The sequence below is a fragment of the Taudactylus pleione genome, unplaced genomic scaffold (genome assembly GCF_031769625.1).
Source record: "Taudactylus pleione unplaced genomic scaffold, aTauple2 ptg000486l, whole genome shotgun sequence".
In the NCBI taxonomy this organism is placed as follows: Eukaryota; Metazoa; Chordata; class Amphibia; order Anura; family Myobatrachidae; genus Taudactylus; species Taudactylus pleione.
In genome coordinates this window covers 1,380,298-1,515,703 of record NW_028284888.1, presented here as the reverse complement: position 1 = coordinate 1,515,703, position 135,406 = coordinate 1,380,298, and the positions used below count along the sequence as shown (strand labels likewise).

Sequence of the window (135,406 nt, the reverse complement as noted above, 5' to 3'; positions counted from 1 at the left end):
CCCGACAGCAGCTCCCTGCAGCCCTGACAGCAGCCCCATGTGCCCCGACAGCATCTCCCTGCAGCCCCGACAGCAGCTCCATGTGCCCCTACAGCAGCTCCATGTGCCCCTACAGCAGCTCCATGTGCCCCTACAGCAGCTCCATGCAGCCCCGACAGCATCTCCCTGCAGCCCCGACAGCAGCTCCCTGCAGCCCCTACAGCAGCTCCCTGCAGCCCTGACAGCAGCACCATGTGCCCCGACAGCAGCTCCCTGCAGCCCCGACAGCAGCTCCCTGCAGCCCCGACAGCAGCTCCCTGCAGCCCCGACAGCAGCTCCATGTGCCCCGACAGCAGCTCCCTGCAGCCCCGACAGCAGCTCCCTGCAGCCCCGACAGCAGCTCCCTGCAGCCCCGACAGCAGCTCCATGTGCCCCTACAGCAGCTCCCGGCAGCGCCATGTGCCCGACAGCAGCTCCATGTACCCCAACAGCAGCTCCCTGTGCTCCAACAGCAGCTTCATGTGCCCCGACAGCAGCTTCATGTGCCCCGACAGCAGCTTCATGTGCCCCGACAGCAGCTTCATGTGCCCCGACAGCAGCTCCATGTGCCCCGACAGCAGCCCCATGTGCCCCGACAGCAGCCCCATGTGCCCCGACAGCAGCTCCCTGCAGCCCCGACAGCAGCTCCCTGCAGCCCCGACAGCAGCTCCCTGCAGCCCCGACAGCAGCTCCCTGCAGCCCCGACAGCAGCTCCCTGCAGCCCCGACAGCAGCTCCCTGCAGCCCCGACAGCAGCTCCATGTGCCCCTACAGCAGCTCCATGCAGCCCCGACAGCATCTCCCTACAGCCCCGACAGCAGCTCCCTGCAGCCCCTACAGCAGCTCCCTGCAGCCCTGACAGCAGCTCCCTGCAGCCCTGACAGCAGCTCCCTGCAGCCCTGACAGCAGCCCCATGCGCCCCGACAGCAGCTCCCTGCAGCCCCGACAGCAGCCCCATGTGCCCCAACAGCAGCTCCCTGTGCTCCAACAGCAGCTCCCTGTGCTCCAACAGCAGCTCCCTGTGCTCCAACAGCAGCTTCATGTGCCCCAACAGCAGCTTCATGTGCCCCGACAGCAGCTCCCTGCAGCCCTGACAGCAGCTCCCTGTGCCCCAACAGCAGCTCCCTGTGCTCCAACAGCAGCTCCCTGTGCCCCAACAGCAGCTCCCTGTGCTCCAACAGCAGCTCCCTGTGCCCCAACAGCAGCTCCCTGTGCTCCAACAGCAGCTCCCTGTGCTCCAACAGCAGCTCCCTGTGCCCCAACAGCAGCTCCATGTGCCCCAACAGCAGCTTCATGTGCCCCGACAGCAGCTCCATGTGCCCCGACAGCAGCCCCATGTGCCCCGACAGCAGCTCCCTGCAGCCCCGACAGCAGCTCCCTGCAGCCCCGACAGCAGCTCCCTGCAGCCCCGACAGCAGCTCCATGTGCCCCGACAGCAGCTCCCTGCAGCCCCGACAGCAGCTCCCTGCAGCCCTGACAGCAGCCCCATGTGCCCCGACAGCATCTCCCTGCAGCCCCGACAGCAGCTCCATGTGCCCCTACAGCAGCTCCATGCAGCCCCGACAGCATCTCCCTACAGCCCCGACAGCAGCTCCCTGCAGCCCCTACAGCAGCTCCCTGCAGCCCTGACAGCAGCACCATGTGCCCCGACAGCAGCTCCCTGCAGCCCCGACAGCAGCTCCATGTGCCCCGACAGCAGCTCCATGCAGCCCCGACAGCAGCTCCCTGCAGCCCCGACAGCAGCTCCCTGCAGCCCCGACAGCAGCTCCCTGCAGCCCCGACAGCAGCTCCCTGCAGCCCCGACAGCAGCTCCCTGCAGCCCCTACAGCAGCTCCCTGCAGCCCCTACAGCAGCTCCCTGCAGCCCCTATAGCAGCTCCCTGCAGCCCCTACAGCAGCTCCCTGCAGCCCTGACAGCAGCCCCATGTGCCCCGACAGCAGCTCCCTGCAGCCCTGACAGCAGCCCCATGTGCCCCAACAGCAGCTCCCTGTGCTCCAACAGCAGCTCCCTGTGCTCCAACAGCAGCTTCATGTGCCCCAACAGCAGCTTCATGTGCCCCGACAGCAGCTCCATGTGCCCCGACAGCAGCCCCATGTGCCCCGACAGCAGCCCCATGTGCCCCGACAGCAGCTCCCTGCAGCCCCGACAGCAGCTCCCTGCAGCCCCGACAGCAGCTCCATGTGCCCCGACAGCAGCTCCCTGCAGCCCCGACAGCAGCTCCCTGCAGCCCTGACAGCAGCCCCAAGTGCCCCGACAGCATCTCCCTGCAGCCCCGACAGCAGCTCCATGTGCCCCTACAGCAGCTCCATGTGCCCCTACAGCAGCTCCATGCAGCCCCGACAGCATCTCCCTACAGCCCCGACAGCAGCTCCCTGCAGCCCCTACAGCAGCTCCCTGCAGCCCTGACAGCAGCACCATGTGCCCCGACAGCAGCTCCCTGCAGCCCCGACAGCAGCTCCCTGCAGCCCCGACAGCAGCTCCATGTGCCCCGACAGCAGCTCCCTGCAGCCCCGACAGCAGCTCCCTGCAGCCCCGACAGCAGCTCCCTGCAGCCCCGACAGCAGCTCCCTGCAGCCCCCGACAGCAGCTCCCTGCAGCCCCGACAGCAGCTCCCTGCAGCCCCGACAGCAGCTCCCTGCAGCCCCGACAGCAGCTCCATGTGCCCCAACAGCAGCTCCCTGCAGCGCCATGTGCCCGACAGCAGCTCCATGTACCCCAACAGCAGCTCCCTGTGCTCCAACAGCAGCTTCATGTGCCCCGACAGCAGCTTCATGTGCCCCGACAGCAGCTCCATGTGCCCCGACAGCAGCCCCATGTGCCCCGACAGCAGCCCCATGTGCCCCGACAGCAGCCCCATGTGCCCCGACAGCAGCTCCATGTGCCCCGACAGCAGCTCCCTGCAGCCCCGACAGCAGCTCCCTGCAGCCCCGACAGCAGCTCCCTGCAGCCCCGACAGCAGCTCCCTGCAGCCCCGACAGCAGCTCCCTGTGCCCCTACAGCAGCTCCATGCAGCCCCAACAGCATCTCCCTACAGCCCCGACAGCAGCTCCCTGCAGCCCCGACAGCAGCTCCCTGCAGCCCCGACAGCAGCTCCCTGCAGCCCTGACAGCAGCTCCCTGCAGCCCTGACAGCAGCCCCATGCGCCCCGACAGCAGCTCCCTGCAGCCCCGACAGCAGCTCCCTGCAGCCCCGACAGCAGCTCCCTGCAGCCCCGACAGCAGCTCCCTGCAGCCCCGACAGCAGCTCCCTGCAGCCCCGACAGCAGCTCCCTGCAGCCCCGACAGCAGCTCCCTGCAGCCCCGACAGCAGCTCCCTGCAGCCCCGACAGCAGCTCCCTGCAGCCCCGACAGCAGCTCCCTGCAGCCCCGACAGCAGCTCCCTGCAGCCCCGACAGCAGCTCCCTGCAGCCCCGACAGCAGCTCCATGTGCCCCTACAGCAGCTCCCTGCAGCCCCGACAGCAGCTCCCGACAGCAGCTCCCTGCAGCCCCGACAGCAGCTCCCTGCAGCCCCGACAGCAGCTCCCTGCAGCCCCGACAGCAGCCCCATGTGCCCCGACAGCAGCCCCATGTGCCCCGACAGCAGCCCCATGTGCCCTGACAGCAGCTCCCTGTGCCCCGACAGCAGCTCCCTGCAGCCCTGAGAGCAGCTCCATGTGCCCCAACAGCAGCTCCCTGCAGCGCCATGTACCCCAACAGCAGCTCCATGTACCCCAACAGCAGCTTCCTGCAGCCCCGACAGCAGCTCCCTGTGCCCCGACAGCAGCCCCATGTGCCCCGACAGCAGCCCCATGTGCCCCGACAGCAGCTCCCTGCAGCCCTGACAGCAGCCCCATGTGCCCCGACAGCAGCTCCCTGCAGCCCCGACAGCAGCTCCATGTCCCCCTACAGCAGCTCCTTGCAGCCCCGACAGCAGCTCCCAGCAGCCCCGACAGCAACCCCATGTGCCCCGACAGCAGCTCCATGTGCCCCAACAGCAGCTCCCTGCAGCCCCGACAGCAGCCCCATGTGCCCCGACAGCAGCTCCCTGCAGCCCCGACTGCAGCTCCCTGCAGCCCCGACTGCAGCTCCCTGCAGCCCCATGTGCCCCGACTGCAGCCCCATGTGCCCCGACAGCAGCTCCCTGCAGCCCCATGTGCCCTGACAGCAGCTCCTTGCAGCCCTGACAGCAGCCCCATGTGTCCCGACAGCAGCTCCCTGCACCCCCGACAGCAGCCCCATGTGCCCCGACAGCAGCTCCCTGCAGCCCCATGTGCCCCGACAGCAGCCCCATGTGCCCCAACAGCAGCTCCATGTGCCCCGACAGCAGCTCCCTGCAGCCCCATGTGCCCCGACAGCAGCCCCATGTGCCCTGACAGCAGCTCCCTGCAGCCCTGACAGCAGCTCCATGTGCCCCGACTGCAGCCCCATGTGCCCCAACAGCAGCTCCATGTGCCCCAACAGCAGCTCCCTGCAGCCCCATGTGCCCCAACAGCAGCTTCAGATAAATGTTGTAAATAAAAATGGAATAAACTAAACTGCAGCAGTCATTATTAGTGGGGTATATTAGGTGCTGTACAAGTCTCTGTTCTCAATAAATGTCTTCCCCAAAACCGTGGAATGTAAATACGATAATAAAAAATTATGGGAAAACAGCTCAAACTGTGTCAGAACATATGTCAGAGTCCTGTGTTCATATAAGATAATGCTTCTGTAATGGTTTCCTGATATAATGATGCATACACACGGTCAGATGAACGATTTGAACTATGAACGATTTTTGACTGCATTAATATGACTGAAATCAGATATCGTTATCTGACCATCGGGAAAGCGCATCGTCCATCATTCAGATATGTCAGATTTTCCATCAGATATGAACGGTTGAACGATTTTTTAAATCGTTATCGTTCAGATCTGAAGAAAAATCTGTGTGTATGCACCAATACTTTTCCATCCAAATAACTCAATATACAGAGGGTAATAACATACCTGCCTACTTTCCCGGGACTGCTGGGAGCCTCCCGAAAATCGGGTGGCGCTCTCACCCCCCTGCAGGAGTAGGCAAGTCTCCTGGAATGGCCGCCGCCCCCCCCCTGTGCCCGCACGCGAAAGTGGGCGGTCCGGGTGTGCGATTACTTGAGTCACGCCGAATTGTGTCATCGTGGCCCTGTCCCTTGCTTTATAATGCCGGTAATATCAGCATTATAAAGCAGGGGGCAGAGCAACAATGACGCGATCGCCCCGACACACCCCCTGCACCACCCACTTCAGCTGTCCCCACACCCCCTCCTCATACTTGCCGACATTTCAGCAGGGGAATCCAGGAGGGGGCTGGCAGGTCAGTCCAGCAAGGAGGATGGGGGCGGGTCATATAGGCGGAGCGGGGGCGTGCCGACGCGATCGCGTAAGTGGCCCCGTCACCCGCTTTATAATGCCAATATTACTGGCATTATAAGCGAATCGCGTCATCACACCCCCGCACCGCCCACTTTTGCGACTGGCGCGGGGGTTAGCGGGGTGCCGGCATCCATTCTGGGGGACTTGCCTAGTCTTGCATGGTTTCGGGAGCGGCACCCGATTTTCGGAAGGCTCCTAACAGTCCCGGGAGAGTAGGCAAGTATGCCCCTCCTGCACTGACCTGGCAGACCCCTCCCGGAAGGGGCCGCCAGGATGTCGGTAAATATGTGTAACAACGTCAATACGTAAGTAAATACACCCAAGGCAAAATGTGATAGGGTGCGAGTCTTTAAAAGGTGAGATTTTACCGCTAAAAACGTGCAAGTTACAAACTCGCACATGTAAGGCTGCGAGAACATGCAAACTCGCATTATATTCACATTTCCACTTCTTGCATGGCCCAAACTCGCATCCAGATGTTTTTGCATTAAAACATACAACTCGCCGGGTGTAACAGGCTACGAGTTTGAAACTTGCACAAAATTAGAAAAAAACTAATTTGCTACATAATAGACCTGCTCCAGATTGGCACGTTCAATGATAACCATCATCGGAGGCATATTAACACTGAAGAAGACTATTGACACTAATTTAGCCCCTATATATACCACACCTATATCAATGTCACGTGTGTGGGTGTAGTAATGACATTTATGCTGAGTTCCTTGAGCTGTATTTGTGTGGGATCAATACTATGGAAGAGCTGCACAGGAGGAGGGCGCAGGAGCATGACCAGATCCAGGTCCCCATTAGGTGATGTGCCAGACGAACCTATAGAGTGAGGATGAACCTGGACTCCCTCTCAGATCATAAGGAGGGTCAGATGTTTAGGCTTAATTGCACAAACTAGGGATAGCCATCGGAAGGATGTCCATTGATGGGTCCATCAGTGATTACCATCGATGGCACAAAAAAACATCTATGGTGAACCTTTGATGGTTGCCACCGCTGCAGTGGGGAACGGCGGGCCGCGGGCCAATCAAAAACGGGTGGGGCGTAGCAGGCACCAGTGGCGGGACTAGCTCCGTCCCGTCCAGGAAAAAAAAAATGTCTCCTACTCATCCATTGATGGCAAAGAACCATTGGCTCTCTCATCGAAGGTAAAAGTATTTGACATTGGCCATAAATCATCGATGATTTTGAATTGTCGATGGCCGTCCCTAGTACAAACCTCATGAACTTATATGAGCAGGTAAGAGATGATTTTGAACCTTTGTCTAAAAGTAACTATGCAGTGGCTGGGCTCCTTTCAGTCTGTGAGTTCTAGGGTGTTGGGGATTACACAGGCCACTTTCTCAAGGCATTTAACTCATGTGCCTTCAAGAAAATGGCGTACATATATCTCATTCACCAGTTGTGACTCAGAGTGACAGGAACTGAAGCGAGGCTTGTATAGTCTCTCAGCATTCTCTAATGGGATTGTACCCACATTGGTATCGGAGTACCGCACTTGAGGGCTTATGTGTGTATGTTAATAGATAACAATATCACTCCCTCAATGTGCATCGGGTCTGTGATGGGCACCTCCATATTCTCAGTGTGGTCGCAGGTTGTCCAGGATTTTGCCATGATGCCTATATCATGCGCCAGTCTGCCTTAAGGGAGATGTTTGAAGGTGGAAATATGCCGGAGGGCTGGTTATTAGGTATGTAGTACTTGCTGTATTCAATAACAATTACTTGTGCTGTACCAGGTGTGGCCCCAAACAAGCAATTGCTTAGATTTAACCACACAGTATGTTGCACAAAAATTTTATACAAATATTTAGTGTTTTTGGAACCGTATTTAACCACTAAAAAAACCTTCCTGTACTGCACCTTTAAATTGCTTCCCAGTGTACATACTACTGTTTTTTCAAATTCAGGGCCGTATTCAATTAGAAGTGAAAAGACGTTTTCCGCGGAAAAGTATCGCGGATCGGGGCTTTATCTCCGTATTCAATTCCAGCAGGATTTCTCCTACGCGGAGAGTGAATGCAATGTAATAGGCGAAAGAAGTGCTAAATTTTTATTTTGGGGTGCAAAGTTGGGGAAACCACTCAGAATCCTTGGGGCAGCCCCCCAAAGGACAACTGTGTCAAAAAATCCCTGGGAAATACTTAACACCCCAAAAAAGTACTTTCATTTTGGGGGCGAAAATGTAAAAAGTGGGGGGACAAGCATAAAAACTAGTGAAATAGACTTCTTGGGGTGCTGTAAGGAGGGGCCAGGTATTTTTGGGATTGCAGGTGCATGTATGAGGTTGGTTTTTTAAAAGTTCACTTTAGAGACATAAAAATATGCTAGCACCCATTTTCAAATACCCCAACTTTGACAGTACTACTTATTTTCACCTAAAAATCCTGCTTAATGCCATTCTTCACCACTTGTGCAAAGACGCTAATAAGAAGCTATTGAAACAACTTAAGTACCCCAAAAAGTTTTATTAGGGCTATTCAGACACATCTACATTGATCCCCAATGTCAGTGCATCTGGTTCAGGCTGATTTTCCCTATTCTGACAGCACTTTCCGCCTGTTCTGACTTCACGGTTTGCCATTTTCGCGTGGTTTGGAATTGCATACGGCGAATAGCGGGGACGCGCACGATAAGTTTCCGCCTCCAAAACACGCAATGTCGGTCGGAAAGTTGGGCATAATCTTAAGCATGACTGCTGTAATAGGTATTATATGTAAAATGTTTTCTGGCATGTTTGTTTTATTTTTCTCCTCTGGAAACCCTCAGGTGATTCAGGATATGGGTGTCAAATCTGGCTCATGACACCTCTGTCCAGACCACAAGGCATTCGCAGCATAGGTATAATAATGCTCACATCGTCACCTGCAGTGTGATAGAGCGGACCTTCTGAATATTGAAGAGCAGGTTACACTGTTTGTATTGGGTGGGATCCTGTTTTATGATGCCAGGAAAGTAGGTGACATTGTGAATGCCTTCTGTATGCTCCACAACACCACCCTGGGACAAAGCCACTCTGATCTTGGGAACATTGGGGCATACAGTGAGGATCCTGAGCCTGCACCATCTGAGGACGTGGTCAACACTAATGGGGGAATCAGGTGCGACAGAGGATTATATGGCAGTACTTCACATGTAAGTTTGCAGTAAGGTAAATGGGGATATGTAACACATTCACTTTTTAAATAATATATTTATGAAGTCTTTACATTATAGGGGGAAATTACATCTACCCATGTGAGGTGCCGGCATACAGATTTCGGTCACTGCATATGGTAAGTGTATTTAAATAGTTGATTTACCAAACAACCTCTTTGTCTTGTATTTAGATTCACAAAAACATCCTGTACATTTTTTTGATTCTCCCTTGTGACAATTTCTAACAATATTACCATGTGTATCTTTGCTAACAAAAAGTTAGTGATTGCTATATACACACATGTGACTTGTCTTAGTTTAGAAAAAATGACAGACAAAATTCAATATACAATTACATTTTAATCAACTAAGAAAAGTGAGCAAATTTTTTATTTTAACATGATCAAAAACACTTCCGCTGCGGTCATTTTCCAGGTGTTTTGTGCAGCGCTACAGCTGACGCGAGACATCGGAGGGGTAAGTATTCAAAATATGGGTGCAGGACCCAGGGGCCCATGGGCCCTGCACACCCTGTACCAATTATAACTACTGCCCTGACTAGAAGTGGATATACCTCACCGATTTATTTGGGAACGAAGGGGCTGATTCTGTGCCGGGCATTAGTGGAAATGCGGATGGTTCTTACAGATTTCTGCTTAGTCTTAGTGGGAAATGACAAGTGGATGAATAATAGTTTTGATAACCCATTTAAACTATCATTCATCCACTTGTCATTTCCCACCCAAACTATTGCAACCTCTTCCTCTATAGCCCTTCCTCTCACTCATCTCTCCCCACTGCAATCTATCAAAAGGATGCTGCCGCCCATCTTGTTTACCATGCTCCTCGCAGTTACGGTGCCCATAAAATATCTGCTATGGGGAAAGACGCATGACGCAAGCCAGGATATTTTTCTCTGTTTTTTTTTTTATAATTTCCAATTTTTTTATTTTTTATTGACAAAACATTTTTGACATTTAACATTAAATGTGAAATTTTTTTGTTTATTGTCTTAACATACATTTTTTTTTTCCCCCTAGTCGCATGTAGCATATAAATAGCACGCATACTTTAGCTATGTGGGCTGGCGAGACAGTGAGAGACTATTCCGTGAATCTTACCATCTCGTAGTAAGTTGAGTAAGATTCCTTTCCTATGCTTCCCAGTATGGGCGTCTCCCCACCATTACACAGGGTTTATATTTACACAGACTTAGTCATGCAAACGTCTATTTTCATAGAAAACATTCCAATTTCATTTCTTCCAGGAATCAAGCGGTAAAGCTTTCCACAGACACGAGGGGGTATATTTACTAACACTTTAAAAATCAAACCAAGTATTGTCTAATAAGTAAATGTCTGATTTAGTCCCAGAAACACTACATCAATGTTGATCGATTTGAAATCAATTAAAATCGATCTTTAGTAAATATACCCCTAGGTGTTATAATTATCAGAGCCAAAATCACTCCCACTGACATCACTAGTGATGTCAGTGGGGCCGGACCCAGACAACGTCTGGCAACCACGCCCCCGGCACGCCCACTAAAGGGGGCGTGCTGTCAGTCACCATCGACAGCACGCCCCCTTTAGTGCGAGACCCATAACGACGGCTTGGCCGTCGTTATTCGGGTCTCGCGCATGCGCATGACGGAGCTCTCTCCGTGGTGCGCATGCACATTTGGGTACTATCGACCCGCTTGTGAGCATCCTGCACTCGCGAGTGGGTCTGAATGAGACCCAAAGTCCCTAGTTTAGAGGGTCTGCCTGTTCGTTCGGGCTAATCTCTAGAACCACTGGATGGATTTTGACGGGGGTTTTCACTATTCTATGCAGAATTGGTCAAGGAAGTATTAGGTGTATGCACCATTCATCTGTGACAAAAGGGAACGAGCAGTCAGAATTTTAGTGAAGCAAGTCACATAAAAAATCTGGCACCAAGCTGCGGCCTGTATAGGAGCTGGCCATTGTGCTGAAAAATCAAGAGAGTTGAAACTGAGCCAATCAGAGCTAGCAATATGCCCTGTTGTGTAGCAGCAGCCTAGAGAGGGGAGGGAGTCGGAGTGAGCAGGGTCACGTCTCAGGCAGACAGAGAGTGAGAAACAGCCTCCAACAAACCCATGCATATGTCCTGATGCAGACACAGTAGCCAGGAAAGAGTTAGCTATCACAAATTTAATCAAATCAAACAACCATCAGAACACCATCAAAGGATTTTACCATTTGATGGTGGCAAACATTGGACCTCAACCATCAAATGTTAAAATACTACCAATGGAACAAAAACATTGATGGATAGTAACCATCGGATTCCGATGTATATCTATATGCTGAACCTGCAGATTGACTCCGGCCACCACTCCTCCACCGTGAAGTGTTACCTCTTCAGCGTGACATTCCCACTCAGCTACATGCCCTCTGTGAACAGGAGGCACCTTACATGGAAGTCAGCGCTGTTCTCGGACAGGGGGGAAGCTCAACAGGAAGCCCAGGAAATACACGGTGCAAAGTGGACATTGCTCATTGCCATGTTAGGCAGCTGGGGAGGGGTTCGTTTGGAGGCTGCGGAAATATGCACAGGTGCCCCAGCCCCAGGGATATGCTGCTGATAATGTGTACGGTAGCTGCAATACAAATCGCTCATCCATGATCCTTCTGTGGTGCTATGCAGGGAGCTGTGGTGACACTGGTGATATGTAGGGGGCAGGGGTAAGAAGCAGGGGGTTGTGGTGAGATGCAGGGGTCTGTGGTGACACTGGTGAGATGCAGGGGGCAGGAGTGAGAAGCAGGGGGTTGTGGTGAGATGCAGGGGGCTGTGGTGACACTGGTGAGATGCAGGGGGCAGGAGTGAGAAGCAGGGGGTTCTGGTGAGATGCAGGTTGCTGTGGTGACATGGATGAGATGCAGGGGGCTGTGGTGACACTGGTGATATGTAGGGGGCAGGAGTGAGAAGCAGGGGGTTGTGGTGAGATGCAGGGGGCAGGAGTAAGAAGCAGGGGGTTGTGGTGAGATGCAGGGGGCTGTGGTGACACTGGTGAGATGCAGGGGGCAGGAGTGAGAAGCAGGGGGTTGTGGTGAGATGCAGGTTGCTGTGATGACACGGATGAGATGCAGGGGGCTGTGGTGACACTGGTGATATGTAGGGGGCAGGAGTAAGAAGCAGGGGGTTGTGGTGAGATGCAGGGGGCAGGAGTAAGAAGCAGGGGGTTGTGGTGATATGTAGGGGGCAGGAGTGAGAAGCAGGGGGTTGTGGTGAGATGCAGGGGGCAGGAGTAAGAAGCAGGGGGTTGTGGTGAGATGCAGGGGGCTGTGGTGACACTGGTGATATGTAGGGGGCAGGAGTAAGAAGCAGGGAGTTGTGGTGAGATGCAGGGGGCAGGAGTGAGAAGCGGAGGGTTGTGGTGAGATGCAAGGGGCTGTGGTGACACTGGTGAGATGCAGGGGGCAGGAGTGAGAATCAGGGGGTTGTGGTGACACTGGTGAGATGCAGGGGGTAGGAGTGAGAAGCGGGGTGTTGTGGTGTGACGCAGGGGGCTGTGGTGACACTGGTGAGATGCAGGGGGTAGGAGTGAGAAGCAGGGGGTTGTGGTGAGATGCAGGGGGCTGTGGTGACACTGGTGAGATGCAGGGGGCAGGAGTGAGAAGCAGGGGGTTCTGGTGAGATGCAGGTTGCTGTGGTGACATGGATGAGATGCAGGGGGCTGTGGTGACACTGGTGATATGTAGGGGGCAGGAGTGAGAAGCAGGGGGTTGTGGTGAGATGCAGGGGGCAGGAGTAAGAAGCAGGGGGTTGTGGTGAGATGCAGGGGGCTGTGGTGACACTGGTGAGATGCAGGGGGCAGGAGTGAGAAGCAGGGGGTTGTGGTGAGATGCAGGTTGCTGTGATGACACGGATGAGATGCAGGGGGCTGTGGTGACACTGGTGATATGTAGGGGGCAGGAGTAAGAAGCAGGGGGTTGTGGTGAGATGCAGGGGGCAGGAGTGAGAAGCGGAGGGTTGTGATGAGATGCAGGGGGCTGTGGTGACACTGGTGAGATGCAGCGGGTAGGAGTGAGAAGCGGGGGGTTGTGGTGAGATGCAGGGGGCTGTGGTGACACTGGTGAGATGCAGGGGGTAGGAGTGAGAAGCAGGGGGTTGTGGTGACACTGGTGAGATGCAGGGGGCTGTGGTGACACTGGTGAGATGCAGGGGGTAGGAGTGAGAACCGGGGGGTTGTGGTGAGATGCAGGGGGCTGTGGTGACACTGGTGAGATGCAGGGGGTAAGAGTGAGAAGCAGGGGGTTGTGGTCAGATGCAGGGGGCAGGAGTGAGAAGCAGGGGCTTGTGGTGACACTGGTGAGATGCAGGGGGCTGTGGTGACACTGGTGAGATGCAGGGGGCAGGAGTGAGAAGCGGGGGGTTGTGGTGAGATGCAGGGGGCTGTGGTGACACTGGTGAGATGCAGGGGGCAGGAGTGAGAAGCAGGGGGTTGTGGTGACACTGGTGAGATGCAGGAGGCAGGAGTAAGAAGCAGGAGGTTGTGGTGAGATGCAGGGAGCTGTGGTGACACTGGTGAGATGCAGGGGACAGGAGTAAGAAGCAGGGAGTTGTGGTGAGATGCAGGGGGCAGGAGTGAGAAGCGGAGGGTTGTGGTGAGATGCAAGGGGCTGTGGTGACACTGGTGAGATGCAGGGGGCAGGAGTGAGAATCAGGGGGTTGTGGTGACACTGGTGAGATGCAGGGGGTAGGAGTGAGAAGCGGGGTATTGTGGTGTGACGCAGGGGGCTGTGGTGACACTGGTGAGATGCAGGGGGTAGGAGTGAGAAGCGGGGTGTTGTGGTGTGACGCAGGGGGCTGTGGTGACAGTGGTGAGATGCAGGGGGCAGGAGTGAGAAGCAGGGGGTTGTGGTGACACTGGTGAGATGCAGGGGGCTGTGGTGACACTGGTGAGATGCAGGGGGCAGGAGTAAGAAGCGGGGGGTTGTGGTGAGATGCAGGGAGCTGTGGTGACACTGGTGAGATGCAGGGGGCAGGAGTAAGAAGCAGGGGGTTGTGGTGAGATGCAGGGAGCTGTGGTGACACTGGTGAGATGCAGGGGGCAGGAGTAAGAAGCAGGGGGTTGTGGTGAGATGCAGGGGGCAGGAGTGAGAAGCGGAGGGTTCTGGTGAGATGCAAGGGGCTGTGGTGACACTGGTGAGATGCAGGGGGCAGGAGTGAGAAGCGGGGGGTTGTGGTGTGATGCAGGGGGCTGTGGTGACACTGGTGAGATGCAGGGGGTAGGAGTGAGAAGCGGGGTGTTGTGGTGTGACGCAGGGGGCTGTGGTGACACTGGTGAGATGCAGGGGGTAGGAGTGAGAAGCGGGGTGTTGTGGTGTGACGCAGGGGGCTGTGGTGACACTGGTGAGATGCAGGGGGTAGGAGTGAGAAGCGGGGTGTTGTGGTGTGACGCAGGAGGCTGTGGTGACACTGGTGAGATGCAGGGGGCTGTGGTGACACTGGTGAGATGCAGGGGGCAGGAGTAAGAAGCAGGGTGTTGTGGTGAGATGCAGGGGGCAGGAGTAAGAAGCAGGAGGTTGTGGTGAGATGCAGGGAGCTGTGGTGACACTGGTGAGATGCAGGGGGCAGGAGTAAGAAGCAGGGGGTTGTGGTGAGATGCAGGGGGCAGGAGTGAGAAGCGGGGTGTTGTGGTGTGACGCAGGGGGCTGTGGTGACACTGGAGAGATGCAGGGGGTAGGAGTGAGAAGCGGGGTGTTGTGGTGTGACGTAGAGGGCTGTGGTGACACTGGTGAGATGCAGGGGGCAGGAATGAGATGCAGGGGGCTGTGGTAAGAAGCAGGGGCCTCTGGTGAGATGCAAGGGGCTATGGTGAAAAGTAGGGGGCAGGAGTAAGAAGCAGGAAGATGTATATAAATATACTACATACTGTATATATATATATATATATATATATATATATATATATATATATAGTTGCCAAATACAATAATGGTCAATACTGGTCTTCTCTTTCTATCAAAGATTAGTTGTATTCCTATAGTGATAGTCAGTAGAGAGACCTCTGAACGGCTTCAAAACATATTTGAAATTTTTTTAATTTTAGTAAAATATTTCCAGTGCGGCGTTGCCTGGAGTAACTGGGAGTAACTGGGAGTAAGCAGCTTTTCTTCAGCTCTAACGCACAAGTCCTGAAAAAAATCCTGTTTTCCTGGATACATTTGCTTCACATTCGGGGATTTGTTGGTCTATTCATTCCTGTATGTACTGAAAGGTTGCCGCTGGCTCCTGCTGTGTACATTAGGGCAATATACCTCGGCGTATTGAGGTGGCTCTCTCCTTCCCCTGCTGGCCCGGAGTTTCCATCCCTACTCCTAACTGCTGCTTCTCCAAATAATACTTACCTGTTGGTTTGCTTCTGTTACCTGGCTGCCACTCCTGGTGCTCCGGTCCCTCTGCCGCCGGCTGCTTGCCCGGTCTCCACACCCCGCTGCCTTACTCCGGCGTGCTGAAAACAGCCGCTGTCATTTTGGGACCGCTCCTTACTTGAAGCAGCGACGCTGATGGTCTTGCTGACACGTTGATCCTGCCGCTGCTGATCATTACTCTGCGGGTCTCTCCCTGTTATCGGTGCCTATGATCTTCTGCTGCTCCCTGAGGGATCCTGTCCCTGGTTCCTGTCTCCGGTAAACAGATTGGAGAGTTGGCGGCCATTTTATGCATATGGTGATGGGATTCAGCACCTCATAACAACAGGTCCTGACAGTGGCTGCAGTATACAGCTGTTGCTGGTGAACAAAGGTGGTGTGCTAGCCACCATTATTTTGTCTGTACCTGCTTACAGTAACTGCGGATACTCGTGACTGATTGCCTTGATGGCCAGTTCCCTGCAGCTGATCCTTCAAGCTATTGCTGCCTCCACACAGAGGCTTCTCATTAAACTTGGGGAAGTGATGGCTGTGTCCCCAAGTGAGGAGGATACCTTCTGCATGTCTTATAAGAAAGAACAATTTTTGGGGCTTATCCTCACCTCACCCCAGGCGTTCGTAGTTCACTGTGTATTTTCCAAAGAGTTGTCCTACATTTCTAGTGGAGGGATTGAGGCTCCAGGCTTTGCCATTCAAGTTTTTCATATTTTTCTCTGCGTGCCCTTGGGAGGATGGATGTCTACAGGATACATAATTAAAGCAAACAAACAAAAATGTCAGCTGCTCAATCAATCTAGCAGTACTAATCAGGTGCATGAAAGGGAGGGGTCAGACTAAGTAGAAAAAGGAGGGGGATTTAACCCCCTATTGTACCTCAGCACACTGAATAATACCTGCAACAATATATGAAGACTATATGGTCATAGAAATTCAGAGATATTAGTTGCATGCATTTGCAACTACATGGGAGGCTGCTGGGCCACGTCACGGCTTCTCTGAGAGATGCCCTGGGGGGGTCCTGGGCTGGACGTTTTTTGGGGTGCACTGCGCCCCGGACGTGAACCCCTTAGTGTTAGGGACTGCTGGTAACAGAGAAGCCGTGACGTGGCCCAGCAGCCTCCCATGTATTTGCAAATGCATGCAACTAATATCTCTGAATTTCTATGACCATATAGTCTTCATATATTGTTGCAGGTATTATTCAGTGTGCTGAGGTACACTAGGGGGTTAAATCCCCTCCTTTTTCTACTTAGTCTGACCCCTCCCTTTCATGCACCTGATTAGTACTGCTTGATTGATTGAGCAGCTGCCATTTTTGTTTGTTTGTTATGAGTTGCATGAAGGAGCCAGCATTAGTAGGGCATGCTGGTTCTAGTAGTGCTAGTTGGAGTTCCCAGGGGTGACTCCCAGGTAAGCTGGCTCTCAATTTGGATGCATTTATGTATGTGCCTTTATCATGAGGCCTTACATTTGACAAAATTATATATGTGCCTTTATCATGAGGCCTTATAATTGGTATATTTTACATTTGGGGTGAGCGTTTGGGCGTAGGGCCCCCGGGACTGGTCTGGCTGGGCCTCCTCAGGGCATCACCACTTAATACACATAGTTGCTTTTCACATCACCTTTTATGTTTGTTTATTATTCATGTATTTTTTCACATATATTTTAACCTCTCATTCCACACTTAATGATTACTCACACACAGCTATACTTTACACTGCACTGTCACTCTTTTTCCATTTTCGTGTGATGCCCTGGGGGGGTCCTGGGCTGGACGTTTTTTGGGGTGCACTGCGCCCCGGACGTGAACCCTTTAGTGTTAGGGACTGCTGGTAACAGAGAAGCCGTGACGTGGCCCAGCAGCCTCCCATGTATTTGCAAATGCATGCAACTAATATCTCTGAATTTCTATGACCATATAGTCTTCATATATTGTTGCAGGTATTATTCAGTGTGCTGAGGTACAATAGGGGGTTAAATCCCCCTCCTTTTTCAACATAATTAAAGCATTCCAAGTATTTTCTATATGTCTTTGGGCGAATGGGTATGGAACTATGGGCTCGATTCAGACCTGCTCGCTAGATGCGTTCGCATGCACCCAGCGTATGCAAATCCGGCACACACCCAGCAAGGCAGGCGATCGCATGGCAAGGCATAAGCACGCCCACTATGCCCTGGCGTGCGATCGCCTTGCGTATGCAGATGCCCACCAGCCTGTCTTAAGACGCCCACTTGCGCACGTCATCTCCAGGATGTGTATGCAACCATCGGTACATCGAGCACCATCAGAAGCGAACGCAGCACTTGTGGTTGACTATACCCTACCGCAAGCACTGCGAGCACTTCAGTGTGAAATTCAACCAAGTGTCGCGTACTATGATGCTGCCTATTAATTATGCACGCCTCTGAAACAGCGTTAAGACGCTCAGGCACGCCTGCGTTCGCACCTCCACTCCCCCGTTTCTAGTGGCCTGTCCCTGTCACTACCCACAAGCGGCTTCTCCTGTCACTCATTGTACTGGGCAGTCTATGCTTGGCGAACGTACACTTCCTGATTGCTTGCACTGGTTTGCGCATGCGCATTGCGATGCGTACGCATGCGGACAATGCAAAAATCGCATGGCTGCGTGCGAACGCTTCCTAGTGAGCAGTTCTGAATTGGGCCCTATGCCTTTACCTTCACTGCCTGCTGAGGCCTGGTTGGATTAATATTTTGATGCCCCTGGGGGCATGGCCTAACTAGTGGCTGAGTAAGACATGGGTACAGATAGCTCCTGCTACTTTGGAGCATTTAGGGGCCCCAGGCAACTTACCCTGGTCCTGCATCGGGATGCAGGGTTCCTTCTATCACCCTCCTCCCTCGGTGAGCATCCGGAGGCCGGGGCCGCTACCGGAGACTGAGAACCAGAGTCGGGGCCTACTCCTGCACTGGAGCCGGAGACTAAAGTTGGAGGCCGGGCGGAAGTTGTGGTCTGTGCAGGCGCAGCTGATTGGCGGCTCTCCATCTAGCTGTGCTGGACTGCAGGTACCTCTTTGCCTCCCCTGCACCTTGATACTGGGCCCAGTGAGGCTCTGTGGGTCCCTGTAATAAGTAGAGCTTCAGGGGGTTGAGCGGCCGCCATCTTGAAAGTGGCATGACAAGCCCTGCTGCAGCACTGGAAATGAGAGTCTCTCAGGCTGCGTGCCTATGTGATATTTCCTGCCCATATGCTCTGCATCTAGTCCTGGTTCTGCCTGCCCACAGTAGCTGTGGTATTATATTTTCTCAGTTGGTGGTGCCTCCTGTGAGCTTCTTTAAACAACGTTCACCTGCTCGGGGTGCTATGGACGCTGCGTCTCGTGTCAACCAAGGTTAAAGGACCCATTTCTACAACACAGTTATCCCCGATTGCCACTACTGCTCTTCCTCCTGTCGATACCCCTGGAGACGGGGAACTTTTAACAGTGGGGTCCATGAAACAACTTCTGGCGTCGTTTACAGAAGATATTTCCTTGGAGTTTTGGACTGCTTTACATACTATTGATGATTTGGGATCTCTCACCGATCATTTGGAAACTAAGATGAAGGAAGTGGTTTTATCCCATAATGACCTGATTCACTTGCACGAGCAGCTTCAATCTGAGGTCACGGCCTTGCGAAATAAAGTTGGTGACCTTGAAGACCGTTCATGTCGCAACAATGTAAAGATACGTGGTATTCCAGAATCCGTAGGTTTTCGGGGCCTTCAGGAATTCGTTATGGATACCTTTATGAAGCTCTTGCCCATTACCTCTATTACAGTTCTTAATTGATCGTATCCATCATTTGCCTCGTGCAAAAAATGCCCCGGCTGGGGTACCTCGGGGCACACTAATGCGACTGCATTATTTCCACATCAAAGAGGCCATACTTGGGCTGCACGTGCGACTGATTCTTCTGCTGCAGTGCTAGGAGATCTACTCATATTTAGGGATAGCTCTGCGACCACTTTAGCTCAAAGCCGATCGTTTTATCAAGTTACAAGTGCTCTTCGGAAGGTAGAGGTTTTGTACCGATGGGGCTTCCCAACAAAGCTGATCATATCCTGTAATGGATCCACAGTTACGGTTTCTACACCAGATGACGGTCTTCAATTACTTCACTCTTGAAACATTGTGACTGACATTGTGACTGACAACCCAGTACAGCTATCCTCAAGTCCTCGTATCCAAAAAGAATGGTCTCTTGTGGGGTCGAATGATTGAGGGACAGGTGTCTTTTTGCATGTTTTGCTGTTTTATTTCTATTGTTTACTGGTCTGTCACTCTATGGGTATCAGTGACCATGGGACTCTAGACTGTTCCTGGTGAGATGCATTTATAGAGGTTATGGACCTTATTCAGAGGCGGCTGTACGGTCTACGATGTTTGGCCAGTGCGCATGCGCACAAGGGAGCCGGCTCCTTCGTGTGCATGCGTGAGACCCGCTACGACCGACAGCGCCGGTCGTAGCAGGTCTTTTTCCAAAGGGGGCGAGCTGTCGATGTTGATTGACAGCTCGCCCCGTTTGGAAAGCGGGCCGGGGGGGCGGCAGCCCAAACGGAGGCGTTCCCATGGGAATGCCTACCGTTTGGGGGCGCCCCACTGACATCACTAGTGATGTCAGTGGAGAGCTTCCGGCTCTGACAGAGCCAGAAGCTCTCCGGCTCTTACGACAAGGGAGACTCTACCCTAGGGTCTCGTCGTAAGCCCCGATGGTCGCGATGGTCTCTGACCATCGCGACCATCACCGGAGCGGTCGTTAACCCACAGCCTAACGACTGCAACAGAGGCGGGCGGTCAGGATGCAAGTGGCCACCCAGTTTCTGAGCGACCGCTTGCATCCTCCAACCGCCTCTGAATGAGGCCCTAAGTCCTTTAAGCGAGTAGTTTTCAATGGGTTACCAGGACTCAGTGATTATTATGTGTTCAATTACTGCTATTTCACGTTCATCTTTGTTTTTCTTGGTTTTTTTTTCCAGAATACTAGTGTCATTGCACAATTTTATTTAAATGTGGAGATTTTATCTGTGTAAGGAGTGGTGGAAGAGGGGCCTCTACTCCCCTTTCTAGTTAGTGAGATCCTAATTGGTGGCCTCCTCTACTTCCATATGGGAGCTATTTCAGTTTGTTTATTTTGTATTGATTTTTGTATTATTATTTCTTTAAACTTTCTATCGTCAGATGATAGATGTGACCCATAAACTTAAACTAAACTTAACTAAAATAAACACAGGAGACCAAGTTATGCCTTTAAATTAATTGGTCAGCTTTATTTGGTTACAAGGTAGACATGGTGGCAGGAGAAAGAACGGCAACTAACCAGCGTCCACTTGTCTTAGGCCGGAAGTAGATCACAACTTGTGAGGGCCAACTATCCCAGACAAGGGTAGGGCGATCTTAAAACTTGCAAGGGCCAACTATCCCTTTCAGAGCAAGTGATGCGGCCCCAACACCCATGCCAATGCACCATACATCCTGCTCGGTCGAGAGGTGCCGCTGACCCCAATAGGGTGAAATCAGCCTATCAGTGCATTGAAGGGGTGCGCACCGCTATTACTGCTGCAAGATGGACACTTCAATATTGCCGGTCTTTCCCGCCACAGCGGCTCTCAGGAGAGAAGCAGCCCGCCACCATGCTAACAAACCAAACCCTTAAAAACTGCAAAAATATCTTCTAGAAACAAAAAATTACCCTCCTCAGTAAGATGAACTCCATCCCTGCAGAAAAGGTGGGCATCCTGAATCCGAATTAAAGGATGGTGCACCACCAACCCTCCCACTTCCAGCACGTGCCTAGCCACCCATTTGCCTGTCCCAAGCCACACTATTATAGCAATATCGCCATGAAAGCCTGGCGATGATAGGGGACCACACCAAAAGGCAGTTAGGCAATAACCGAACCACCTTTCTCAAGTCACGAACAATCGCATGGCGCAACTCTAAGGAAGTTTGCTGGCCCAAATCATTGCCCCCGAGATGTATAATTAACACTAAAGGGGAACCAAATTCAGCCACTGACCTGTGCAAGTTGCGCAACAAAGCTTCCCAAAAAAAAAAATAAAAGAGTGACCAATGAGCCAAATGGGCCTAGCGTACTGGACACCTGCAAATATACAGAAATAAAATAGATAAGCATATATGCAGCATGTAAATCACAAAGGAGGAGTGGGAGGATGGGAGGGGGGGAGGAAGACTTGACCCGAGGTGAAAACCTACAAAAAACCTGCTGGATCTTTTCTATATTTCATTCGTTCACATTAATATTATATTAAGCTAAACGATCAATGTCCAGAGCAGGGCAAAAAACAGGGCAAAATCTCTCGGGACCCCCACCGGAAAGGCAGCGAGTTGGCCAAGGCACTCAAGTCCAAACGAATAAAGTATAACAATTTATGCTTCCAGACGAACATAATTTCTGTAGGCATTGGACTTCCATCTTCCGAGAGCCTGGATCTCCTGTGAAGAAAGACCCGAGGAGGCCGCAAAAGTAGCGGCACCCATTCTAAAAGAATGGGTGCCGTAATCCGAAGGGGAAAGCCCAAGGTGCCGTATGCAGCGATGGAAGACCGATCTAAATTGGAATTTAGTCAAAGGACTTCCGTCCTCGTGCATAAGCCAAGCCCCCGGCCGCATTGGCCTGCAAAGAGTATATTGGGAGGCCAAGTGAACCGGACAAATCCCGTCATCAGGACAGGACTTCAGGAAAACCCAGCGACCTCTACCCAACTGATCGGTCTTGGAACTCCGAACACGGCACCACCGCGTATCACGCAGCAAAATGTGACAACGAAGCAGAGGGGGCTGAGCGCGGCGTGAAGACGCTACCAGCTCGCTGATGCGAAAAGCCATGAAAGGCCATCGCAAAAGCGAGGCGGAATAACAGAACCTCGAATTGCGAAGAACAAATGCCCGTCAAACTTTCACCTAGACGCGCTAACAAATCAGGACCAATAGGACGACGCTGGTCATCCGTGGCAGGCCTGACGCGAGACCAACCCCTAAGGGCCCTTTGTATTAAAAAACCCTTAGTTATGTCCCTCCGCCCCGCTAGGCGCAAAAAGAACGAAAATCCCAGCAAGCCTCTGGGCAACATAAGCCCGCGACCTGCCGGAATCGAACAAGAAACAAACAAAAGCAACCATATTAGTATCACGAGAGTTACCTGACGAACTCCGTCCTTGCAAAAACTTCTCCCACTGTTGCCAAGATGTCTGGTAGGCCGTCAACGTCCGTGGGGCCACGGACCGGCGTGCGAGATCTTCCATTCTGGTTTGATGATCTGCCAACAATGAAATGGACAAAGCTCACCTTTTAATGCCGCGTACGGGTCCAATTCACGGAACCTTCGCCAATCCTGTCTGGAGAGCGCATCAGCAATGGAATTATCAGTACCCGGCACATGACGAGCTGTGAACAATATGTTAAACTGCAAAGCGCGCAGAACCAGCCAAGCAAGCAGCCGCAACACTGGCAGCGACGACGATCTTTGGTTATTGATCGCATGTACTACCCCCAGGTTATCGCACCAAAAAACTATGGAACGGTCGCGCAACCGCTGACACCATAGCTCTAATGCCACCACTATGGGAAACAGCTCCAGTAGGAGCAAGTTCTTGGTCAATCCTGCCTGTACCCATTCAGCCGGCCAAACTGAAAAACACCAATCTCCTCCCAAAAAGGATCCGAAACCTGATGATCCAGCAGCATCCGTGAAGAGCTGCAGGCAAGCATCAGGCTGAGGATCCGCAGGCCAGACGCGCACTCCATTAAAATCGACCAAAAATGCGTCCCAAACCGCCAGGTCCAGCTTTAGTTCAGACGACAGTCGCAGAAAATGGTGCGGGTGACGCAGCCCTACCAAAGCTCTCTGTAGCTTCCGACAGAAAATCTTCCCCATCGGGATAACTCGACACGCGAAGTTAAACAGCCCGAGCAGGGATTGACCTTGACGAAGAGTTACCTTTCCTCCTGCCACCGCTAGGAGTATAGTATCCTGCAAATGACGAATCTTGTCCGGCGGCAGCCGGCAAAGACCCTCCAAGGTATCAATTTCAATACCCAAGAAAACCAGCTTAGTGACTGGCCCTCAGTTTTATTGTGCGCGATAGGTACTCCAAATTCCGAGAAGAGTGCTTGCAATGAAAAAAGGAGACGATTGCAGCGACGCGAACCAGCTGGACCTACGCACAAGAAGTCATCCAAGTAATGGGCTATGCTCGTCTCCCCAGACCCCACCGCGACACACCAATGGAGAAAGGGACTGAAACGCTCGAAGAACGCGCAGGAAATAGAACAGCCCATCGGAAGACATTTGTCCAGGTAATAGCCATCCGTCAACCGAAACCCCATGAAGCGAAATGATTCAGGATGCAGGGGCAACAATCTGAAGGCGGACTCAATGTCCACTTTCGCCATGAAAGAACCCGGACCCGCTGCGCGAACCAATGCTAACGCAGATTCGAATGACTGGTACTGTACGCGGCAGACCTCAACATCTATGGCGTCGTTAACCGACGTGCCTGACGGATGTGACAGGTGCTGAATTAAACGGTAACTCCCGGGGGCCTTCTTGGGGACAACACCCACCGGGGAAAGGACCAGATCGGGTATCGGAGGCTGCGGGAAAGGTCCAATCATGCGACCCAGCCCGACCTCCTTCATAACCTTATCCTTTAGCACGTGAGGTAAATCGCAGGCCGAGCGTAAATTCCTAGGGGACCCGGAACCGACAGGCCGTATTATTGGAAGCGAAAATCCCTCTGCAAAAACACTTACGCAAAAAGGCGGCGTTGTCCCGCACAGGATACCAGTCTAACCATTTTGCCATGGCATCCAGACGAATGGGAGTCGACGCTTTACTTCGAAGTCCCAGCCCCCGACCGTTTGGCAGAGGGTGCTGCAGAGGAGGCCTGAGCTCCTCCTGGACCGCGGGAGCAGTCCTTACTGGGGTGTGCCGCGCCGCAGCGGAGGCACTGGTGTCGAAAGCGACACCTGTTACCAAGGGTACAATTCCCATTGTTGTATGCGTAACACTTCCGCTTGTTTTGCCATCCATTGACTGTCCTTGGTGCCGAGGGGGACGAGGGTTGAACTGGCCGCCCAGGGGACTGATCAACAAGGACGTGTGTAGGCTGAGTCACCTCCATCCACACTTCAACATCTTTACAACCCAATTCCATGACCTTAACCCGATCTTGCTTTCGACGAAACTCTTCGTCGTATTGGCGCCACGCCGTACTGCGTGAGGCCTTGAATAGGCCATGTATCAGGTGTAAATATCTTATCACATTAAGGTACTCGGAAGGCCTGGTTTTGAGATAGCAAGTTGAGAACACGCAGAACCCAGATAACCAATTCGTGTAAGACTTAAAGGCCTCCAGACCAATACCCCCTTTTGCCTTTGCGGTCGCAGCAGCTTTCTTCGCCGTAGCTGTAAGGGTGAACATATCTACGTAGCGCCCTTTTTTGATCCGCTGCTTAACCCTGGTACGCATACCTCGAGTGACAGCTGTATTAGCGCAGTGTACAACATCCTCCGAACCCGCTCCGCGATCTACACTGGTACTACGGCCAGAGGACCGTTCGCTAGGATGCCTGTGACGACGTGAGCGACGTCTGCGAGACCTCCTTGCCCTTTTACGCCTAGCCTTCCGCGAACTATCGCTTGAAGAGGAGGAGGAAATGGAAGTAGACCCGCAGTCAGATGTACTGTCACACTCACCAGAAGCACTGGCAAGGGCATTGGTAACTCCAGCGCCTGCGTTAGCTCCGACTTCCGCCGTCGCGCTTCTGGTCGGGGCTGCGACCACTGTTAACTCCTCCAGACTGTCGTCTGTAAAAGAAGAGACTGAGGCGGCATCGTGCGCATTGTCTGTGTCCGTAGCCTGATTGGGCTGTGGAAGGGAGATGGCAGAGGGAGAGAAAGAAACGGAAGGAGCTGCGGGCATGGGAGCGAGGGGAAGACCGCTAATCCTGCCTAATTGCTGCACCAGAGGGCCAAGCTGCGTCTGCACGGCGGACACCGCTGACGCAGAAGGGCCTCCAGTGTCAGCGTTTCCAGGCTGCTGGATCAAAAGCGGTGTCAGTGCACCCATCACAGACACCAGCAGTCCGGCTATGGCACCAGCATCCAGCAACGGAGCATTCCCTGGTGTCGCAGGCCCTGCAGGCATAGCAGGCGCCTGAGCAGCTGCCACCCCCGTAGGCCTGGGGGAGCTGGCAACTGCAGACATGGGGGACCCCATGTCTGTATCATCATGAACAGAGGGCAGCAGAAGAGGGGGCGGATTAACCTGCCTGTCTCTATGCAGGCGTTGGCTCCGCCCCCTTCGTCTCCGCCCCCCGCCTGTAGGAATATTGGCCTGCGTGCAAGCCGGCGCCATGACAGGCATCCGCCGCCCTTCCCCCCGGACTTCAGCCGGCTCACTCCGAGCGGCCATTGGGGGAGAAGGGCCGGGCGGTGTAACTGCCCGCTGCTGGCCGCGTGAACGGCCGGAGCGCGCACCCGCTACATGCGCGGGCGCTGTATTATGCCCGGCCGCCGATCCCCGCCTGCCCTGGTCCCCCGTCGCACTAGTACTGGCGACCAGCGGGGAACCAGGGGCAGGCGGAGGCAGCAACCGCGGCGTTTCGCGGGACCGCCGCGTCCACATGCGCGGGACCGCAGCGTCGCCAGAGAAGGGGGCCGCTGTACCTGACCCTCCCGAACGCCGGGAGGGTAGGACCTGAGGGGGATAAAGCGCGCCGGGCCCGACACCGTCTGACAGACGGGCGGGTACCGAGCGCGCGCGCTGGGGGCGGCTCATAGTGCAGGGAAGCAAGATAGGACAGGTAAAGAAAGAGAAAGAAAAGTTAGATAAGAAAAGAGAGAGTGTATATAAAGGGAAAGTATAGAGAATAGAGTAGGGAAAGATATAAAGTAGGGAAAGAGAAAGTAGGGATGAATAAAAACGATTATCCCAACAGACAGATCTGTTAATAAAGGAACTGTACTTTCCTGGTCGCAGATCAATTCAAAGAGGCAGATTTTCCACAGTAGATTCACTACACCCTCTCACTAACTCCGCCCCTAACCTAACGTCCTATCACTACACCCTCTCACTAACTCCGCCCCTAACCTAACGTCCTATCACTACACCCTCTCACTAACTCCGCCCCTAACCTAACGTCCTATCACTACACCCTCTCACTAACTCCGCCCCTAACCTAACGTCCTATCACTACACCCTCTCACTAACTCCGCCCCTAACCTAACGTCCTATCACATCTGCCTACTACTGTCAACAAACATTTTTAACTTTATTAACCCCTCTATCCCTGACTAGAAGTTTATGTGCCGTCGGCTCTATTCCTAACCTCCGTTATATAATGTTTCCTTTCCTTTTTTTCCCTCTTTTTTTGGGGGTACATCTATTGTATTTTGTATGTATTGTTTTACATGCTGATATGCGATATCTTAATTACTATTGCTGATGGGTAAGGTTGTATTGCTTAATGTTAAGGGTTTAAACTCCCCAAATAAATGACATCTTGCCTTGCGATACTTTGCAAAGACTAAGGCTCATGTAATAGCTATACAGGAAACCCATTTTGCTGCCTCTTCACCGCCTAAGGGCCTGATTCAGACCCACTCGCGAGCGGCTGTCCGCTCGCAAGTGGGTCGATGGTGTGCACTGCGCATGCGCACGACGGAGGGAGCTCCGTCGTGCGCATGCGCGAGACGCAACGAGCAAAGGACTTTCCTTCACTCGTTGTGTCTGATCAAAGGGGGCGTGCTATCGATGTTGATTGACAGCACGCCCCCTTTGGGGTGTGTGCCGGGGGCGTGCCTCCCAGACAGGGGCGTTCCCAAGGGAACGCCTACCGTCAGAAGCCGGCCCCACTGACATCACTAGTGATGTCAGTGGGAGTGATTTCGGCTCTGATAGAGCCAAAATCACTCCGGGCCTTGCGGTTGAGAAACTCAACCGCAGGCTTCGGCTCGCAGTGGCGATGGTCGCGATGGTCAAGACCATCGCGACCATCATCCTGCACGCTCGTATAGGCTGTGGGTGGTGACCCACAGCTATACGAGCGTCCAGGAGGACGCTCCATAATTATGGAGGTGTGCCCTGATTCAGAGCGAGCGCTCTGGTCAGAGCGTCCGGCTCTGAATCGGGGCCTAAGTTCTCTGACCATGCCTATCCTCAATGTTACACTGCAAATGGGCCGGAGAAAAAGGCTGGAGTAGCTATTATAAGTTCTCGTTTCTGTAATTTTACTCTACAATGTCAACATGCGGATGTGCATGGGCATTATTTGATTTTGATTGGTAAATTAGAAAACCAATTGGTCACTTTGGTATCTGTCTATGTCCCCGATACTAACAGGTGGCATTTTGTAGACGCTTCTGTACTGCTTTGCAAAAATGTTGTAAGGGTGCGATTATGGTTTTAGGTGATTTTAATATCATCAAAAGGTGGATAGATCTTCCCCCACGATTAAAGCGAAGGCTAAATCTCTGCAGGACCATTCTCGGGCCTTTCAAAACCTTTTAAAGGAATATGATTTGTTCAATATTTGGAGGGAAAAACACCCGACAGTACGGGACTATACTTTTTTACTCGCATGGCGACAGATCATATTCCAGAATTGATTTAGCTTTGGCAGATAAGTGGTCTATACAACAGGTCCGGAAGGCTGCTATACTTTCTGTGACATGGTCTGACCATGCACCTCTTTGTCTGGAGTGGGTTTTAGGGTCACCTTGTATGGCGCCTAGGCCTTGGCGGTTAGGAACTTATCTTCTGTCTGATTTGGAATCTAAACAGGCCCTTTCCCAGTGGCGTATCTATAATGGGTGCAGTGTGTGCCAGGCACACGGGCACCTGGGTCCAGGGTGGCCCTGCGCCGCACACCCTGCACCCATATTAGTTTAAACTCACCTGTCTGTGGTCCCGCAGACAGGTGTTTACTGTGCATGCACAGAACGCCGGAAAATGCCCGCCACTCTAGTGCCCGGAGTCTACTAATGCCACTGTGGCTGGCTAGCCGCGTCAGTCGGCTGCCGGCCACCGGGAAATGAGGAGGGGGCCCTGCACGGGGAGTGCACACGGGCCCCCTCCTCTCTTAAGACGCCCCTGCCGTTTCCCATAACCTTTCCATGTATATGGAAACTAATAAACCAACAGACACTTCTGTTTTTAATTATTGGTGTACACTAAAAGCGTTAGTTAGAGGGATGTCTATTCAATCGGCAGCACGCATTAAGAAGACCAATTTACAATGACATGCTGCTCTGGAAGCTAAATTAATAGATTTAGAGGAGCTACATAAAAGTTCCCCTTCTGATATTACTATTTTTAAAGACCTGATTAAGGTCAGGGATGAATGGAATAGTTTCACTTTGCAAGAGGTGCATAGGAGCCTATTTAGGCTTAGATAGAGGTTCAATGTTCAGGGTGATAGAAGGGGTAGAATTCTGGATCGGAAATTGAGGGGGAAACTGGCCAAGGAGAGAATCTGTGTGATTTTCAATAAAGTTGGCACAAAAGTGTCGGATCCCCTATATAGTATATATATACATAGCGGATACTTTTTCTAAGTTCTATTCGCAACTATATAATTTATCTAGTGATCCTCAAGTTTTTCAGCCTAAGCCGGATGAGATTGCTACATTTTTTAATGTTATTAAACTCCCATCTTTACAGGCTGATTTCATTCACTCTCTTGGCAATCCTTGGTCAGAAGAACAAATAACTGCGGCCATAGAGTCCTTGCCTTTAGATAAAGGTCCCGGCCCAGATGGCTATATCATTGCTTTTTATAAAACGTTTAAGGAAGAATTGGCTCCAGTCCTTATGTTATTGTATAATGAAGCCTCGGACACAGGATATTTCCCAAGAGAGATGTTGGAGGCGCAAATTGTGGCACTTCCCAAACCCGTGGAGAACCCCTCATTAGTTACCAACTACAGACCAATCACACTTTTGAATACTGATGTTAAGGTATATGCCAAATTAATAGCAAATAGGTAGGGTCCATTAGTACCCCCATTAATTGATCAAGATCAGGCTGGGTTTGTTTTAGGTTGACAATCTTCAGATAACACTGGGCTGGTTTTCAACTTTGTTGATTTGTTTGCTGTATCTGGAGATCCATTATTATCGCTTTCGTTGGATGCCGAAAAAGCATTTGACAGACTGCATTGGGGTTATTTGTCTGATGTTCTGAGCCGTTTTGGGTTGCGGGACAGAGCTTTATCGTCTATAATGGCCAGGGGCTGGCTGGAAACTTTTAGCCTGGGGGGCAAATGCATGCAGGCGGCCCTGGCAGAGGAGTAGCGTGTAGCCAGGATGCCCGAAGAACGTGCGTGCTACGGCACCGCCCCCCCTCAAGTGTTTCCGGGAGGAGGCGGGTCCATATGGGATTAATTTAAGGTAAAAATAAAGATTAGGTGCCCATATGCAGTGCCCCCGTGTGCCACAGGAGATAACACCCTTATGCAGGCCTCCAGTAGTGCCCCCAGTAGTGATCCCCCCCTATGCAGTGCCCCTTGTGCCCCCAGTAGTGGTCCCCCTTGTTCAGTGCCCCTTGTGCCCCCAGTAGTAAGCCCCTTATATAGTGCCCCCAATAGTGGTACCCCCTATGCAGTGCCCCCAGTAGCAGTCCACCCCCCCCATGCAGTGCCCCCAATAGTGGTAACCCTTATGCAATGTCCCTTAAATAGTGGCCCCAGTTGTAGTCTCCCCCCTATGCAGTACTCCCAGTATTGCCCTTTATATAGAGCCCCCAGCAGTGGTCCCTCGCAGTGCCCCTAGTAGTAGTCCCCTCCCCCCTATGCAGTGCCCCTAGTAGTAGTCCCCTCCCCTTGTAGTGCCCCCAGTAGTAGCCCCCCCTTGTAGTGCCCCCAGTAGTAGTAGTGGTCCCCCCTTGTAGTTCCCCCAGTAGTAGTAGTCCCCCCCCTGGTAGTGCCCCCAGTAGTAGTAGTCCCCCCCTTGTAGTGCCCCCAGTAGTAGTAGTCCCCCCCCTGGTAGTGCCCCCAGTAGTAGTAGTCCCCCCCCTGTTAGTGCCCCCAGCAGTAATCCACCCCCCTGGTAGTGCCCCCAGTAGTAATCCCCCCCTGGTAGTGCCACCATAGAAATCCCCCCCCTGGTAGAGCCCCCATAGTAATCCCCCCCTGGTAGTGCCACCATAGTAATCCCCCCTGGTAGTGCCCCCAGTAGCCCCTCCCCCAAGAGAAAGACTTAATAAAAAAAAAATAAAAAAAACCCACTTACCTGAAACTCCCGCTCCTGGTCCCAACGCTTCCACCGGCTCCTCTGGCCGCTTTGCATTATGGGAGAGACGTCGTCATGACGACGGCTCTCCCATTACCCACTGCGGGAGCCGGAAGATGGCTCCCGCAGTGGGAGCAGCGGCAGCCGATGAGAGTCTGACAGACTCTCAGCGGCTGCTGATTACAGCAAACACACAGCTGCCGGCTCCGGCTTCTGTGTGTTTGTGCTGTGTAGCGTTGACTGGACTCCGTCCGGTCAGCGCTACACACGCGGTGCAGTCTGTGTCACAGTGACACAGACTGCACCGGCCCGCGGCCCGCATGACGCTGCGGCCCGGGGGGCACATGGCACCCTGCCCCCCGGCCCAGCCCGCCACTGATAATGGCCCTGTATCCTAATCCCTCAGCTAAAGCTTTTGTGAACAGCGTTCTCTCCTCTGTCTTTTCTATATCGAATGGCACTCGGCAGGGTTGCCCACTTTCCCCTTTGATTTTCATGCTTGCTATAGAACCTTTGGCGGAAACTTTTTGCGATAAAGCTCTGTCCCTGCGAATCCTCTCCGCACACTAGTCACTGTATTTTCGGAAAAAATACCATGACAAAGTGCCCGTGCATGCGCCGACCGGCCGCCGCTGCTACCCTCCCCGACGATAAGCCCTGCCCCTGTAATTAAGCACCGCCCCCTGTGATCGCGGACCCCCCCTCCCTTAATAGCACAGACCTGCAGTCATCACTGCTCCTGAAATGCCAGCTGATATCCCATACTGCACTGGGACCCGATCACCTGATGACCGGGCCCCGGTGCACCATGGGAGACCAGCTGACCGGAGGGGAGTCATCACCGGAGCCCCGACCACCGGTCCATGGAGTCAGGTAAGTAAATTTTTTTTTTTAGCAGAGATTAGCTTGCGGTCTGTTTTGCAGTAATCAGTTTGCGGACTGTTTAGACCACACAGCTGATCACTGGGGTCGGCTCTGGGCTCTGCTCTGCCTTTTAGAGCAGAGTAGGAGCCCGGTAACCGGGGGAGATCCTGAATAACGCCACCTCCAGGTGGCGTTATCACAGGGCCTCCCTAGGTATTTTTTTACAATTTATTTTTAGTAACTTTGGTCGGATCACATTTCCCATTACAATTATGGGAAATGCGATCTGATTACTAAAAATAAGTGATAATTAGGGGTTGGAGTAGTATTTTACTAATTCTCCTCCAATTGCCCTTCAGTAACTTTAGGTGATACTAAAATAATGTGAAAAGGGTGTGAAAACACAAAACAGCCTTTGTCACTTTATTTTAGTAAAAATAATGTTAATAAATAGAGCCCCATGCGAGCTCTAAACCTAATTACCTCCATCGGATTTTTAGTGTTGATGAATAGGCCCGTATGTTTAATCTGTTTTGTGCTTTGATCTCTAGTGATTCTGTACCAGGCATAACTTGTAATGGAGTCAATATATGTGTAAATGTTTTGTTTATATTATTATAAAAACAATAAAAATGATTGAATTTAAAAAATAAATATTTCCAGTTCTCGTCCAGCTGTGATCTCGGCTTTCCCTGTCTCCTCCATCAGTCGGGCTCTGCTGCCTCCTTGCTGGCTCTCAAATCTCCAATCCGTAGTCATGTTGCCAAGCTGAATTCAAGCATTGCCTATTCACAGCTTACTCCTGGTCTCTACCTGTATTACCGTTACTGCACAATCTGTGCCTGTGACCCTGACCATATGCCCGTGTACCCATTATATAATCTGTGCCTGTGACCCTGACCATATGCCCGTGTACCCATTATCTGATCTGTGCCTGTGACCCTGACCATATGCCCGTGTACCCATTATCTAATCTGTGCCTGTGACCCTGGCCATATGCCCGTGTACCCATTATCTGATCTGTGCCTGTGACCCTGACCATATGCCCTTGTACCAATTATCTAATCTGTGACCCTGACCATATGCCCGTGTACCCATTATTTAATCTGTGCCTGTGACCCTGACCATATGCCCGTGTACCCATTATCTAATCTTTGCCTGTGACCCTGACCATATGCCCGTGTACCCATTATCTAATCTGTGCCTGTGACCCTGACCATATGCCCGTGTACCCATTATCTAATCTGTGCCTGTGACCCTGACCATATGCCCGTGTACCCATTATCTAATCTGTGCCTGTGACCCTGACCATATGCCCGTGTACCCATTATCTAATCTGTGCCTGTGACCCTGGCCATATGCCCGTGTACCCCCCATTATAGGATCTGTGCCTGTGACCCTGACCATATGCCCATGTACCCATTATATAATCTGTGCCTGTGACCCTGACCATATGCCCGTGTACCCATTATATAATCTGTGCCTGTGACCCTGACCATATGCCCGTGTACCCATTATTTAATCTGTGCCTGTGACCCTGACCATATGCCCGTGTACCCATTATCTAATCTGTGCCTGTGACCCTGACCATATCCTCCTGTACCCATTATCTAATCTGTGCCTGTGACCCTGATCATATGCCCGTGTACCCATTATCTAATCTGTGCCTGTGACCCTGACCTTCTGCCCGTGTACCCATTATCTAATCTGTGCCTGTGACCCTGACCATATGCCCGTGTACCCATTATCTAATCTGTGCCTGTGACCCTGACCATATGCCCGTGTACCCATTATGTAATCTGTGCCTGTGACCCTGATCATTGTGATGTTTGTCCTTTCTCTGTTCCTCGCTTCATTACCTTATAACGTTTCCACCCAACTGGTCTTTTTAAGAGGGCAGATAGAGGACCGTCACCTACAGGTTCCAGGCGCCAAAGATTATACCAAGCTCCGGTAGCTCCTCCTGGTGAAGACAGACGGCCCAACAATGCCAGCACTAAGCCTAAACTGACAAATAGAAGCTATCTATCCAGCCTGCTGCATGACAGTCGGTCGGGGAGATTTGCAAGTTCCCTTTTAGTTTTCACAGACAGCTTCTGTCATCCACAGTGCACAAAGGGTTATTACATTACATAGCGAGACGTTATTGCTCCCTTGTGGTTCTATGAGGAAATATTCTATGTATGTAAGAGGGGAAGGAGCTAAGGCCCTCATTCAGAGCCGTACGCTCTGAGCAGAGCGCACGCTCTGAATGAGGGCCGGGCTCCATTTTCATGGAGCGTCCTCCGGGACGCTCGTATAGCTGTGGGTCACCACCCACAGGCTATACGAGCGTGCATTTTGATGGCCGCGATGGTCGAGACCATCGCGACCATCGAATTTGCGAGCCGGAGCCTGCGGTTGAGTTTCTCAACCGCAAGCTCCGGAGTGATTTTGGCTCTATCAGAGCCCAAATCACTGCCACTGACATCACTAGTGATGTCAGTGGGCCGGCTTCTGACGGGAGGCGTTCCCGTGGGAACGCCCCCATCAGGGAGGCACGCCCCCGGCACGCCCACCAAAGGGGGCGTGCTGTCAATCAACATTGACAGCACGCCCCCTTTGATCGGACACAACGAGAACGAGCGAAGGACTTTCCTTCGCTTGTCGCGTCTGGCGCATGCGCACGACGGAGCTCCCTCCATCGTGCGCATGCTCAGTCCATAACATCGACCCACTTGCGAGCGGACAGCCGCTCGCGAGTGGGTCTGAATCAGGCCCTAAGAGCATTAGAGCAAAAGAACCCAGTGACAAACTTGCAGCCCCCTTCTCACTGCAAGCGGGCTTAGGATTTGAGAGAGGTACCTTGCAATGTGACAACACCCTGGGGCTCATTCTGAGTTGGGCGCAGCTGTTTCCGTGTCTGCATCTATTGGTGTCTGCCTGTCTTCGGCTTTATGCCGCTTTATGCAGATGCCGCTACAAACCCCTTCCCTGGCGTACATCCGTGTATCTGACTGTGCCAGGACTGAGACACCCACTACCCGCGTCCGCAGACACTGAAATACCGATTGTTGCGTCCTACGGCAGGTGCAGTTTCTCCATCTGACTGTGGCCTCCTATGTGAGCGATGAAGCATCTGTGTGTGCAACCACTTTCACCGACACGCCTGCGACACTCCCATCACATGAGGACTATCTCCGTGTGTGCACTAAGACACCTCCCCGACACCGCCTGGGAACGCCCACTACATCTTCAACACGTTTTCTGAAAAGCCTCAATTTCAACGCCCGCTCTCTGGACGCATGCGCAGTGCGACATAAACGTAGAAGAAAAAATGCTCCACTGCGTCCGACATTGGCAGCGTGTGTGACACAGAATCAGGCCCACAGCGTACAACTGCCGCCGTCTCAGCCACGAGACCTCACTCATCAAGTATTCAGTAAAAATGTATTTGTAAGGGTATACAATCGGGAAGCCGGCTGCCGGAATCCTGACAGCCGGCTTCCCGATTGCTTTAGCCCGGCGTGGGATAAATGACCGGCGTCTATTTCTAGACGCCTGTCATTTTCCCGACGCCCGGCATCCTGATCGAAGGGATGCCGGGCACCACGAGCGGACAGCCACGCGGGGGGGGGGGGGAGGGTTAGGTTTAGGGCACCCGGAGTGGACTTAGGGTTAGGCACCCCCCCGGGAGGGTTAGGCTAGGGGGAGGGAGGGAGGGTTAGGGTTAGGCACCCCCCCAGGGGACTTAGGTTTAGGCAGCGGGGAAGGGGGGGTTAGGCACTTAGAGTGGGGCTTAGGGTTAGGCACTTGGGGGGGGAGGTTAGGGTTAGGCACCCCTAAGGAGGGTTAGGTTAGAATATACTTACCTTTAGGACGATCGGGATTTCCAGCGCTGTCGGGCTTCTGCTGCCGGCCTCTGCTGTTTTGTCGGGCTGCTGCTGCCGGGAATCGAACTCCCGGTCATGCGGCAGCCGGGATTTCATACCGATTCCTTTCTAAGTATACATGAAAACCCCAGTAATCCTCATCATCACCACAATGACGCCTGGTTTATGTAGTATGTGGCTACATCGTGATGTGATGTATGGTGACGCGGATGCATTCATACACGCTATGGTGAGTTGTACATCACTCAGCATATGGGTTAATACGTCCAACCCTGAATGTGTCCCGCTATGTACTGTATAGCCAATACGGTGACAAAGAATGAAAGGGAATGTGAGGGGACTCTGATGGTTCCTCTGTCCCTTATGTAATATGGGAAATATGCAATGGGACTCATTTAATAGGCTGTTTGTTGGAAGACTTCCATATTGCAGGCTGGTCATACACTGTCACTGCATATTGACTGAAAACTAATGCACAATAATGATACCAAGAAAATGGATAGGATCGCTATATTTGCAGTCAGGAGATCCCTGGCCCATATCGGCAAGTAGATTTCCCGTGTGCGACCGACACCATAAATAACTCCACATAAAGGTGGAGAAGATACAATATGGTTCACGCACTGCCATCTAGTGGCTAGGTGACTTATAACTGGTGACATGATTCCTAGTTATTATTACCAGCTATTTATATAGCGCACACATATTCCGCAGCGATTTAAAGAGAATATTTGGCCACTCACATCAGTCCCTGCCCCAGTATAGCTTACACTCTATGGCCCTCATTCAGAGCCGGACGCAGTTAGCGCTCGCTCGTCCTGAAAATAGGGGTGGCTATTCAAATGAACCGTTCGCTGTTTGCGGTCTGTTCACGCCTCTAGGTCTGAACGAGCGAACAAAACTTGCGTACGTTTTTTGGGAAACTACGCACCCTGGCCGCTCACATCCTACGTCATGTCCGCTAGTTTTTTGATTAATCGAGTACATCGAACAGGGTATGAACTGCTCGCTATTCTTGTGGTCGGTTTTTGCTACCACAATTTTGCAAGCAGTTCTGGCTATAAAATAACCCAGTGACGTGGTTAATGACGCTGCTGTTTTAATTATGCACACCCATAAAACGCCCGTTTTGACCTTTAAGCACGCCTGCGTTCTGATTTCCACTCCCCGTTTTCAAGCACCTTCCCCTGTTACCACCCACATACGCCTCATTCTGTCACTCAAATTATCAGGCATTCGCTATTTTGCGAGCACATGAATTTCGACCGCACTGACTGGTTCGCGCATGCGTATAACGATCCGTACGCATGCGCAGTTGGTCAAACATCGCCGGAGCGAACGAGCTGCCGCTTACGAGTGGCTCTGAATCAGGCCCTATATTCCCTATCACATGCGCACAAACATACACACTAGGGATCACATCAGTCCCTGCCCCAGTGGAGCTTACACTCTATGGGCCTGATTCAGACCCACTCGCGAGCGGCTGTCCGCTCGCAAGTGGGTCGATGTTATGCACTGAGCATGCGCACGACGGAGGGAGCTCCGTCGTGCGCATGCGCCAGACGCGACGAGCGAAGGAAAGTCCTTCGCTCGTTGTGTCCGATCAAAGGGGGCGTGCTGTCAATGTTGATTGACAGCACGCCCCCTTTGGTGGGCGTGCCGGGGGCGTGCCTCCCTGACGGGGGCGTTCCCACGGGAACGCCTCCCGTCAGAAGCCGGCCCACTGACATCACTAGTGATGTCAGTGGGAGTGATTTTGGCTCTGATAGAGCCAAAATCACTCCGGAGCTTGCGGTTGAAAACCTCAACCGCAGGCTCCGGCTCGTAATTTCGATGGTCGCGATGGTCTCGACCATCGCGGCCATCACAAAGCACGCTCGTATAGCCTGTGGGTGGTGACCCACAGCTATACGAGCGTCCAGGAGGACGCTCCATGAAAATGGAGCCCGGCCCTCATTCAGAGCGTGCGCTCTGCTCAGAGCGTACGGCTCTGAATGAGGGCCTATATTCCCTATCACATGTGCACAAACATACACACTAGGGTTAATTTGTGTTGGGAGCCAATTAACCTACCAGTATATTTTTGGAGTGTGGGAGGAAACCAGAGCACCCGGAGGAAACCCACGCAAGCACAGGGAGAATATACAAACTCCACACAGCTAGGGCCATAGTGGGAATCGAACCCATGACCTCAATGCTGTGAGGCAGTAATGCTAACCATCACACCATCTGAGCTGCCCTGTTATTGTGCGCCGACCCCCGTGTTTTGGTTTTGGATCTGAATCTGGTTTTGGATTTCTTTTTCCCTTGGTGTTTTGTTTTTAGTTTTTGGTTTTGGTTTTGGATCTGTATTTTTTTCCCAAAAATTATACAAACATCTAAAACCACATAATTTGGGCCTGTTTTTGTTCCTACAGTATTATTAACCTTAATAACAATCATTTTCAGGCATTTTTAACCACCTCACAATATTGATTTCACTATATTTCACCAATACCGGCCAAAGGCTGCAGCGAGCTGGCTGGCTAAATTAAGCGACAGAGCAGCGGCACAAACGCACGGCAGTATAAAAAAATGTAGCACATCTATGAAACATTGCCACACAGCAGTGGCAGACAGGATGGCAGTTTAATAAGCTATAATAATGTCAGTCGGCAATGCCCCAAATTGTGCCAAATGTAAAGGTGCAAGATGGAATTGTCCCTCCCACCCACTCTTATGTGGGATAGTAAGAAGGACAGGCACAGTGTAACAAACCAAGCACTTTAGTCACTAGGACTGACACTTTCGTGGCTGAACTCTTTGGTTTGTTTGGGTCCTCTGACAAAACATTTTTTGGAAGGACTACCTGCAATTATTAAGGAGGATGAGGGTGTTGGTGGTGGAGATTCCATGTGCTGGTCCAAACTGCTGGTAGCTGATACTGGATGGCTTGTTATTCATTTACACATTATTGTCATTTTGTTAAACAAATTGCATGAACTCGCTGCAAATGACGTAACAGGGAGGAGGTGCCTAGATGGTTAACATCCCTTCATCTGCTAACTTTGGCTTTACAAATGGAACAGATGCCTTCACAACTATTATCAAAAATTAGATTAAAATAATTCCACACCCAAGACGTGGCTTTTCTGGCTTTCTTTTTATCATTCGCAAGAACTTCTGCCACTGGTGGCTGATTTACGCAAACCACATCCTTATCATCAACATCCACATTAACGTCAGATAGGACACAAATTTCCCCCTCATCCTCCTTTTGCTCTTCCTCCACACTATCATCCTCATTTTTTATTATTTCACCATCTAATACTAGCACAGCCGTCATGGCGTCAGTGATCCGCTGTGAAACTGGGTGACAGCTGTTATACTTACTTCCACTATCAAAGGACTGTTTAATAGTCAATTGTTTTTTTAAATACTTCCGATCACGAATGAGGATGTTGATGATGATGCAGGTGTTGGTGATCGAAAGCGCTTGGATCCCACAGAGAGGGAGCAGGTAGGTGACACTGGACTTGTTACGTTTTGAGTTTTGGAACTTGGCGACATACACTTTGATATTTGATGAATGCGCTCCAAGTGGCGTAACAAGGAGGAGGTTCCTAGGTGGTTTAGGTCCCTCCCTCTACTCACTCTTTCTTGGCAATGGTTACATATGGCTTGACAACTGTTGTCCGGACTGGGGTGGAAATAATACCACACGTGAGAGGTGGATTTTTTTGTCTTTTGCCCCGGCATGACAACAATGGGCTTTGGCTTTTTCAATCCATGTTCAACAGCTGTTGCGTTATTTACACAAAGGACATCCTCGGCATCAACATCCTCATCACCAACATCTTCATCATCAACATCCTCATCTTCCTTAGCGCCATCAACTACCAAAATACCCTCCTCCTCCATGTGCAATTCCACAGAAGCATCCTCGATGACTACGTGTGCAAGATGTTGACTGCCCTTCCCCACATTTACAGAGGGCACACAAATGTTGGAACTTGGAGGATCCTCCAGTACACTAGTATTTAGGTCGGGCTCACACATGGCAACCGCGGACACACTTGCACTCTCCTCGGGGATTTGTGATTTCGATTTCTCAGGGCACACAGTTGTTTTTTCCGAAGGGCTATCAGAATCAGAACCAGCAATCTTCATAAAGAAAGGCCAAGGCCTTATCCTTTCCTTGCCACTTCGTGTAGTAAATGGCATATTGCCAATTTTTTGTTTATCTAAAGGCAAATTTCCTTTAAATTTTTTTTCTTAACTTCAGTAAAAGTAGCTTTACCATATCGATGGCGTGACTTAAGCCCTGGGGCATGGGCCTTCATAGAGGACGAGGAAGTTGATGGCCTTGCACTGCTGGCGGCAGCTACAACATGTGGTTCTTGGCCTTGCTCTCCTGTCATGTGACAGCCCTCCATATTCTTTCTGCAGTCTTGAAGCAGTGTCACAAGCACTAATAGTGTAGTAAAGGTACGGTTACAAAAAAAATACAATTTTTTTTTTTTGGCGGTCCACAACTTGGGTCAAGAGCACAGATTGATGACTGGAGTCGGGCAGCACTAGGTTGCGTTGCCGACTTGCTAGATCTTGTGCGGCTAAGCCTAACGTGCACACAGACAAATATATATTTCACAAAAAAAAATTATTATTTTTATTTTTTGGGGGGGGGTCCAGAACTTGGGTCCAGATGGACGCAGCAGACAGCACAGCACCAGATGGATCAGCAACAGCCCAGATGGATGCAGCAGATAGCACAGTGACAGCAGTAGTACCAGCCCAGATGGATCAGCAACAGCCCAGATGGACACAGCAGACAGCACAGCACCAGCCCAGAATGGATCAGCACCAGCCCAGGACACAGCAGACAGAACAGGACACAGCAGACAGAACAGCACATCACCTCTCCCCAGCCCTACACTACCCACCCTTCCTGTTCAGTCTCCACAGCCGGAGTGAAATGGCGCCCGCTGCGTTCCTTATATAGAAACGAAAGCTTGCGAGCCGCGAGATTTCGTCTCTATGGTTTTGCCTCGATTTGAGAGATCCGGGTAAGGCGGGAAAATCCAAGCCGGCTTGGATCCGACTCGGATCACTCGGATCTACAAAATTCGGGTGGGTTCGGATCTCTGAAAACCGTACCCGCTCATCTCTAGTTATTATTTGTTATTAGTTATTATTTGTTCAAGCCCTTCTACCTGTAATGTCAGTGTATACTATAAACACACACAGGCAGTGGTAGATGGAATTATCCTGGGCCACGCCAAATTTATAAAGCTTAGACCCTAGAGTCCTGGCCACGTGGCACAATGGGTGCACAACAGCAGGTGAACAGTCATAGTTACTGAGTGAAGAGGATAATCGCACAAACAGACATAACTGGTCTTAAACTAGATTTGCCCCTCATTATCTTGTCATAAATAACCCCCAAGGGTACCACTTATTTGAAGAAGGTCTGAGCGGGTACTAATCACCCAATCCCAGACTTGTGTGAGGGGCCCAGCCCAGGTCAGCTTCTAATGGGGACATTGGGCCTGATTCAGACCCGCTCGCGAGCGCTGAGCGCTCGCAAGCAGGTCGATGTTGGCCCAGTACGCATGCGCATGACAGACCCGGCAAGCCGTCGCTATGGGTCTCGCTACAAAGGGGGCGTGCTGTCGATGGTGAGTGGCTGGCCAGACTGACATCACTAGGGATGTCAGTGGGAGTGCTTGTGGCTCTGATTGAGCCGAAAGCACTCCAGGGCTTGCGGCAACGAGACCCTACCACAAGGGTCTCGTCGCAAGCCCGATGGTCGCCATGGTCTTAACCATGGCGACCATCTTTTTGGTCGCTCGCTATAGCTGTGGGTCGTCACCCACAGCTATGCCGCTCTAAAATTCAGAGGGACGGCCCTGATTCAGAGTGAGCGCTCTGTCAGAGCGTCAGGCTCTGAATCAGGCCCATTGTCCCCATGTGCAGCCACCGACGCCCCCTGCACATTGGCAAAGAAGCGGGGGGGGGGGGTTGGGGGCGGGCACTTAGGAGAAAGTCTCTTCCTGTAGGTGCCAACTGCTTTGGGCAGGGCCACTGTATGTGATCTGCAGGAGGCAGATCACATCCTTCCCGCTGTCCCGTGGGTGTAGCCGCTGGGGCCCCCCTGTACAGCGCACTGCACACTTTTTTTGCATGTGTAAGAGGGGCCATTAAATATATTTAATTTGAAAAAAAAAGAAACAACCTGCAAATGTGATTGTCATCGGCAGCGGCAGATATCTGTGCTCCTGTGGTCAGACACCCCACTCACGGCATATCTGTAGCTGTTGTCTCTTCTAATTATATCGCAATTACGCTAACTTGTTTGGGTTAGACGTCAGTCGTTGTGGTGCCAGCTTCAGCTGCCCAGACAGCACAACATAGTTATTATTTTGGAGGAAGTTGGAGAACAACCAGGAGCCCTTCTGCTCAGAGAAATGGATTTAGGCAGCAAAAGTAAACATTTACTCCCGAATGCCTGCAGACATCTTATTAACTGTGGACCTCGAGGCAAGCATGATTCAGGAACCTGTCACCCCCCTTACCGTTATGTCAGACACTTTATTTTCATCATGTCACCTGTAGACGCTGCAGGTTTGTTGGCTCTTCCTAAGGGCTTCCTCGGAACTGGTTGGTAGTTGGCAGAACACTGGACCTTATTCAGAGGCGGCCGTACAGTGTACGACCGCATGGCCGCCTCGATGTTTTTCCAGTGCGAATGCGCACGAGGGAGCCGGCTCCCTCGTGCGCATACGTGAGACCCGCTACGACCGACAGCGCTGGTCGTAGCGGGTCTCTTTCCAAAGGGGGCGGAGCTGTCGATGTTGATTGACAGCTCGCCCCGTTTGGAAGGCGGGCCGGGGGGTGGCAGCCCAAACGGTCTCGTCGTAAGCCCTGATGGTCGCGATGGTCTCTGACCATCGCGACCATCACCCGAGCGGACGTTAGAGCTGTGGGTGCTGATGTTGCCTGCCGATGTTTGCAATCTGCGCATACATACAAGACACAGTGAGCCTGATTCAGAGCCAGACGCTCTGACCAGAGTGCTCGCTCTGAATCAGTGCCCTCCTACCTAAACTTGGAGTGGCCTCTTGGACGCTCGCATAGCTGTGGGTTACCACCCACAGCTTATGCGAGCGTTCATGATGATGGTCATCGGGCTTGCGACGAGACCCTGCGATAGGGTCTCATGGCCGCAAGCCCTGGAGTGATTTTGGCTCTATGTCAGTGGGGCCGGACCCAGACAGTAGACGTTCCCATGGGAACGCCTCCTTCTGGCAGCCACGCCCCCGGCACGCCCACCAAAGGGGCTGTGCTGTCAATCAACATCGACAGCACGCCCCCTTTGGTGCGAGACCTAGAGCGACGGCTTCCCCGTCGCTCCCCGGGTCTCGCGCATGTGCACGACGGAGCTCCCTCCGCCGTGCGCATGCGCACTAGGGCACCATCGACCTGCTTGCGAGCGCTCGCGAGTGGGTCTGAATCAGGCCCAGTGCGCATGCACGAACCAGTCCATGCGATTGGGAAGCGTTCGCACCCTGTACACAGACGCTCCGCAAGAATGAGTGACAGGACGTGTCGTTTGTGGGTGGTGATGGTAACGGGGGTGTTGTGGTGCGAACGCAGGCGTGTCTGTGCATCTGAACGCCGTTTCAGGGGCGTGCATAATTAAGATGCATCGTCAGCGTACATGTCACATGGCTGAATTACACACAGCAGCGCTCGCAGTGCTTGCGGTAGGTTATGGTCAACCATAAGTACTGCGTATGGGTCCGATGTTACCGATTGTTTCATACACTTCCTGGAGATGACGTATGTTACTAAGGGAAAGTGGGCGTCTTGTGTCAGGCTGGTGGGCATCTAATTACATACCGCGATCGCACGGCAAAACATAGTGGGTGTGCTAATGTCTTGCTAACGTTCGCGGGATCTGCATACTTTAGTTGCTGCCGGCTGCGTGCGAACGGGTCTGAATCAGGCCCCCCGTACGAAGCTTCAGCCCTACTGCTGCCAATCTTGCCCATTATTAACAAATGAGGAAGAGTATAAATGTGTTTACCTCGGAGCGTGAGTGTCAGGGAGACTCTGGGAAAACAAACCAGCATGTCAGTGACATTGAGGGGCATATGCAAGTGGTCGCAACATTTTTGCTGTAGAACTTAATGCGGCTATCGCAACCAATTTTTTATTACAGCGGGCATGATCATTTTTTCAACAAAGACCCTGGGATATTTTATTTTTTTATATTGGGGAAATCAGCCTGTACCCTAAAAAACTGCAAATAAATATTGGATAACAGTAAGGTGTCTATTACTGTCCCATTTTCCGCTTTAAAAATGTTTCAAATGGCTGATTTTTGCATTTTTTTAATAGTTGTGATAAAATGATAGAAAACAATTGTTTTTTGTTTATCAAAATAAATGCTATATTCATATTTGGGGGCATAAAATTGGCAATAACAAGTTGATTTTTGAATCATTTAAAAAATTATTTAAATAAAACATGTAACTCCCACCTGTGATGTTAAAAACAACTGTTCAATCCATACATCACCCCCATATACCTGTCCCATCCATACAGCACCCCCGTATACCTATCCCATCCATACAGCACCCCCGTATACCTGTCCCATCCATACAGCACCCCCATATACCTGTCCCATCCATACAGCACCCCCATATACCTGTCCCATCCATACAGCACCCCCGTATACCTGTCCCATCCATACAGCACCGCCATATACCTGTCCCATCCATACAACACCCCCGTATACCTGTCCCATCCATACAGCACCCCCGTATACCTGTCCCATCCATACAGCACCCCCGTATACCTGACCCATCCATACAGCACCCCCATATACCTGTCCCATCCATACAGCACCCCCGTATACCTGTCCCATCCATACAGCACCCCCGTATACCTGTCCCATCCATACAGCACCGCCATATACCTGTCCCATCCATACAACACCCCCGTATACCTGTCCCATCCATACAGCACCCCCGTATACCTATCCCATCCATACAGCACCGCCGTATACCTGTCCCATCCATACAGCACCCCCATATACCTGTCCCATCCATACAGCACCCCCATATACCTGTCCCATCCATACAGCACCCCCGTATACCTGTCCCATCCATACAGCACCGCCATATACCTGTCCCATCCATACAACACCCCCGTATACCTGTCCCATCCATACAGCACCCCCGTATACCTGTCCCATCCATACAGCACCCCCATATACCTGTCCCATCCATACAGCACCCCCATATACCTGTCCCATCCATACAGCACCCCCGTATACCTGTCCCATCCATACAGCACCGCCATATACCTGTCCCATCCATACAACACCCCCGTATACCTGTCCCATCCATACAGCACCCCCGTATACCTGTCCCATCCATACAGCACCCCCGTATACCTGACCCATCCATACAGCACCCCCATATACCTGTCCCATCCATACAGCACCCCCTTATACCTATCCCATCCATACAGCACCCCCATATACCTGTCCCATCCATACAGCACCCCCGTATACCTGTCCCATCCATACAGCACCGCCATATACCTGTCCCATCCATACAACACCCCCGTATACCTGTCCCATCCATACAGCACCCCCGTATACCTGTCCCAGCCATACAGCACCCCCGTATACCTGTCCCATCCATACAGCACCCCCGTATACCTGTCCCATCCATACAGCACCCCCGTTTACCTGTCCCATCCATACAGCACCCCCGTATACCTGACCCATCCATACAGCACCCCCGTATACCTGTCCCATCCATACAGCACCCCTGTATACCTGTCCCATCCATACAGCACCCCTGTATACCTGTCCCATCCATACAGCACCCCCTTATACCTGCCCCATCCATACAGCACCCCTGCATACCTGTCCTATCCATACAGCACCCCCTTATACCTGTCCTATCCATACAGCACCCCCACATACCTGTCCCATCCATACAGCAAACCCATATACCTGTCCCATCTATAAAGCAAACCCATATACCTGCCTCATCCATACAGCACCCCCATATACCTGACTCATCCATACAGTACCCCAACATACCTGTCCTAGCCATACAGCACCTCCATATGGGCAGTGTGTGGAGTTTGTATATTCTCCCTGTGCTTGCGTGGGTTTCTTCCGGGTGCTCCGTTTTCCTCCCACACTCCAAAAATATACTGGTAGGTTAATTGGCTCCTGACAAAATTAACCCCAGTGTGTATGTGTGCATGTGATAGGGAATATAGGCCCTCATTCAGACCCACTCGCAAGCGGGCGCACGTACGTTAGGCGTACGTACAAAAATATTTAAATTCAAGGGCTCGCTCGTATTTTCGATCGCATCTAAAAATCCTCCCCAAACTCAGATGACCCCTCCTCTAACTAACGAGCGTGCGAAATAGCGAGCGTACATCGTACGCACGCACAAGTATAAACCGGAAGTGGCCATGTCAGATGTCGATTACCTGCTCCTTTATTCTGCCTACCTCCATCAATCGTATCATGCCAATCAATGTATCAATTAGCTTAATGGTTTTTTTTTTTCAACACAATGCAAGAAACTTTACTCTTGTCCGTGTTTGTGTTTACCCGCAGAATACGTACGGCTTAAACATTCGCTTTTATTGCTCAAAAAACATGTTAGCCACAATGAAACAATTGTTCTATTGCTGTGGATCCCCGCATATTTTCCGGGGTTAATTTCTTTATTTAAATTAGCTTACGCATGTCACTGCATCAAGCCTATCATAACTCTCCAGAGATTTCTGGCCCTGTCGAACACATGACTCATACACTAACCAATCAAATTGCTCCTGTTAATTTCCAAGATACATTAGCCAATCAGAAATTTTTGGCACACTTTATCAAAAATGAATTTTAAGAAAAACACCATTGCCATCATGAGAGCCTCCGCATTCACCAGGCGCGAGCTGCTGGTGCTAACGGAGGTGATGGATCGGCGTATCACCAGCCAGCCTCCACCCATCACCAACCGGCAGAAGCGTTCCGCGTATGCGGAGGCACGGGCCCGCCAGCGCTCCTTCGGCTCACGCCGCAACATCGGCCAGCTGGAGCGCAGGTGGTCTGACCTGCAACGGCGAACGCCCCGCTTGCTGGCATGCTTTCGCATGCAGATAGTGGAAAGTAAGTGTTATGTATTGTGGTTTTCATGTTTGTCTTTGTGGGGCAAACTGCGTGTGCATGTTTTCATGTCTGTCCTATTTTTTCATTCTCATCATATCTGCGTGTGCATGTTTTTATGTCTGTCCTATTTATTCATTCTCCTCATATCTGCATGACCATGTTTTCCCTCTATTTCTGATATATTCATTCTACTCATATTTGCATGTTTTTTGTTGGTGGTGGGTGATTTTAAAATGTTATTTGGCCAGGATTTGGCCAGAAACTAACCACAATTTGTTTGACATCTTTTAGGGGGACAGGCAAGACTACGCCGTCACCGTCCGGCCAGACGGCGGTCCCGCCCACTCTCACCCACCCCCAGCCAACACTCCACCCCAAATAATTCCCCTATTCCCCCCTCCTCCCAAGCCTTCCAAGACCCTCTCCCGGAACTGTCGGGCCTCCTTCCCCTCCGTCCCCCTCTCCTCCAACCACCCCTCTTCCAATTACCCCCTCCCCGGAGTCCGTGATAACCCCGCCCCGTTCTTTGGGGAATGAAGGCTCCTCCGAGGATGAAGATGGAGGGACTTCGGGATCTGCCGTTTTGGCTACCGGTATGTTTTTCTTTTGCGTTTTTTTTAACCACAAACTGTTTGTATGTAATCATGTGTCGTTCCTTTATTCGTGATTTTTGGGTTGTTTTTTGGTGATTTAGCAGTTTGCCTTTACCTCTTCCTGCTGATTTCAACATACACATATCACACCTGTGGGTATTTCTACATAGGCCTTGTAATTTTTGCAGCACCCCTTTTTTTTTTAATTTTGGTTTTGGAGTGATTTCGTTGTGTTTTTGTTATTTTAATGTGGATTCCCTATTGTTTGATTAATCCACACACTTTTCTCACCCACAGAGGAACAGAGGCGTCGACAAGAGGTCGAAGATTGTGTGGCACACATGCGCCAAAATGTAATTGGGGTGCTTGTGGCCCTTGACCGGCTGTCTGGCATCCTTCGGCAGTAGTTTTTTTTGGTTTTTATCTTTTTCAAAATAAATTGTTTATTTCTAATATACGTTCTGCCTCATTCGTTTTTTCAAAACCAAAGATAGTTAACCCTGACATAAGTAGACTGTTCCTGCAAGGTTTTGCATTTTTTAAAAATTAGATTGGGTTTTGTATTTGTATGTAAAACACCCTCAAGAAACACATAACAGTAACAATGTCATTTCCCTTTTTGTGTGTAGTGTCAATTAGATATTTCTACATTTTACAGGTTCCTAGTTGGTGGGCAAGCTGCTTAGGCGAATCTTACAAAGCCAAATGATTGGACAGGCTTCCTTTTGGTGTGGGTTGGGAACCTGAAAACATATTTCATTTTTGCTCAACTGGCGTCAGTACTGGATTACCCCTTAGTCAAATGTAAGGTGTGTTAACCTGGTTAAACTTGCTGGTAACGTCCAAAAAAAGGAAGAACATTTAACTCTCCAAACATTTATTCACAACATAACTGAGAAATCAAAGTGGTCACTCACAAAAAAAACACACAGTGATAATCTCAAATACAACACATACCCAATAAAAAAAAAACAAATCAAAAACTGGTTGAGGAAGGACCATGCCAAAATGATTCCACAAACATGGCGTTGCGATATGGGTTCCAGAATATATTCCCAAAATGACCAGATCCAGGTTTAGTAAGGGTAGCATGAAGTAGTGAGCGTTGTAGTGCCAAAGATTATGTGAACAAACCGAAGATGTTGAAAAAAAGAAAACAAAATTAGATGTTCGCAAACAAACACAAACACATTAGGTTTAAACACTGTTTTGTTAAAACTTACCTAAAAAATCTGGCCACCACATCATCGCGTATGACCCCCCCACATACTGACCTCCGACCAACCTCGGGGGGGCCATCCTCAGGTAAGGCATCCTCTGGCTGCATTGGGACACCACTCCTTATGGCGATGTTGTGAAATATCCCACACAGGACCACAATTTTCGACACCATATCCGGCAAATACATGAGCTCGCCACCAGAGCGGTGGAGGCATCTGAATCGGCCTTTTAAAAGGCCGATACAGCGCTCCACCACTTGCCTGGTGGCTGTAAGTGCGGAATTAAATGCACTTTGTGGGCCTGGTGTGGGAGCCAAATAAGGAGTGAGCAGCCAGGACATGCAAGGATATCCACTGTCTCCTATGGAAAAGAATTGACAACATCAGGAACACTGTGTATCAAGCTTAACATTGTTATGTACTAAAGGTCTCCACTTACCCAGAAGCCACGCATCACCAGCTTGTAGGTTGGTTAATTTGTGCCATATCCCTGATTGCCGGATGACGAAGGAGTCATGTGCACTTCCGGGTAATTTAGCATTCAGGGACAGGATCTGGAGGGAGGCATCACATACCACCATTACATTCAGGGAGTGATAGTGTTTCCTGTTTCGAAATATGGCCTCCAGCCGGGCTGGAGGCTGAAGTGGTATGTGAGTACCATCCACAACCCCTATGATGTGTGGGAAGGCAGCTATTTGGTAAAAATTGGCCTTGGCCACACTAAGGGCACCCATATCCAAAGGCATTTGAATAAAATGATGGAGGTGCTTGAAAAGTGCCTCCATCACTGCCCTCAGGATCCGGGAAAAGGAGGATTGGGAGATGCCCGCCACTATTCCCACCGTTGTTTGAAACGATCCTGAGGCACAGAAATGTAACACCGCCATAAATTGCGTAAGTGGTGGTATTGCTGTTGGACTGTCAATTTGCCGCTCAAGATCACTTTCTATTAATGAGAGAGTGTCTATGATGATTATGGGAGGTAGACGGTAGCATCTTAAAACCTCATCATCGGGCATTCCAAAAAGGGTGACACGTGTTCGAAATATCTGGGGCCTTGCATGCCTACGCCTGGGACGAGATTGAGGTTGGTCGGCTTCCGGGAGCATGGCCAGAACAATCTGCCCCAGATCAACCTGAAATTCAAAGATTTCAAAGTAAGGCTTTTGACCCACCCCAAAACTATATTAAAACAACTTAGCTTGATGATACCATCCATTGCTGCTTACATGCCGGGGTATTGTCATGATACGTCCAAACTGAAAATAAACACCAAAATTACTTTACATTTCACTCTGTGCATTTTTGTTTACAAATTTTGTGCTAGACCAAAGTTAAAATATGCCAAACACCCATTTAGCAAAACAGCAAAGCGACATTTAACACAGTACATCAAAATGGGTCGAAATGTTGGCACAAAAAGCGAAAGAGAAACCACCAAAAAGTTAGAATGATTATTAAGCTGTTAAAAATGCGCTAATTAGTTCGCTAATACAAGTCACAAGAGTAACTACTAAAAATGCGCTAATTAGTTCGCTAATACAAGTCACAAGAGTAACTACTAAAAATGCGCTAATTAGTTCGCTAATACAAGTCACAAGAGTAACTACTAAAAATGCGCTAATTAGTTCGCTAATACAAGTCACAAGAGTAACTACTAAAAATGCGCTAATTAGTTCACTAATACAAGTCACAAGAGTAACTACTAAAAATGCGCTAATTAGTTTGCAAATACAAGATAAAAAATGGACTTACCAAGAGCAAATATATAAGAGTCAAAATCAAAAGGTCTTTTGGGTCTAAAATAAACAAAATCTAAAATAGAACAAATTATGGATCCAAAAATTACAAAAAAGAAACACAATGAAACAACAATTGAACCAAAGTTAGACTTCACAAAACTTACCAAATCAAGAAACGAGGTCCCAAAAATATAAACCAACAAAGATAACGGAAAAAAAAAACGCAAATCTAACCAACAAACGAATCTCCAACCGCCAACTCCTTTCTACGCAATCAATAAACTCCAGCCAAGATAACCTCCAACAATCCAAAAATGCCACCTCGACTTGAGACACACCAAGCCATAAATAGTGTTTCGTTTCCCGCACAAATTAAGGAGGGATCATAGGGCCGCACAATCAATGATGCGGCCGCAAAATAAGGACGCATGTATAAATACGTCACGAAAACACATTCAAATTCTGGTGTATTTCTTGTTTGGACCTCAGACATGGCGACAGACCAGGGAAAAAATGCCCAAGAGTCAGGCGGTAAGTCTTTCATGCATTTTGTATCAATGATTAATTTGAAACATAAGATTAGGCAAGTTGTGATTTTGTGAATTCTGTAAATTTACACAAATAGGTGAGGAGAATGACATGGAAGAGGCTGCTGGGCCCAGTATTCCGGCCAAAGCGGCCAAAAAAAAAAGGCAGCCACATTTCACAAGAAAGGAGATGGAGGTTTTGATCCAGAAGTGTGTGGACATCCTGCCACAGGCAGACAGGAATATGAGTCTAAGCCAGAAGTGGAGAATGTGGGAAGAGGTAGCCGTTGCTGTCAATAGGGTGGGTGATTATGTCCGTCTTGCCCGGGATGTCAAACGGCGGTAAGTAAACCCTTGCCCCCCCTAAAAACAAACCCCATTTTAAACCAAAGGATAATGGCTTCCACTTTTTCCCACAGATGGGGCGACTTCAAATATCGCTTAAAACAAAAACTCGCGGACAGGGCTAGGCATGCAAGGGGGACAGGTGGGGGTCCCACCCCTGTGTCATTGGAGTTGACGGATTTAGAAGAGCTGGCACAGGGGTGTGTGCAGCCTGTGGAGGCGTTTGGCGTGTCCAACATGGATACGGACATGCCAGACTTTGCGGCTCCTCATGTTGTCCCAGGTAAATCTTTGGATGTCATCAACTCTGAAATGTTATTGTGCCAATATGTAGATTGTAATGTGAGGCTTTTCTCTTTTTTCCTAACAGAGACACAGGCGGATGAGTCTGCTCCAGAGGGGAGCCTTGGCCGCCGAATTTCTGCTGGCTCTGCAGGGGAGGAACCAGTACATCCGGCTGAGGACCCTGCAGAAGCCAGTCCAGGACAATCCCCCTCGCAGGCAGTGGCCCTCCTCACAGAACTCAATTTCAAATCGGATTCCCATACGGAGATTCTGCAGAGGATGGACGCCAGTCTGCTACGGGTGGCTGAGGCCCTGGAGCAAAACGCTGCGGCCAACGAGACCATTGGTCAGGCCCTGGCGGAAAATACCAGGGCCAACATCCGCATCGCCAATGCCCTGGAGCAGCTCGTTCGCCAGCACATGGTGGAGCCGACCTCCCTTCCTGCCTGAACATCAGGATCCTCCACCTCTGGCACAACATCAGCCAATCCTCCAAATGTGCCTAGCCCTGTGCCTAGTCCAGAGGCCACAACATCTGCCTCTGGACAGGCCAGCCCGATGACATCCCGGACCCGGTCTGGCGCCCTCCCTCCCCCATCCAAACGGGTGAAAAAACGGTGACAGCAATGGTGACTTTTCCCACAATCCTTCTGTGCTTGGCTCATATTCCTTTCGGGTCAAAACTTCCCTCTCCTTTCTTGTGAAATGTTTTTATTTTTTTGATGTATGTTTATGTCAACAGTTATGTTGGGCCAATTTGTTTGATTTGGGAACATATCTTTGGGCAAAAAAGATGTCCCCAAAATTTTTAAAAAAAGTTTTTTTGTTTGAGCAATAAATTGGAAATTAAACAATGACATTGGATTGTGAAATTATTGTACAAATGGGTTACATTTAATCCTGGGCCAAAAGGCAAAAACTCGCCAAAAAAAAAAAAAAAGGGCTCTTTAAGGAACGTTTAAAAATTCATATAATTAGGCAAATTCAAGAGGCACAAATAAAATGGTGCGAAACTGAAAACATGATGAAATTATTGTTACAATAGGCCCTAACCACCAAATTGCTGCCCAAATAAACCCCCCCAAATGTACGCAAATTGACTGTGTCATCCTGACATTAGCAGCTCTGAGTTCCACCTGCGTACGTTTTGTGCTATCCCAAAAAACTGATTTCAAAACACATACCAAGCCGGTTCTCAATCCAACACTAATTGCTTTTCTGCCCGCCCGCGATTAATCGCAACAACATCGTGGAGTCCCGGGACGGAGGAGAAGGCCATCGCCAATGTGGTCGAGTAATCCAGACCCTAAGCTGTGCGAGCATTTGGAAGGGAAAGAGGATCATCCAGTGACGTAGGAGTCGGTCCGTACACATTTTACGCTCGCATCTGCTAATGTATGTACGCCCCAAAAACGCCTCGCCACGCCTGCGTTTTTCCATCTCCACCCTCGTCAACACCCTAAAACGCCCTGTTCTGTCAATCACATTTGACATGTCACTTCCTGTACGCTATTTTAGGAACGAGTCCAAAAAAACTCGCAATCTGCAGTACGCACATGCGCAGTGTTACACCGACGCATGCGCGGTTATTCAACATCGGAACGCAACGAGCGTACTGCTGTTAACGAGCGGCTCTGAATGAGGGCCATAGTGTGTGATAGGGAATATTGGGCCTCATTCAGAGGCGGTCGGAGGATGCAAGCGGTCGCTCAGAAACTGGGCGGCCACTTGCATCCTGACCGCCCGCCTCTGTTGCAGTCGTTAGGCTGTGGGTTAACGACCGCTCCGGTGATGGTCGCGATGGTCAGAGACCATCGCGACCATCGGGGCTTACGACGAGACCCTAGGGTAGAGTCTCCCTTGTCGTAAGCCCCGGAGAGCTTCTGGCTCTGTCAGAGCCGGAAGCTCTCCACTGACATCACTAGTGATGTCAGTGGGGCGCCCCCAAACGGTAGGCATTCCCATGGGAACGCCTCCGTTTGGGCTGCCACCCCCCAGGCCCGCCTTCCAAACGGGGCGAGCTGTCAATCAACATCGACAGCTCGCCCCCTTTGGATCGAGACCCGCTACGACCGGCGCTGTCGGTCGTAACGGGTCTCACGCATGCGCACGATGGCGCCGTCGCCGTCGTGCGCATGCTCTGTGGGGGGCCATCGACCCGGTCCGAGCGCATCGGCGCTAACGACCGGGTCTGAATGACCTCCATAGTGTGTGATAGGGAATATAGAGCCTGATTCAGAGCTGGACGCTCTGACCAGAGCGCTCGCTCTGAATCAGGGCCCTCCTACCTAAAAATGGGGTGGCCTCCTGGCCGCTCGCATAGCTGTGGGACACCACCCACAGCTTATGCGAGCGGCCAAAAAGATGGTCGCGATGGTCAAGATGGTCAAGCATTAGGGCACCATCGACCCGCTTGCGAACGCTCAGCGCTCGCGAGCGGGTCTGAATTAGGCCCATAGTGTGTAAGCTCCACTGGAGCAGGGGCTGTAAAGCACTGCAGAATATGTATGTGCTATATAAATAACTGGTAATAATAAGTACTGGCAGGGAACATCCAGTATATTTATTATTATATTTGTATTTTTTTTATGAAAAATACCATCATGTATGTAGTTAAATGTGTAATTGTTGTGCTGCCTTGCTCCTTGTGATTACTTCAGTGCCAGTCATCACGTGCCCGCTCAGCACAAATTATACACTGCACGTCCCAAATCTGTCCACGCAGGCAGCCCCTATACAAGCCCCAGTGTCTATGGTGGGTGTGGTGGGCCCTGGTCTGTGTAACTAACCCTGCTGCCCTTCCCCAGCTAGGAAATGAGCACAGCCTGTACTGATTCAGGACACACACACCGCACTCCTCTGTGCTGGATCATCTGCCCCCCCCCCTGCCTGGGTCAGGCCAGATGTGAGAGAGCTGGAAATGACACTATAATGCAGCTCTGCCCTCTCCTAGGAGCAGATGAATCACAGTATTTATGTCAGTAGGAGAGAGCGGAACACTACACTACACTACACTCCATCTGCGCAGGCAGCAGCTGCTGAGGTGAGTGACAATTACACCATTATAACTGATCCACTTCATCTGGGGGATCTTCTCCCAAATGGTGTCATTGTGTACCCGGTGCATTATATCAATGTATTCATTAGAAGCAGGTAATTGCTGTGTGATGATAACTCAGTGCTGCTAAATTCAGGGGAGAACAAAACGTACAAAAAAGGGTCAGGCTGAGCCCTTTGTATCACAAGGATATTTGCTAAGTGACTGTTTTGGGGTTTCTTTACAACCAAAATCACACAAACTCAGAATTGTATGCACGAATGCTTCTCTAAAGCTGGCGCCACACATTAGACCAACTTACATCCAACCAGCCAACTTGTTGATTGGTTGGAATGAAAATCTGGTAACGTATGGGAGTAACTGATGATCAGCAATTTGCTCCTAAATGCCAGAAAACAGATGAAAATGGCGTCAGACAAGTTTGTTAAATGTTTGATCTAAACTATTTGTTCAAACAACTTTTTTGTCCATTTTCCGGCGTTTGGGAGCAAATTGCTGATTGTCATTTGCTTTCATACCTTACCAGATTTTCATTCCAACCAATCAACTAGTTGGCTGGTTGGACAGATAATCTTTAGATGTGTGGCCAGCTTCACACTAACGCAAATGCAGACTGACATTAGTATATAAATTAGTGCATACACATGTCTGATATACAGCCTTTGGAAGCTACGGTTATTGTCTCTTTTGTGTAACCAGAATCTGTGCAGGGACATGTACAGAAAGTGCTTATTGTAGTATTCCTGGGAGATGAAGCTGCTGTAATGAGACGTCAGTCACTCGGTACCCTGCAGCAGCTGTCATTATCATTAGCTCACTCAGGGGTCTTATAGGACCGGACCATGGAGGAGACCCGCAGAGGAGAATGTTGTAATGTCGGTGCTGTTCCGTGTATGATTGATTGATGGGATTATCAGTAACCAAATTATCAGGACGGTGCTCCTTAAAGTAAGTAGTTCATACACAGGGGAAGAGGAAAGATGTATTATTTTGTGGTGCAAAATATTAATTAAAACCGGTCTTAAAATTTATAATTATTTTATAATGTATACAAGTTACCGTGCGTGTTATTGGTCTCTGGGGCCTGATTCAGAGCCGCTCGCTCTGACAGAGCCCTCGCTCTGAATCAGGGCTGGGCGGGGTTTTTTTTGGATCGACCTCTTTGCCGCTCGCATAGCTGTGGGTGACCACCCACAGCTATTGCGAGCGGCCATGATGATGGTCGCGATGGTCAAGACCATCGCGACCATCGGGGCTTGCGACGAGACCCTTGTGGTAGGGTCTCGTGGCCGCAAGCCCCAGAGAGATTTCGGCTCTAACAGAGCCGGATTCTCTCCACTGACATCACTCGAGATGTCAGTGGGGCCGCCCCCAAACGGCAGGCATTCTCATGGGAACGCCTCTGTTTGGACAGTCACCCAAGGCCACTCAACATCGACAGCTCGACTCACTTGGTGCGAGACCCGGAGTGACGGATTGCCCGTCCCTAGCCGGGTCTCGCGCATGCGCACGATGGAGCCGGCTCCATCGTGCACATGCGCTGTGGGCCACCATTGACCCGGTTGCGAGCGCTCAGCACTTGCAACCGGGTCTGAATCAGGCCCTCTGTTCCCCACAAAAGAATGCTTTTGTCCTTCTTCCCCTATCTACAGTTGTCTATTACTCAAGGTGCATACACACACGATTTTTTGAACGATTATCATTAACTATATTGTTTGTCGTTCAATCATTGTAAAAATCGTTCACTTTCTGAGTTAAAAAGATGAACGAGTATCGTTCATGCGCGTTCATGTTTGTAGTTCAGTCAGACTGACCAACTGAACGATTTTCATTAAGGGAATATGCAAAAATCGTTTGTAGTTCCAAAAAATTGTTCATTACACTTTAAAAAATCTGACAGATAATCTGACAGAAAATCATTCATAATGTCGTTGGTAACAAAATCGTTGTGTGTGTATGCAGCTTTAAGGTGCGCACACACGTAACAATTTTGTGAACGATTTAACTATAACAATGTTGTTATCGTTCAATAAATTGTTCAGTTTCTGCGTTATAGCAATGAACGAAAACCGTTTGTAGTTTTTAGATCATTTCAGACTGTCCAACATAACGATTTTCATTAAGGGAAGGAACATTTTTCGTTCATCTTTGTAGAAATCGTTCATTACACTTCAAAAAATTGTTCACTTTTCAAGGGAAAATCTGACAGATAATCGTTGGTTACAAAACCGTTACGTGTGTGCGCACCTTTAGGCAGCGCAGGCTCAGTGCATGTTTGTCGTGTTCTCATGGAGGCACAGCGGATCGGCCAGCGCAGAGCTAAATGCAAGATGCTTGTAACTGCTCCTGCATTCCATGCACGCAACTATGCGCTTGATGCAGAGATGGACGCTATCCGCGTACTTGTGCGCAGCAGCTGTATGAGAATATGCAGAAACTGCCGGAGGCATCTTGTGTAAAAAGACGACCAACTACAGGCTCCTGTGATCGGCTGCTGCATCTGATCGCCATCGCGGCCATTGGGCAGGCACCGGCCATCAGAGTAACCCACAATAAAGATGTTCATATATCCAAGCAACACTGTACCCGGTATAATAGGCTTACATGCAGCCGCAATCTCTATATCTCCAGTATGGGATCATTTAAGTGTAGTCCAATAATGTCCATACAATTCAAAGTACTGTAGGCGCTGGTATAGTATCAATAGTAGCAGACAGTGTGCTGTATTAGTCAGACATATGACACGTCCATCCCATTGGACATAGATATCTATTATATCAATATTTGCTGCAACAATCTCCAACATCAAGCATACAGATATGTGGTAGCATAAATGTGCACAAATGCCTGAATTAAACCAAATAAAGTAATAATAGGAAAAATGTAATTAATACAAACATTTTTATTAATTAAATCTTTCCTGACTTGCCTACTTTTGAAAAAGCATTTCAGGGAGATTGATAAAGTAACACCTATGAGCGCGGCGGTAAAGTAGGCGTGTACTGCTACATCTGAGGGGCTTGTCATACATATGATTGGCATGTACTACTACATCTGAGGTGTGTATCATACATGTGATAGGTGTGTACTGCTACATCTGAGAGGTGTGTCATACATGTGATAGGCGTGTACTGCTGCATCTGAGGGGCGTGTCATACATGTGATAGGCGTGTACTGCTGCATCTGAGAGGCGTGTCATAAACCTGACTTACATCCAAATGTAAATGCAGGGGCATAGAGAGCCAGTCCGGCCCGGGGAAAGGGGGCACTGGCCACACCCCCTTAGTGAAGAAAAAAACCTGTTTGTGAGCAGAGAGCAGTTTCCAACACGCTGTGATGTAAGAGGGAGGGGTGGGCGGTGTCAGACCCGAATCCCTTCAGCAAGCCCGGTCTCGGGTAATTAGTAACCGACTACCCCCCCTCTCAGTGCACCTGTGTAAATGAGCCCCAAAGCAGTTAGTAAGATCTACGGAAGAGGGGGCGGGGCCATGATGAAGCGATCGTGCTGTCACACCCTGTGCCCCGCCCCCAAAGATGAGTTATGCTTCAGGTCATGACAGCTCCCTCCCGGAAGGAGGGAGCCAAATGTCGGCAACCCTGGGTACACCCATCCCAGGCCACAAGGCACAGAGGGGCCCGAAGTTCAGAGGGTCACAAAACGGGTCTGTGGCCCCTAATTGTAATTAATAAACTTACTGTCTGGGCAGTCCGTCCAGTGCAGTGCAAATAGACAAAAAAAAAAAAAGGATCAAGCGCCCCCTCTGGTTACGCCCCCTCTCTGGTGACCCCCATCACCTGGTCTGGCCGTGCTGCGATGCACATTATGAATTGACGGCGATCAGGTGACCAAGCCTGGGAAGGCGAAACGCGCGTCTGCTGATGGTCTGTCCACGTGTAAACCAGCCCTACATTGCTACACCACGAGCGGCTGCATTTTCGAGATTACACGCGATGGCTATTTGACGGGCTGTCTACATGTAACCAGCTCTACCTTGTTATACCACGAGCAGCTGCACTTCTGCAATCACATGCGATGGGATGATAACCAGCAATTGAAACTTCTTTGACCACTGTATCAGTATCACGTTTCTACTCCAGGTATTCATTTTTCTCCTATCACTCTAGCGCTCTCTCATCCAAGCCGGGCTGACACTCTCCCTCTGCAATGCCCATATAGCAATAGAGGGGAGATACAGTCAGGAGCGGGGACAGCAGAGGCGCTTAACCTGTTGTTTCCCTGGTAGTTCTGGTTCACTCCTCTCTCATCCCTTGTTCGCTATATTTATATAAGACAAGGGACAGTAGAAGGTGTGTGACGCAGCTTGACACCAGGCTATACTTTAGCTCTCACTACACTTTAACTCTATTGTGCTATGTTATATACCAAGTAGATTTATCCATACTACTTTACTTGTCATACTGCAATGGATGGAGTTTTCATCATTCTCTAAACTTCCTACTAATTGTGTGGATATATTCAGCAGGTTTTTTCTGTATTATTAAAGATATAGAGACATTTGAGTGTCACCTTCCAGGGTAAATACTTGAATTTTTGCCGTCACAGGTATGACGAGACAGGAGTAGGCAGGAGTTTACCTATGCTCTTCATTAATTGTATGATCAACCACAGTTTTTACATATGTCAGCTTAAGGATGTCATGAAGCATTAGCAGTCTTAATTAACCCTTTTGAGGCTCTGCCATTGAGGATAATTAGTACAAACGATGTTGGCTTCCTTATACAGCTGCTCAGATTTCTGACTGTATTGCTTAAATATTTCTCTAATATATTCAATGAGATCGTGTAAATAAGTATTTTTATTTGTCAGGAATGTGGTATATGGATTCTGGTTCCCTGAGAAATTTATCCTAAATAATTTTTCTGACTATGTGATCGCACAAAGGAACTGTGAAATTATATTTTCGCCATTTATTTTGTTAATGTTGTATTGTCTTGTGATGTGTAATTTATGATTATTCGTTGTTTTTGCGATCCCGGGTAATAATTAGTGTATCTATTATACACTTTTTTATTGAATAACTATTAAAGGTTAAGTATTAATATAGTTTATTGCTCACTTCCATTTGATTTGATTTTTTTTTTTATTGATTTTTTCTTTTTATTGTTAAAGAGTGCACCAGTAAGACTACATTTGTTCTTTTTGCTTAAATGCAATTGTTTAATTATTAAAGTTTTATATATTCCAAATAAATATGCTGTGTTACTGCTACATATATATATTATATATATATATATATATATATATATATATAATAAATATATATACACACACATACAGGGTTGGACTGGCCCACGGGGGTACAGGGGAAATCCCTGTGGGCCCTACTGCATGAGGGCCCCACCACTTGCTCTAATGTCAGGTTGCAGACTGTGCACTTGAATGATACATTGTTGCTCTATTAGAGGGTTAGTTGTACATTTCCTCCCATCCCCCCGTGTACATGGCGACTTTTCCTACTGTTGTAAAGTAGCAAACAGACGATCATGTTAATTATACCATAGAGCCGCAATGCCCCTCTTACAATAATATTTACTCCTAGTAACAATGGGACACAGTGGCTCATTGAGACTAATAATGTCTGTATTGTATACATGCTCAGGGAATAAGGGAAGTTTAGGTTTCTAAACAAGAACCTTTGTTCCTCTCACAGCACAAACAGCAAAGGTCAGGCCACAATATGCCCCTTTCTTGCTTCACCCTGGTTCTCCGAATTTCCTGAGCCAGGCAGAAGAATCCTAAAGAAACGTGATATTAGGAGATTAAGGGCCTGATTCGGAGCAGCTCGCTAGATGCGATCGCTTGCACGATGTGTATGCAAATTGCGTTGGCAGTGCTATCACACAGCAATGCATTAGCATGCCCAGTATTTCTTAGAGAGCGATCACATAGTGTATGCAGACACCCATCAGCCTGTTTTAAGACGCCCACTGGTGCACGTCATGTCCAGGAAGTGTATGCAACCATCGGTACATCGGATGCTATCGCAGCGCTTGAGGTTGACCATACCCTGCCGCAAGCACTGCGAGTACTTCAGTGTAAAAACCAGCCAGGTGACGTGTACTATGATGCTGTCTTATAATTATGCATTCCTCTAACACGCCGCTGAGATGCTCAGGCACGCCTGCGTCTGCACCTCCACTCCCCCGTTTTTAATGGCCAACCCCTGTTACCACCTACAAATGGCTTCTCCTGTCACTCACTCTGCTGGGCTGTCTATGCGCTGCGAGCGAATGCATTGTGAACTTTCGCTAAGGTATGCGCATGTAATCTCTCACGAGCAGGGCCCTCTTCCCTCATGTGCTTCTCATTACATTTTCTTCTACTCTCTACTCCCCGTAAGGGCACCTAACACGTCTCTGCCAACTCCCGGCAGCTTATTGTGAGTGTAATAATCACTATTGCAGCAATGTATATAATGTCCTTCACTGTAATGTACTGTAAGTTACTTGTTTGTTTTGTTCACTTATTAGCTTTATGTACTGTGTAAGGCGCTGCAGAACACTTGTGGCGCCATATGAATAAAAGATACGCACTGCATACCATCGGCAGCAGCGAGCGTTTGCATCTTAGCGAGTGGGTCTGAATCAGGCCCTAAGGTCCAAGGTTCTGCCGACAATGTGTTTAGTAAATTGTGAACAGTATTAAACAGTCTGACAAGCACAAGTAAATTCAGGCATTTTCATTTAGCACATACAGGGCCTGATTCAGACCCGCTCGCGAGCGCTGAGCGCTCGCAAGCGGGTCGATGGTGGCCCAGTGCGCATGCGCACGACGGAGCCGGCTCCGTCGTGCGCATGCGCGAGACCCGGATAGCGACGAGCAATCCGTTGCTCCGGGTCTCGTACCAAAGGGGGTGTGCTGTCGATGTTGAGTGACAGCACGCCCCCTTTGGTGGGCGGGCTGGGGGCGTGGCTGCCCAGACGGAGGCGTTCCCATGGGAACGCCTACCGTCTGGGGCCGGCCCCACTGACATCACAAGTGATGTTAGTAGGAGTGCTTTCGGCTCTGTTTGAGCCGAAAGCTCTCTGGGGCTTGCGGCAACGAGACCCTACCACAAGGGTCTCGTCGGAAGCCCGATGGTCGCGATGGTCTTGACCATCGTGACCATCTTCCTGGCCGCTCGCTATAGCTGTGGGTGGTCACCCACAGCTATGCGAGCGGCCAGGCGGCCATTCTAAAAAAAAAATATCCCGGCCCTGATTCAGAGCGAGCGCTCTGTCAGAGCGTTCGGCTCTGAATCAGGGCCACAGTACATATAGGGGTAAAATACACTGTCGGGCATACCATGTCTTTTAACTTTCTTATAAATAAAGTTTAATGAAGTATTCACCCTTCTAAACCAATTAAATGATGTCATGATAAATTAATGATGTATAAAAAACACCTTTATCATCAGTCATTCACTTCCGTTCAGGTCAATTACATTGGGAAATGAATATGATAAATGGTTGAAAAGCTTTGTGTTCTTGGTAAAAATGAACCCACTTTTGACAAGTATATATCAGACATGCCGACATTCTGGCTGCCCCTTCTGGGAGGGGGCAGCCATTTTGGCAAAATTGGGGGCGTGGCCGGCTGTTGTGAGCGGAATGGGGGCGTGGCCACACACTCATATAATTTTGGCCCCACTCACGCTACACAATGCCGATAATCCAAGCATTGTAAAGCAGGGAGCGGGGCCAAAATGACGCGATTCGGGGGGGGGGGCGGGGGAGGCGTCGGCAGCTTGCTGGAGGCTTGCCTGCCTTCCCGGGAGGGGCACACGATTTTTGGGAGGCTCCCGACCAAATCGTGAAGGTAGGCAAGTATGGTATATACAGTATATTGTAGTACTTTTTTGTTGTTGTTGGAATGATATACATGTAATTATCTTATGCGCTGATTTCTTGGGTATAATATACAGGTCAGTTTCTGGGTATGATATATAGGTCATTATTGGGTATGATATACAGGTAATTGCTGCGTATGATATATGGGTCATTGTTGGGTATAATATACAGGTAATTTTCTGGGTAAGATGTACAGGTCAGTTTCTGGGTATGATATATAGGTCATTATTGGGTATGATATACAGGTAATTGCTGCGTAAGATATATAGGTCATTATTGGGTATGATATACAGGTAATTGCTGCGTATGATATATAGGTCATTATTGGGTATGATATACAGGTCATTGTTGGGTATGATATATAGGTCATTATTGGGTATGATATACAGGTCATTGTTGGGTATGATATATAGGTCATTATTGGGTATGATATACAGGTAATTGCTGCGTATGATATATAGGTCATTATTGGGTATGATATACAGGTAATTGCTGCGTATGATATATAGGTCATTGTTGGGTATAATATACAGGTCAGTTTCTGGGTATGATCTATAGGTCATTATTGGGTATGATATACAGGTAATTGCTGCGTATGATATATGGGTCATTGTTGGGTATAATATACAGGTAATTATCTTATGCGCTGATTTCTTGGGTATAATATACAGGTCAGTTTCTGGGTATGATATATAGGTCATTATTGGGTATGATATACAGGTAATTGCTGCGTATGATATATGGGTCATTGTTGGGTATAATATACAGGTAATTTTCTGGGTAAGATGTACAGATCAGTTTCTGGGTATGATATATAGGTCATTATTGGGTATGATATACAGGTAATTGCTGCGTATGATATATGGGTCATTGTTGGGTATAATATACAGGTAATTTTCTGGGTATAATATACAGGTCAGTTTCTGGGTATGATATATAGGTCATTATTGGGTATGATATACAGGTAATTGTTGGGTATGATATACAGGTCATTGTTGGGTTTGATATATAGGTCATTATTGGGTATGATATATAGGTAATTGCTGCGTATGATATATAGGTCATTATTGGGTATGATATATAGGTCATTATTGGGTATGATATATAGGTCATTGTTGGGTATGTTATATAGGTCATTGTTGGGTATGATATATAGGTCATTATTGGGTATGATATATAGGTAATTGCTGCGTATGATATACAGGTCATTGTTGGGTATGATATACAGGTCATTGTTGGGTATGATATATAGGTCATTATTGGGTATGATATACAGGTAATTTGCTGGGTATGACATATGGTTATTTGCTTTGTATGGTATTCTGTGATTAGTATGTTGTATTTTACATTAATGTTGTGCAAGAAACTACAAAGACAATTAAGATTTGGCCTTGGCTCAGCAATATTGGAATTTTCATTCCACAATTTAAAAAGTAGAGGGACCAGTGCATTTATAGAGCGGTATATACTGTACATGCACCTTTTCCTGTACTGCCATATATTGTGTTTATTCTGCTGGAAGGGCATGTACAGTAGATTGCCTTACGCTGCCCTTTATTGTAAGCTGAAGGGAACAGGATTTCTCTTTTCCTTGCCATGATTCATAGTCTCATTGTATAGCACTAATCATTGTATTAGCCTAATAAAAAAAGTTATAGTCAAAGGGCAATCCTGCTAGGAAGACCTTCGCAGCGCGGTGGAGACAATGCTGGATTTGCGCAATAGAGGGTTATACACAATATGATTTGGAATATAAGTTGAGTGACACTTTGGTACAATCCGCCCTCCTGTTTCCTTCCCATGATAACGTATCTGTCTGTGGTGTTACGTGTTTTCCCAGCCGCCTGGCACCCATCCATCACGCTGTAATAAGCTTTGTTTGATTTGCTCAGTGGGAATTCTTTGGCTATTGAATAGTACCAGTCATTCCCTGCGTAGTTTGGGAGACAAGCTTTTCATGGGCAAAAACAAAACCTTCAAACCCCATCAGCCATGAACTATCACAAAAGACTCGCTGAGCATGATAAACCACCAAGTATACAGCGAAGACGCAGTTATTAGTTAGCGCTAATGGAACACACACAAAGAAAACGGGATAGCTGGATTATTTTATTTATTTTTTTTAAATCTATAAACTTTCCGGGACCCTGAGTCAGTCAAATGTATGTGCATTAGCTCATCCTATATTCATTTAAATCAGTCTTGGTCATCGTTCTGTATAAAATCATACTTGCCTATTCCCGAATTCCGGGGAGTCCCAAGAACTCCCAGGAGAGCAGCTCGCATTCTGCATCCAGACCACTTCCTAGTGAAATGTGCACACGGGCAGGTGGACAATGGGGCATTTCTTAGCAAAAGGATTCACAGTGGCCCCGTCGCAGGGGGTGGAGCCAAGATGATGACATAATTTGCCCTGGCCACTATTGAATATCCGCTGGAAGATCTGATCAGGTAAGATAACATAGCAGTGGGTGTGGATTTGTTTAATGCTGGGTACACACTATGCGCGATATGTCGTTCAATCAGCCGATGACTGACATATCGCATAGTTCATGGGCGGGCGTGTATAGCCAATATGTCTATGAACAACGCCGTCCAGAGACATATCAGGTCGGCCCTGCAGACAGGCTGCAAAGACCTCCGCCACTGACATAACAACCAGGCGGGCATATTTAAATGCCCGCCCAGTGGTGACGGCGGATCGGTCTACTGACCGATCCGTTGTCCTAGTGTGTACCCAGCAGTTGGATAGAAGGCAGTTTTAAATTTCCTGCAAAAAGATGCCGAGATTATCTGAGCAATAATGCCCAGTAGTAATACTTGAAGATAACAAAACAAAGAGACAATTGGGGAGATGTACCAAGCCTGGGAGAAGTTGCCCAAAGCAACCGATCAGCTTCTGTCTGTTTATCGGGAATCTGGGCATGTGCAGAGATCGCACGCAGTCCTCCCTATGCTTCTGCCTGATTGACTTGCATAGGGGGGACTGCTTGCAATTCACAGACAGAGGCGTTTGTGGGGTGGTCCTGGGATGGGGACGGCCTGCCTCGACCTCGCAAGCTGGGCAGCGGTGGTGATCCCAGACTGCGACCTCGGTCACAGCGTTGGGATCGCAGATGCTGACATGAGGTATTGGTATAAGGGGTATACGTGGTATATAAACACAGTCTCATCTGCGCCAGATCTCGTTAGAATCTGTGCCTCAATTGGCTTCCTCTGTAGAGCAGTGACCGAAGGTAGGCATCCACTATACAATTATCTGTCAGATCTCTGTCCAATCTGGCTGGTTGGAATGAAAACCTGGTAATATATGGGAGAAAATGACAGTCGGCAATTTGCTCACAAACACTGGAAAATGGCCAAAAATGGTCGTTCAGACAAATTGGTTAAAAAAAAACACACAAATGTAACCAATTTGAACAATTTTGTTTGTCCTTTTTTCAGTGTTTAAAACCATATGATCGACTGTCATTTGCTCCCCTACATTACCAGGTTTTCATTCCAACCAGCCAGATTGGACAGATAATTGTATAGTGTATGCCCAGCTCAGGTTCCGTTGAATAACTCGGGTGGAGTAAACTTCCGCATAAGCATGATGGGAACACCAACTTTCATTGTAATGCTGTGCACTGTCACGTTTAGCGTCCTGGAGTCCCCTACTAAAGGGCTGGAAGTTGTGGTCCCAGGTCAATGAAGGAGGAGTGAGGGGCCTAGATGTTCAGTATCCTCGTCCACAAGCATCGGATGTTGGCCAGACCTGACCTAGGGTGCGGAGTCTAACCTGCCGGGAGGTGATCACCAGTGACCCCTCCAAACAGGATATGGGTTACAGCTGCACTCGGCAAGCAGGTCGCGGTCCCCAGGTCAGGGATCCAATGCAAGAGGGAATAGAGAAAGACACCGCTATGGCCCACTGGTAATATAATCTCTGTATCACTAGTACAGAGACGCACAATAGAGAGGTTTCCTGAGAGGTGCTGTGACAGACCAGAGGGAGAGAATCCACTGAGGAGTAGGTTCTGCAGCTAATACTGGAGGGAAGTGAGGATATGCTGCTGACTTGAGGAGAAGGAGGGTCTGTACTTTGTACACCAATGTGCGTACCAAGCAGACAGGCAAAAGGTATTCTGATGCACTGCTGCACCAAAAGGTGGAACTTGGAGTTGTACACAGACAAAGACAAGGATATGGCACTTTATAAATATTACACAGACAAAGATGTACTATCACACTGCTGCACAAGGATATGGCACTTTGTAAATAGCAAACAGGTAAAGATGTTCTATCACACTGCTGCACAAGGATATGGCACTTTGTAAATAGCAAACAGGTAAAGATGTTCTATCACACTGCTGCACAAGGATATGGCACTTTGTAAATAGCAAACAGGTAAAGATGTTCTATCACACTGCTGCACAAGGATATGGCACTTTGTAAATAGCAAACAGGTAAAGATGTACTATCACACTGCTGCACAAGGATATGGCACTTAGTACATCTTTGCCTGTTTACTATTTACAAAGTGCCATATCCTTGTGCAGCAGTGTGATAGTACATCTTTGTATGTTTACTATTTACAATCACACTGCTGCACAAGGATATGGCACTTTGTAAATAGTAAACAGGTAAAGATGTTCTATCACACTGCTGCACAAGGATATGGCACTTTGTAAATAGCAAACAGGTAAAGATGTTCTATCACACTGCTGCACAAGGATATGGCACTTTGTAAATAGCAAACAGGTAAAGATGTTCTATCACACTGCTGCACAAGGATATGGCACTTTGTAAATAGCAAACAGGTAAAGATGTTCTATCACACTGCTGCACAAGGATATGGCACTTTGTAAATAGCAAACAGGTAAAGATGTACTATCACACTGCTGCACAAGGATATGGCACTTAGTACATCTTTGCCTGTTTACTATTTACAAAGTGCCATATCCTTGTGCAGCAGTGTGATAGTACATCTTTGTATGTTTACTATTTACAATCACACTGCTGCACAAGGATATGGCACTTTGTAAATAGTAAACAGGTAAAGATGTTCTATCACACTGCTGCACAAGGATATGGCACTTTGTAAATAGCAAACAGGTAAAGATGTTCTATCACACTGCTGCACAAGGATATGGCACTTTGTAAATAGCAAACAGGTAAAGATGTTCTATCACACTGCTGCACAAGGATATGGCACTTTGTAAATAGCAAACAGGTAAAGATGTACTATCACACTGCTGCACAAGGATATGGCACTTAGTACATCTTTGCCTGTTTACTATTTACAAAGTGCCATATCCTTGTGCAGCAGTGTGATAGTACATCTTTGTATGTTTACTATTTACAATCACACTGCTGCACAAGGATATGGCACTTTGTAAATAGTAAACAGGCAAAGATGTACTATCACACTGCTGCAGAAGGATAGGGCACTTAGTAAATCTTTGCCTATTGCTATTTACAAAGTGCCTTATCCCTGTGCAGCAGTGTAATAGTACATCTTTGTCTGTTTACTATTTACAAAGTGCCACATCCTTGTGCAGCAGTGTGATAGTACATCTTTGTCTGAGTAATATTTACAAAGTGCCATATCCTTGTGCAGCAGTGTGATAGTACATCTTTGTCTGAGTAATATTTACAAAGTGCCATATCCTTGTGCAGCAGTGTGATAGTACATTTTTGCCTGTTGCTATTTACAATCACACTGCTGCACAAGGATGTGGCACTTTGTAAATAGCAAACAGACAAAGATGTACTATCACACTGCTGCACAAGGCTATGGCACTTTGTACATCTTTGTCTGAGTAATATTTACAATCACACTGCTGTACAAGGATATAGCACTTTGTAAATATTACTCAGGCAAAGAGATACTATCACACTGCTGCACAAGGATGTGGCACGTTGTAATTATTACTCAGCAAAGATGTACTATCACACTGCTGCACAAGGATATGGCACGTTGTAAATAACAAACAGGCAAAGATGTACTATCACACTGCTGCACAAGGCTATGGCACTTTGTAAATAGCAAACAGACAAAGATGTACTATCACACTGCTGCACAAGGATATGGCACTTTGTAAATAGCAAACAGGCAAAGATGTTCTATCACACTGCTGCACAAGGATGTGGCACATTGTAATTATTACTCAGCAAAGATGTTCTATCACACTGCTGTACAAGGATATGGCACTTTGTAAATAATCACTAGGACTCAGTACATAGGAGATGTACAGCGCATATACTGGAAATACCACTGGGAAGAGTCTCTGGAAGATTGCATGTGAAGCCTGGACGAAACAAACAGCGACCATCTGGGAATAACAAAGTTGATCAGGCAATTTCCTGTTCACCTGAATACCTGTTCACCTGGAGACCTGTTTATACCCCCAGGCAGCTGTCCATTGGATGAGCAAGTCAGCTGAGAACTGACACAGCTACCACTGGATAAGGATCCATCAGGTGATTCAGCAAAGATGGCTGCGCCCATGACCATCACCGCAGGATCTCTGATATGGAGGATTGTGTGACAGTCACCTGGGCCCTGGGGAGAATACTTAGCAAGTCACCTACCACTGCACCTGACGTCTCACTGCTCTCACTAATGATGGGAAGCCGGCGCTGCGGAAAGCAACAGCTGATCCCAGGCACTATCTTGTAGATTCCAAATTCGTTGCTACTTAACCTACAGTAACACTAAAAGGTTGCAAGTAACATGAGCAGCGACTCTATGATATGTAGTATTTGTCTTGGTGTGCCATCTAGGCTATTCATTGTTGGATGATTTAATACAAGACTTTTCTACGTATACCAGACTTGGAGTGCCGCAGTTTTTTGTCCATGTAACCATTTTCTTACTGAAGGCAACCAAGCAGCTGTACAATTTATCTTTGAAGTGCCGGTCCAGATTTGTTTTATATATATATATATATATATATATATCAAAGCATGGAGGCATATACGGGAAAGAAATTGAACATGCATAGACAAAGTATGATAGTTTTAGAATTAGGGAGCTGAGGGGGAGATGTATTAACGGCGACATCGTCGTTGCGGTACATCCCCCCGACTTCGCGTACATACCGCGGTTCATTACCGCTGTATGTACCAAGGATTTCGCAAAGGACAGCTCTCTCGATGAGAGCTGTCCTTTGCGATGCTGCCGCCAGAGGGACTTCCGGGCCCGTAGGCTTCTATTGGGTAACGCCACCTGAAGGTGGCGTTACCTAGCGATGCGAAGCAGCAGAATGCAGCGCATTCTGCTGCCTAATACATACGGGAATGCACTAAAACCCCCGAAAACTGCATTTTCGGGGGTTTTACCGCATTTTGCCATTAATACATCTCCCTCTAAATGTGAATTCTGAATGAGATGGATGTATGTAGTGAGAAGGATGTTGGAACCCACTGGGATTGTTGTGATGAACGAATGGGAAGATTGTGGGCTCTGTTTGGGATGTGGGAACCACATAGCTGCTGAGACCTCAGTTGTATAGACTGCATGTGTGTATTCCAATGAGCACACAATTCTGTGAATTAGTAGCGCCGCCATTTTGTGAGTGACAGCAATCTCAATCTGTGAGAGTGCTGACTCTGCAGTTAACCACAGGGTGTGATGGCATACCATATCTGTATTGCGCAAGACACACGTCCATTAAGGCGTCTGCCTTAATGATCGGAATGTCATTGTTTTTTTAAGTTTGATTAGCAGAAATTCTATAAGTTTTGTGAAATTTGAGATCATGAGGTCTAAGAAGCCTTAATGGGACATGTGAAACTGTAAGGTTTTTTGTCTATGGAATTTCATTGCTTTTTTATAATTTATTAACCATCAGGGACGGGAGCAGCAAACCGGGCCACCTGCATGGGAGAAGGGCAACAAAATGGTACATTAGCGCTGGTGGTGGAGGGGACAGCACACAGGAGGTGTTTTGGGGCTACAGAGGGAGAGACGGCTGCGGGGGCAGGCTGCAGGCTAGCGGGGCAGTGGCAGGAATGGGGCAGTGCACAGGGGCTCACTGGCGCTGATAGTCCCAGCCCTGAACTGCTTCTTAAGACCCTTACACACGGAACGATGTGCTCATGATGCAATATTGTGAACGATTTCCCTTGAACACTCCCCAGCACTCCAGGACACAATATGGTTAAACAGCACATTTTCACTTGGGAACTATTGTGCAAGATCCAAAGGTAGCTTAGTGGTTACACAGATCAGTGCGACCCATGTGGCTGGATCCATCCATGCATCTGTTACAAAAAATGAATAAAAGTATATAAAAAAAAAACACTGCATGCACCACCCCCCCCCCCCCCCTTCCCAACCCCAGGAACAACCATCCCCGGGCTCTGGTACTGGTTGTGCTATATACAGGAGACAAAGTTGTAGGGTCCCCCGTATGTGGCACAACCAGCACCGGGCTTTCAGAACCAGCCCTGTTTGCCAAAATACAGGGGACAAATGACGTAGGGGTTCCCCGTATTCAGCGCAATCAGCACTGGGCTATGAGCCAGTCCTGGTTCTCGAAATACATGGGGAAAAAATGCCCAACCCAAGCCGGGAATCCCAGGGTAGCTGCCCCCCCCAATAAAGGGGTCCCCCTCTCCAGGACACCCCAGTCCCAGGCTGATACCAGCATGCGGGGAGGCTTGCTGGGAACTGTAGCAAGCAAAACACAATATTTTAACTCTTTACCTCCACTTTATATAATCAACCCAGCACCCATCGGCCAGGGGTGCCAGGGATAGCCCCGGGCTATCAGCTATCACCAAGAGTACCATCGATGGTTAACTCACCAATGGCCATTCGTACCCGCATTCCAACACTCTAAGTGTAGAGAGGCGCAATGGAGAGAAACGTTGTAGCCTGAGACATCCTGTGTATGCGCAGTAACTGCGAAAGCGCATTTTGCCACTGTGAGGTGGATTTACATCCTGTACACAGCACGAGACCCGTAATTGTGTTTCCCTTTTCTCTCATACAATAGTGAGCCTGTGTAGGGCTGTGTGTGGCTTCCTCGTAGCTTTGCCTGCACAGCAGTCTCTGGGTGTTGCGTTAATCCTGCTCTTCTGTATAATTAGGCAGAAGGGAGGCTCCTCCCGGCTCTATCTGCTCCCTCTGACTACACCCTGCTCCTGTGTCCTGGGACAACGTCTGGTAAGCTTCTCGCCTTAGTTATGCACTTTCATAGTAAGAAAATACCATTTCAGTCAATATTATCCGGATTATTCACTGGAAAGTCTGTTCCAGTATAATGGTATGTAAAATGGTTTAATGAGCTTTACCCAATACTCCCTAATGTAAAAGTAAGGCACCGTATGTATGTACTGCTGTTATTCTATGTGTCTGCTCTCTGAGGATGATAGTACATAAGGTAATGTAACACAAGGCTTCCTATCCACACACTTTCCGACACTTCCAGCAATCTCAGTAAGTGGTAATGTAGGGAGTATGAAATACTGAGGGCCTGATTCAGCAAGAGACGCAGATGCTAATACGCACGCAATCGGCCGATTGATGCATCATAGTGTGCGAACTAGCCATTGCGCTTGGGACTGCGGTCGCAGTGACTATTCAGACCCATGGCAGAGTGATTGACAGGAAGTGCCGTTTGTGGGTGGTGACGGGGGGTGGTCGGGGAAACGCGGGGGTGTCAGTGCGAATGCCGTTGCATAAATCAGCCTGAGCTCCCACTGCGTGCAATGACGTTAGCAATATCTAAGTAAGGTCAGGGCTGCTGTAATTCTGAGCGAGGGACCGATGGTACTCGATGGTACCGATGGTTTCACTATTTAGCTAAGTAATACAGATGTGCGTATGGGGATGTGAGCGTCCTTATGTTGGGCTGCGATGGCATTGCGATCATTAGCATATTTTCGCAGTGGATTTGCGTGCGATTAAGGTGCTGCGAGCGCAATAGCGATCCTTGCTGAATCAGGCCCACAGAACACTACGCAGGCTATAGGGTATCTGTGAGAATACGCCTCTATAGCTGTTTGTCCCTCCTCTGCTAATATACTAATGTATAATAGCTACAAAACACACACAAAGGGTTACACTTTTTTTTTTAATACACCCTGGAGCCACATTATTACAAAGAAAAAAAATCTCTGCTGTTTAGTGGGAATCTTCTAACATCACTTAATCAAAGTATAAGAGATTAGAATAAACCCCTCAAATACAACTTGGGTCTGTTGGTACCGATGTTTACGCTGTCTTGCGAGAACGTACGCGAAGGGAAGTAGGCGGCATTATGTAGTGTTGGGTTACATTGCGTATGCGGTCATTAGCATATTTTCGCATCGACAGGCTGCATACGAACGCAGCCTTGCGACCGGGTCTGATTCAGGCCCTCAGTACAAATCTCTGTACAGCAGCAATCGGGACATATAACTTGTGATGAAGAAGATGACGTCCCACTCACATAATGATTGTAAATATTCCCTTGAATGGCGCACGCACATGTGCATGTATGTTTAGCAATTTTTAATGGTAATACAGAATTTCTGAATTTAGGGCCTGATTCAGAGCCGCTCGTAAGCGTCCGCTCGTTCGCTCCGAGCGATGTTTGCCCAACTGCGCATGCGTACGGATCGTTATACGCATGCGCGAACCAGTCAGTGCGGCCGAAATTCGTTTGTTCACTAAACAGCGAATGCCTGCTATTTTGAGTGACAGGAGGAGGCGTATGTGGGTGGTAACAGGGGAAGGTGCTTGAAAACGGGGAGTGGAGATCCAAACGCAGGCGTGCTTAAAGGTCAAAACGGGCGTTTTAAGGGTGTGCATAATTAATACAGCAGCGTCATTGACCACGTCACTGGGTTATTTTATAGCCAGAACTGCTCGCAAAATTGTGGTAGGAAAAACCAACCACAAGAATAGCGAGCAGTTCATACGCTGTTCGATGTACTCGATTAATCTAATAAATAGCGGACATGACGTAGGATGCGAGCGGCCAGGGGGCGTATTTTTCCAAAAAACGACCGCAAGTTTTGTTCGCTCGTTCAGACCTAGAGGCGTGAACAGACCGAACGGTTCATTTGAATAGCCACCCCTATTTTCTGGACGAGCGAGCGCTAATTGTGTCCGGCTCTGAATCAGGCCCTTAGTTCCCATCTTACTAGATTTCTGTTTTCCAAAGTCTTAGGGGCCATTTATCATGACATTTGGAATGCGATCTGGGTGCGGTATTAGAATTCAAAATTGCATTGCAGGATGTGATTCTATCGCCCAGATGTATTTCACAATACCATCATCGGATGTATGGGCCAAACTGCTTGATAAATCCGATCGCATCGAAACCTTCACAGAAACCTATGTGGGCTGCGCAGAGGCGTTTCTAGAGAGGGGCCCCGTGTGCAGTCTCCGACACGGGCCCCCTCCTCTCTGCCCAGCAGCACACTGAGCTGTGCGCAGCCAGCGCCGGAGTTATAGACTCTGGGCACTAGAGTGCGCCCAGAGTCTATAGAGTATGCGCAGGTCACCGGGAAAATGTCCGCAGCAGCCATTTTCCAGTCGTTTTTACAGTGCCGGACCCCCGCCCCAACATGGGATTCCGGAGAGGTAAGTAATATGATGGGTGCAGGGTGTTCAGTGCGGACCCTGCACCCATTATAGATACGCACCTGGGGCTGCGGCTGCTGTCAGAAGCGGAAGGACTGCAGCAGATATTGGCGATTGCTGCGATCCCTCCATAATACATTCAATGGACACTTAATATTTGTGGATATCTCCTGCACATTCCTGGGCACAGGGGCGTTCCTATAAAGTGTATAAAATGCGCTCTGACACTGGTAATCCCGGACGTACCGGTACACATACACTTTCTGACAAGCTTTCATTTTGCTTTGTATCAACTTCGACACCTGTCTGCAGGATTCAAAAGCGTTAAATGCACATAAACCATGTGGTGGAGGTCTGTGAGGATGGTCATCCAGCGTTTGCCAAGCGCTTTGCTTACAGGACACATTTATCCTGCGTCTGACACACCAAATGCTGCCGGGAAGATGTGAGATACTTCCTCTCGCACAGCGGTTCTCAGCCTCAACCCCCAAGATTTCCCAACAGGCCATGTTTTGTGGATTTCTGTCTGTGGGATAATTACTGACCCAGCAAAATAGAGTAACTCATCTGTGCATGACTAAAGAAATCCAGAAAACGTGACATGCTGCTGGTACTTCAGGACTGGATGGAGAACCGCTGCTCTAGCACATAAAGAACAGGCTTTAAATGCAATGTAAACGCACTGCGAACACACTGGGTGAAGGTTGACCGTCATGTTCGGGTGAAGATAGATGTCGGAAACGACCAGCGGGCACGCGCCTCGCTGGTCGTTTTGGACATTTAAATGCCCGATTTGCAGCCGATACCTGAGCGTCTGCACGATTATTATGTCGTAATCGTGCAATCGCTCAGTATTATCGCAAAGTGGATGGGCACCTTTAGGTAAGGTGGGCGTCCTTATGTTATGCTGCGTATGGCATTGCGATCGCAGATATTAGCATATGATCACAGTGAGACTGCGAGCGTCATTGCTTTAGCAAACGCTGTTGCGATCTGTACTGAATCAGGCCCTGGGTCAGAGCATCTCCAAAACAGCGGGTGTTGTGGGGTGTTCCCAGTATGCAGACTGCTTAATGCCGTGGTTAGCACCTACCATAACTGGTCCAAGGAAGGAGAACCGGGGAATTGGTGGCAGGGTCCTGGGTGTCCTAGTCTCATGCACGTGGGGAGTAAAGGCTAAGTCCGTCTGCTCCGATCCCACACTGGGGCTACTGTAGCACCAAATGCTGACAAAGTAAATGCTGGCTATGATAGAAAGATGTCAGAACACAGAGCATCGCAGCTTGTGCATATGGGGCCGCGTAGCCAAGGACCAGAGTACCCATGCTGACCCCTGTCCATCACCTAAAGCGCCTACAATGGGCATGTGAGCGTCAGAGCTGGACCATGGAGCGATGGTAGAAGGCGGCCCGGTCTGATGAATCACGTTTTCCTTTACATCATGTGGACGGCCGGGTGCGTGTGCGTCATTTACCTGGGGAAGAGATGGTACCAGGATGCCCTATGGGAAGATGGCAGCTGGCAGGGGAGTGTGGTGCTCTGGGCAATGTTCTGCTGGGAATCCTTGGGACCTGGCATTCATGTGGATGTTACTGTGACACGTACCACCTGCCTACATTGTTACAGACCTTCATGGCAGCGGCCTCTCAGCAGGGTAATCCGCCCGGCTGCCACACTGCAAAAATGGTTCAGGAATGGTTTTAGGCAGATGGTGACTTGACCTCCAAATTCGCTAGAACTCAGCGCCTGATTCAGAGCTGTACGCTAATGTAAACGCATTTGCGAATTTTGCCGCTTAGTAATTGTTAAAATATGCTAATGCATCAGCCGGCGTAATTTGTATTGGGACGCCCCTGTAGCTGTCCGCAACTGCGTAGACAAACGCAAATAGGACGCAGATCCTCAAAACATCGACTGCTCGAGTGAGTCTATGGTCACTCAGAATGGCCGCGGTAATTGAGACGCTGGAGCTTTGTTCTCTGTGTGCGCGATCGCAGGCGCTGGCTAGTACAGAACCGGGAAATGGTCCTGACATGCTCGCGTTTTGGCCGAAACTCCCCGTAACCACCCACAAAATGGTCTCTTCCTGTCAGTCAATTACGAGTGAGTTCTCACAGCGAGGTCGATCTCAATACATTCATATCGCGAGCGCAATGCAGCTATGACGCATGCACAAACCACCGATAATCGCTCGACTGCGTTAACATCGGAAGAGCGTTCACCTCTGAATCAGGCCCCTCAATCCATTCAAACATTTGAGATGTGCTGGAAAAACAAGTCCGAGCCATGGAGGCCCCAACTCGCACCTCACAGGACTTAGAGGATCTGCTGCTAACGTCTTAGCGCCAGATATCACAGGACACCTACACAGGTCTTGTGGAGTCCATGCTTGGACGGGTCGCAGCTGCCCACATGATTGCGCCTGCACCTGCCACGCACTAGCCCCATGCCCACATGATTGCACCTGTCACGCACTAGCCCCATGCCCACATGATTGCACCTGCCACGCTCTAGCCCTGTGCCCACATGATTGCACCTGCCACGCACTAGCCCATGCCCACATTGCACCTGCCACACACTAGTCCCATGCCCACATGATTGCACCTGTCACGCACTAGCCCCATGCCCACATGATTGCACCTGCCACGCACTAGCCCCATGCCCACATGATTGCACCTGCCACGCACTAGCCCCATACCCACATGATTGCACCTGCCATGCACTAGCCCTATGCCCACGATTGCACCTGCCACGCACTAGCTCCATGTCCACATGATTGCACCTGCCACGCACAAGCTCCATGCCCACGATTGCATCTGCCACGCACTAGCCCTATGCCCACATGATTGCATCTGCCATGCACTAGCCCTATGCCCACATGATTGCAGGTCCCCACATAAGCCACATTCCCATTACTCAGGAATATTTCACATCCACTGCCACGATGCACATTCCATTTCCCAGCCACATTCCCCTCACTCTTCCAAGGACATCAGCTTCTCAGTTGTGGTTATATCATGTAATTGTTGCAAACTTTAGCTCCGGAAGGAGGAGGCGTCCGGGCAGAAGTGCACTAGCCATTATAATAATAATATTCACACCACTTGTATCCTGGCATCAACTTCATGTGACCTTGAACAAGTCACTTTATTTCTCAAGATTGTAATTTTTAGAGGCAGATAAGTTGTGTGTAATAAAGTATAAAATATGCACTGTGTGTTATATATAGATAGATAGAGATCAATGAATGTGAGACAGCAGCGCCATCTAGTGTGTGAATTCCAAATCACGTCAATATTGCGACTCAAACATAAATTTTATTATTTTCCACCAAAGGACTCCAAGAAGGGATGTTTTTATGTGTCGATCCCAAAAAAAAATAAAAGAAACAACAAACAAGTGCATTAATAAACAGAGAACTTGTTCTGTACAGTTCTAAAAGAACCTAAACCTTTGAACTAGTGAAATACCGATTTTCAATTATTATATACGTTTGTGCATATAAAGTAACAAGTGACGTATTATGTAATCCCTGGCTCACTGCCTTCTAATCACGGCCACTGCCAACCTAAAGATATACAACAATGTAATATAGTATGGAAGAGCTGAGTGTACATCAACAGTATATAAGAATGCAGTACCAACACACATCAGTCACAAATGCCACAGCTTCAATAGATTTATACCACCTAGGACAAATGCTGCGCTTATAAGCAACCAATACTGTGTGCAACCCCTTGAAAAGTTTTTTGAAAGATGAAAACAATCAGTCAAAATATAGACTTTTTGAATCTTATTAAACAAGAAATATGGAACCTGCGATTAGGTAATGTGAGGCTTCCTTTTAGCCGATTTTTTTTTTTCATATCAAAAACTTTTCTAGGAACTCCATCTTGGTTCCTTTTAAAACACAATATTTTGCGCAAGGTGGTGTAAATCTATTTAAGCTGTGGCACGTTTGTCCCTCTCAGGTGGATGGGAGATATGTCCCCACTCACAATGTGACTGGTTGAAAACTTTTTGCTTAGTCAGGAAGGGTATAGACATATGCCCACTCCGCCGGGGACCATGACTTGTGACCTCGGGGAGAGTCCTGGCAAACACCTCATGAATTGTAACCTATTTATTTGAGTGGTCAAAACGTTTGTCTAAACTTTGCCAATGTTCTCTACTCAGCTGAAAGCTCTGAAGCACAGGATGGACATCATGAAAGAACCTTCTGCTTTCTACAATTACACGTACGAGTACTACGACTTGGAGGAGGCCCCGCATGGCCCAGCACAGCCGCATGCACTCCATGTAGCATCTATCGTCATCTACTCGCTGGCATTCCTTCTCGGGGTGCCCGGCAATGCCATGGTTATCTGGTTCACTGGTTTCAAATGGGAGAAAACGGTCAGCACGCTGTGGTTCCTCAATCTGGCCATTGCAGATTTAATCTTTGTACTGTTTTTGCCTCTACACATCACGTATGTGGCCACGGACTTCCACTGGCCTTTTGGGAAGATGCTTTGCAAAGTGAATTCCTTCATCGCCATCCTGAACATGTTCGCCAGCGTCTTCTTCCTCACTGTCATTTGCCTGGACAGATACATGCTGCTGACCTGGCCCAACTTTGCACAGAGACATCGGACACTAACCAAATCGGGCATGGTCAGTGGCATTCTGTGGATATCGGCCACGTTTATAGCCAGTCCGGCTTTGTACTACAGAGACACGACAGAGATCTACAAATTCACCATCTGCTTCAACAACTTCCACGAAGTCAATCTTGCCATAGCCATGAGGACCCACATCTCGCTTACGCTGATCAGGTTCTTTGTTGGGTATCTCTTCCCTTTGCTGACCATGATCATTTGTTACACCATCCTGTCGATCAGGATGAAGAGGAAGGGCACACGAGCCAACAGTAAGTTCTTCTGGATGGTGCTAGCGATTGTGGTGGCGTTTTTCCTCTGTTGGACCCCTTACCACATATTAAGCCTGCTGGAGTTAAGGGTCCATGAGCATGATGCATTTAACGATTGGCTTAGAATCGGAATGCCCATTTCAACTAGCATGGCTTTTGTCAACAGCTGCATTAACCCAATCCTTTATGTTCTGATAAGCAAAGTGTTCAGGACACATTTAGGGGCTTCAGTAGCAGAAATTTTCAAACACACTATACGAGACATTAGCCAGACAGGCGCCAAAAGTGAGCAACTCGTAGACTCCGAGAACAATCCAACAGTCTGTGAAACCGTCTCTTGAAAGATTGTTTGGATCACATACAAATTCTGAGAAAGGATTAATAACTTACTAGGCCTTACATGAGACCTGCTCATTATCAGTTATGTGCTAACATAAATACACTATATGAGGGGTAGGCAATGTGTTGTGGTACTACACCTCCCAGCATACCCTCAGGTTTAGCATGCCCTTACAGTAACTGTTAGGTCATGCTGGGAGGTGTAGTTCCACACATTGCCTGCACCATTGCTTGCTTACATTCCAATCTCCCAAAAGGGCTGGAAGCAAATATCTCATGACAAGCTCATAGTTGGGTTAAGCCAATGGGTGGCAGCCACGTTTGGTGGCACAGTGGCAGGGCTCCTAATGTGGCTGCTGTTTTTCAGTTCCTTTGTTGCTACAGTATGTGTCACTTTTTGGTAAAAACCATTAGAATAATAAAGCTCTTAATTAATCATTCTTCATGAAACAACTTATCTGCACTGAAGCTTCATTTTTAATGTTCTTTATATATCTATCACATTAAATATCAAAATGCTGTTATATCAATTACCAGCTTTGTATAATATGTATATATATTTTTTCAGAAATATAAATTGATTCATTTGCAAAAGACACTTAATATGACTTTTTAAAATATGAGCACCTGATTATGTGGCTTATTGTCTCACCATTTTGTACCCCTCCTTATTTCTGTACCTGTACCCCATATCTCAGCTTCTAAAATACTTGATAAAGAAATATTATTAAAATATATATATTTGCAACATCAGACCCTGGGTGCTGTTTATTGCATTGCTCTGGAATATATAATATATAGACTCAAATATTTTCCATGATTTCTTTAAATATATCCTGTCACATGAATTTTGTTTTTTATATATTATGTACAGCTTTGTATATAATATTATAGTAGATATATTTCTCTTTGGGGAAGAATGTTAGATTTAAATAGATTTTTTGCCCCCCATTGACCACTCCTGTGTTACCATCCTCGCAGCAGGACAGGAGCTGCTGATGCCCTTGTTACACTGGTCTCACCCTGCCCAGTAACCACCAGCAAGCCTTATAACGAGGTGATGTGACCTTATCAGACAAATAATCTTGTGTATGCCCAGATGGCAGCGTGTGTGTAAGGTGCATGTTCCCCAAGCTCATTAGTTTCTTAGCTTTGTATTAGGCTGGTTTCTGACTAGATCACTGCAAGGAGGCGAGCTTGTCCAAGCCGAATGTGAATACATGATACTGCAAAAGCTCTAAAGAGAATAAAAAAAAAAAAGTGTGTATTAAGTTTTGCTAGCTATTACAGAGGATGTTAGTAACTTACTAGTAGAAAGTACCAATGTTCATAGATTCCTATTGGTAGAGAGTTGTTGAGGCTGTGTTTACACAAGAAAACCCCAAACCTCTGTATTACACTCAAGGTATTTGCCTCAAGTGTTATAGAAGAAAACTACTCCAGAAATAAATATTAACATTACTACAGGTCCAGGGAAAAACAAGGACCCTGAGACAACAGGTCCAGATAGTGAAGCAGTAGGAACAGAGCATCGATGAGGAGACTCCAAAAATCTTAGTACCAGTGATGTCTGGGATGAACTGGAGCCCCCAGAAGGAAAGCCCCTCCGTCTCAAATTAAACTTCCGAAGACCTCGAGGAAGAAGGGAGACCGGAGGACACAGGTACACAAAGTGGAAGGACCACTTCACTGACAAAGTCACTGAAGGTAGCTTCAATACTCCTAGAGCTGGACTGTAACACCGGTAATGTGTGATAGAGTCAGAAGGCCATGAGGATCAATCACCTCTGCTCACCAGGAGTTGAAATCTCTCTTGAAGAAGAGACTAGTCCCCGGGATGCACGTCGTAATGGCTGAGGAAGCCCGCTTCCCAATGGAGAGCTCCGGGAATGAACACTGCAGAGTTGGCCAGAAGACCCTTGGACCATGTCAGAATGTATGACATTCCTGTCATTGCCACCCAACTAACAGTGTTGCCTAGATGGAACCCACTGTGGTGACACTGTCGGACTGAACCTATTCAGGTTTACCGTGACATATGGGTTAGGCCAGTGAATGCCCAAGACAGATTAAAGTTCCAACAAGTTAAGTGGCAGGGTGGAAGCGACAGACGTCCAGCTGCCCAGAAACGAATGCGGACCAGACACTGTCTGTAGCAAAGAATACCCTGGACGAGATGGCCATAGCCACCCGGACAGAGACAGACTCGCCTCCAGACAGCATCATCGTACGAACAGCGATCCAATGGAAAAAACTCGATCCATCCGGAGAGGAGTCAATTATGGCAAGGCCTGGAATGGAACTGAGCACATTCCACCCTACCAAAAGGTAGACACTGTGGTAGACCGTGCATCACCAAGAGTAATGACATATGTCAACTGCGTAGACATCCGCACACTCTAGGTTGAAGAGCTGAGATCTTGTCTTACTCCAGAAAAATTCTCAGATTCTGAGAATCCAGCAGTGCTCCCAGATGAAGAATACCCTGTGAGGGTTGCAGGGAGGATTTTTTTCTCCGTTGACTAATTATCTGTGCCGAGAAGAAGCCACGGTTATCCTGACCTGGCGGTAAAGTACCTCGGTGATCCTGCTAAAAGCAGGAGGCCGCCCAGATAAAGGAGCATTCCGATACACTGAACAGGTGAACTGTCAGAAAATCCATAAAGCTGGTAGATCCCGGTGGAGTTGAGGGCAGAGCTCAAAACTTGCAAGTGTTGCTGTGGCACAGCAAACCTGAACCCATGCAGATGAGAGGGCTCTGTATGTACCCGTAGGTACGTATCCTGAATACTCAGATATACCATAAAGTCCCCAGGCTCCAAACCTCGGATGATGGAGCATGGAGGATTCCACCTGAGTCCAGGCACCCTTGGAATCTGATTCAGGGATTTGAGAGAGTATAGGCAAATGAGGAGCAGTCAGTCACTGCCCCAGAAAGAAAGTAGAACAACCAGTCCCTCGCTGAGATAGTGAGGCTGGCCAAAATAGCTCTGCTTACCGCAAAGACTGTATAGCTTTCTGGGTTTGTAAGGCCCTGATCGGGTCTGATGGGCCCATGTAACAACGCCTGTGAGGAGGCCGCCTGAGCAATGAGAGGCCGTTGAGAATCAGTATCTCGCTCTGAAATCCCCCAGATGTAGACCTGTCCCGTCAGGCTGAAGGTTTATCCTCAGGCATAGAAGCAGGGTCGTCCGGAAGTCCAGGACTGCTCGGTACTGGATATGGTGGCCCCCGTGTAGGCCAACAGCCTAGGGAAAAAACAGGCCTTTAGGCTGACCCTGAGGACAAAAAGACTTAAACAGCGTTAGTCCGAATGTAGTAGGAGTAGCTAAAGACGGTATCTCCCCATTAGTGATACTGCCAATGATGCAACAATCTTGTCAAGGTCAGGACCAAACAAGATCTTCCCCATGGAAGGAGTCTGCACCTCTGCTTTCCCATAATGCAGCCATAGGGTATTGCGGCGGATATAGTCGCAGCTGAAAACCTGAAAGTTAGAAGCCCGGCATCCAATGTAGGTAATCCCACATATTACAACTGCATATTTTATGTGAGCGGCAAAAGACATTTGAACCCCAGACGTGTTGGAGGAGAAAAAAGTTAGAAATGCATCAGCCCAGTATGCAACAGTATTAACCAACCATGCGATGGCCATGGTAGGCCGGGCAACAGGCCCTGAAAACGAGTACATTGATTTCAGGCAAAGTTACCACCTACGGATCCGTAAAAGCCGTCCAGGCCGGGAGGCGTATTAATGCCTGTAACCAGACGATTATTAAATCCACCTCAGAGATTTCTAATACTTGTGAGGACCCTCAGGGAATGGGAAACAGGAGGCCTTTGTGACCCCTCGTATCTGGCGACAGCCAGACTCCCGCCATGAGATCCACCCGCTGGGCAGAAACGGGGAATGTATGATACAGGTGCAGGATCAACATTCTCTATATCCAGAATGAAACTAGCTACCAGCCCCAAAGCAGGAATAATACTTGAAATCGGCTCCCCCCATGTGAGGGGGAAAGAGCCGAATACGCCCTCCAGTTCACAGCAGAGCCACAGGGAAGTTACCACAGGGCGTATATCACGCCAGGGTGACCGTTGCGGTAATCCCTGCAAGGGGAATGATAGACAGATGTGGTACCGGAGGTAATTCATGTACCGTGAAAAACCCCGGCAGGGAGCGATAGTCTGTGACACAGGGGTAAAGTGCAAGAAATTGCGACATACCCCAAGTTGAAAAGGGCAGTATGGCAGTAACTAACCCCAAGCGAGTTACGCCAATGAGGCCCACCCGGTGACCCTCAAAGGAGAGGAGATCCTGAGAAATAAACCGCCCAAGGGGGTCGTGCAAGGGGCCCGGCGCCAGATGGTGCCGCATACATAAACCTTTGAGTCAAATCCTCCGCACTAATACCTGCAGGCCATGACCTGCAGGATAGCAATAATGGGTGCCGTATCGTGTGCTATCTCCTGGTCAGATATATTTGACTATCTTGACGGAATTATTAAGCAGCGCCATACCAGTCCTGACTGACACTAAGATTAGCTGCAGGGACCCATTATCAGTATATGCAACACACAGTTCCATCTAAAATATGGCAACGTGCAGCACGCAACAGTATGTGACAAACCTCACAAATATTAACAAGTATATATGTGATGTCTCAGAACCACCCTAGGTACACCTGTATTAGGGAGGATAACGAAAAGGGATAGACATACACTGACAGGTGAGAGAAAAATATGAGATATGGTAAGAACTTACCCTTGTTATCTCTATTTCTACGAAGTCCATAGGGTTCCACAGGATACCTTGGGGTATAGGTGTGACCTCAGTCGCTGGGCACCATAGAGTTAAGCTTTTCAGCCTCCCAGGATGCACTAGGGTCCCCCTCCTATACCCCGCCCCCGAGCCAAGGCACCTCAGTTAGTTATCAAGCCATAGGCCGGAGGAGGAGAAGGAAGAGAGAAAAAAGATCTGGACACATACAAGAATCACATTCTCACCAGAGGGAGACAGAAAACCGGTGACCAGAGCAAAGCCCATCTGCAGCACAGGTGCGCCAGGGCGGGAGTCCTGTGGAACCCTATGGACTTCGTAGAAATAGAGATAACAAGGGTAAGTTCTTACCATATCTCATATTTTCTACTTCAGGGTCCATAGGGTATCCACAGGATACCTTGGGGATGTCCCAAAGCAGTATCCTTTAAGGGTGGGGACGCTCCTGTGCAGAAAGGAGAATCCACCGCCCGAAGGAAGCATCCTGAGAGGCGAAGGTGTCAAACCTGTAATACCTCACGAAGGTATGGACAGAGGGCCACGTAGCAGCCTTGCAGATCTGAACTGCCGAGGCACCACGTCGAGCTGCCCACAAAGGACCCACAGACCTAGTGGAATGAGCCTTCAGAGAAGGAGGAACCGGTAGGCCTTCATGAAGATAAGCTTCAGAAATAGCCATATGGATCCAGGCTGCCAAAGTTTGCTTTGAAGCAGGCCAACCCTTTTTACGGAAGCCATAGAGGACAAACAAAGCGTCCGACTTCCTAAACGAAGAAGTGCGGTCAACATAAGTCCTTAAGGCCCGCACAACATCCAAAGAGGCCTCACCCACGGAAAGACCCGGTGAGTTAAAGGCCGGAACAACTATTTCCTCGTTAACATGAAACTGGGAAACAACTTTGGGAAGAAACTCGGGCCGAGTGCGGAGCACTGCCCTGTTCCCATGAAAAACCAAGAAAGGGGGTCTACAAGAAAGAGCCCCTAACTCAGAAACACGTCTGGCCGAAGCAATGGCCAGAAGGAAAACAGTCTTAGCTGTTAGCCATTTAAGATCCACTGAGCCCAGTGGTTCAAACGGCGGTCCTTGGAGAGCCCTCAGGACCACAGCCAAATCCCAAGGCGCCACAGGTGGAACAAAGGGCGGCTGAATGCGGAGAACACCCTGCATAAAGGTGCGCACATCCGGGATTGTAGCAATCCTACGGTGAAACCAGACAGATAGGGCCGAAACCTGTACCTTCAAAGAAGCAAGGCGAAGCCCATGATCTAGTCCCGCTTGCAGGAAGGCGAGAATCCGAGACAGACGAAACTCCCGCGGTGCATAACCTCTCGGTCGACACCACTGGAAGAACGTATGCCACACGCGATGGTATATCCTCGCGGAAGACGGTTTCCGAGCTCGTAACATGGTACGCACCACAGAGCTGGAAAACCCCCGGGACCTCAGCATGGCCGTCTCAACAGCCACGCCGGTCAAAGACAGCCGAGTCAGGTCCGGGTGAAGGCAAGGACCCTGAGACAGAAGGTCCGGTCGTAGCGGCAACCGCAGAGGACTGTCCACGGACAGACCCTGAAGGTCTGAGAACCAGTGCCGTCTGGGCCACGCGGGAGCTATCAACAGGAGCGTCCCTCCTTCCTGTTTGAATTTCCGGATTACCCGTGGAAGAAGGGAGACCGGAGGGAACAGGTATGCGAACCGGAACGTCCACCGGACGGACAGAGCATCCACCAGAGACGCCCCTTCATCTCTTGTGCGAGACCCGTACACCGGCAACTTGTTGTTGTGCCGGGACGCCATGAGGTCGATATCTGGAAGACCCCACCTGTCCACCAGTAGTTGAAAAACGTCCGGGTGCAGGGACCATTCCCCCGGATGAACGTCCTGGCGACTTAGAAAGTTCGCCTCCCAATTTAGCACTCCCGGGATGAAGACCGCTGATATGGCCGGAAGATTGCGCTCCGCCCAAACCAGGATCCGAGAGACCTCTACGAGAGCCGCCCGACTGCGAGTTCCTCCTTGCCTGTTTATGTAGGCCACGGTGGTAGCGTTGTCCGACTGGACCTGCACCGGGCGACCCTGGAGAAACCGCTGTGCCTGCTGGAGAGCATTGAAGACCGCACGGAGTTCCAAGATATTTATTGGAAGCTCCGCTTCTGTCGGCGTCCACCTGCCCTGGAACAAGTGTGGACCCGAAACTGCTCCCCAGCCCCGAAGACTGGCGTCCGTTGTCAACAGGACCCAATTTGGAACCCAGAACGGACGTCCCTTGTTGAGGTGGGTAGTCTGTAACCACCATGCAAGGGACAGGCGAACCTCCTGGGTGAGCACAATCGTCTGGGACATCAGAGACTGAGGCAGCCCGTTCCACTTGGACAGGATCAGGTGCTGCAGAGGTCTGGAGTGAAACTGGGCGTATTCCACCATGTCGAACACCGACACCATGGAGCCCAGTAACCTCATCGCCGAGTGTAAGGACACCCGGCGGCTGTGCAGGCAACTGCGCACCCTTGACTGTAAAGCAGAGATCTTGTCCTCCGTCACGAAGATCCTTTGCTGTCCCGAGTCCAATAAGGCTCCAAGATGCAGAATCCTCCGAGACGGGATTAGAGTGGACTGCCAGTTGATTAGCTAGCCGTGCCGTTGCAGCAGTGCAATGGTCAGGTCCAAGTGGCGTAACAGGAGCTCTGGAGATCCTGCCACCAATAACAGGTCGTCCAAATACGGCAACATGCGGACTCCCTGCAGCCGCAGAGAAGCCGCCATGACCGCCATCACCTTGGTGAAAACACGTGGTGCTGTTGCCAGGCCAAAAGGTAACGCCCGAAACTGGAAGTGGTCGCTGCGGATTGCAAACCTGAGGAACTGTTGATGGCGCAAAAGAATAGGGACATGCAGGTAAGCGTCCTGTATGTCCAATGACACCATGTAGTCCCCAGGTTCCAGCGCCAGAATGATGGACCGTAGGGTCTCCATCCGAAACTTCGGGACCCGCAAAGACTTGTTGAGTGCTTTGAGGTTGAGAATCGGACGATATGACCCATTGGGTTTCTGTACCAAAAATAGATTTGAATAGAAACCCTGGCCCCTCTGGGAGAATGGAACAGGCACTATAACTCCAGCCTGGAGCATAGTGTGCAATACCTTCCGCAGCTCCGTAGCCTTGTTCCGGTCTGATGGGAGACCCGTGGTGAAGAAGCGAGCCGGGGGTCTGTGCCGGAAGGAGAGGGCGTATCCGTGGGAAACCACCTCCAGAACCCAAGTGTCTGTCGTAGTGGTCGACCAACACTGGGCGAACTGTAGCAGGCGGCCTCCCACCCTGGGATCCCCCAAAGGGAGGCCCGGACCGTCAGGCCGCAGGCTTGTCATCTGGCTTGGGGGCCGGACGTCTGGTACTCCATGCCTGCTTCCGGGGCTTGACCGATTTCTTAGGGCCAGCCTGTCGAGGAAACGACTGTGGTTTGGGCCTGCCCTGGGCCCTAGATGACCGAAAGGACGATGGTCCCGAACCAGAAGGAGCAGCGGCCGACGGGAGACAAGCAGATTTGGCTGCCGCCAGCGTGGCCACAATCTTATCCAGATCCGGACCGAAGAGAACTTCTCCGGTAAACGGCAACGCTTCCAGACCTTTCTTGGAATCTGCGTCCGCCTTCCAGGATCGCAGCCACAAGGTGCGACGAGCAGCTACCGCTGCTGAAGAAATTCTAGACACCAGAGTACTAATGTCTAGAGCCGCCTCGTTGATGTAGGTGGCCGAATCACGGAGATTGCCAATCAACTCCGCCTGTTCGGCCGGACAGTCGGATTCAAAAGAAGCCTCTAATGAATCCGCCCAGCGCTCCATCGCTCTGGCAACCCAGCAAATGGCCATAGCCGGCCGTGCTGCCCCCCCTGCAAGGGAATAAGCGGACTTCAGGCAGATTTCTACCTTGCGGTCCGTAGCATCCTTAAGGGAGGACATGGATGGCATCGGCAATGTGGCACTACGGACAAGACGGGTCACGTGAGAATCCACCTGTGGAGGGGATTCCCACTTAGCAAAATAATTATCCGCGAACGGATAAGCCACCGCCAGGCGTTTCTGCGGCTGGTATCTTTTGCCAGGTTGTTTCCACGCCTCCTCTAAATGGTCCACCAACTGACCCAAAAGAGGAAAGACTGTGGCATCGCCCTTCACATCTTTGAAAATGGCATACTTCGATTTAGCCGCTGGGGGAACTTCGTCCTCAATCACCAAGGCTGTGCGGACCGCCCGAATAAGTCCAGGAATATATACCTTGGACTTAGCATCAGCGTCCTTAGTATGGAGAGGTTCCTGATCGTAAGGATCCAGAATCTCCCCATCATCAGACGTCCCTTCGTCATCCTCATAAGGAGCGGACAGACGCCACCGGCCTTTTATGAGGCCGCATCACAGACTCCCCTTGCAACACATCCGACAAGTGCTGTACAGAACTCGTCAGGGAGTTAACCCACGCTGGCTCCTGAGAACCCGGGAGCGGGGAAATAGGGAGACTGTGGGGTACCACCAATTGTCGTGGGAACCCCTGCATGGGTGACGACACCACAGACTGCTGGGACAAACCCATCGGAGTAAACGCGGGCTGCGGAGCTAACTGGCCCACTAAAGCTGTTAACGCCTGAGCGAAACAAGCCCAGGGCGGCTCCTGTACAGGTGCTGTAACCGTAATAGGCCGCGCCATGGACAAACACTGCCGGCAAAGGCCCTCCGCGCTACCCTCCCCCTCCGCTAACGGTACTTTGCACGTGGTACACTGTAGCCGGAGGGGAAAATCACTTTCAGACATGATGGCACCACGTATGTGACCTCTCTCACCAATTAAGTATTAAATAGGCGAGAGACCACCCTGCAGCACCGCACCGCAAGGGCTTTAGCAGAAAGAACAGGGACAGTAATAAAGCTGACAGTTTAGAGAAGAAAAGTTACAGGCAGCGCTAGCACAGTCACATACAATGCAGAGAAATAACAATTCCTGCACTAACAGCGCTGATCACTCAACTACACAGACACAGGGCCTGGTAGGACACAGCGCTGCATACACAGACCTGAGCCACAGCGGAGGAGAGGTATGCAGGGGGACCCAGACCACGATGCTTCCGTCCAGCGCTTCCAGCAGCGTTCACCATGCGTTCTGGAGAAGATGGCCGCCGAGGAGCAGAGAGGAGGCTGGCCTGGGGGAGGAGCGCTGCCACAGGACCAGTCGGCAGCATGCAGAGAGGGCTGTGTGCAGCGGGGGAGTAACCGGCTGTGAGACAGGGAAGGCGCGCTCCCCTGGCATGCATTTAACCCCTGGGACGCCGCAGCGCTACTGCTCAGCTGCGGTCCGCTGTCCCAGGGGGTAGTGGAAAGCGCAGGTTGGTCGCCTGGCTCCACGCTGCAGCCAGTCCCCAGGGAGCCCCCTGCCTGGGGACTTAAAACCATGTGACCAGCGGGGACCCACCGCGGGACCCCGCTGGTTACCTTTGTCCCCCTTGGATCCGGCCATGGTCCGGAACATCTGGGGTCACCGCTAGCTGTGACCCCAGATGCTCACCAGCATCCCCGGATCGGTACCGGCGTTCTGGTACCGGCGGGGGTGTAGGGAAGACAGCATGGACGTCAGGACTGACTGTCCATGCTGTACATCCAGATGTGCAGCCACAGCTGCACTGAAGAAAGCTTCAGGGGCTCTTCTAGCCCCCACTCCGACAGGTGCACCCGACGCCGGGCCGGGCACCAAACTAAACTGAGGTGCCTTGGCTCGGGGGCGGGGTATAGGAGGGGGACCCTAGTGCATCCTGGGAGGCTGAAAAGCTTAACTCTATGGTGCCCAGCGACTGACGTCACACCTATACCCCAAGGTATCCTGTGGATACCCTATGGACCCTGAAGTAGAAAAGCAGACAGTCAGCACTAGCATAAGTCACATACAATGCAGACATATATACTGTACATACATAAGCATGACATAATATACTGCACAATGTCGCAACATTCAGCAGCCCAGATTCAGTGTCTGGGAAGGCTATAAGCGCTGTGTACACTCACCCAAAATGGCCAGGTACGCAGGGGGACTGGGCTCACTACTATCCTAGGAGTTCTGCAGCACCACCGAGAGATAATGGCCGCTGGAGACCTCAGAAGAAGCGTGGCCCGCGGAGGAAGCAGCACAGCGACGCCAGACTGTAGCATTGAAAGGCGCGCTGAGCTGAGGAGCCGCTAGACAGGGAAGGCTTCCTCCCCCGGCTAGCAATTAACCCCCTGTGATGCCGGCTCCCGCTATAATCCCTGGTGGGCTAGTGGACACGCGGGGTATGCCTCCATGGAGGGGGAGCCCACCGCCACCGCCTCCGGTCTGTCCCCAGAGACCGGAGGCATAAGGCTGCATACACATGTGGATCACAGCAAGTGGTGACCACGCGACTTACCTGTCCCCATCGATCTGGCAGCAGGTCAGGGATTCCTCCAGAGCCTGGCTAGTACAGACTCTGGGGTCCCGCTGCGATCCCCAGATCTGTACTGGCATCGCAGCGCTGGCGGGGCGTAGGAGCGGCAGCTTAGACGTCCATTGGACAGTCTGATGCTGCCGCTCTGAAGAATAGTAAAAAAAATAAAATAAAACTTTTTAAAATAAAAATTAAGCTTAGGGGCTGCCAGGCAGCCCCCCTGCAGTAACGGTGACCCGACTCCAGCCGGGCACCAACGTAAACTGAGGTGCCTCTGGCTGGGGGGCGGGGTTATAGGGAGAGTGGACCCAAGTGCATCCTGGGTGCTAAAAGCTTTAACTGCGTGGTGCCTGGATTTGGTTCCCAACCTATACCCCAAGGTCAACCCTATGGACCCTGAAGTAGAAATTACAACCAAGGTCAGTAGCTGCACCATTTACACTAACCCAGGAGTTAGTAATTTGTGTTTCATCTCATGGGGCATAGCAGACACTAACAGGTCACTGAATAAGCACTCAAGAGTAACCTTTGCAGTGGGGGAGGCCTAAAGCAGGACTTGCATGTAACGGAGATATACACAGTACTGCAATTTCATGTTTTGCCTTTGGGTATATTGCAGGGGGCACAGAACAGCAGCTCCTTCCTGTAAGATTATTGCAGCAGCCATCACACAGCCTTGAATCCGGCCCGGTATTAGCAGGTGCACACAGCATAACCTGTGATAGTAATAGCTTTCCCCAATGGTTAAGTCTGATAAATGATAGATTCCCCATTACTTCGGACGGGTGACCATCAGGGAGCACAGCCAGAATCATTCAGAAAGAAAAAACATGACACTACTAGTGATAGTCTCAAAATAAAGACCATTCACAGTTTCCCATACAAAACAGTTACCTGAGCTGCCCCTGCCATGTACCAGGGAGTAGTAACCAAACCATGTGCTCCTTCCCCAACACCTCCTAGTGACTGGTGAGCTGTACCAGGCCGGCAAATACCAACTTACCTCCACACCTGGCCTCTAGTTGGGTCTATTTACATTTCCCAATTTACACCAACTGTTCCCTCATGCACCTATACAAGGTAATGGGCAGCTGTCTGATTCTACAATGCCAAGGTGGGGCATTTACTGATTGGCACAAGTGACTGCTCGTTTTATTACAGTTTACTCCCTCACCCGAATCCACACACAACACGGAACTGACTGATCAGAAAATGGTTTATTTGAAGTTCCCAGAATGTTGGTTAAGTGCTGAGGGATCAGATCTTGTTGAACGCGGCGACATCCATGGACTGTACATAATCCTCGAAGGCCGTGATTCTCTCTTCCAGGACATCTGTGCCAACTTTGTCATCTTCCACCACGCACTGGATCTGCAGCTTCTTGATGCCGTAACCAACTGGAACAAGCTTGGCTGGTAGCAAGAGGAGGTTTACCGTTAGCTATGTACAACTTACACAGATAGCACTACATTCCCCTCTAATACAGAACAGATTATACAATAAAGCATTTGCGTGTGATGTGTAATCAGACATTACCCTCTATAAAAAGGTGCACAGGACAAGGAGCAATGTCGTGGTCACTATAGGCCGCTGTTCTGACAGCACATTGCCCCCTTTAGGCTTTCAAATGTTACAACTATTAAGATAAACCTACATGATAAAACCCCTTCCCATAAATTAGTATCCGGCCACTTCCACCTCCTGCGGTCACACAGGCAATCTCAAATTGTTTTTTGTTAAAAAAACAGCAACGAATTATAATCTCTAATGTGGCAAAATCAGAAGACAAATATCCATCATGGTCATCAGCCGAAAGATGGTGATCTGCTTTATTCATCATTAAAGCGCCACAGAAATAAAATGCTGCATAAAGAGATACTTACAGGAACCCCACAACAGCCCGTCCATCTGAACACTCCTAACAAACTCTTCTAGTTTTGCCATATCCGTTTCATCGTCCCATGGCTTCACGTCAAGTAGGATGGAAGACTTTGCGATAAGTGCTGGTTCTGCAAGACGGACAATCGTCAATTCAAAAATAATGTAGCGTAAATCTAATGGTGCGTACACACCCGGCCTGATTCAGACCCGCACGCTCCCAGCGCATGGAAATTCAGCCAAGTAACGTCAAGGGAGGCGCTCACACGGCAAGGCATAAGCACGCCCACTATGTCTTGGCGGGCGATCACTTTGTGCTTAGACGCCCACCAGCATACATCATCTCCAGGAAGTATATACAACCATCGGTTCATTGGGTTCCATCAGATCTGACTACAGCACTTACGGTTGACTACCCTACGGCGAGCACTATTCAGGCAGGGACGTGTATTATGATGCTGCCTGTAAATTATGCACACCTCTGAAATGGCGTTTAAATACTAAGGCACGCCTGCGTCCGCAACTCCACTCCCCCCGTTACTACGGCCCAGCCAGTTACCATCCACAAACAGGGCGAGCTAGCACATGCCGATCGATCGTACTACTTTGCGCACTGCAAACTACACGCATGCGCACATTAGTGAACATAGTCTGCAACGAGCTGCCGCTTGCTAGCGAGCCGGTCTAAATCGGGCCTGGTGTCAGATATTCTGGTGAATATATAACTATATTGTTTACATTGACTGGATTACCCCTTTCAACGACCAAACGATGATCAATACGCAGGCACGAATGGTCGATATAGACCATGTTAGCCTGTTTACTATAGGGATATAGTTATAGTAGCTGGGGGGTTGCTACATGTGCTGGATGTTTGATCCAGCACATGCAGGACGATCACATTACGATAGTTATCTGATGGTCTGACCATGTGTACCCTCTATAAGCATTAGACGGCATATCCACACAGTTGGCCAGTTACTATACTGGCTTTAAAAACAATGTACTGTTGTGTACTTTGTGTTCAATGCCACAAAAATAAAAGTTACCATTCTGTTTATCACAAGTCTACTTAAAACAGAAGAAAAAAAAAAAAAAAGTTGTGCCAGACTGGCGAGAACCCCGCTGGCATTGCACATTATAAAGCCAGAAGGGACCATTGATTATGTTTGTGCTACAGACAGACCCCATTCAGAGGAACAGAGAGAAAGTCTATAACACAAGTTAATGTCCCACAGGAGGAATGCTGGGACTGCCACACCGTCAGCTCCAGACCAGTATCTGTGGACGCCCTGTAGGCCCGGAGGGGTCATTACTACTCACTTTTAGATTTCTTTGATGCATATTGTGCCAGACGTTCTTCTCTAATTCTCTTAGACTCTTCACTTTCCTATATTCAATAACAAACTAGTGTTAGGACATGCAGAAGTATCCATTCTTTATTCAGCAGACACATCGCGGGCTGGCGGGATCAGACCAGAACATATACATCACATATCAGCCGAAAGATGGTGATTTAGTTCAATCATCATGTCACCAGCCTGCACCGACGTGGAAAGTGGTCATTCTATATAATGGTCACACCGACGCAGCGTCTGGCGGTTTATCATGTCGGTTGCTATATTAAGAACCTTTACTATGTGTACAACGTTTAAGCTTTCGGTTACCAAAACAGACGGTCACTTACTCCTTCATCACCCGTCAGGACAGATACTACCAGGATGTGACGAGAACAGAGCGGTATGATCAGAGCTCAGATAGTTTGCGTTTAAGGTTTTGTTGAGAGCTCTATAGCCAACTTTATAACATAGAAAGAACAATATATCTGCAGGGTATCCTAGATCTGCTGATTAATGTATTATTGATTGCGCAACGTTAGATACCACTACAGGACATGGGCCAAGACTGGTATTTACACCACAGAATTAATAGCAGATAGACCTTTAGGCATCATTTGTAACAGATCATAGAGGCACAGGGACACCCCTCACTGAGACCATGTCTCATTATATTTGGGATTAAGGGACACATCCAAGCTTCCATTGGATAACCACCTTTACTTACCTCCTCCTCATCGGAACCAAACAAGTCAATGTCATCATCATCCTCCTCTTTAGTGGCCTTGGCTGCACTGTCTGTTGTGTCTTCAATATTCACAGGGCCGTATTTCCCCAGGGGCTTCTTCACACCGGGCAGACTGTAAGCATAGGTCTAATGTCAGTTGCTATTAGCGACGGGTTCCTGGTTATTCTACATCTTAACCAAACATGCCGAACTAAACGGTTCCAATAGCCATGGACTAGAACTAAACCTCTATAGGACTACGCCAAACATTCACTACAACATCACAGTCTGTACTGAGCCAATAATCAGAACATAACCAGCACAATAACAGGACATGTCAGACCATAATTACAAGGAGACTGTATGAACCCCCATGTTGGATCTGTAACTTAGCCAAATCATACACTTGTCAATGGCGATATCGGATCAAACTTATTATGCAGACAGAGCAATGGCACAAATACTATTACATAAAGTTCAAAAATATTTCAGTAATTTTTTCCTGCACTAAAAATAAAAAAGATATGGTACACTTGCTAGGGTCTGAACAATGCAACACCTATATTGGGGTGCACTTGCTGGGGTCTGAACAATGCAACACCTATATTGGGGTGCACTTGCTGGGGGCTGAACAATGCAACACCTATATTGGGGTGCACTTGCTAGGGTCTGAACAATGCAACACCTATATTGGGGTGCACTTGCTGGGGGCTGAACAATGCAACACCTATATTGGGGTGCACTTGCTGGGGGCTGAACAATGCAACACCTATATTGGGGTGCACTTGCTGGGGGCTGAACAATGCAACACCTATATTGGGGTGCACTTGCTGGGGGCTGAACAATGCAACACCTATATTGGGGTGCACTTGCTGGAACCTGAATGCAGTGCCTATATTGGGGTACACTTGCTGGTGTCTGAATACACGCCTATATTGGGGTACACTTGCTGGGGTCTGAACAATGCAAAACCTATATTGGGGTACACTTGCTGGGGTCTGAACAATGCAACACCTATATTGGGGTACACTTGCTGGGGTCTGAACAATGCAACACCTATATTGGGGTACACTTGCTGGGGCCTGAACAATGCAAAACCTATATTGGGGTACACTTGCTGGGGTCTGAACAATGCAACACCTATATTGGGACAATTGCTGGCACCTGAACAATGTAACGATTATATTGAGGTAATCCAGCCTGCATGAAGCAAAGCCAGATCGGATCATCAATTTTTAACTAAAGCTGAATTTGATACCATCCCAAACTAATATTGGGAACCAGATTGACCAGTCGATTTAATAGGCACTACTGGTCAGTGATATCTGGCCTTCAATAAAGGTCAGCAATATTAATTCATTTATATAGTGATATAATGCACAAGTATTTTAGTTAGGCTTGCCATATCATCCCTCAGGACACTCAGTTACACAAGTTCTGTGGCTGATTAACACCAGGTGAAATGGAAACGATCAGCCAGCCACAGAATGAGTAATTCATACGTGTCCTGAATTACAGCGAGGATACGGCAAGCCTATCTTTAGTACATAGATATCAGAATCATTTGCAGTGTTCTCCCCAGGAACAATTTCATGGGTGCTCCACCCCGCATTATCCTGCTACAGGGGTCCGAGGGCCAAAATCAGTCTTGCTGCGCTTACATTATTGTGACAGGCAGTTACAGAACCTTCCTGATCTTTATAAAGGCAGGGCGCTGTTTGGACGGTGGGAACGCCAGAGAGTAGATGGAGTGCAGACGGGCACTGGGTCTCAGGGGCCAGCAATGACCACTGAGACTTTTCTGTGTCCAGCCAGCAAGTGGACAATATCTGTAAGACTCGCCCGTGCGCAGTCAGCAGACACTAACCCCCATCTGGCTGGCACGATATTCTGGGGAGAACTCAGCATTTGGTTCTACGGCATATTTACCAAGAGACATCTAACCACCACGTAGCCAGGCTTCATATTCACATCTTTGTCACACACGACTGTCAGACAGGCTGTGAGCTCAGACAAGAACATATACATCACATATCAGCCGAAAGATGGTGATTTAGTTCAATCATCATGGCACCAGCCTGCACCGACGTCCTGCGAGTATTTAACTACGCATTCTTATTTTCGGGTGTTACATGAGGCGTCCACTTTATGTACAGTCACTTACCTGGCTTTTTGCTTCTCATAGGACTTGATGTGATTGTACCAGCGTAGAGCATGGAACAGGTCTGCGTGGGGAGCGCTGGAGAGAGCCTCAAATACAGCAACATCAGCTTGGGAGGGGACATAGCTAAAACATGAAACACCAGTTACAATACAGTACATTATACACCTATCATACACCAGTTAACATACAGAATAACTGGTATATCGTACTGTAGAAGCCATATGCAAAAGGCTGTAACTCAATGAGAAATGGCAACAGCACAGACCTCAGCCAACTTGTACAAAGTGACAAGAATATTATATTTTCTCATAGTAAAGATCAGATATTAGAACACAAGTTGCCTTAGAGTAGTGGTTCTCAAACTCGGTCCTCAGAACCCCACACAGTTACCTTTTTGCAGGTCACCCAGCAGGTGCACAGGTGTATTCATTACTTACTGACGCATTTTAAAAGATCTACAGGTGCAGCTAATTACTTACTAGTAGTTATGTGAGGAGACCTGCAAAACATGCACTGTTTGGGGTCCTGAGGACAGAGTTTGAGAACCTGTGCCTTAGAGCATTTACCTAGCTTGTATTACTGCTACGCTTTATTTATAAGGGGCCACTAGGGTTTTGTAGGCTGTACAAGGGGCCACAACTAACCATATACACAACAGCAAATTATTGCCCCAGTGAGGAGAACTGCTCTGGAAAGCTCATACTTATGAACCCCAACAATGTTACCATCACCAATCCTGCCCAGTGCAAATGCCTGGCACGAGTTTATTCCTGCAGGGCATACAGCGTAGAGGAGTGATTCTTCCCAGGGAAAAGGGCAGTGTCCCAGGAACTAACCCACTGTAGGCCCAGCCTGGCTGTGGTGTGCAGGGAGCAGATTACTGTCTGTATTGGGGCCTCTATAGAGTACGGCCTTCTGAGGAGCTCCAGCTGGTGGAGGTGCTCTTTGGTCTCTCCTGCGGTACACCTCCCACATGCTGGGAAGGAAGCAGCCCCCTACCAGTATCAGGTGGTCTTCTGCTAACCTCTATTGTACATTTAGTTTTAGGTCTTTTACATCCGTGGGTCTAGCAGAAGGTATAATGGAAACATTTAGATATGTATAAATACAAATCTCAAACTAGTATCCTGTTCACCAACATGATCTAGGGGCTTCCATACATATGGATATGTAACACAATGGGACATAGTTACATAATGTGAGATTTTATGACCGGACAATAACAAAGGAACCAATTTTTATAAAGTGATGGATCCCTGGTACCTACATAATACCGTGGGGCAATCACTTGGCTTTTAGCTATTCTCAGGTTAGCAGGTACAGCCAACGCTGATCTATGTGACTGGGTGTGGATGTACAAGGCCTAGCAGCGATTAAACCAATGTCTAGTATCTGCTCAGCCTGGACCCTGAACAGCCACAAGCCAAAATAAACATTTCTCCACTATGTCCGATAGACAACGGAGCCAGAAGTGGCCCTGGTGCTCCGACGGGAAGCCAGACCTTACCCAATATGGCCAACCATGCGAATGGTGAAATTGTACAGTCCTAGGAGTACCATCCAGGCTGATTGCATTGTATTATGTCAGGTAGAGGGATAGAGGGAATGACAACTATAAGCTAATACTCACATTTAAAATTTGACCTGATCAGTGATTGCCAGCTCCATTTGGGATTGGTTGGCCAGGAGGGGGCATTGGGGACTCAGTGCTACAGACAACACCAGCCTGTGACACCATCATTGACACTGAATGCCCCTCCACCAGATGTGCAGGAGAGCAAGTCACATGCAGCTGGCTGTACGGGAGAGTCTGGGCTGCAGCCGGGTACTGTGGTTACAAATGTGCATGAGCTGGCACTGTATGTGCCCTGTGCTATAATGAGCCCAGACTGTGCTGCCCTCATTGGCACTGAATGCCCCTCCACCAGACTCGCAGGAGAACCAGTGACATACAGCTGGCACTATAGGTGCCCTGTGCTATAACGCACCTATACACACAGCAGCCCTGGCAGAGGGGCATGCTGGGTCTGGGTACAGGGAGTGGGCACTACAGCACGTGACTGCCGGGCCCCTGCCACGTGTCCCCCCCCCCCCCCACTCAGCTGCTGGTAATAATGAATGAATGGCCCCCCACCCCCTCATCGCTCGGTGCCCGCAGCCGCACTGACCCCTCGATGTAGCTCTTGTCGGCCAGGAACTCGTTGAGGACCTTCAGGCCGGCGGCAGATCTCAGGTCCCCGAAACCCATAGTGATAGCGGCTGTAGCGAGGGAGAGAGAGAGCGGCGGGGCCTGTGCAGCGGCTCTTATACCCGTGACGCCGGCAGAGGCGGGGCTACACACAGGGCCCGGCGCTCGGTCAGAGGGAGAGAAGCCGCGGCCGCCATCTTTACTGAGGGAAAAATATATTCGCGACGAATTATTCCCCAGTCCCGACATTACTCACGGTTGCGGCTAGATGGCATCTTTACCCGCTACTAGTTCTCTCTCCGGTATAACGAGACTGCCGAATACCGAAGTGTTTATCCCGAAAATTATCGAACAGCGTCACAGCGCAGCAATTGCCTCCTCCGGAATTTACCGAACACTCTCTGAGTCGCGCAGCTGCCTTTTCCGGAAATTCCCGACTGTCGGCCATATTGACAGAGAGGGAGAGAGTGACTCGGACTGTGGTGTAGGAGGCCAAATACCTGATCAGCCGGAGGGAGGCCAGCGGGTGAGTGAGCGGGTCAGGGAGGCCGGGGGGCACCGTGGCTCCTCTGTGTGTGCGGTGTGTTCCCGGGACTCAGTCAGTGAGGGTGTAGCGGGCGCCTGGTGACTCTCGTGCCCTTGACAGACATGACCCCTCTCTCTTCCCGTCACTGACTATTACCCTCTGCTGTTATCACTGCCACCTGCCTGCACTCACTGCCCTGTGCCCAGCATACATCCCTCCCTGACTATTACCCTCTGCTGTTATCACTGCCACCTGCCTGCACTCACTGCCCTGTGCCCAGCATACATCCCTCCCTGACTATTACCCTCTGCTGTTATCACTGCCACCTGCCTGCACTCACTGCCCTGTGCCCAGCATACATCCCTCCCTGACTATTACCCTCTGTTGTTATCACTGGCACCTGCCTGCACTCACTGCCCTGTGCCCAGCATACATCCCTCCCTGACTATTACCCTCTGCTGTTATCACTGGCACCTGCCTGCACTCACTGCCCTGTGCCCAGCATACATCCCTCCCTGACTATTACCCTCTGCTGTTATCACTGCCACCTGCCTGCACTCACTGCCCTGTGCCCAGCATACATCCCTCCCTGACTATTACCCTCTGCTGTTATCACTGCCACCTGCCTGCACTCACTGCCCTGTGCCCAGAATACATCCCTCCCTGACTATTACCCTCTGTTGTTATCACTGCTACCTACCTGCACTCACTGCCCTGTGCCCAGCATACATCCCTCCCTGACTATTACCCTCTGCTGTTATCACTGCCACCTGCCTGCACTCACTGCCCTGTGCCCAGCATACATCCCTCCCTGACTATTACCCTCTGCTGTTATCACTGCCACCTGCCTGCACTCACTGCCCTGTGCCCAGCATACATCCCTCCCTGACTATTACCCTCTGCTGTTATCGCTGCCACCTGCCTGCACTCACTGCCCTGTGCCCAGCATACATCCCTCCCTGACTATTACCCTCTGCTGTTATCGCTGCCACCTGCCTGCACTCACTGCCCTGTGCCCAGCATACATCCCTCCCTGACTATTACCCTCTGCTGTTATCACTGCCACCTGCCTGCACTCACTGCCCTGTGCCCAGCATACATCCCTCCCTGACTATTACCCTCTGTTGTTATCACTGGCACCTGCCTGCACTCACTGCCCTGTGCCCAGCATACATCCCTCCCTGACTATTACCCTCTGCTGTTATCACTGCCACCTGCCTGCACTCACTGCCCTGTGCCCAGCATACATCCCTCCCTGACTATTACCCTCTGCTGTTATCACTGCCACCTGCCTGCACTCACTGCCCTGTGCCCAGCATACATCCCTCCCTGACTATTACCCTCTGCTGTTATCGCTGCCACCTGCCTGCACTCACTGCCCTGTGCCCAGCATACATCCCTCCCTGACTATTACCCTCTGTTGTTATCACTGCTACCTACCTGCACTCACTGCCCTCTGGTGTTATCACTGCCACCTACCTGGACTCACTGCAGCCCTCTGTGCACAGCATACATCCCTCCCTGACCCAGGGAGATTGCACTCCATGTTCCCTACCACATGGTCATACACACACCAGGGATAATGGTTTGTCAGCAGCCAGAGAGGAGTGTGGGAACACGCAAGCACTGAGAGAACATACAAACTCCACACATATAGCGCCCTGGTGAGGAATGAACTCTTAATTCAGTGCCGCTACGCCTATACTGCAGACGCTGTTTGGACGCCCTTAGTACATACCATTATCAGTGCTATTAAAGAACGAGCCAGAACCTCTTTAGTACTCGCTAACTGCCTATCCCCACACCCGCCATCCTGTATACTGCCTATCCCCACACCCGCCATCCTGTATACTGCCTATCCCCACACCCGCCATCCTGTATACTGCCTATCCCCACACCCGCCATCCTGTATACTGCCTATCCCCACCCCGCCATCCTGTATACTGCCTATCCCCACCCCCGCCATCCTGTATACTGCCTATCCCCACCCCCGCCATCCTGTATACTGCCTATCCCCACCCCGCCATCCTGTATACTGCTTATCCCCACACCCGCCATCCTGTATACTGCCTATCCCCACACCCGCCATCCTGTATACTGCCTGTCCCCACACCAGCCATCCTGTATACTGCCTGTCCCCACACCCGCCATCCTGTATACTGCCTGTCCCCACACCCGCCATCCTGTATACTGCCTGTCCTCACAACCGCCATCCTGTATACTGCCTGTCCTCACACCCGCCATCCTGTATACTGCCTGTCCTCACAACCGCCATCCTGTATACTGCCTGTCCTCACACCCGCCATCCTGTATACTGCCTGTCCTCACACCCGCCATCCTGTATACTGCCTGTCCTCACACCCGCCATCCTGTATACTGCCTGTCCTCACACCCGCCATCCTGTATACTGCCTGTCCCCACACCCGCCATCCTGTATACTGCCTGTCCCCACACCCGCCATGCTGTATACTGCCTATCCTCACACCCGCCATCCTGTATACTGCCTATCCCCACACCCGCCATGCTGTATAATGCATTCTTGATTCCTGCATTCCACCCGAACTGGCAGGTGTTATATCTGCCTCCTTCCAGTGATGTTTTCCTGGCTCCTGTCAGACTGGTGAATAATGGTGTGTACACACGTAGCGATCAGTCAGCGATGCAATATCGCTGGCTGATTGTCCTGCACCCTCCCTGGTGTGCTGGATGATCGATATCGAACATCCAGCACACCACCAACTCACCGACGACTATAGAGATCAACAATCGCGGGTCCGTATAGTAACCTGCTCGATATCGAGCAAGTTGACCGGCATGCACGGACGATATCGCTATCGTCCATACGTGGCCGCGCATCGCTGGTCGATGGTGAGTTGGTAGGGACTATTTAAATGAGCGATTTGAACGATACCGATATCGTTATCATTCAAATCGCTCATTTATATCGCTACATGTGTACACACCATTAGCCTACCTCCGATATTGCGGGACTCCCCTCTCCCTGACGGTGCAGACTTTGCTCATAGAGGCAGCGTTTTGTCTCCTCTGTGCCATCCATACTGCTGGCAGGAACAAGGAGAGCGTTTCTGGTCGGCGGTTACACCAGCGCACCGGCAGGAATATTCCTATTTACCTTTCAGAACGCCAAGTAAAATGTTGAGTTGAATCATAGTTTCATTAACTTTGATTTTTTTTTTGTATTGCTTTGGGGAAAATAATTATAAATGATTATGTGCAGGAACAGGAGACCTGATAAATGGTTTTTAGCCTGTAATATTTAGTAACAAGTCAAGATAAGCCAAACCTAAATGAGGAACAGATATAATTCTTGTCTATTTTCCAGTAGTGGATGGTATGTCTTAATGGTAATCTAAGAATAAGCCATGTATGTATATTATCTTCATATTTCCAGCACCATGCTGCGATTTCCCGCTGTCCGCCGGGCTCTTGCCCATGCCACCCAAGCCACTAAGAACAATGGTGAGTATGCGCTATAGCGGATTTATTTATTCTTCTTCCATATATTCAATTGTAAGCCTGCGAGCAGGGCCCTTTTACCTTTGTCAGTCGTTACCCAGTATCCGCTTACTACTGTTCTCTTCCCAATAGTATAGCCTAACGGAATATGCTGGCTCTTTAGAAATAACTGTGAATTATTATTGTTATTATTATTATTATTAATGATCTCTATAAGGCGCCACAAATTTTGTGTGTATAATATAATTTTTTTTTGCACTTCATGTATGACTTATTATTTCTTCTTTTTGTATTTTCAAATCCTAATGATGACTATTCATACCGATCCCCTTTATAGACACTGTTACATGATGATTTATTCTATATCAGTCGGTCTAGTTTTAATGATTATTGCCAGCAGTCTTTAATCTTCCATGTAGAATGTTTTACAACTCGCTCACAGGAAAACACACAAACTATGGCAATTGTACAGATGATCCAATGGTTACTCTTCTATCACTGTTTTGTGACCTCATTTCATTGTGCACAGCTGAATTATGATACATCCCTGTGTGTTTTAGTTCGGACAGCGACCACAGCTGCGAGTAACCTGTTGGAGGTGTTTGTGGATGGCAAGCCGGTAATGGTGGAGCCTGGCACCACAGTGCTTCAGGTACAATACATGTGTAACAGCCTCTGGCTGTCTTTGTAAAATGTGTGTTTGGTGGGCAATTACTCATGACTTGCTTGTTAGGAGCGTACACCAATGTATGCATTGAACGGTGGGCAAAAAAATGGGGCTACAAAAGGAGTGGGGATCATTTACTGCGTCTCAGCTAATCATATAGACCGCAGCCTAACCAAGGGAGAAAACCCAACACTAGAACATTGTGCCAAGGTGTTTGATCAGACCAGTGCTGTACGCTGCTGCCCATGTGACTAGCATGATGTATAATACATTATACACACTAGCTGAAGTATCTGGTGATGCCCGGGTTTAAATCTTTAAGTTATTAAGTTTTATTACAGTGCCAGTCAAAAGTTTGGACACACCGTCCCATTCAATGGTTTTTGTTTATTTAAATAATTTTTAACATAGTAGATTAATACTGAAGACATCAAAACTATGAAAGAGCAGATATGGAATTATGTTGTAAATAAATCAAAATATGTTTTATATATTTTAGATTCCTCAAAGTAGCCCCCTTTTGCTTGGATGACCGCTTTGCACACTCTTGGCATTCTCTCAACCAGCTTCATTAGGTAATCTCCTGGAATGGTTATGAAGTAACAGGTGTGCCTTGTCAGGAGTCAATCTGTGGAATTACTTGTCTTCTTAATGTGTTTGAGACCATCAGTTGTGTTGTGCAGAGGTAGGGTTAGTACACAGTGAACACCACTATTTGACTACTGTTGTAATCCATATTATGGCACCAACCACTCAACTCAGTAAAGAGCAACTACAGTCCATCATTACTTTAAGACGTGAAGGTCAGTCGATACGGAAAATATGAAGAACTTTGAATGTATCCTCAAGTGCAGGTGCAAAAACCATCAAATGCTATGCTGAAACTGGCTCTCATGAGGACTGCCCCAGGAAAGGAAGACCAAGAGTTACATCTGCTGCAGAGGATAAGTTCATTAGAGTTACCAGCCTCAGAAACCGCTACTTACCAGCACCTCAGATTAGAGACCACATAAAGTCTTCACAGAGTTCAAGTAGCAGACAAATCTCAACATCAACTGCTCAGAGGAGACTGCGTAAATCAGGCCTTCATGGTCGTATTGCTGCGAAGAAGCCACTACTGAGGATGAACAACAAGAAGTAGAGAATTGTTTGGGCCAAGAAGCACAAGGAATGGACATTAGACCAGTGGAAACGTGTACTTTGGTCTGATGAGTCCAAATTTGAGATTTTTGGTTCCAACCGCCGTGTCTTTGTGAGACACCGAAAAGGTGAGCAGATGGTTTCTGCATGTGTGGTTCCCACTGTGAAGCATGGAGGAGGAGGAGGTGGTGTGATGGTGTGGGGGTGCTTTGCTGGTGACACTGTTGGTGATTTATTCAAAATCAACGCACACTTAACCAGCATGGCTACCACAGCATTCTGCAGCGCCATGCCATCCCATCTGGTTTGCGCTTTCTGGGACCATCATTTGTTTTTCAACAAGACAATGACCCCAAACACACCTCCAGGCTATGTAAGGGCTACGTGAGCAAGAAGGAAAGTGATGGAGTGCTGCGTCAGATGACCTGGCCTCCACAATCACCCGACCTAAACCCAAGTGAGCTGGTTTGGGATGAGTTGGACGGCAGAGTGAAGGCAAAGCAGCCAACAAGTGCTCAGCACCTCTGGGGACTCCTTCAAGACTGTTGAAAACCATTCCAGGAGATACCTCATGAAGCTGACTGAGAGAATGCCAAGAGTGTGCAAAGCTGTCATCCAAGCAAAAGGGGGCTACTCTGAGGAATCTAAAATATAAAACATATTAGATTTGTTTAACACTTTTTTGTTTACAACATAATTCCATATGTTCTTTCATAGTTTTGATGTCTTCAGTATTAATCTACTATGTTGAAAACAATTTAAATAAACAAAAACCATTGAATGAGAAGGTGTCCCCAAACTGTTACCTGGTACTGTATGTGATATCTTCCAAATCCATCCAGTGTACAGCTCAGAACAGGCTCCCTGGGTCAAAGTTTTGCCCAGCATACACCAACGGGAGGTCTGACCGCGACCTAAAGCCCCTAATACATCTTCTGGGATCCAATGTTACCCCTCTGTGGCTTTCATCCAAATCCATTAAGTGGAAGTCTCAGAACAGGTTCTGGGTCAAAGTTCTGCCCAGCGTACAGCAACAGAAGGTCCAACTGGGACCCTAAGCCCCCTAAAACCATGCCAGGATACAGCTGGACCAGTTCACATTGGTTTCATCCCGATCTGTGCAGGGATAACCAGACAAACATACAGACCACTGAAATAAATATATATATATATCATAACAGTACAGCATTTCATAAGTGTGAAAGGCTTTTACTGACAATTATATGAAGTTTATGCAGAGAGTCAATATTTGCGCTGTTGACCCTTCTTTTTCAAGACCCCCTGCAAATCGCCCTGGCAGCTGTCACTCACCTTCTGGGCCACATACTGACTGATGGCTGCCCATTCTTGCCTAATCAGTGCTTGGAGTGTGTCAGAATTTGTGGGGTTTTGTTTGTACATCCGCCTCTTGGGGATTGTTCTCAGTGGGATTGACCAAGAGACGGGCTTTATAAACACTTTGCTTTTTGGAGCATGATACATTTGTCCATGTTGCAGTGCCCATAGACCTCAGATACAAATGACATATGCTTTAATACCCTATTAATAAATTCAGGGGAGACTTAATTTATGTGGCAAACAAAAGTGGCTTAAATAATGATGCCCCTGTTATATTAGATTATATATAAGTTTTGTGCCACGTGACAGAATGCAAAAGTGATACAGATAAGTTATGTGCAGAACAGACGATGTATGTAAATAGCACAATATATAGGAGATATTATTACCATAAACCCATTAATGGTTTTTCTGCATAGTATGGACATATCTATATATATATATGATAGATAGATAGATATTATAGAGAGAGAGAGAGAGAGAAATAGATACACGTGTGTGTTATACACTTCTATCACCTTGCAAAGTGAATCATTATTTCTAAGGGGGAGATGTACCAAGCCTTAAATGAGAGAACAAAAAATCTTACGAAAAAGCCGCTTGTTCTCTTTTTCTAATCCTAATGATGGGAACAAACAGTCTTTGTAAATCCTTATCCTTTTATAAGAATTATATTTTTAACAGCAATATAAATATTTCCCTGGGATGGTTTAATAACAATCTCTGCGATGTGTCTGCTTTCTCCTTGCCCGTCGCTCAGCCGCCATGCGCCGCACTAGATGTCACCATACATTAGGGACCTACATCTTTGATAGAAGTTTGTAAAGTTAAATGAAGTAAATAAATCGGCACATCTGTAACCGCTGCTGTTTCTCTCTCCCTCACAGGCGTGTGAAAAGGTGGGCATGCAAATCCCGCGCTTCTGTTACCACGAGCGGCTGTCCGTAGCTGGGAACTGCCGTATGTGTCTCGTGGAAATCGAGAAAGCCCCCAAGGTGTGTAACCACCGTCTCTGCCGCACGGCTTATTGCGCTTATCTGTTTGTTGTAAGGTGCAGTGCAAACGCGCTGATGAATAATATGCAGCAACATAAACATAAGACCCGGTTTTGTCCTCCATGGCGCTCGCTCATCTTTTCTCGCCAAATGTCAAAAGATATTGGTAGCACAGGGGTGCTTATTCTAGAACAGCTTCAGCTGTCAGTCGTGTCACTATGATGGGCGGAATTGTGAGCAAGGACCTCCTTCCGTTTGCACCCAGCACAGTGTAAAACCGTAGTGTGTGTGTGTATGTATGTATGTGTGTGTCTGTATGTATGTGTGTGTGTGTGTATATGTATGTATGTATGTATGTGTGTGTGTGTATATGTATGTGTGTGTGTCTGTATGTGTGTGTCTGTATGTGTGTGTGTGTATGTGTGTGTGTATGTACGTGTGTATGTGTGTGTGTGTACGTGTGTATATATGTGTATGTGTGTGTGTGTATATATGTGTGTGTGTGTGTGTGTATGTGTGTATGTACGTGTGTGTGTGTATGTATGTAATGTGTGTATATGTGTGTGTATGTATGTATGTGTGTATGTGTGTGTGTGTATGTACGTGTGTGTGTATGTACGTGTGTGTGTGTGTGTATGTACGTGTGTGTGTGTGTGTATGTACGTGTGTGTGTGTGTGTATGTACGTGTGTGTGTGTGTGTGTATGTACGTGTGTGTGTGTGTGTATGTACGTGTGTGTGTGTGTGTGTATGTACGTGTGTGTGTGTGTATGTGTGTGTGTATATGTATGTGTGTATATATGTATGTGTGTGTGTGTCTGTATGTGTGTGTATGTACGTGTGTATATGTGTGTGTGTGTGTGTGTGTATGTACGTACGTACGTGTGTGTGTGTGTGTGTGTGTGTGTATGTATGTAATGTGTGTGTGTCTGTGTGTATGTATGTATGTATGTATGTATGTGTGTGTCTGTGTATGTATGTAATGTATGTGTCTGTGTATATATGTAATGTATGTAATGTGTGTGTGTATATAACTGGGAACCTCTATAACTCATTCTGCTCTCACAGCCTGTTGCTGCCTGTGCCATGCCAGTGATGAAAGGCTGGAATATACTGACGGACTCTGAGAAAACCAGAAAAGCAAGGTAAGTGACGGGGTAACCATGCTTGGCAATCTATAAATGCTCTATATACAGTATAAAATTGCTGTCAGTGCCTAGTATGCATCTAACAAAATGTAGGTATTATTCGTTTATATTTATATCCATACCTTTAAAGTTGCACAGTGATCAATATCAAGCATCCTCCCTCTTCCATCTGTGCCTCCATCACCCCTAAAATGCAGTTACACCCCCCCCCTCTCACTCCTGGGGAGGGAGGCTGAACCACACTACACGTTTAATAGGCCGGCAGGCCAGCACCTTAAGGCAACAGTGGGCAACATTTGGAGTACAAAATAGAAAAGAAATAAGCCACTATGGAACCCACGTTACAGGCTGAAGTGACAAATGCGTTTCCGCAATTTTTTTTCACCGATGACGTCATTTTCGCCGATTTCATTTATCCCCGTATTCAATTTCAGCGTCTTTTCGCCGGTGCGAAAATGCAATGCAAGGTAACATTCGCCTGTGAATACCCGGCGGAAAAAAGTGCAGAATTGGGTTTTTGGGGTGCAGATGTGCGGAGACCACCCTGTACACCCATTGAAGCAAATTGTGTAAAAAACGCAAAAAAATACACAAAGGACACCCCAAAAAAAGCACTTTTAAAAAATGGGTGAAAAAATTAAGTGTGTGGTGGGGGGGGAGAGTACAAATTCAAAAATTAGCGAAATAGCCTTTTGGGGGGTTCTGCAAGTATGGGGGAGGTGTATTTTTGATTGCAGGTATTTGCTGAAGGTGCGTTTTTTACAATATTTAATGCTTAACTTTAGGCATTTTTAAATTTGCTTGCATCAATTTTGATGTACCCCAAAATTGATGGGACTACTTATTTCCCCCCAAAACAGTTGCAGAATGCTATTCTTCATCACTGTCCCATAAACGCTAAATAGCGCCTATTGAGACCATTCAAAGACCCCAAATACCTTCAGCAGGGCTATTCGGGGGTACCCATAGTGAACCCACATGTCAGAGCATCTTTTGGGGGGTGTCAGGCTGATTTCCCCAAAAATGACAGCACTTTTCGCCTGTCTGCATTTCGCTGGGTCCCGTTTTCGCCGATTTCATATTGGATATGGGGGGACGCGCGCGATACTTTTTCGCACCTGAAACCAGCGATGACGGCGAAAAGTCCGGCAGCGGACTTTTCGCTTCTAATTGAATACGGCCCACAGTGTCCGTGACACGTGTGCTCTGGAGTGTTACCCGTCACTGATGCCTGGAGCACCGATGGCCGGATTACTGCTGCAGAATTGGTCCATGTGGCGCTGTTCCTGTATTCTCTCCTGGCCAGACTACCCCAGATTACATTTAGGTTATAATGAGCCGTAAAGGTAATGATGGAGAGCACACGGGAACCTAAGGAAGGTCGCCATGGAATTTTGTTACATGAGAGCGTAATGCAGCAGTTAATAGTCCATCTTGCGGTCTCCTGCGTTCCTGTCACGTTGGTCTGTATTGGCTGGAAGTGGGAGGCATTTATCAGACACATTATTATATCCTGCTCATGGAACGCTAAAGGGAGGATATTGAATGATGTGAGTGTAAAGCTGCAGTCTCTGTGATTATCTGATGGACTCTATCTCCCTTTTTATTTCTCCTTAGGGAAGGAGTAATGGAGTTCTTGCTGGCAAATCACCCTCTGGACTGTCCTATTTGTGATCAAGGAGGAGAATGTGATTTGCAGGTAAAGCAAAGTAGACCCGGAAATGATTTGAGCTTCATTTGTTTGTACAAATCCTCTGTTATCCAGCTGGGCCATTGTGTATGAGATTATGGCTCTGACCAGAGCGCTCGCTCTGAATATGGGCCCTCCTCCATTAATATGGAGCGTCCTCTTGGACGCTCGTATAGCTGTGGGTCACCACCCACAGCATATACGAGCGTGCAAAAAGATGGTCGCGATGGTCTTGACCATCGCGACCATCAGAATTGCGAGGGAAACCCTGCGGTCGGGTTTCCCAGCCACAAGGCCAGGAGTGATTTTGGCTCTATCAGAGCCAAAATCACTCCCACTGACATCACTAGTGATGTCAGTGGGCCGGCTTCAGACGGTAGGCATTCCCATGGGAACGCCTCCGTCTGGCAGGCACGCCCCCGGCACGCCCACCAAAGGGGGCGTGCTGTCAATCAACATCAACAGCACGCCCCCTTTGGTGCGAGACCCGGAGCGATGGAAAGTCCTTCGCTCGCCGGGTCTCGCGCATGCGCACGACGGAGCTCCCTCCGTCGTGCGAATGCGCAGTGGGGACCATCGACCCACTTGCGAGCGTACTGCCGCTCGCGAGTGGGTCTGAATGACCCCCTATATGCGGGACAGTGTGTTAGAACATGACACCAGTGTGGTTTGAGTTTGTACTCCCTTGTTGGCCAGGGTCTCGGCCTTTGTTGTGGTGGCAGCGGTGAAACGCGTAGGTCTCTTTTCTAGGTGGGGATGGGACGAAGTAAAAGTAAGGGTTCAGAGTTCGCCTTCAAGGCTTTTATTTGGCATAGTATAAATAGATTGTGTTAGGTTAGTTATTGTCTGTGCTCTTCCTATTGCTGGTAGCCTGGTTAGAACGTCTGTGCTGTACCCAGATGAGCTGCAGAGGTAAAATAATTACTACTATAGTTCTTTTCTGTTTATAGAATGTTATCATCCAGGGGAAGGAGATACGTTTGGTTCTGTTGCTTGGTCTGTTACACGCAGAGCTCATCGTCGTGTTTGATACATTATAATGTAGGTAGTATGACACTGGTATGTTTCCTATATTCAGGCTGCACATATCAATGTCTAAATGAAATAAGTTGGCATGTGAGCAGCCATATACCATCGTCCATCGGCAATCATGCTGATCTCCTCTGTTAATTTGCAATTCTCATACGTTAGGTGATTGGCACATACAGCGTTTTCCCTTTGTCCTCCGTCCTTATGGCACTTTCCAGGCCTAAAAACTGCGCTTGTCTAAGTGGAGTATATACTGTATTCTAGTCACTTTCTATAGAGGGCTGCTCTATATGGCAGCATAAGGCCGGCACCTAGACCCGGGGCCTCTGTTGGTCACCTACGGCAGAAGAGATCCAAACGGTCACTGAGACTCTATGGGCCTGATTCAGAGCCGCTCGTAAGCGGCCGCTCGTTCGCTCCAAGCGATGTTTGCCCAACTGCGCATGCGTACGGATCGTTACACGCATGCGCGAACCAGTCAGTGCGGCCGAAATTCATGTGCTCGCAAAATAGCGAATGCCTGATAATTTGAGTGATAGGAGGAGGCGTATGTGGGTGGTAACAGGGGAAGGTGCTTGAAAACGGGGAGTGGAGATCCGAACGTAGGCGTGCTTAAAGGTCAAAACGGGCGTTTTATGGGTGTGCATAATTAATACAGCAGCGTCATTGACCACGTCACTGGGTTATTTTATAGCCAGAACTGCTCGCAAAATTGTGGTAGCAAAAACCAACCACAAGAATAGCGAGCAGCTCATACCCTGGTCGATGTACTCGATTAATCTAATAAATAGCCGATATGACGTAGGATGCGAGCGGCCAGGGGGCGTAGTTTCCCAAAAAACGACCGCAAGTTTTGTTCGCTCGTTCAGACCTAGAGGCGTGAACAGACCGCAAAGAGCGAACGGTTCATTTGAATAGCCACCCCCACTTTCTGGACGAGCGAGCGCTAATTGCGTCCGGCTCTGAATCAGGCCCTATGTACGTTACTGGTCCCTGCGAAATAGAGAGCGAATGGAGAGGGGCCAGGTGCTGTGTTACTGTGAGGGGTGGGATTCACTCAGTACATCAGTAACTCGCTATAGCTATAATTAGGATTTTTGTGGTTTGGTTTTTTGCTTAAAAAACAAACAAAACCAAAACATCCTATGCGTTTATTTATTGTGTTATTACCTGGTCCACTGGCCTCTGCTGTGCTATATAGCCATTATAATGGGCGTTACTAATGGTTACAGAACTTTGTTGTTTCAGGAAATCTGGTTATTCTGGGCGGAATTCAATTCTTTCTAGCCCCTATCGCGCCCGACGGAGCTATTCAATTCTTGCTCCTGTCGGGCGCGATCAGCTGCCAGAGCTACATTTCAGCTCGCAGCCCCTGGGGGATGAGAGCTGAAAAGTGCGAAAAATGACATGTTTGGGCGCCCAAACATCACTTTTCGCGATCGCGCCCAGCACTTTGGTCGGGTTTAGCTGCTTTACGCAGCTAAACCTGACCCCTATGGGCGCGATCAGCGCGAACATCTTGGACAATTGTATAGCGGCCCGCGATCTCCTGTCACTTTAGACTGGAGATGCGGGCCGCGAATACAATTGAATTCCGCCCTCTGTCTTTTGTTTGTTTTTTATTCATCACACCATTCAGAACGCGATGTGTTTTATCTTCTGTTGGCGTATACCAGCTGGCATAATATACCATATATATTATGCCAGCCACTCCTGCAGCAGCAAATTCGGCTCTGTTGGAACCTACCACCGTGGTGGGGACCCTCCGAAACAAACCGGGGTCTTGTCTTTTAGTTTGCAGTAATGAGCAAGCTTACAGTAGGCAGGGTTATGTCCCGGTGAGCGCCCTTCCATATTATTTACCTGGCAGGTCTGTTGATGGCTCATACGGCTTCCAGAACGGAGGCTCTGACTGTGCGCTGACCAGCCTGAGCATGGAAAGTGTACTAAGTGCTGCCTTGCGGATAGTAAAGAGGATGGGACCCTGCCCCCCCTCCCATAGTTCATTGTACTGATAATTACTGTGTACGTTAAAAATCACATATAGCGCTCTAGTGATCAGGCACGTGCAGAAGATAAAGGGGCTGATACTGTCAGACGCAGCCGCTTCCGTGTCTGCCCATTGACGGTCGCCTGTGACTGTGGCTACAAACCCCTTCCCTGGCATACATGCGTGCATCTGACTGCGCAAGGACTGAGATGCCGGCTGTCCGTGTCTGTAGACACTGAAATACCAATTGCTGCGTCTTTAGACATCATTGAAAGTCGCACCAGGTGCAGGTTCTCAGTATGGCTTCCTATGCCAGCGGTTCAGCATCTGCATATGCTACCGCTTCCCCTGACACGCCAGCGACACTTCCATAACACGGACCATCTCTCTACGTGCGCTAAGCCATCTCCCTGTCACCATCAAAAATTGCCCAGTACATCTTCAACACATTTCTGAGACTATTTATCTCCCATGCGCCTAAATCGCAACTCTGACTTTGGGCCTGATTCAGAGCCGCTCGTTCGCTCTGAGCGATGTTCACACAACTGCGCGTTGCGTATGGGTCGTAATGCGCATGCGCAAACCAGTCATTGCGGTCGGAAATCGTGCGCTCGCAAAACAGCGAGGGGCTGCTAATTTGATTGACAGAATGTACCGTTTGTTGGTGGTAACAGGGGAAGGTGCTTGAAAACGGGGGAGTGGAGATCCGAACGCAGCTGTGCCTAACGGTAAAAAGGGCATTTAATGGGAGTGCATAATTAGTAAAGGAGCGTCATCGCCCACGTCACTTGGTTGTCTTTTAGCCTGAACTGCTCGCAGTGATAGCGGTAAGAAAAACCTACCACAAGCACTGCGAGCAGTTCAGATGCCTTTCAATGTACCCGATTAATCTAATAAATACCGGAGATGACGTGTGATGCGAACGGCAAAGGGGCGTCTTTACAAAATAGCGAGCGCATTTTTCGTTCGCTCGCTCACATAGAGGCGTCAACAAACCGCAAAGAGCGAGCGCTCAATTTAAATAGCCGTCCCCTTTTTTGGAACGCCCGTCCGCAAATAGCGTCCGGCTCTGAATCAGCCCCTTTGTGTGTACACTAGCTGGGCGCATGCGCAGTGCTTCATAGTCACATGCAGAGAAGAAGAAGAAAAAATTGCAGCGCCTGTCGACTCAAACTCACGCCCCTAGTGTGAGACTGTGCTGTGGAGGCGCAGCCACTTGTAGTTCCACACTGGAGCTTGTACCAACTGCCGCTCACAGTATCGGCACATGGGGGGGGGGGTGGGCTTACCGCTCCGAGTATATGGTGCCGCACTTGTTATAGTATACACTATAGTAGATAGTCATTTTCATGGAGAGCATTTCCTTCTTCAGGATCAGTCCATGATGTTCGGTAGTGACAGGAGCCGCTTTACAGAGGGAAAACGCGCAGTGGAGGACAAGAACCTCGGCCCCCTGGTGAAAACCATTATGACCCGCTGCATTCAGTGCACTCGATGCATTCGGTAAATTCTGAGTACACAGATGTTTTGCAGCTTCGCTAAACGTGGACAGATAAATGTTATGAAATGAGCTTTTTCTAAACGTCTGTAATATAAAGAACATGTACTGATGAGCTCATAGTTAGTGGCGCATGATGACCTTTTTTGTTTATCTGCTGCCAAACTTTTGAACTAATCTCATTATCCTCAGATAAATCCATATTACCTTCATTTATATCCTGTTTGTTCTGTTACCGAATAGTTACAGACATTGGGCAGATGCGCAGTTGGACGCAAGTCAGCCATAATTGCTCCGGCACTGCGTGCACGGAAGTAAATGCACATATTTGCCCGTATGCTGAGTTTTACACATCTCTGTGGCTCTTATCCGCACGCTTGGTTTCACAGCGTTATCATCTGTGCGCAATTGCAGCGGTGTACGAAATGCAAATGATTGGTTCAAAAACAGCCATCATTACGCATACGCACAAGCCTGCCAGGAGCGCAATTTCATCGGCGCGCTTTCTCTGAAGTTTGCCTACATGTGCACGCCCCATTACAGCCCCTTCAGTTATAAGTGTAGATGTGTATGTATGTATGTATGGGTGTATATGTATAGTTCTCTGTGTATCCCTGTCAGTGTACCTTATTACAATAATAATATCTGGCACAGTTGTTTTTGGCATGACTATTTTTCCTCCTATGTCTGGGACTACTCTCTCTTTTTGGGTATGTACATTATCTCCTGGATTTTACAGCCTCACATGGCTGTTTTTCCTTATGGATAATCCCTCCCCATATATGCCCATTTGTTACTGGGTTTGGCCCCTGTAGAAGGGCTATATGTGTATAAGATTTGATTCACCTGTTCTGCATGTTACATACATGTTAAATAATGTGATGACTTCATTCTTTCTCATGTGTGGCGATTCCCAGGTTTGCCAGTGAAGTTGCCGGTGTTGATGACCTGGGAACGACTGGCAGAGGAAACGAGATGGTAGTTGGCACTTACATAGAGAAAATGTTCATGTCCGAGCTGTCCGGGAACGTCATAGATCTGTGCCCTGTGGGAGCGTTAACTTCCAAACCTTATGCTTTCACCGCACGGCCATGGGAAACTCGGTATGTACACACGTGGAGACAATCGTCACGTCTAAAGTGCACGACAGCTGTACACGTACTTCTGTTTGCCCCTGACTGACCAGTAGCTTCCGCGGGGTGTAGTGACCTTGCGGCTCCTCTCTAACATGTTGCTACGGGGTCTGGTGATGTGCGTTCTGCCCCTGATTAAAGCCAATTATTAGTCCTGTGCTGTGTACACCTGACATTATATTTCCCATTTTGTGCACAGGAAGACAGAATCCATTGATGTTCTGGATGCTCTGGGTAGTAACATTGTGGTCAGCACAAGGGGTGGAGAGGTGATGAGGATTTTACCTAAAATGCATGAGGACATCAATGAGGAATGGATCTCTGATAAAACCAGGTATGTTTGCTGTTGATTTACTACCCAACATATGCTCAATTTGGAAATTATTTCAGTGCAGTGCAAATATGACCATAAATGTCAGATTCACTTACTGTGCGGCTGCAGCTCCCGGGTTTTATCGTCCAGAGCGATTCAATTACACGCCAGTTTCTACTCGCGGTGAGTCCCCAGGTAACACGTGTTCACCTATAGCTCCTGAGGCTGTAAGGACATATCTGCGTTAAGTGCACCCCCTGGGGCTTACTGTGGGGCGTATCGACAGTAATTGAATGTTCAGGGCAGAGCTGCAGGTGGCTAATTGAATCTGCTCCAAAATGTTAGGTTCTATTCCCCCTAATTTATTCTAGTTATGCTGAAATTCTCATGTCCATGAAAGATTTAGTCTGTTTAGAAACTTGTCCAAATATAGGACCTCATTCAGAGTCGGTCGTTGCGGCCGCTCGGTCGTACGCAGCCGATGTTTGCTAAACTGCGCATGCGTAAAATTTGCAATGCGCGTGCGTAAACTAGCTGTTACGATCAGAAATTTCTCTCTCCTTGAACACAGCCAGGTCGTTAGTTTGAGTGACAGGATGAGGCGTTTGTGGGTGGTAACAGGGGAAGGTGCTTGTGAACGGGGGAGTGGAGATCCGAACGCAGGCGTGCCTGTATATGCGAACGGCGTTTAATGGGAGTGCATAATTAACAAAGTAGTGTCATGGCACACGTGACATGGGTGGTTATTGCACTGACTAGATCGTAGTGCTTAAGAGAGGGTATGGTCAACCTTAAGCTCTGCGATCTGCTCCGATGGATCCCGACGGTCGCGATTAATCCTTATATCCCAGGAGATGACGTGTGTTGTGATCGAGAAGGGGGCATGATTTAGTCTTACGACCGCTTCTTACCCTCGTTCGTTCAACTAACAATCTCATCTTAGCAGCGCAACTTGCGATTGCTTCATTTGCATATCCGGCCCCTTTCCCCTACGACCGTGCGGCCGCAACGACCGACTCTGAATTTTGTGTATGAAAAGTTACATTTTATCTGTGTAATGTACTGAGTGAAGAATTCTGTCTGCGCAGATTTGCATATGACGGCTTGAAGCGCCAGAGGCTGACGCAGCCAATGATCAGGGACGATGAAGGCTGTCTGGTTGAATCCTCCTGGGAAGATGCACTCAGTCGGGTGGCTGGTGTGGTAAGGATTTGGGATGTGCACAGATGGAGTTGTCTGTACTAATGGGACTTGAAATGTGCTGGAAGAAGCTTTCCCAAGCTCTTTCCTCCTATCCCACAGAACATGTTCCTCCCTGACGAGAGAGAGGAACCATGTAATATTGCAGGGAATTATAATGCTTTGAGAACTTCATCTTACATTAGTTGTGTTTAGTCCACTGATCATTTAGAAACTATACGTAGATGTTTGGTGAGTGATACATGGAGGAAACCCTGCTCTATGGTACATCTTTGTCTTCATTCTTCCGCCCCAGTTGCAGACTGTCCGTGGTAAGGATGTCGCTGCGATTGCTGGAGGTCTGGTGGATGCTGAGGCGCTGGTAGCTCTTAAAGACTTGCTGAATGGTCTGAACTCTGATGCTTTGTGCACTGAAGAAGTTTTCCCTAATGCTGGAGCTGGGTAAGGAGCTGAACGTCACTTGTCCCCTACAGAAAAAAATCCACCAACCCTCGGAGTGCAAATATCCTATTGGTCCTGGTAACAATATTATGTCATTTCGGTCTGGTGCTGCCGTCAGCGATGCCCCGTGTGCTATGTCCAGTGTTGCTAATGTCCAACCCCCGGCATACTGCTGCCTTTCCCAGTGGCGTTGTACTGGTCTCTGCGCTCGCAGCAGCTTTGCACTGGTGTATTTTGTATCTTTACTAGATGATCCTTATTTTAGCATGAAAGTTACACTACATGTTTCACCCCAGGTCTAATGCATAACCAGTACTGGATGAAAGAAGACAATATTAAATATGTATTTGATTATGACCTTAGTTCAGTGTTTCTCAAACCCAGTCCTGATGAACAGTGCATGTTTTCCAGATCATCTCACTGGAGCACAGGTGGTGGTAATTGACTAATGCAATTGATCTACAGGTGGTACTAATTATTCCTGGGGATATTATGAAACCATGCACTGTTGGGGTCCCCCCATAGACTGAGTTTCAGAAACCCTGCTTTAGTTCTTTTCTGGATTCTTGGAGTCAGCGACAGCGGGCCTGATTTGGACTTGTACGTATACCATTGGGTTTGCGTACAAATCCGATGGGGTGCGTCTGCGCCGGACCCAGCTTTGCGCATGTGCAGAGCCGATCCTGCGTGATCGATCACAGTGCCACCTGAGCCGCAGGGTTAGAGACCGGGTCCATTGCCATCCTGCGTAACCTGAGAGTTACTTAGGTGGCCGATGTTCACGCAAGTGATCCAATGGCTGCGTCCACGGACGCGCCTGCGGATAACTGAAGCATGCAGGAGGCATCTTTCTAATACAGACGCCACCTAATGTTAGCACCGTAACTGCGTCAAAAAAAAAACACAGCGGCAACGCTAAATCCATCCACATCAGAATCCGGCCCACAGACAACAGTTCGTTATTTTAAATGAATAGTGTGAAACTTTTTAACCTTAGATAATCCGGCTGCAGAAGTCTCACCATGAAATGGGCTGTAGCCAAGTGACATTGTGTGTAAAGGGCTCTGATTACATTTCCTAAACCATGTTTAGCTGCATTAATAGAGAACGGTGCCTACAATAAAGCTGATGGCTGTAGGAAGACTATAAACATTTCCCGGCAACATACGGATACTCCCTAAAACTGAGCTATCAACTAAGAGCATGTATACAAAAGAGAGAGGTTTAAATATTAAATGACCTTGTTGCCTCAGTTATGTGCGAGCTCTGAATTTTATTCCTGTGAATGAATCCAGTAATGAAGCGTTATTTTCCGCCCTGCAGTACCGACCTGCGCTCTAATTACCTGCTGAACTCACGGATTTCTGGGGTCGAGGAGGCTGATCTGCTGCTGCTTATCGGTGCCAACCCACGTTTTGAAGCTCCTCTGTTTAATGCAAGGATTCGCAAAAGGTTTGTACCTCTGAAAGCTTCCTCATTACAACTGGCCCAAAGTTCCTTCTTCCATGGTCCTTTCTGCGCACAAATAGTGACCAGGCCAAATGACCCCATGTGACGCCCAGTTAGTAACGTTATCTTAGTGAATATCAGCAGGGTACCAGTGTGGGGAAAAGTGCACGCTGTTAACTTAATATGGGCTGTGTTTTGGATACTTGCCCGGCACAGAGTTAAGGGGCCTATACACTAGGCGACCTGAAAGACTGAACCTCTAGCGTTCAGACCTTCAGGTCGCCGAGGTGCGGCGCCCGCACCGAACGTCATTCAGTGCAGGAGTCCGACCTCCTATCTCTGAACATGCCGAACCTGACGAGCGTCGTCAGCTTTACGGACATGTTCAGTAGATAGTCAGGGTCGGCAAAGACCCAGCGTGCACGCTCATCGTTGGTCCTTGCCGGCTATCCATTAGACGACTTTGTGAACAATGCGAACAAAACCTGGTTTTGTACGGATTGTTCACAAAGTGGTGTAATGGATAGGCCCCTTTATAAAGTGGTGTAATGGATAGGCCCCTTTATAAAGTGGTGTAATGGATAGGCCCCTTTATAAAGTGGTGTAATGTGGATAGGCCCCTTTATAAAGTCGTGTAATGGATAGGCCCCTTTATAAAGTCGTGTAATGGATAGGCCCCTTTATAAAGTCGTGTAATGGATAGGCCCCTTTATAAAGTCGTGTGATGGATAGGCCTCTTTATAAAGTCGTGTAATGGATAGGCCCCTTTATAAAGTCGTGTAATGGATAGGCCCCTTTATAAAGTCGTGTAATGGATAGGCCCCTTTATAAAGTGGTGTAATGGATAGGCCCCTTTATAAAGTGGTGTAATGGATAGGCCCCTTTATAAAGTGGTGTAATGGATAGGGCCCTTTATAAAGTGGTGTAATGGATAGGCCCCTTTATAAAGTGGTGTAATGGATAGGGCCCTTTATAAAGTGGTGTAAGGGATAGGCCCCCTTTATAAAGTCGTGTAATGTGGATAGGCCCCTTTAGAAAACCTTCAGATATGTGAGTGAAACCAGTTTTATTGTTTTTTTTTTTTTTTTTTTATAGTCTTTACATTGAAAAAAATCCAACAAATAATTATTATATGAAAAAAAAGTGTTTTGCTTTGTCCAGTCCCCAGGACATGGCATAGTCACATTGTGCAGTCTTACCTTGTACAGCAATACGCAGTGAGGACACCTGAGACTGACCTTGTCCTCCTCACATTATGTCTAGCTGGCTGCACAATGACCTCCAGGTTGCTGTGGTAGGAAGCGCTGTTGATCTGACCTACACCTATGATCATTTGGGAGACTCTCCTCAGATAGTCAAGGACATTGCATCAGGAAAACACCCATTCAGTAAGGTGAGCGGCGTTTTCACTCTCTAATGGCCCAACGCCTCCTTCCAGTTGCTGTAACAAAGTTTGTTTTACATTTATTTTAATTGGTTTCCGTACAACTTTGTTTTATTGCTTTATGATTTATTAGATTGTAAGTGCGAAATCTATAAGGGCGTACTCAACAGAACGGTCACGGGTACTGTATGTGCTTTCTAAGCATAGGTTAAGTAGCTTTAAGCTGTTTCTTTGGAGGTATGAATTTTGTTACAAATAATCTATAGGTGTAAAACCACTAATTAGCAGATAATGCAATTTATAAGTTTGCGCTGATTGAGTGAACACTGATCGCGTCTGTAGCGCGAGGCTCTTGCGCCGCGTCTGTTGCGCGAGGCTCTTGCGCCGCGTCTGTTGCGCGAGGCTCTTGCATAGACACAAACCCTCACCTGTGACGCGGGCTTATATTGTCCCTTTTAATGTTTGTTTACAGCCAACATCAACTGTTGTCTCATTGGCTGAATATGTAATAATGTGCATGTGTAATTACTATGTAGAAACAAGGGGTGATTTGCCACCAGACACCCCACGTATTTGCTCGTTACGGTGGGCTGGACATCGCAAATGTTACTGTGCATCTCTAGTGATGTCGCTGGCCGCGGTGTGCCATTCTAGTGCAGCTCTTCGCGGCCAAACCCCTAATTAAGTCTTGTCTGGTCATGGACTTCTGGCCAAGGCTTTATGACAGCATGAAGGAGAGGGTGTTGTCTCTGTGGGCATCTATGCATTATAATGGGGTAGTATATTGTGACATCTGATTAAAATGATGCAGCAGCCGCTGTAATCCGTTGTCTCTGCATTGCATGCCCGCTCTGTTCTGGTTACTGGAATAGCTGGGAAGTTACTGCTTTCTGGCTGTCAGTAGAGTCACGCTGAGGGTCTGTGTTTAGGTGACCGCGCAGGTCCTGGGGGAGGGCTGTACTGAGAGGCGGCATGCAGGAAGACAGACCCTTTCATGGCAGGAGGGGCGGCGTACAGGAAGACAGACCCTTTCATGGCAGGAGGGGCGGCGTGCTGGAAGACAGACCCTTTCATGGCAGGAGGGGCGGCGTGCAGGAAGACAGACCCTTTCATGGCAGGAGGGGCGGCGTACAGGAAGACAGACCCTTTCATGGCAGGAGGGGCGGCGTGCAGGAAGACAGACCCTTTCATGGCAGGAGGGGCTGCGTGCAGGAAGACAGACCCTTTCATGGCAGGAGGGGCTGCGTGCAGGAAGACAGACCCTTACATGGCAGGAGGGGCGGCGTGCAGGAAGACAGACCCTTACATGGCAGGAGGGGCGGCGTGCAGGAAGACAGACCCTTTCATGGCAGGAGGGGCGGCGTGCAGGAAGACAGACCCTTTCATGGCAGGAGGGGCGGCGTGCAGGAAGACAGACCCTTTCATGGCAGGAGGGGCGGCGTGCAGGAAGACAGACCCTTTCATGGCAGGAGGGGCGGCGTGCAGGAAGACAGACCCTTTCATGGCAGGAGGGGCGGCGTGCAGGAAGACAGACCCTTTCATGGCAGGAGGGGCGGCGTGCAGGAAGACAGACCCTTTCATGGCAGGAGGGGCGGCGTGCAGGAAGACAGACCCTTTCATGGCAGGAGGGGCGGCGTGCAGGAAGACAGACCCTTTCATGGCAGGAGGGGCGGCGTGCAGGAAGACAGACCCTTTCATGGCAGGAGGGGCGGCGTGCAGGAAGACAGACCCTTTCATGGCAGGAGGGGCGGCGTGCAGGAAGACAGACCCTTTCATGGCAGGAGGGGCGGCGTGCAGGAAGACAGACCCTTTCATGGCAGGAGGGGCGGCGTGCAGGAAGACAGACCCTTTCATGGCAGGAGGGGCGGCGTGCAGGAAGACAGACCCTTTCATGGCAGGAGGGGTGGCGTGCAGGAAGACAGACCCTTTCATGGCAGGATATAAACATGGCTAGATTTTCAGGTTTACAACTGTACAGATTCTGAATTGCCGTAGCCATAAGGTCACCGGCTATATACTTTTTGTTAAATTTAAGAGCACTAAAGAACTTATGACAGGTTGTTTCATTGTAGGTTCTCAGCCAAGCCAAGAAGCCCATGGTGGTTGTGGGCAGCGGTGCCTTACAACGCAAGGACGGGGCAGCTCTCCACGCCGCTGTGTCTATTATCGCACAGAATGCCAGGAGCAGCAGCGGTGCAGTTGAGGAATGGAAGGTGCTGAATATTCTGCACAGGTGAGCATTTCGCCACGTCTAGTAAGATTGCAAGCTCTTGTGGCCAGGAATCTCTCCGCCCTCAGCCCCAAGCCTTCGTTATCTTCTTAGGTCTTATGTTTATGTATGATTTGTTATACTCTATAATACATTGTAAAAGAGATGGAGTCTCCCTGTCTGGGTCCACAGAACGTTATTTTACGCCACGGTGACGGTTTTCTGAGAGATGCTGGATAGCATAGACTATAGTAATAGCCACGTTAATGTTCCTACAGAGTCGCCGGTCAAGTTGCTGCCCTGGATCTCGGTTATAAACCTGGGGTGGACGCCCTACGGAAAAACCCTCCAAAAGTTCTCTTTCTCATTGGCGCAGATGCTGGCTGCATAACCCGTCAGGATCTACCCAAAGACTGTTTTATTATCTACCAGGGTAAGTCCCCATCGGTGTATTACTATACCGGGAGCAAGGGAATATACAGTATACCATATATACGGTTACAGAGTCCGACCTGACACGTAACCGTAAATAATTGTTGTACATAACCTGGAACACAAATAAAGCATACTGACCCATGTGTCAGTCTTAAAGAGGAAATTATCTATTGAAGTATATTATGTGAGTCATCATATATTCAGTAAAGATTGAGGGCCTGATTCAGAGCCGCTCGTAAGCGGCCGCTCGTTCGCTCCGAGCGATGTTCGCACATCTGCGCATGGGTCGTAATACGCATGTGCCAACCAGTCATTGTGGTCGGAAATCGTGCGCTCGTAAAACAGCGAGGGGCTGCTAATTTGAGTGACAGGATGAGGCGTTTGTGGGTGGTAACAGGGGAAGGTGCTTGAAAACGGGGAGTGGCAGATCCGAACGCAGGCGTGCCAAACTGTCAAAATGGGCATTTAATGGGTGTGCATAATAAACAAAGCAGCGTCATCGACCACGTCACTTGGTTGTCTTTTAGCCTGAACTGCTCGCAGTGATTGCGGGAAGTAAATCCTACCACAAGCACTGCGAGCATTTTAGACGCCTTTCGATGTTCCTGATTAATCTAATAAATAGCGGAGATGACGTAGGATGCAAACGGCCAAGGGGCGTCTTTACAAAACAGTGAGCGCATGTTTCGGACGCTCGCTCAGACATAGAGGCGTCCACAGACCGCAAAGAGCGAGCGCTCAATTTAAATGTACACCCCCTTTTTCTGAACGAGTGTCCGCAAATAGCGTCCGGCTCTGAATGAGGTCCTGGAATCCTTTAATGTGGAAGAATACTTATTTTGTCAGAATGCAGAGAGCGGTAAAAGTAATGGGACTGTGCGATCCTAACGTTCAGGTGCCATTGGCGTCATGCTGTTACTAGCATTTTGGAAAGCATATAATCGCCCATGGTAATGGAACCCCTCGGTTCCGGTGATCACATACTCACTGGCAGTTGTAATCGGGGACGTTACCGCTGTGGTTCTTTAGGAGGCCATGGACTGATGTAGCTCTTTTTTCCTAATTACATGACATTGCTTTCCTCCAGGTCACCATGGCGATGTCGGAGCGCCCATGGCAGACGTGATTCTTCCTGGCGCTGCTTACACTGAGAAGTCGGCTACATACGTCAACACAGAAGGCCGAGCCCAGAGGACGTTTGTTGCAGTGAGTCCCCCTGGAATGGCCAGAGAAGACTGGAAAATCATCCGTGCCCTATCCGAGGTACCTTTATGGGTTTTTCTGCAAAAGGGGCTCTAATCTCAAAAGTTTTTGTGCGTAATTGTAGCTGGGACGAGGGATTTACAGGCTAGACAGGTTTATGTGATCACTGTGCAGGCTGTAAGTACATGAATAACAGGGTCCCTCAGTACACAGTGACCAGTCAGCAAGAAAGACGTCAGTAAAAGCTGCTACTAAAATATTAATGACACAAATCCTAGTTGCATGGATCAGCAAATAACGCTAAGCCGCCCACCACACGGAAAGTATATGGTGGAGAAATCTGTACGTTTGTGGCTTCATGGAGCTGGGCCAATAAAATAGTGACTGGTATTCTCCCAGCCTTTACCTCTTTTTCAAGTTATGTCTCATAAAATAATGGTTATTTAATAATATTGCACAATAAGTTCTGGTCTGGTTTCAAATGTGATATTTCCCAGTTTATTTTCCTGAGCAATAACTAATAAATTGTACATTTTAGGAGCCTAACATAAGGATACAAGGAGCGTAATGTGCTCGCACCACAACAAATGTTGGAAGTGTATTTTAAAAATTGCTGCATATTTCATTTACATTTACTTATACAGCGCTGGCGTTCCCCTGGCACTTTATGATTCTGAATTACCGCCATCACAAAACTTCTGTCTAGTTTGAGCATGTTTTTATGGAGGAATATCTGTTACCTGTGTAGTGAGGATCATTTAGCATATGTCACATTTTAAAGAAATTCCTAGATTATGTTTCCCTTTTATATTTGACATACACTTGTGTCCTAGGATTAGTTGAAAAGTAGATGTTCTTAGGTTCACCTATATTATTAAATAACTTTTTATTTATGTGGGTGGCACAGTGGCTAGCATTGCACTAGGTTTGATACCATTCACCATGCTATCTGTGTGGGTTTTGTATGTTCTTCCCGCGTTCCTAGGTGCCCCTCACACACTGGCAGGTTATCCAGGCTTCTGATGAAACGGACGTGTGTCTGTAGTTTGAATTTAGGGAAGTGTATTGATCCTATCTTCCTTCCAGGTAGTAGGTGTAAGACTCCCATACGATGACCATGACGGGGTGAGGAAGAGGTTACAGGAAGTGTCTCCAAACCTTGTCCGATATGATGATGTGGAAGAAGCTAATTATTTCAAGCAGGCAGCAGAGCTCTCGCAGGTAGTGTGATACTCTATCCCCCCCCCTGTGCAGCCTTCCAGCATCCAGGTCTGTCTAGTAATGGTCATTTGCTCTGATTTCAGCTTGCAAACCAGCAGCTGCTTACGGATCCCCTGATTGCTCCCCAGCTGACCATTAAGGATTTCTATATGACAGGTTGGCAGCAGACATGTGTTATAGTTGTTCTTTGGTTGAGTCACAAGTATATTTTATGCAATGATAAATCTATGTAACAGATGGTTAAATAAAGTTTTGAAATATGAAGATAGGATGATTTTTACTGCATTAATATGATGGACAGAGACTATGCACAAAGAAACCCCAAACCTATTGTACACAGAATATGGTTATTCTGCATGTTACATTGTACACCTGTGTATATAGCTTGCATCACGCAGTCAGGTATATATCGGCCTTCTCAGAGGCAAGTACATGAAATCAGTCAGATGGATTATACAATCCTGAATGTGGAAATGTGACATTAGGCTGTCGGTGTGTTCAGTACTATTGGCACAGGTATTCGTTCGGCACCCTGGCGGTTGGGTTAGGCACTAAGGGGTGAGGGTTAGGGGAGGGGGAGGTTTAGGCACTAAGGGGGATGTTTGGTTCAGGCACCGGGTAGGGAGAGGGGGAGGCTTAGCATGCAGACCACCAAGTGTCTGTATTTTAACCCTGTAGGGATTCTGACCGCCTGAATCCCGTCTGTTGGTATTACATACCGATTCCTCAGCACAATGTATGATTGTTCTGGTGTCTAGTTTACTTGTGGATGTGTAAAGATTACAGAATTGCCTTTTTTTTTATTAAAGAAATATGTTTGTTGCAGTTTCCATGAATGCAAGGAATAATACATGACATGCTGTAGCCATTAGTCATTGTGGGTGGGGTGATGCATTTCTTACATTTATAAATAAATTTATTTTCCAAATCCCTTCTGCAGATCCGATATCGCGTGCGTCGCAGACCATGGCCAAGTGTGTGAAGGCCGTAACTGAGGGCGCGCAAGCAATAGAAGAACCATCCATTTGCTAAAACTGTTTTCCAGCAGAACACTCAGAAGATCGGTGTTCCTCTCGCTGATGATTCATTTCAGGCATATCCGTAACATCAGCGCCTGACCGATTTAGGATTTTGGCTTTGCATCTGTGCTTGTTTGGAAGCACCTGTGATGGTTACTGTTCCTTTAATGGATACTATACACCCAAAGTCCCGTGTGTACAAACTTCGTGTAATCTTATTAAATGGTTTATTACATTTGCTGCTGGTAAGTTTCACTTTTGTATACGCACTACGTATCAGCATGAACCATCTTTACGGCTGACGTTTGACGGATAATCCCTCCGCCGTTTTATACTTCAGTTACAAATACTGAAACCATCCCTATTACACGTGAATCCTCAGCATAGCGTCTGTCTATTGTAAATATATGAGTGAAAAATAAAGTACAAGTTACAACATTTTTTAAAATACCAACTTCTTGTGTACACGACCGAATGATAGTTACACAAAACATTTGCTTGTAGACTAAAGGAAATGACACAGATGACTGACTCAAAATGTGGAGGAAAGTTTTTATTGTCAAGTTCCCAGGGATATTTATATGGCTGAACATTTTCTCCTTTAAGTTTGTGCTTTGGGGCTGACGTTACATTAACAATTCTCACTACAATCAAAAATAGAATTCACAGCTGTCGTACGACGTCTGTTTTAGACTTGCATAATGGGGCATTGCTGGATTTCATCTGGCTCTTATCGGATGCTGTGCACTAATCTTGATGGTACATGACCACGATTTCCTACCAGGAACTGTTTCTGCAAATCCCGTGGTGTTCTCAGAGGTCCGGGGCCCTGAAGCTGGAGAGAGAGAGACGAGAAGGGCAGCTAAGTCCGTAAGGCGTTGGAAAGGTCTTGATTATGAGCAAACACTTTCCAAGATAGATTTATTTACACTAGAGAAGATTAAGGGGGAATATGATCACTGTGCATAAATATAAAAATGGTCCGTGCCAACCTGTTCTATCTGAAGCTCCCCTCATACTGTAGGTACAAGGTCACCCTTTGTGGCTGGAAAAGGGATTAAATCTCAAGCTATGAAAAGGGCGTTTAACTATAATACAGGTTGGAGGAGCCAAAATTAAAAAGTGCAATATTTAAGAGTTTGGAGCCGATGTGCCCTAGCTCAACTCTAAATGGAAGTGTAAAAATTAAGCTGCCAGACTGTGTGCTACATGCAAAAGCGGATGCCGGACTGTAGATGGACAGTAATTAGTTAGACAATGTCTAGATCGACCCCAGTTGTTAGACAGTCAGTAGATCGACAGGTACTAAAGGTCGACATGGTCAAAAGGTCGACGTGGTATTGGTCGACACAAAAATGATCGACACTTTTGGGGGGGGGGGTTAGGCACTTAAGATGAGCCAGTGTCCAACGTCATTCCCTACCATCCAAGGGGGCATGGAGGGGGGAATAAATCCATGTGGCGAGCGAAGCGAGCCCGCAAGGGGCCGAATGGTATTTATGCAAAAAAAAATTTTTTCTGCTTCAGGGTCCATAGGGGTCCACAGGGTGACCTTGGGGTATAGCTGGATCCTGGATCCTCGGGCACCACGGAGTTAAAGCTTTTAGCTGCTCCCAGGATGCACTTGGGTCTAACCTCCCCTATACCCCGCCCCCGAGCCACAGGCATCTCAGTTTAAGATGGTGCCCGGCCGGAGTCGGGTCACCCTGCGGGGGGGGGCTGCAGGAGCAGCCCCCTAAAGCTTTTTATTTAACTAGGTTAAATTTATTTTTACTATAGTTTTTTTTCTCCAGAGCGGCAGCGCTGGGCTGTCTGTACAGACGCCCACGCTGCCGCTCCTTCTCCCTGCTGGCGCCGCGACGCCAGCACTGAACTGGGGATCGCGGCGGGGGAAGCCAGAGTCTGTACTACCCGGACTCTGGCTTCCCCCGGGACTGCTGCCGGAAGACGCTGGGGAGCTTAAGGTAAGCCGCGCACCGCTGATTAGCGGCGGTGCGCGGGTAATGCCTTTTATATGCAGTCCCATGCCCCCGGTCTAGGGGACAGACAGGGGGCGCTAGCGGTGGCGGCGGGCCCCCCCCTCTATCGGAGGCATACCCCGTCAGACCACTAGACCACCAGGGTAAATTAAGCGGCAAGCGGGATGCCGCAACCTTGGGGGTTAAATATGCTAGCCAGGGGAGGAAGCCTTCCCTGTCTAGCGGCTCCTCCCCTCAGCTCAGCGCGCCTTTCAGCTCGGAGTCTGGCGTCGCTGAGCTGCAGCTACTCGGGCCACTCCTCCTCTGAGGTCTCCAGCGGCCATTTTCTTACTGGCAGCTTGGATACTCTCAGGGAGCACGCGGACCGGTCCCCCTGTGTACCTCTCCCCCGATCAAGGACAGTGTACACAGCACTATAGCCCTCCCAGACACTGAATCTGGGAGGTTGATTGTAGTGGAAAGGTGCAGTGAGTATATCTTCCTGCATGGTATGTGACTTTTGCTAGTGCTGCCTGTCTGTGTCTTTTTTCTACTTACTGTCAGCCTGTACCTATCCCTTTCCTTCTCCTACAAGCCCTACAGGTGTGCGGGGGAAGGGTGTTTCTACTGACCTCACCTATATAGATCACGTATTTGTGAGGTCCGTCACATACAGTTGTGTGCTACACGGTGCCATATTGTGGGCTGTTGTTCAGCACACTGGTGAGTGCGCACGTTTTCTTCCTAAGTCAAGTCTGAGGAGGAGATTGAGCACTCCGGGGCTCCGGCATTGTTCTCCTGCAGGCGCTGTTCTGCAGGAGTGGATAGGGAGGATTTGTCACAGGACGACCTGTGCGGACGGTGCCAGGCGGTCCCTGGTACGTCTAAACCTCCCATCGCGGACCGTCTGTCGGTCCCGACTGCCGCCCCTACTAGGGCGTTGCCCCAGCCTGCCATCCCCCATTCCCCGGGTGTCCCACAATTATTGCAGACTCCCCCGGGGTCTCAGCCTGTTGGTCCCTATGCGGGGTTGCCAATGTATATTCAGTCCACCCCTGTGGCACAGCCGGCTGTGGTGCCGTTTCAGGCTCCTGTGACAGCCCCTCCACCCTGGGTGGATGCGATTTCCCACACTGTCCAAGATTTGGCGGCAGCATCTTCGGCTTTTCAGTCGATGTTGCGTAGTGACGTGCCCTCCAGGGCGTCTAAACGCTCAGTCATGGCACAGGCTGCGCATCTTTCGGATTCTGAGGGGTCCTCGGATGATGGTGAGGTGCAGGATGACTCAGCCTCAGATGCCTCAGTCCAGGAGGTAGACACTAAGTCTTCCATCAATGTGCGGGCTCTGGTTAAGGCGGTGCGGGCCATTCTTCTGATTGAGGATGAGGCACCCGCTCCCAAGTCAAGGTATCCTAGTTTTAAAAAAGCTAAGGTTACTTCTACAGTGTTCCCCTTGTCTGATCAGTTGACTGATCACATGGCGGTGGCCTGGCAGACGCCCAGTAAGCGTTTCCTGCCACAGAATGGGAAACTCCGCCTGCAGTCGATTCCCATGTAACACGCCTCATCAGGAGTGCTACTTTGCCATTGCCGTCTATATCCTCGCTGAAGGATCCTACGGACAGGAAGGTGGAGACTTGTCTAAAGTCTATTTATTCTCTCTCAGGGGCTGTAGCCCGGCCGTCCATGGCCATCTCCTGGGTGGCCAAGGCCATTGAGGGGTGGGCCAACGCCTTGGAGGACACGTTTACGGATGAATCTCCGGACGTCCAGAGGGCGTTGTTAGGACAGATGAGAGATGCCGCCTCCTACATTGGAGAAGCATCTTTGGATGCTAGCCTGTTGACCTCTAGGGTTTCGGCGGCAGCAGTGTCTGCTCGTAGATCCTTGTGGTTGCGGTCTTGGAGAGCAGACGCGGATTCAAAGAAAGGCTTGGAGGCCTTACCTTTTAATGGGGAATTACTATTTGGTCCGGACCTAGACAAAATAGTAGATACCCTGGCAAAATCCAAGTCAGCCTTCCTCCCTTCAGCTACTACACCTGCTAAGGTCCGGAGCTCGGCGTTTCGTTCCTTTCGGGTACAGGGCAAGGCAAAGGGTCAGTCCTTCCCGAGGCAGTCCGCACCCAAGACCGCCTCAAAGCCAAAGAAGCAAGCCTGGAGTGCTAGGCGCCCTTCTTCCAAGCCAGAAGATAAGCCTTCTGCGTGATGGGACGGGCCTCCCTCTGGGGGACCCCAGAGTGGGAGGCCGACTTCTTCAATTCACCCAGTGCTGGCACAATACCACCACGGATGCCTGGGTGCGAGAAGTGGTCTCCCAGGGGTACGCCCTGTCTTTTCGGCACAGGCCGCCTTGCCAGTTTTTTTGCACAAGTCCTTCTCAGGACAAAACCAAGGCCTTGCAGGTTCAGGAAGCCATAGAGGCCTTGCTGACGGCGGGGGTCATTATACCCGTACCACAGTCTCAACATGGGATGGGGTATTACTCGGCGCTGTTTCTGGTGCAGAAACCCAATGGCTCTCATCGCCCCATCCTCAATTTGAAGTCCCTGAACAGGTTTCTCAGGGTTCCCAAATTCAGGATGGAAACTTTGCGTTCCATCATACTGGCGATGGAACCGGGGGATTATATGGTCTCCCTGGATATCCAGGACGCCTACCTCCATGTGCCTATAGCAACATCGCACCAACGGTTTCTGCGGTTTGCTATTCTCCACAACCACTACCAATTCAGGGCTCTACCCTTTGGTCTCTCCACGGCACCAAGGGTATTTACCAAGGTGATGGCGGTCATGGCGGCTCACCTTCGGAGCCAGGGGATACGGTTGCTACCGTATCTAGACAACCTCCTCTTGCTGGCAAGCTCCCCGGAGGTACTGATCCAGCATCTCCACCTGACGGTCGCTTGTCTACAGGCGCACGGCTGGTTGATCAACTGGAAGAAATCCTCCCTCATCCCATCACAACGGATGGTTCATTTGGGGGCCCTGCTGGACTCTCGTCAGCAACGGATTTTTCTGACTCCAGAGAAGGTCTCCTCCTTACAGCTGCGGATTCACAGTTGTCTGAGCAGTGGCAGAGTGTCGGTGCACTCAGCGATGAGAGTTTTGGGGTCCATGGTGTCGGCATTCGACATGGTGGAGTTTGCCCAGTTCCATTCCAGGCCCCTGCAGGGGCTGATTCTTTCGGAATGGAACGGATTGCCACACAGGATCCGCTCTCAGATGCTGGTGTTGTCCTCGGAGGTGCGTCTGTCCCTAGCCTGGTGGCTGCAGACAGCTCATCTCCTGGAAGGGCGCCCCTTTTAGATCCCGGAATGGGTTCTGCTCACGACAGATGCCAGTCTCCGGGGTTGGGGGGCGGTGACAGGCTCCTTGTCACTTCAGGGTCGTTGGTCGGCGGAGGAAGCGATTCTTCCCATCAACATCCTGGAACTGCGGGCAGTATACAGAGCCCTGCAGTCGTCCGGCAACGCTCTTCACGGAAGGGCCGTTCAGGTGCAGTCAGACAACGCCACCACGGTGGCGTACATCAAACACCAGGGAGGGACTCGCAGTCGAGCTGCGATGTCGGAGGTGTCCCGCGTCCTGGCTTGGGCGGAGCGCTATCTTCCAGCTCTCTCGGCAGTTTTCATCCCAGGAGTCCTCAATTGGGAGGCAGACTTCCTCAGCCGTTACGATGTGCATCCCGGGGAATGGTCGCTTCATCCAGAGGTATTCCAACTACTCGTGGACAAGTGGGGGCTGCCAGAGCTGGACCTGATGGCGTCCCGTCACAATCACAAGCTGCCTGTGTACGGGTCAAGGACAAGGGACGCAGGCGCAAGTCTGATAGACGCGCTGTCTGTGAAATGGCTGTTTCAACTGGCTTACTTGTTCCCTCCGATATCTCTGAACTTGCGCAGGACCCGAGGCAGCAAACAGGACGGAGGCACACTGATCCTGGTGGCCCCAGCGTGGCCCAGAAGGCCGTGGTACTCCGATCTGCGGAGCCTGTCCATCGACGCTCTGTACCTCCTACCTCAACGGCGGGACCTGTTGTCTCAGGGGCCCTGTCTTCACCCGGATCTGGGTCGACTATCTTTGACGGCGTGGCTCTTGAGACAGCCTTCCTGAGGTCTCGGGGCTTTTCTAGCTCCGTTATTACCACCATGCTGAGGGCGCGCAAGCCTGCTTCCGCGAGGATCTATCACAGAGTGTGGCACACTTACTTTCAGTGGTGCGAGGCCAGAAACTATGATCCCCAGGTGTTCCGGGTTTCGCGTATTCTGGCTTTCCTTCAGTCAGGTTTGGACTTAGGATTACGTCTTTCTTCACTGAAGGTACACGTGTCTGCTCTGTCGGTGTGGTTCCAGCGCAGGGTCGCTGCTATGCCGGACGTACACACCTTTTTCCAGGGTGTTTTGAGAATCCAGCCTCCCTTTGTGCCACCTGTGGCCCCGTGGGATTTGGCGGTGGTTCTTCGGGCCTTACAGGGTCCTCCTTTTGAGCCCTTGGAGTCAGTGGAGCTCAAGTGGCTAACTTTTAAAACTGTTTTCCTCTTGGCAATTGCTTCTGCCAGGAGGGTTTCAGATTTGGGGGCGCTTTCTTGTCGTCCCCCTTTTCTGATTTTTCATCAGGACAGAGCGGTGCTTCGCACTCATCCTGATTTCCTGCCTAAGGTGGTTTCCAGGTTCCACATTAATCAGGAAATTGTTGTACCAGCCTTTCAGTCACCTGATCTTTCGGCTGGGGAGACTTCCTTAGACGTTGTCCGGGCACTCCAGGTTTATGTGGACCGGACTAGTTCTGTGAGGAAGTCGGATTCTTTGTTTATCCTCTTTGGTTTTCACAAGAGGGGTTGGCCTGCCAACAAACAGACTCTAGCCCGTTGGCTTCGTTCTGTTATTATTGAGGCTTATATGCAGGAGGGTTTACCTGTTCCAGCCTCTGTTAAGGCTCATTCCACTCGGTCCGTGGGCCCTTCTTGGGCTGCTAGCCGTGGCGCCTCTGCTGTTCAGCTCTGTAAGGCGGCCACCTGGTCTTCCATTCAGACCTTTTTGAGGTTCTATGCGTTTGACACCTTTGCCTCTCAGGATGCATCCTTTGGGCGCCGGGTTCTCCTATCAGCACAGGAGCGTCCCCGCCCTTAGTTGGACTGCTTTGGGACATCCCCAAGGTCACCCTGTGGACCCCTATGGACCCTGAAGTAGAAAACAAGAGATATGGTAAGAACTTACCTTTGTTATCTCTGTTTCTACGAAGTCCATAGGGTCCACAGGGCACCCGCCCTGACGCACCTGGCTTCATATGGGCTCTGTGACTGGTCACCGGTTTTCCGTCTCCCATTTCTGTGAGTATGGTTCTTGTGTGTTCCAGTCTTCCTTCTCTCTGTTTCGTCTCCTCCTCCGGCCTGGGCTGCTTACCAACTGAGGTGCCTGTGGCTCGGGGGCGGGGTATAGGGGAGGTTGAACCCAAGTGCATCCTGGGAGCAGCTAAAAGCTTTAACTCCGTGGTGCCCGAGGATCCAGCTATACCCCAAGGTCACCCTGTGGACCCTATGGACTTCGTAGAAACAGAGATAACAAAGGTAAGTTCTTACCATATCTCTTGTTTTTTTAAATGTGTCGACCATTTACGTGTCGACCTTTTCCATGTCGATCTTTTGACCCTGTCGACTATTTGTACCTGTCGACCTATTGACTGTCTAACAACTGGGGTAGATCTAGACATTGTCTAACTAATTTTTGTCTATCTCTTATACCACACCCGCAAAAGCAGACAGTATTTTCCCTGCATGCAAAAACAATTATTAGCAGTTGCACCTCTTGTAATTGCTTCATGGTTTGTCCGGCTGAATGTGGCCCTCTATCTTTACTCTTGTGCTTCTTACAACTCTCTTTAGTCCCTGGTGTTATTGGGATGAACCAAAATGCAAAGCTCCACATTCCTCTGCTACTCCATATATTAATTTCTACAAGTAAAACTGGGCCCCCTCTGATCCGTCCAGAGCTGTCTCCTATCTGCAGCTGTCACTTCTCTCCTTTGATGCACTTTTTAGTCCCTGTATCTGGAATGCTCGCTCTCCCATCAGTAAGCAAGGTCCACCTTCTTCAAGTCACCTGGAACACACTCATCCCTAAATCTGCAGCACTGAACTATTAAGTGTACAATTGTCTTAAGTTTCATTTCGAATTGTCTCTAGATTGTAAGCTCTTCGGACTAGGAAGCACCTGATTTACCTCTTATTATTGAAATTAAGTTTTATCTTCTGCATCTTTCTCTGTATACAACATTAGTGTAAGTGCTGTGTCCATTGGTGGCACAATATATAAAACATACATGGCTGAAAAGCAAAGAATAAAACCAAAAAGATAAGGAGAGTTACGGTAAAACTTGTCCTTGTTAACTCTTTCTTCGAAGTCCACAGGAGAGACAATTGGGTGTAGGTGGGATTTGGAGGACTGGACACCAACGGCAAGGCTTTTCAATCCCAGGATGCTTCAGTCCTTCCCCCTATACCGCGCCCACAGCCTGTGGGCAACTTAGTTTTGTTAACAAGCCCAAAGCAGGATAGGAGAGAAGGAAGACTGGTACACTGAAGAACCACACTCTCACACACAGAAGGAAAAAGTGACCAAGAGAAGAAACCCATAGAAGCCAGGTGCGTCAGGGCGGGTTCCCTGTGGACTTCGAAGAAAGAGAGTTAACAAGGTTAGGTTTTAGCATAACTCTCCTTTTCTTCAGGGTCCACAGGGGAGACACTGGGTATTTCCCAAAGCAGTTGTTCAAGGGCGGGGACGCTGAGAAGAGAACCCTGCGCCTGAAGGAAGCATCCTGAGAGGCAAATGTATCAAAGTCACATAGAACCTAAGAAAGTTGTGGACAGAAGACCACGTAGCCGCCTTGCATAGTTGTTAGCAGATTCGCCACGCCGGGCTGCTCACGAGGGACCCACAGAGCGAGTAGAATGAGCAGATACTGTAGCTGGCACAGTAGCTTACACTGCGTGTAAGCCTGTGAGATAGTCATGCAAATCCATCTGGCCAGAGTCTATTTGTTAGCTGGCCATCCCTTGTGGAATCCATATAGTACGAAGAGGGAGTCTGATTTCCTGATGGAACTAGTGCGGTCCACATAGATCTTAAGAGCACGGACCACATCCAAAGAGGACTCACGTGCCGAGAGGTCTGGTGATTGAAAGGCCGGAACCACAATTTCCTCAATGTGGAAACGAGAAACCACTTTGGGAAGGAAGCCCGGGTGCGTTCTAAGAACAGCCCTGTCCTGAAGAAAGATTAAAAAGGGAGAGCAACATGAAAGTGCCCCAAAATCCGATACCCTATGGGCAGATGCTATAGCCAGAAGAAATAGTTTTCACAGTGAGCCACTTGACATCCACTGATTCCAAGGGTTCGAATGTAGGTTCCTGAAGTGCATGGAGAACCACTGACAAATCCCACGGAGCCACAGGAGGGACAAAGAGAGGTATACGTAGAACACCCTGTAGGAAGGTGTGAACATCCGGTAGAGGAGCAATTCTGCGCTGGAACCAGATGGACAGAGCAGAGACGTGCACTTTCAGAGATGCTAGGCAGAGTCCGAGATCCAATCCAGCCTGAAGAAAGGCCAGTATTCTAGAAACCTTAAAAACTTGAAGGTCATAGTTTCTAGGGGCACAACACTAGAAATATCTATGCCATATTTAATAATAAATCCTGGCAGAAGCCGGTTTACGAGCTCTAATCATGGTCTTGGATCACAGAGCTAGAAATCCCTTAGATCTTAGGAGGGATGTCTCAAGAGCCAAGCTGTTAAAGATGGGCAGTACAGGTCTGGTCATAGAGGAAGTTGAAGAGAAATGGCTATGCAGAAACTTTGAAGGT

General features: G+C 49.1%; 3 protein-coding genes and 2 non-coding genes across 8 annotated transcripts; 2 read left to right on the top strand and 3 right to left on the bottom strand.

The window, feature by feature from the left end:
* Window positions 1–53,690: 53,690 nt before the first annotated feature.
* Window positions 53,691–79,315, top strand: CMKLR2 (chemerin chemokine-like receptor 2). 4 transcript variants are annotated; one of them, XR_015869982.1, is made up of 3 exons: window positions 53,691–53,885; window positions 77,491–78,685; window positions 78,763–79,315. XR_015869982.1 is itself a non-coding variant. In XM_088449480.1 (2 exons), exons 1-2 carry the CDS (start codon window positions 53,802–53,804, stop codon window positions 78,562–78,564), a joined length of 1,158 nt encoding a protein of 385 aa, XP_088305606.1. In that variant the 5' UTR covers window positions 53,691–53,801; the 3' UTR covers window positions 78,565–79,315. The 4 variants fall into 4 exon arrangements, 3 of the variants coding, with proteins under 3 accessions (XP_088305606.1, XP_088305607.1, XP_088305608.1); XM_088449480.1 differs by having other exon boundaries at window positions 77,491–79,315; XM_088449481.1 differs by lacking the exon at window positions 53,691–53,885 and adding an exon at window positions 54,576–54,848 and having other exon boundaries at window positions 77,491–79,315.
* An 11,670-nt stretch (window positions 79,316–90,985) lies between these two features.
* Window positions 90,986–98,185, bottom strand: EEF1B2 (eukaryotic translation elongation factor 1 beta 2). Its single transcript, XM_088449479.1, has 6 exons — window positions 98,062–98,185; window positions 95,894–96,016; window positions 93,730–93,862; window positions 92,989–93,055; window positions 91,671–91,796; window positions 90,986–91,199 (listed from the first exon to the last, which is right to left on the bottom strand). The coding sequence occupies exons 1-6, from the start codon at window positions 98,139–98,141 to the stop codon at window positions 91,045–91,047; spliced, it is 684 nt and encodes a 227-aa protein (XP_088305605.1). The 5' UTR covers window positions 98,142–98,185; the 3' UTR covers window positions 90,986–91,044.
* LOC148502691 (small nucleolar RNA SNORD51) lies at window positions 93,132–93,205 on the bottom strand. Its single transcript, XR_015869984.1, has one exon. It is a non-coding gene; the product is annotated as a small nucleolar RNA SNORD51 (small nucleolar RNA).
* Window positions 95,730–95,806, bottom strand: LOC148502690 (small nucleolar RNA SNORD51). Its single transcript, XR_015869983.1, has one exon. It is a non-coding gene; the product is annotated as a small nucleolar RNA SNORD51 (small nucleolar RNA).
* Window positions 98,186–98,365: 180 nt separating the features above from the next.
* Window positions 98,366–125,823, top strand: NDUFS1 (NADH:ubiquinone oxidoreductase core subunit S1). Its single transcript, XM_088449491.1, has 19 exons — window positions 98,366–98,607; window positions 102,020–102,087; window positions 102,645–102,736; window positions 106,117–106,224; window positions 107,292–107,368; window positions 108,989–109,070; window positions 113,453–113,583; window positions 114,496–114,681; window positions 114,911–115,045; window positions 116,113–116,227; window positions 116,520–116,665; window positions 117,989–118,117; window positions 119,378–119,507; window positions 121,571–121,731; window positions 121,986–122,140; window positions 123,230–123,405; window positions 124,432–124,566; window positions 124,650–124,722; window positions 125,507–125,823. Exons 2-19 carry the CDS (start codon window positions 102,024–102,026, stop codon window positions 125,596–125,598), a joined length of 2,187 nt encoding a protein of 728 aa, XP_088305617.1. The 5' UTR covers window positions 98,366–98,607; window positions 102,020–102,023; the 3' UTR covers window positions 125,599–125,823.
* Window positions 125,824–135,406: the final 9,583 nt, after the last annotated feature.

Excerpts from the sequence above, each read along its gene's own strand:
- EEF1B2 (XM_088449479.1), bottom strand. The coding sequence starts at position 98,141 with ATGGGTTTCGGGGACCTGAGATCTGCCGCCGGCCTGAAGGTCCTCAAC. Across the intron at positions 96,017-98,061 it reads GACAAGAGCTACATCGAGGG|CTATGTCCCCTCCCAAGCTG; the intron begins GTCAGTGCGGCT and ends TTCATGTTTTAG. Across the intron at positions 93,863-95,893 it reads TATGAGAAGCAAAAAGCCAG|TCTGCCCGGTGTGAAGAAGC; the intron begins GTAAGTGACTGT and ends CTATGCTTACAG.
- NDUFS1 (XM_088449491.1), top strand. The coding sequence starts at position 102,024 with ATGCTGCGATTTCCCGCTGTCCGCCGGGCTCTTGCCCATGCCACCCAA. Across the intron at positions 119,508-121,570 it reads GAAAACACCCATTCAGTAAG|GTTCTCAGCCAAGCCAAGAA; the intron begins GTGAGCGGCGTT and ends GTTTCATTGTAG. Across the intron at positions 122,141-123,229 it reads CTGTTTTATTATCTACCAGG|GTCACCATGGCGATGTCGGA; the intron begins GTAAGTCCCCAT and ends GCTTTCCTCCAG.
- CMKLR2 (XM_088449480.1), top strand. The coding sequence starts at position 53,802 with ATGAATCACAGTATTTATGTCAGTAGGAGAGAGCGGAACACTACACTA. Across the intron at positions 53,886-77,490 it reads CGCAGGCAGCAGCTGCTGAG|CTGAAAGCTCTGAAGCACAG; the intron begins GTGAGTGACAAT and ends TTCTCTACTCAG.